A 138,764-nucleotide genomic window follows, 5' to 3' on the forward strand; every position below is an offset into this window, starting at 1 on the left:
GAACACTTCATAAAAACTAGTTTGTTTTCTCGAAATCTATAACTATCAATGAATGAGCATAAAATTTCTTCCAAATAAAGAAGTTCTCGCAAAGAGAATGAAATTTTAAATGTTGCTCCGTGTTCCTCTAAAGTGAACGTATGGTAAAAAATCTCTATGTATAGTTGGATAATCGTATCGTATAAAGTATGCTATTGGACATTGGTTTAGATTTTATTATTTGATAAATTTAATCATAATAGTTGACATCAAATCATTGCTAGATTACTTTAAAATAGCCATATTTATAATAATGGAAGTTATTATATGGGATTAAACTCAGCCTCATTTGCTAGGCTTGTTTGAATTGACTTTTGGCTTATGACTTATAAATCAAATGTCATAAGTTAGGATTTCTAACATATGATTTTTATTTTATTTTTGTTATTTTTACTTTAAAATAAATATTTATAAACACTTTTTAACTTTACTCAAACAATTTAAAATTTCTTAAAAGTTACTTTGACTCAAAAACACTTAAAAGAGATTAATCCAAACGAACATTTAATCATAAACTTATCGCATAGAAATTGTGTAATACATTTTATATCTTTTGTATGATTTATGAGTTATTGCACAATAAATAAGGTTATCACATAGTGCTTACCCGATGAACATAAGATGTGACAAAGATTGTGGGTTCGCATGAGGTTTTCCAAAAACAAATGTTGGGAGTTACTCTTTTAACCAAAAAAAAAAAAAAAAGTAAAATCATGTTTGGGGTATTATCTCTAATTCCAAAGGTGATTTAACGACGAAACAATATATAATTGACTTAATTTTTTAAATTTTATAAAAATGACCCTATTTAAATTATATTTCATATTATTTCTTTAAAAAAGTGACATTCAAATAACCAGATATTATTTTTAAAAGTTATATTACAACTCCAATCCTAAGGTGGCCATTTCGAGTTACGGAGAAAAAATGTGACCTCCTTGAGAGGGGTTAAAAAAAAATACAATTTCGTACTCAGTTTCAACTTCAATAAATTCAAATAAATTGATAAAATGTTTAAAACTGTATGAAATAGATTGTATATGAAATTTAATCTATGACGTTCGGTAACTATCCATTTCGAGATATTACTCCTATAGAATACATTTGATGGTATATTTCATGTAAATTAATCAAATTGGGTAATTTGCTAGTTTTTAGATATTACGGGTGTAGATAATATCTGGAAAAATATATTCAAATTGTAAATATATTTTAAAAAACTATAATCAAACACAACTTTAACTTCAAAAAATTAAAATAAAGTAAAAATATATAATTTTGATGGTCAAACTCCAGCTAAATAAGCTTCTTTGAATCCTTAGTAACTGATAACAAGAATAGGTGAATGCGTTTTCCCATTTGTATGTTTGATTTAATGTCTTTTATCCAACGAAAGGAAATGATATACTCAAGTTGAATGTTTGTTTGGTGTTTATAATGTAAATGGTATATAATAGCAAATCATTAATTCAAATTCAATGCTATAATTATAGTTTGATTTAATTGTATCCCATTACAAATTGTTGCTATTTCGCCTCTCTCCTGGAGAATCTCGCTAGCCACTCTCGTTCTCTCCCTTTTCTCTCGCTTTTATGTAAATGCAAATGTATAAAATGTCTTTGTGTTTGTATAAAACGAGAGAAAATTGTATATATACATATATTTCTGTTCTCCTCTCTCCCCTCTCTCCCCTCTTCCCTCTCCTCTCTCCCAGATCTCGCTCGTTCACTCACCTCTCTCACTTTATACAAAAATATAAATGTATTAAATGTGTTTTTGTTTGTGTCTGTATAAAGCGAGAGAAAATTATGTATATACATATATTTTTGTTCCCTCTCCTCTCCTCTCCTCTCCCAAATAAAGCTTGCCACTCTCCCGGATCTTGCTCGATCGCTCACTTCCCTCGCTTTGTACAAACACAAAATTTATACATTGTGTTTGTGTTTATATAAAGCGAGAGAAAATTGTATATACAAATACAAATGCATACATTTTCGTCCTATACACTTGTGATTATACAAATATGATCTTTTCTTGCTCAGTTTTCTTTTGTGTTTCTCTCTTTCTTGTTTTGTACAATTACATGTTATACAATTGATCTTTTGCATATGTATACCAAAAAAGATTAGACAACTACTTTCTTTTATGTATGGCGAAATTATATAACTACCTTCTTTTGAATACTAACTATGTGTCATTGTAGAATTTAAACAAACTGTCAATAGTCGACTTCTATAATTCAAGAGGCTTAATAGTGAGTCCACATTCGAAAGACATGTTCGATATACTAGCAAGGCATAGGCAGTCCTACCAACTTGAATTATACGTTGGACAATATAAGCTCACACAATATATGTCTAAAACTATCTTAGAGTAGCAGTTTTAGATGTGTTTTTGATTCAGAACTATAGAAATAGATGTGTTCTTAATTCAGAGCTATAGAAATAGATATTGGAAAGGATCAAAATAGTGTTTCTTCTTTGTGTTAAGGCTCAAAGTGATCCTTGAGTTTTCACATAGAGTAGTAATAGTCCCTCGTGTTTGCAAATATTGGTGCACTTTTGGTTCTCATTCAAAATTTTATCTAGTTTTTAGCATTGATTTTATCCATAACCTATGTATGGAATGTGCAATCGTCATTTTACATATTTGGTAGAAATAACAACTTCATATGAAAGTATGTGAGAAGAAAAATACTTTGTTTTGTTTAGTAGAAATCATATTGCAGGTAAAGTCGAGAGGTTCATCACGATAATTTCACGTGCAATAGTATAATTTTTTCTTTTTCTGCAAAGATGTTAAGATGTTCTTAGTTTAGCTGAAGTAATATTTCTAGTGAACAAAACAAGGTGTTTTTCTTATGACCTTCTCTCAGATAGAGTTTTATTTCTACTAAATATATAAAAAGAGGATCGGACGTTTCTTATATAAAATTTTGGGCAAAATTAATGTTAAAAAATAGAAAAAATTTTAGGAAAGGACCAAAAGTGCACCAATATTGCAAACATGAGGGACTATTAGTTCTCTATGTGAAAAATCAAAGATCACTTTGAGCCTCAATCCAAAGATGAGGCACTATTTTGAGCAGACTAAATTATCTTTATACACTGATTTGAAGATGTTCCATTATCCATTCCATATATTCATGATTATCGAAACTCATTAGTCGTTGAAAGCATGTTGTTATCATAAATATTTTATATGTAGTGTCACGTTACATACAAAGTACACTTCACATACTAATCACATACTATATTCTGGTATATATCTTATAATGATGTGGATTCATGTGTTCACTCTCAAATTCATGGATAGATAGGTTACAACTTTTCTATTCTAACATTTGGTGGATCCTCATAATTGCAATTATTTTAGACATTAATTTTTCATCTATTTCATGAATTTTTAGTCATTTCATTCAGTTATACATCAAGTATTTTAACCTATTAGCTATGTTTTAGCTTCTACTTGCAATTCATAAAGTGTTAATCACTAGCAACATGCTAGTATTAAGGATCTGGTTGTGATCACTTATGATCCTAAGTATCAGTCTTGGATGCAGAATCAAATCATGATAGAATTGAATTGGGATTTATGACTTAGCAAAGTGTTAGTGTGTGAGTTGAGGTATTTTAAGTATACAACTAGAGTTATTAGTCATTTTTGAGTAAAATAGTTGAATAGACTAGTCTGTTTGGCGGGCATTGGGGGTGAGTTTCTTTGATTATTGAGTTGTAATCTAAAACCTTGAAATTTAGTGAAGATTGTAAAAATACTACATATTATAAGTTATGATTTAGAGGTTCTCACTATACATCTATGTGTTCTTTATTGTGTCACATATTCTTAGTTATAGTTGTTTGAACCTAAGTCAACAATCTTATAAATATCACCTAATAGAAAATTGGTTAGGGTGATAAAATATTTCAATTGGCATACTAACAAAAGTTTCTCGTTTAAGGATAACTCTTTAAAAAGTATTCAAATGGAAGAACAACCAACTTTTTAAGAAGGATAGTCCACTACTAAACCACTTTTTATCAACGAAAAGTATGGAATTGACTGGATGCAAGACTATCTTATTGAAGAATATCATAACTTGTTGAATGTTATTGTCACGTCTCAAATCCCATTAAGACGGACAGGCACCCGACGCTCTAAAGGCTCGAGAGAACCAGCATGTAACTTGTGCTTACTATGCATATAACCAATCTTAACATTGTGACAAGTTCGCATGGGCTGCTGCAATAAGAACTAAAATAAGTAGACCCAAAACTTATATACAAGACTTGGTTGTTGAGGCCACAACTCGTTAAAACTCAACTGAACCACATACATTAGTCTACAAAGCCTCTAAGAGATAGAAAACCTTAGAGTAGGTTGGGACATACCCCTCCCCCTCCCCCCCCCCCCACCCCCTTATCCTTAACTATAATAAAATTCCAAAATGAATCTACCAAGGACTCAACAAAGATCTGAATCAACCTGGAGCTCACCAAAAGTAGTTGAGGGTCGTGTGCACCTATTGACAAGGTCTAATAGCTAGAGTACCTGTGCCAGCAGCATGAAATGCAGCGTCTCAGTACGAAAAAATTGTACTGAATATGTAAGGCAATAACATAAATAAAATAAGAGTTCGAATGGAACCAAGTATTAATATATGTATGCACAAGTCTGAACAGAAGACCACCTTTGATAACTCTTATGGGACCATGTGTATTACATTATTGTCTTTAAGTTTTTGTTTGTTATTATCTTTATAAGGCATGCGATACGATTGACCAGATGAACAGTGGTAGAAGAGGATGACCTATGTTGGGCATTTAACTATGAGATGTGGTCCTCATAATTACACAAATTGGGATCGGCCCATAATAGGCTTTCGTCCCTGAGCTGCCACCCTTATATGTCAATTCTTTTACTTAGATTCTTTAATCTCTGAGGTTGTTATTTTGATGGTCATAGTCATTTTTTATATTTAGAAATACGGACCAGCAGTAGAATACATGAAATTAATACTTCGAGGCAGTAACAATGACATAAGGAGTTATGTAACATCAATTACTTGTGAGTTTAATGATACAATTCACTTCAACTAACAAAGAGGAGGATTCACCTGACTTGCTTTTGCAAATACCATTTCTATACCAGCACATGAGGGAGATAATTACACAAGTATAGAATAGTGAACATATAATGAAGTAGTTCTATGCACTAAGGAGAGGGGAAAATATTGTTAGCTATTTGGAGATAGCACGCTGCCACTATGTTTCTTTTACTAGGAATAAAACTTAGGAGATTCACTTCATTGATATTAATCGCAAGTATCAGATTTCATGCCAAGGAATATAGAATCAAATAGCCTTATATAAATTATCCTCTAACCAATATAACTATCACGATTCAACCTCCCCTTTTTGGTTTTAATCTACAATTTAAGTCAAGGTAAACTAAAATTAGCAGTTATCTCACCCTGAGACTCGTAAAACAATAGCTAACTTTGACAGATAATGAGCCCATACAACCCTTAAAATAATGTGTATCACCACAGCCTCATTCTCTGTCCAATATATACATTATATATCATTTTCTAAGATTAACCAAGCTACACCAACAACAACACACATAAAAGAATCCCAAATATTCTTTATCATACAACCAATTATTGAACTCACCACCCCTTTAAGTTCTTCATGAAAGCACACCAATAATTCCTCACTCCAACTCACACATAAGGAAGACAAAAATGGAGCAGTCAACTTACCTCAATTTCTACAACTTCTCCTTATAACTTGAATTTTTCTAGAACTTCAACTTCCCTTCACACTTAAACCAAAGAAAAAGAAAAGGGTATGTAAATAATTAAGGAAGTAATCAGTAGCTTTTGGAAATATTCTACCTTTGTACTTATACATGAGCATGAATGACATATTTTCCTAGTCATCCATGGGAGAATTAAGCTAAATCCATGTGTTTTCATTTACCTTGGTTTGTAGATATGAGGGTTTCTTCAAAACTCTAGAAGAACTTTAAGGTTGTTGTTTTAATCTTTACAAGAAAAGAGAGAGAGAAAGCTAGAGCTAATTCTCAATATTATGTGTTAAAATGGGTGAAAAGATCAGCTCATATTGGATTTATATGGAGCTTTATTGACCACAAAAAAAAATCATCTAGATACTCTTTTTTTGGTCCATTTTAAGACACCAATTGGTTAAGTAGGTGATGCACCTGCTTATGTACATCAAGCAACTCAAAAGGTCAAACTAGGTGAGCACCTACTTGCTTTAACTTGGGCTTTAACTATATTTGACCTCGGCAGATTTGGCTGCTGGCCTTTTTTTTCTTTTTTTTTCTTTTAATAGGTTTGGGCCTCAAGTGAGCCCATTAATATAAGCTTAAATTTGATCCATTAAAATTGGGCCTTTTAACTATATCCATATAACTCAAGTAGGTGATGCAGCTGGTAGTTTAATTAAGCGAACCAAGCAGCTCAATTATTTTATTACATTTTCTAAATATTGATCCTTTTTTCTTCAACTTAGCACTTAACTTTAAAATTTAAGCTCAATGACCACCTTACTATCTCTAGTTTAAATACTTCCGTCGGAGTTAACTTATAGTACATGTCACTCCCTGAGCTACCCCCGAGACGCGGACACGAAACCTAGGACCACAAGTGATTCCAAGCTAACCCTGCTGGAATGATCATGAGCATATTACAGATAATAAACTGATGCGGAAGCTAAATCATAACTTATAATAAAAATATAGGAATACCCATATGCTAAAACTGATATATATGAAAACTGATGAGTTTAATACAATGAAGTTACTAACTCAACATTAAGCTGAAACTAAGTATGCCTGAAAAACTGATTAGAAATACTGGGATAAACCCCAGCTAAGTCTAGCAAAACTGAAACTAAATGACTAAAAGAAGACTAAAATGAACTCATGAGTAATGTACTCGAAGAATGAGGACTCACCACTGAATCTGCTGAACTGGAGATCGAGAAATCGATCTATGCGCGATATGGATGCTGAGAACCTGAACCTACATCACGAGAAGATGTAGCGTGTTTGCGTCAGTACTTGAAAGGTACTGAGCATGTAGGATAGAATAAAGCTGAAATAAAACATAAATGAACAATCACAAACGCAAGTAAAATAATTTGAACCTGATATAGAGAGTTATGAGATAACTAAATGAAATGACCAATTTATAACATGTTGAAACTGGATACTGAGTATACTGATAAATGGTCAATGCAAAAGAGTCTGATTGAACTGTGGGAGCTACTAATAATCGATAATAAAACCACATGAGCTAAATGTGGATTTCGATGTATACGCCCCATCTAGAGGACTTAATATACTCCGCCAAAGGTATAAAGACATGTTGGTGTGATCATTAAACTGATTGCCCATAGATGGGACTTACAATGTACTTGGCTAGTAATTTTGAGACTAATTGGGTACGCTAAACCCTAGTCCAACTCGGTATTATGCTACTCCCATGGATTTATGTAGTTAACTAATTATGTCTCAATTTTCTGTAAAATACTGATAACTCAAAACTGAATATGCAAACTGGGAATGCAACATTTAGTCTGACAATGATGCATTAAAACTTAAGCATGCATAATTGCATAACTGAAATATTTGACCTAGCATGTGTAATTCAAAAACTAAAGAAATACAAAGCTATGGTTCTGAAATTCATGCGATAATCTAAGAAATAACATGATAATCTGATTTGGAACATATGTTTTAACGAAATCATGAAGTTCTATCAAAGTTCTAGAAATCCTAGGTTTAATCATGATTAGAGAATCAAGAATCTGACTGAATACTAGGGACACAATGGGTGAAAGGAACCCAATAGTGAAATACCACATACCTGGTGATGAAATCCATGGAAAAATACTTATATTTCGAGGCTGGAACTGTTGGAGCTTGTGGCGTTCTTGAACTAGGGTTCTTGAGCTTTTTTTCTCCTCTCTTGCTTCTAATTTTCTAAGTTTTGATTTAATGATTTGACTTGGATATGTTTTAATTATGTTTCTAGGCTTAAACTGACTAAAATTTGATGATTTAGGGTCAAAACGACGTAACTTTAAACGGGGTGGGAAAGGTCAAAAAGACCCCTGGGAAGGTTGCTGTCGGGCCTCACGACGTCAAGGATTGACGATCCGTCGTGCGCCCGACGCCTCGTCGTTGGGTTCGTCGTGAGGGCCTGTTCAACAGACCTTTACTAAAATGGGCATAATTTTTTACTCGGAGGTCTTATTTTAGCAAGGTCGGTGGCTATGGAAAAATAATTCAATTATATATCTGTGGGTAGGTCATGGGAGACCTAATTCATTTTTTGATAAGAGTTATGATCATTTTAAGTTGACCCAACTGCATTTCCCTTTAATTGGCTGCAAATTTTCCCACCTAAGGACTGTAGGTCCACCTGCAAACCATGCTGGTTATCCATAGCTCTTGCCAGAGAATGGTTGAATGGAGTCTTGATCGACGGTCACGGACTATGGCCCGTCGTTTGACCTACGGACCATAAGTCCGTCCGTCGTCCAAGACTTAATCAATTTTTCTAGGCTGAAATTTTGGGAGTTTCTGATCCCATCGATGGTTGTGCATGACGGACGCTTTAGGCTACGGTCCGTCGATGCCACCGTTGGTAGCACCTGCAGATTTTTTTGAAAAACTAATTTTTGGTCTGTTTTGGCTACGGGGTGTTATAGATGTATCGAATCAATAATAATACTAACAAACACTAATTTAAGAATCAAAATAAATGAGATACATTGTGCCGTTAGCAGTGATAATCATGTAATGACTAATCCAACTATTTCTTTCTCTTTTTTTTAAACTTGTTTTTCAATGTAGATTTAGAACTCGAACATGTATAAACATTGCAAATCAAATACGACTTTAGTTTTTGATTTATAATAATAGATTTCTAACAATATGTATGAAATAATAAAAATATTATTTAATAATAAAATAATCAAATATGAAAAGAAATCCTAATATAATTAAATAACAAAATATTTTTCGATAATACAGTAATTTGTGATTGATAAGGTATATCAATCAATTGATTTTCTTTCTATTAGTTGACTTTTATTTTTGTTGTTATTCTTTTTCCTATTTCTTTCTCCATGTTATTCTCAAATCTCAATCATTTGTTATTTTAAAAAAAAAAAATTCATCACCAATAAGTAAAAGAGTTTTTCTAAATCTTGATTCAACATATAATTTTTTTATGATTCAATCAATTTTAATTTTTTGCTTTTTTTTTTATAAGTTTTTTGCTTTGATCTTGTTTTTTCATTTTTTTAATATGATTTTTTTCTTTTAGAAATAACGATTAATTTTATCAACTTTGATGTTATTTTTACTTTTTATTATTATAATATAAAATTTTACTTTTGAGAAATAAAAAATTATTATTTGAAATTTTGATTCCATTTTTGGTGTGGTATAGGAAGTGATTTGTGGACTGAAATAAGGAAAAAATAAATATTAATTTTGGGAGTTAGGATTTATGTATCAAATGTTTGGAAGTAAAATAAGAAATTTTAGAAAATTTTAAAATTGTTAGGGAATTATGGAAATTGTGAAAAGAAAAGATGTGTATATAGGTAATTTATTCAATTTAAATATCTAATTATGCACATTCAAAAATTAAAAATCATACATCAAATTAAGAGTCATGTTTATGGATTATATTTTATAATTAACTAGTAAACTTAGTCACGCTATGTGCAATCATCAAAATATTAGTGAGTAGATATATATTTTTCATAAATTTAGTCTTTATAAAAATAAAATAATCTATATATATTTTATTTGTTTAGATTACATTTACAAATATAAATTTTTTAATTGAAATTTCATTAGTTAATTGGTTGATCTCTTTGATAAATTCAAGTGTCATTTTTTCGTATACAATTAATAATTGAAATATAGCACAATAATGGGTTAAAAGGAAAGTATCAGTGGATAGTGACATTCTTCACATACATTTCTTTTTTTACCATAAAAAATAAAATAAAGGGAAAATACCCAAGTACCCCCTCAACCTATGTCCGAAATCTCAGAGATACTTAAGGTCCTATTACCTCCTGAACTTATTTTATATGTAATTTTCTACCCCTTTTTAGCCTACGTGGCACTAGTTCGGAAAAAAAGTCAACCATTGTTGGACCCACAAGATAGTGCCACGTAAGCTAAAAAGGGGTAAAAAATTATTAATAAAATAAATTCAGGGGTAGTAGGACCTTAGTATAGTATAAGTGTGTCTCTGAGATTTCGGGCATAAGTTGAGGGGGTACTTGGACATTATCACTAAAATAAAATCAGAACTTTTGAAAAGTAGAATTCAAAAACTAAAACTCACCTTTTTTTTTTTAACATTTAAACAATCTTGATATTTCTTCGAAATGTTAAATAAAATGACTTGCATTTAAACTTGGGGCAGGGCATAGCAAAAAACACAAACCAATTTATTATCAAATATAACCTTGATAAATTTAAGATATACATTATAAAATTCCTTACAAAATCTAAAGAAATGAACTTAAACTTCAAAGTTATAGCATTTACCATAATATGCGGTAAATATAGAAAAATGCGAAAAACATAAATTCAGATGAATTTGGAAGGTGAAAAATAAGTGCAATCACATACTCCTAAGTTAATTTTTTTTTAAATGAGACTAAGTAGTCAATAAATTGTCATGAAATCTCAAATCACTATAATAAGAAAGTGAAAAATATATGCAATCAAATTAATTTGTTTTAGAAGAACATAAAGGAAAGTATACAATAATAATAATATTGTTATGAAAACTTTTTTTTGGGCAAAATTCTCGTGGCCACCATTTCTGTGTGACTGACAATATTAAGAGTAGTAACTTCAAAAGAAAAATAAGTAATTTTCAATGTGCATAAAGTATGCATATTGTACGCTATCCTAAGATATAAACAACATCACAATAAAATAAAACTTGTCACTACTTTCTATTTCTTGAATAAAACCTCAATATTCGCAATATTTCACAAAACCGATAGAAAGACACCTCCCATGTTGATAAGAAAATGGTCGTGGCACATCTAGATCTTGAACTAGTCAATGAAATATTTTAAATAATTTAGAAAGCTTTTACAAGTACAAAAAGTTACCATGAAATATTATACCTTCTTAGTTATGGTAAATCAAATATAAAGTACTCGCTGACATGTGCAATTAGCTTCCATATATGATTGCAACAAAATCTCATATAATCAAATTTGAAATTCTGTAAAGGTTAGATGTAAGAAAATCGTCTACAAATCATACTACCGTTCAAAGCAATCTAAATATATATCATAAAAATACTATTTTCTTCTACATAAAATTTAAGATTTATAACAAAAATAAGTCTAAAAGAAAAAAAGAGATAGATATGCTAGTGAGGAAACATACCTCAAAGCTTGATGGTAATTGATCATTGTTGTTATTCATTTTCAAGAAATAATCTGGGGACATCTCATCTTTCTTATATTTCTAATTTTTAATTGTTAATTACCAGTTAGGCATAATACATATATTAGATCTTAAATTTGACTTCAAATTTTAACTTTGACCTCCAACTTTCATAATGCACAAACAAACACTTTAGTTATCTAACTTTAAAATAAATAAACACATGAGTTCTACATGACACAATACACATAGAATACCACGTAGGACAAAAAATGACATTTAGGAAATGTGTTTATTTGTTCAACTTTATACAAGTTTAAGTGTCTACTTGTGCACACTCAAAGTTGAATGACATAAATATGATTTGAAGTCAAGTTAACGAATACATTTATGTGTTATGCCTACTAATTAATTCAAATGCTAACTAATGGGGGCAAGCAGTAGTTGACCTAGGAGATACAAAAGGCCTATCTGTTAATTAAGATTTAGGAGTTGAAAAAGTTTTGAAAGTAACCAGATGTCTTTTCCTATGCATAGAGTAAAAGCTTAGAATTAATAGAACCGTTCTCTTTTAATTCATTGACTTGATCATGTTACACATTAATTTAAAATTAGATAAATATATACTTTGTGAAAAATTTAAGGAAAATAAATAAATATTATTTTTAGCATTAGAGGCATGTCATATCAACAGCTTTAGTTTTTCATAGTGAACACACCTTAAGTACAAAAAGGGTATGCAGAGTGCATAAGACACGATTACTGGGAAGAAATGGAAGCTCTACTTGTAAGAAAGTTGGGCGACCCAACTCTGCCACCAAATGCATCGGAGAATTCGTCACTCGATGTCTCAACCTCCCACCCTATACCTAATTTGGAATCGCCAACCTCTGTTAGAGTTCGAATCAAAGTCTCCAGCTTGAATTTCGCAAATTATCTCCAAGTCCTTGGCAAATACCAAGAGAAACCTCCGTTACCCTTCATCCCTGGCTCCGATTACTCTGGCTTTGTTGAAGCCATTGGCCCTAATTGTCACTAAGTTCAAAATTGGAGACCTCGTTTGCTCTTTTGTTGCCCTTGGCTCATTCGCTCAAATCATCGTCGCCGATAAATCCGACTTGTAAGTTATTCCTTATTCTCTTCTGGTTTATTGTTTATTTTAAGCGGTGCGAATGTAGAAAGCTTTATTTACCAGTTTTTTAATGATCCCGATTAGTAGTGAAATGAAATGGGCCTAATAGAGCAATGATATGGATGAGTTATGTAGTCCAATTTAACTTAGTTAATTGATTGAACAATTGGAATTAGTGTAGTTTGTGCGTGGTAATTGATGCATATAGTTCAAATACACTAAAAATGGAAAGTGTACTAGGTTGGTCTTTGTATACGAGACAAACTAGATGTTCCTTTTTGTGTTTTGATTCAATAGTTCAAAAAACAGTCTTAAGTTTGTTTTGGAATTGAAGGTTTCAAGTACTTGATGGGTGTGATCTAGTTGCAGCTGGTGCACTTCCTGTTGCATATGGGACATCACATATGGCACTGGTGCATAGAGCGTAGCTGCGTCCCAAACAGGTAGGTCACCTTCCTTTGGTTTTTGGGGAGAAAAGGGTCATGCCAATTTGTTACATGATTTATTTACACACCTGAAAGCATGTGATATCTGTTGGTTATCCTGTTATATAGGTTTTACTGGTGCTTGGAGAAGCTGGAGGCGTTGGGCTTTCGGCGGTACAAATTGGGAAGGTTTGTGGAGCGACAGTTATTGCAGTGGCTAGGTACTTGTAGATTTTTATGTATACAAGAAAGTTGATTTAAGTTTTTGTACTAAAATTATCCTTGCTTGTCTGTTGAATCTTAGGGGAAATGAAAAGGTGCAGTTTTTGAAGTCTTTAGGTTCTGATCATGCAGTAGACTTGAGCAGTGCAAATGTCATCGAAAGTGTCAAGGGCTTCCTGAAGTCAAGAAAGCTCAAAGGGGTCGATGTCTTGTATGATCCAGTAGGGGGGAACTTACAAAAGATAGCTTAAAGCTATTAAATTGGGGGGCACAAATTCTGGTTATTGGATTGGCAAGTGGGGAAGTACCTGTCAACCCAGCCAAAATTGCGTTAGTGAAGGTATGTCCTTTAAGCACCCTAACTGTTTTCCCGATTAACCATTTGGTTCTTTACTTGTAATGTAGTTAGTTGTACAAGAAATGTTAGTGCTAAATAGAAATGTATTACTCTACTTCGTTAGTATCTTACCAAGATGTATCCCTGTTCAGTTAATGAAATTCCTCTTCCACTGCAAATTGATGTCCTATGTTATATCACTTTAGAGTCGAGAAGGCTTCTTGAATTCCGTAATGTTAAATTGTGGAATCTGTAACTCCCCTCTTTTTGTCTTGAAATTTAATGGCTAGAGAACAGTAGTGAAAATGGTCTTGATGGTTATGTAGTGTGTGAAGCAGGTATATTGGAGACACAAGTTAAAGAGTTAAAAAGGCAATTAAATAATTATTGGAGTTCCATTTTCAAAATAATAATAATAATTATTGGAGTTTGTTGTTTAATTCGGTTTGTAGGCAACATGCTATATCTTGGATTAAGTTTGAACTCGTGAAGCCTGTGAATTATTGTTACCAAACTTGTCTATGCATGTGATCAACTTTATATGTGCTTCAGCTATCATTGTTGGTTACTACTGCAGCAATTTGTTGAGTATTTTCATTTCCAAGTAAAGATCTTCTAACAATACAATGAGACATGCATAGATTGTGTTATTCTTAAATCTACACAAGTTTGTCTCATTATGTGCAGTGTAGACGACACCTATCTAGTCATGGTCCTTAGTGTTGCAAGTTTGGAGTAATATTTGTGAGAGAATCCAGCCAAATCTGATTTGCTTGAAGCTGAAATAAATAATTACTATTAGTATGTGCTTGATTTGTGCCTCAGTGCTTTTATGGTTCAAATTACTCTTCAAAATAATTTTGGTAGTGTTTTATCGAAAAAAGAGTGATTTTCGAAAAGAGTTCGTTTTATTTTAAAGATATTTTCGACTTTTAGGAGTCGCCACTTAATTTTTAAGAAAAATCAAGAAAACTTTGTTTCTAAACAACCTAAACAGAAAAATTGTTTTGAAACATTTTTTAAGGGTTCGGGATTCTTATTAGTGTCTTAGGAAGGTGTAAGGCACCTAAGACACTCCGTTAAATACGGTTTTCCGACGATTAACTTATTTGACTACTTTGTTATATCTTTGCAATTTTGAAGTTATTAAACTTATGAGAAATTTACTTAAGCGACTTTTCAGATTTTAAAGCTCTTTAAATTCAAACGAACTTAGAATTTGAATTTTAAACCTATTAGAGTTTCAAACAAACTTATGAGTTGAAACATTTATTGTTTTGAAATTCCATTTTAGTTTTAAGATTTGATAAAATAGAAGGCGCTTCGAAAGGGGGTTTGGAGTTTTCTGATCCTAAGCTAACGGCATTCAAAATTAAAAACGTAAACAAGTAGCAAAGAGAGATAGAGAGAGAGGGATTTGAGTCCAAGTTTTCGGGTTCTGTTCGCCTTGACCGAAACTTGGACCCACCTGCTTTTGGGTTTTTTAACCCATTTCTTTCTTGCGTACCTGTCCTAGTCTAAACATACAAGAATAAATATAAGGAAAGTAAAAATGACAAGGGCTTATGCCCAAAATAAATACAACTTAATAAATAAAAAAAATCTTCTAATACTCCTTCCTCGAGCACCTTCGATCTTCATGGAGTTCGAATTTTCGCACGCCTGCTGCCATTCATATTTTACACCTATTTAAGGTATAACGTTTCTGTATATCAGTGTATACAGGCTGTATATCAGCCTGTTTTTCAACTTTCGAGAGTTGAAAAATTCTTTTTCAGCAGCTTACTTTACTGCCATCAACCCAGGTTTCGAATTTGATCCCCTGTACATCTTTTGATCTGTATATCACGGTATAAACTGTGTATATGGTTGGTATACAGCTTCTCAATATATGCAACTGTAATTTCCAGCAATTTTCCAAGTTCTGGTGAACCAGAATCAATCTCCAGCAGTGCATTTTCTGCTGTTCTTCCGACCTGTACACCTTTTGAGAGGGTTCTATGACTCGAAGAAGATATTCTGAGCCTTTATGGCTCGATGAGGAAGTGTAGTGAGATGGAATAAAGTCCATGAGGACTCGAGGAGGGTTTCACATGCAATAAAACATACAAAAGATTAGCACTTAAAGCGATAAACTAATAGAAAGTGTCTTGAACAAGACGAAGATAAAAGATGAACTACTTGGAGAAATGAGTTAGAGGGGGGATAAATGACTTCAAAAACAATTCCGAATGATATTAAGAAATAAAATCTCACAACAAATAGGATAAATAACAGGGGCAAGCAATGCATGTACACATATTAATGAATTTGTCATCTGCATGAGGATGCACCACTGATGTTTAGTAAATGCCACACTTCATTGGTACAGCATATCCAATTGGCAAGACAGGATGATGCTAAATACGAAAAATACTTATTTCCAAATTACCGTGTCACACATAAACACAAAACATACATGTGGAATGCAAAGAGAGAAGCATATGGAAGGAATGTGCGTTCATGAAATTTTCTAACGGAGAACACCGCCATGAACAGTCATGCCTTTAGCTGGAAAAAAAAAAGAACTAAAACTCAACCTTAAAACATTCTGAAATAAATTCGACTATCACAAACTATTGGGAGATGAGAAAGAACCTCATTCGCATTTCAACAAACACACAAGAATACATCACATTTGGAAAAGTTGAACAGACTCCTTCAGCAGCCATGAAACGAAAAGCGAGAATAATAACAACAACACAATCAAAGGTAGCGACTTCGCGATCGAAACAACATGCTAAGTTGAAAAGGCGAGGAAAACTTAAGAAGACGATTACGATCAAAGGGAGAAATGCAACTGTTTATCGAAGACATTTCAGACGCAGACTATACAAAATTTGCACCCCCCATACTCCCAAAACTGGAAAACGTCGACTCGGACTACAGCCAAACTAACAGCAAAACTATAGAAGAAAGGCAATACGCAATGACAGACTTCGAGTCACAACCAAATGCCAGCCAACCACATACAAGCAACAATCGAGAGAAAAAAACGAGTCATAAACAAAATAAGGGTCGATTCTCACCCCTTTTTATGCAGCGAACGGCAACGACGAGTGAGGTAACGAGCTTCCACCACCAAATGAGCTCAAAGATGTATTGAAAACGACCCGACGAGCAAAGGGAACAGGGTCGTGATTTCAGTCTCCTGAGTTGCGCGACTCTTTCCCTCTCTTCAATTTTTCGCTCAATCGTCCAACCAAATTTCTAACTCCCAACACTCTTCCAGATTTTTCTCTCTAAAATTTCAACAAAATTCCAACCTTAAAATCAAATCCCCAATGTTTTCCGGCTACAGACAGAAAAGAACCAGAATATTTCGATAATTTTCGTACTCTTCGTGATAAACTCTCCAATTCTCCCGAATGTCCCCCTTTCGGATGAAGAGAAATGGGTTTTTATAGAGGAGAGGAATTAGCCCCTCCCCTTTGAATTCGAAATTCGAATCCCATTTCGGTCAAACTTCACATGGCACAGGCGTGTTGGAGAGGATGAAATTGACACCTCGCAGACCTACTTGACAGCGTATGGGTCCCTGCGCTTCCGTCTGGTTCACGCGAAGAGGAAGATGGAAGGAGAAGAGCGTGGAGTTGTTGGCGTTTGAAGGAGTCGGTCTGTTTTTCTGGGTTTCTGTCGAGAGGGAAAGGAGAGAGCGAGCGTGGGGGAGACGCGGGGTTGAGGGAGAGAGCACGGGGAGAGACGCGAGGGGAGATCGCGTGAGGTTGGGGAATTGGGTTTTCTGGGTTTCTGTTTTTGTTTTGTTTTCTGAAAATGGCGTAAAGGGGGAAGAAAGAGATGAGATGGGGGTCTGGGTCGGGTTGTAGGCGGCGGGTCAGCGGGTGGGTTATTTAAGTTTGGTGTTGGGTCGGATGAGGAATGGAGTTGGATTGGGTTGTTGTATAAAAGCAATGAAGTGGGATGTTAAGAGTTTGGGCCTGGAAATTAACTAATTGTCTGAAATTGGGAGTGGGCTTGACAGTGTTGGGTTGAAAGGAATTAAGTTAGGATTAAGAGAGGAGAGGTGTGGGCTGGGAATTAGGAATATTTAAGATATACACATATACATATATGTATGTATATACCTATATTTTATTTTCGCAAGATTTATAAAACTAATTAACTTATACCGACGCGGGTCAAAAATTGGGTGTCAACAACTGTCCCTCATTTTACTCGGGTTGACGCAAGCAACTCGAGGAAGATGAAATTGACCAACCAATTTTGATCAACCCCAATCGTTTTAAAGGAAGGATTCGACACAGGGTTTAGGAATTATGGACGAACCCTTGCAAACGGGTCTCCTACATATCTCAGGCTATATGAGAATTCAGGCCACTTGTAGTTCAAATAGATTGATTTATCGCACGATTTTGAAAGAATCAAAAGTCACTTCGATACTGGATTATGAAAGTATCGAAATGCTCGAGAATAGAATTCGAGAGCGAAATGTTGGACTACAACCGAGTTTTCAACATTGAATCCGCCTACATATCCTTAAACCCTCGGAATCAGGCTGTGTGTAGTTCGACTCAGTCGGAGGAAAAGGAAATCTATTATGCTAGATAACCCTTGGTTTTGGACAAGTAACAAATTAACGAGTATGAAAAGGAGGCTTGTAGTCTCTTAGCCATGAATGTGGAGCTCTTCATTTCCATAGGCAAGAACTTACACGGACATAATTTCCAAAGCTCTTGGCGCATTGTCACTCAGATTGGAAACTGGCTTCCGATAAGACAAAATTTCCGGATGCGAGACTGAAACTGACAGACCTAAAGGAAGACCCGCATGCCTCGAGAGGGGTGGTTCGATCGTGGTGTAAGTCACTCCTCTGCTCGCGTCCTAAGAGTTTGACACTCCTCTTTGGACTGTGTCCAGTTCGCTGCTAAGAAAAAGTTCCACGTTGTGCTGCATCCTTTTTTATGTCGTCCGCACCTGTGGTTTTTGGAGAATTCATCCTTTTGGATGATCTCGACAAAGACTGAGATAAACTCGTCAGCTTAAAAATGCAATTAGGATGGGAGACAGTGTCTTTTACCATGTCGACACTTCGTTGTTCTCCTCCATGTTCGACGTCGACTCGATCGGTCTGACGTCCAGCAAATAAAGCTTATGCCTTGTGTTTTGCAATATCATCTTCAATGTATTCCATACTTGATGTTGAAATAAATAAATAAATGCTGATGCGATATTGATGTTTCTTTTGTTGTCATCTTCGATGCTCTCTATGATGTTTATTTTTATAAGAAATAACAGAATGCAGTCGAGGCCAATGGATAAGTATTGCTCTTTCTTTATCCAAGTACGTCCTCTTGCGGGTCATGAATATCTTCCCGCGATACGTAAATTCATGCGAGATATGAATCTTCTCGCGATGCACAACTTTCAGCGAAGAATAAAATCTTCTTGCGATGTGCAAATTTTGACGAGGCATAAATTCTTCTCGCGATATATAAATTTTGACGAGGCATGGAATCTTCTCGTCATGCATAATTATTGACACGCGATACATGATTTCCGCGATGCATGATTACGCGATGCATGAATTCCAGCGAGGCATAAATTCTTCTCGCGATGTATAAATTTTGACGAGGCATGAAATCTTCTCGTCATACATAATTATTGACTCGCGATGCATGAATTCAGCGAGGCATAAATTCTTCTCGCGATGTATAAATTTTGACGAGGCATGAAATCTTCTCGTCATGCATAATTATTGACCGCGATGCATGATTTCCGCGATGCATGATTCCGCGATGCATGAATTCCAGCGAGGCATAAATTCTTCTCGCGATGTATAAATTTTGACGAGGCATGAAATCTTCTCGTCATGCATGATTATTGACTCGCGATGCATGATTTCCGCGATGCATGATTCCGCGATGCATGAATTCCAGCGAGGCATAAATTCTTCTCGCGATGTATAAATTTTGACGAGGCATGAAATCTTCTCGTCATGCATAATTATTGACTCGCGATGCATGATTTCCGCGATGCATGATTCCGCGATGCATGAATTCCAGCGAGGCATAAATTCTTCTCGCGATGTATAAATTTTGACGAGGCATGAAATCTTCTCGTCATGCATAATTATTGACTCGCGATGCATGATTTCCGCGATGCATGATTCTGTGATGCATGAATTCCAGCGAGACATAAATTCTTCTCGCGATGTATAAATTTTGACGAGGCATGAAATCTTCTCGTCATGCATGATTATTGACTCGCGATGCATGATTTCCGCGATGCATGATTCCGCGATGCATGAATTCCAGCGAGGCATAAATTCTTCTCGCGATGTATAAATTTTGACGAGGCATGAAATCTTCTCGTCATGTATAATTATTGACTCGCGATGCATGAATTCCAGCGAGGCATTAATTCTTCTCGCGATGTATAAATTTTGACGAGGCATGAAATCTTCTCGTCATGCATGATTATTGACTCGCGATGCATGATTTCCGCGATGCATGATTCCGCGATGCATGAATTCCAGCGAGGCATAAATTCTTCTCGCGATGTATAAATTTTGACGAGGCATGAAGTCTTCTCGTCATGCATAATTATTGACTCGCGATGCATGATTTCCGCGATGCATGAATTCCAGCGAGGCATAAATTCTTCCCGCGATGTATAAATTTTGACGAGGCATGAAATCTTCTCGTCATGCATAATTATTGACTCGCGATGCATGATTTCCGCGATGCATGATTCCGCGATGCATGAATTCCAGCGAGGCATAAATTCTTCTCGCGATGTATAAATTTTGACGAGGCATGAAATCTTCTCGTCATGCATAATTATTGACTCGCGATGCATGATTTCCGCGATGCATGATTCCGCGATGCATGAATTCGGCGAGGCATAAATTCTTCTCGCGTGTATAAATTTTGACGAGGCATGAAATCTTCTCGTCATGCATAATTATTGACTCGCGATGCATGATTTCCGCGATGCATGAATTCCAGCGAGGCATAAATTCTTCTCGCGATGTATAAATTTTGACGAGGTATGAAATCTTCTCGTCATGAATAATTATTGACTCGCGATGCATGATTTCCGCGATGCATGATTCCGCGATGCATGATTCCGCTATGCATGATTCCGTGATGCATGATTCTTCAGTTTATAAATTCCGCGATGCATGAATATTTATATCGCCCCCGTGGATAGTAACGGCAAGACGACCTCCAAATAATATATCGACTTGATCGATAATGATAAAAATAATAATTGCATATCCGTCTCTTCTGAGGTAATGCATTGTCTTGATCGACAATAATCATCTTGCTTTGATAACGCAATGCAAATAGCGTCTTCTATAGAAATCGTGAAATCTTCGCTAAGATTCCTTTTTGATCCACCTTTGAATCTGGCCAGGCACTTTGTAAATTTCATGAATTGGGGAATGACTTGAAATAAACAAACACATTCACAAGCATCTTGGCATAAAGATATGAAATGCTTCTTGCTTTCAATAAAATCACCGGCTTTGGAGATAGTTTTCTCCTTCTCCGTATTCATCAGTCGGAAGAATTCGGCCGATTTCGAAGCGAAGCTATAAACCTGCATCCACAGAAAAATTGTCAGTTTTAAACATACTGATCTGTGTCGATCCCTTCGATTGTTTGCTCCTTGTCTTGACATCCTCGGTTGATTTCCCGACTCTTGATAGATAAGAAAATATCTTATGCCAAAACAGATGAAATATAAAAGGGAAATTTTTAAGAGAAGCAAGAAATTTTTTAAGAAATAGTATCTCGAAAAAGTCACTGCCAAGTCATGTCATGTCAGGCTTAACGAGCTTCTTTGAGTCCGACACTTGTCGAATGAATTTCAGAGGCATTCCGGACTTGTAGGGAAGTCCCATGATGAAATTTTGAGGCCATCCTCAAAATTTCTGTCCCAGTTTAGTATCTTGCTCATCTTTCCATTGTAACCGCACAGATCTCGGAATTTTTGAGATCTTCTCAAAAATTCTGTCCCAGTCGCAAATTCGAAATGTCTTTAGTTTGATCCGCTGAAGAGAAGGTTCCTTCTGGATAATTTTTGAGTCCCTCTCAAAAATTCTGTCCCAGTTTCTATTGTAGAAGGGGGGAATAGAATTTACGAGATATATGACCGAGCCCTTGTGGCGCCTACGTATCCCGTTGCGGCAGGAATCAGGTCAAACGTAGTTCCCCTTAAAGGTTAACAAGAACAAAATTTACAAAGAAACTGACCGAGGCCGACAAAGGCCGCCTACGTATCTCATTCTTGAGAATTCAGGTCGAACGTAGTTCAGATAGAGATGTGCGATACATTTTCAAAGGAAAGGTAACAAAACTTCATACGCAAAATTTGGCCAATGTTGGGCATTCTTCTTCTCGAATGAACATCTCCAAATGATTCAGTTCAGAAATGTCTTGTACTCACTCTTGAGCATCCAACCTGTCCTCCATTCAGGTGGTTTCCTCAATATTGATTAAGTTGTTGTTGATCATGTTTTGTATCTTGTGCTTCAGAGTTGAACAACTCTCTGTGTCATGTCCAACGGCTCCTGAATGATAAGAGCATCTGTGGTCAGCTTTGTAAAATTTTCCCAAAGGATTGGCTGGTCTTCCTTCTATAGGATAGAGCTTACCCATTGCTTTCAACCTTTCATAAAGTTGAGTTTGAGATTCCCTCAATGGTGTAAATACTTTAGGAGCTTTCCTAAATTTTGGGCGAGGAAATTTTTCCTGATTGACATTATGGTTTTGGTATTCCCTTTTAGAATCTGACATCCTATGAGTAGCCGTGATCGTACTTACCTCCTCCAATTTTCCTTTTGATTTATCCATATCACTGATTCTGGCAGATTTTCCATTAGATCGCAATGCGGTGAGTTTGGTGAGCTTTCCAGTCTTGAAACCATCTTCCAAAGCTTCTCCCACTTTGACAATCTCGACAAACTTTTGTCCCATCATACACAACATTCTTTCGTAGTACTCAGGCTCTTGAGTACGAATAAACATTTCAGTGATCTCACGTTCGGACATTGGAGGTTGAACTTTTGCGGCCTCTTTTCTCCAACGAAGAGCGTACTCTCGATAATTTTCTGTAGACATCTGTCTGATCTTCTCCAAGTAGTAGCGATCTGGGGCATCTTCTATGTTATGTCCAAATCTTTCTGTGAAGTCCTTTGCAAGTGCATTCCAACTTTTCCATTGTTTCAACTCCTGTGACGTAAGCCATTCCAGAGCTTCTTCACTTAGACTTCGACTGAAGAGACGCATTAATAATGCTTCGTTTTTGTCAACTCCCCCGAGTTGATCACAATAAGCTTTCAGATGTGTTAGAGGATTTCTTGTCCCGTTAAAAGTGACAAACTTTGGCACCTTGAACCCTTCTGGGAGGTCGAGATTCGGATGGATGTATACGTCCTCATAGCTTAATCCATCGACTTCGGAAAAATAGTGTAACTCCTTCATGGCTTTCCTGATCTCTTCTTTCGCCTTGGGTACCTCTTCTTTTGACCTCCACTCTCTCTCCTGTTCCTCACAGTGATCAAGCTCGGAACAATCGGCATGAGGTTCATTTGAAGTTGGGATTTGGAAAGTAGTCTTTTGAGGTATGAGTGGGATAATGGAGGGATTCTGGGTATTTTGATTGGCTTGATAATTTTGGAGGAAATTTTGAGGATCGGTATTTTGGTTTCGAGGGAGATGAAGGATTTGATTGGTACTGTGAGAATGATGTGGTGCTTGACACGATGTGGTGGCGTGATGGGGATAGAGGGTAGTTAAGTCAATGGTTGGAGGATTTTGAATGGGGTTAGAGAGAAGGTTCTGAACTTGTTCCGTGCTTGAGGGAGGATAGTGGAGTGGAGGTCTTCCATCTCTTGGAGGGTTGAAGGATGACACTCGATTAGACAAATCTTGCATTCTTTGCATTTCGACCCTCATTTCGGCAATCTGTTGCATCAGCTGCATAATTAACTCATTTTGATCTGCCGCGGTGGGCTGAGCCACCACAAAATCTGTAAGGCTGACTTCCTCATTGTTGTCTCCCATGGCTGTATTTGCGTTTGGTCCGGGGCAGGAATCTTCGGGACCCTTTGATCTGGTGAAGTAGTGGTGATCTGCCAGCTTTATCGACACAGATCAGTAAGATGTACTTGAAAGGTAAAATAACTCAAATGCAGATTTGTTAGTGCGCGTTCAAAGTACAAAATACATAATATCACATAGACGGCAGATAAACACACAAGTCGCTTTGTTTGAGGATATTTTAACCCACGAATAAGGACGGAAATATATTTCGAACAAACAGGAATTTGTTTGTTTTGGCGCTGTCTCGGGAAAGCCGAATCACGTTGAGCTACGGTCTTCTTGCAGCTTCTTTTTTACGCCCGTTGATCTTATCTTCGTATCTCCGAAACACAGAGGAGAATGAAAATTTTGGTGATAGGGGCCGGACCGGAAGGTTGCCTACGTATCTCACAAGGAGAATTCAGGCCCAACGTAGTTCGGATTTTAGGATGAAAATTTTTCATTCATTCTTTCGTTGTGATTACAAGGGAATTGAAAACAACATTGAAATTTCTAGAAGATAACATTTGGCGATTTCTTGTCTTGTAGCTGAGTCATTCTTTTCCTCTCAGACAGTCGGAAATGGAGGCTTGTAGACGATTTCCTCTTCATCGTCCTCCTCAATTGATTCTTGGTCGGGACCACTGTCGTCTGCTCCATGTTCACGGGCGGGATGTTTTTCGCTCTTTGAGTTGCTATGGGTCGCCAATTCCTCGTCGAGTGCCGCACTTCTGGTCGACAACACGGCAGTCTCAATATCTATCTTCGCTTCTCTCGCCTTTCCTTCGTGTATCTCCAAACGAAGCAAGTTCAACCTTTTCCTTAGGCTTTCGGTTTCCATCTCAACCTCCTTCTTTCTTCTCATCTGCGACGCCAGATCTTCATCCAAAGTCGTGACCGCAGCTTTGTAGATTGCCGTGGTCATTTTTACCTTGAGTCCTTCCTCTTTAATCTTCTGAATTTCTCGAGTGACTCGCTCGATTTTTCTTCGCACTTCCTCCTCAGTGAGCTCCGTCTGGACGTTCTTGCCTTTGTCCATAGCGGTGATTCACCTTTCCTGAGACGATAGAGCGGTATTTAGGATTTGTGGTAGGAGATGGGTTTTGCGTGAGAAACTTGAGACTCGGGAATTTTGGTCGGACATTTGTGATAGTAGCTTCTGTATACTCTTTTGAATTTTGGCTAGGAGTGGGTCTACGATATCCTCATTCAAAGCAACATAACACATAAACATTTAAACAAATATATCGTGTCCTAAACATGCATGTGACCCTTTGTGCCAAGGGTAGGCCTAGCAATCTGAAGGATGTATTACGCCATTTAAACAAGTAATTGTACCCCCGAAACAAATTTCACTAGATGTCATAGCGTTCATTACACAATCAAAATTAAACGGGATATATCTTGGGAAGGGGATGTAGTGCAAATACACATATAAAATTAATCCCACGCAGGGGAGTTAAAGGGTCGATGATCCAGCTCCTCTTCTGGCCTTCTCCACTTCTTCTCGGATAATGCACTTGCTGGTGAACACGTATGGCTCAGCGAACGCAGCTTTGGAAGATGTTGGTACGGCTTGTAAGGTGTTCATCTGCTCATCCAAAATAGTGTCCAAACGTATTAGACAAGTCCTTGTGTCGGCTAATTCTTGTGACGTCACGGCCAAAAGTCTCTGATTTTCTAATTCCCGGAGTTGCTACGCTAGCTCCTTTTGTTGAAATTCTTGCTCCTTCTTATGAAATTCTTGCTCCCTTCGGTCCCACTCTTGCTGAAAATGGTATGCGTGAATATGAAGCCTTGTTTGCACGTCTTCGATTTTCCGACCCATGCGTGGTGTTGGATCCACTACACCATGCAAATCATTATGCAACCATGTCTTATATTCGTCAACATACCCAGCTCCGTATCTGTCTTCGGTAACCTCCCCCTTTATGTTGACACGTCCGGCCCATTCCTGGAGGATAATTTTAGCGAAAGGTATTTTGTCCTTCTCGTTGTAATCGACAATGAAAGAGCTGGCATCTCCTTGGGCGGGTATGATTTGGACTTTTCCAAATTGCCGCATTACTCTCGTCGGGTTGTAAGGACGCAATCCTCTGATGCCGGGAAGGACTAAAAATGGCAATTTGGCCCCTTGGGCTGCTATCATCTGAGACCTGAAGCTCGGTAATACCCATTGTATGTCTCCTTCTTTCAAATTGTAAAACATCCTTACCCACGCATCCCTAGTGGTGTGAATTGGAAATTTACAGATACTCAAGTAGAACTCGTAATTATCGAGCGGACTTGTTTGACTTGGTTCGGCCAACTCCTGTGGCTGGGGGTTGTCTCTTTTGCATAGATGTTCCATCAACCACCATTGGAGTAAGATGTTGCAACCTTGGAAAAACGGGAAACCATTCTTGCACAGACTCAAAGAGCGGTAAATGTCGGACAAGATGACTGGGGCCAAACAGCAATATTTCTTCTCTTCAGATTTTCTACCGACTCCTATGGCATTCACTACCATTATTACCCGGGTGTCGATCTCTTTACCTTCATCTTTAGGGAACACCATAGTTCCCAAGAGGCATGCGGAGAAAGCGATAGCTTGAGTTTGCCTCCAAGTACTGTAACCATGAAATTCGTCCGGGAACAGTCTGAAATAATTGTCGTGCCCCCACCTCTCGAAAAACCTCATTAGTGGAATGTCGTTGGTCTCTAGGAATAACATGTCTCTCAATTCGTTCTTGGTTGGCCTATCTGGTAGGAGAATGTGATGATCGGGACGCTTTTTCCTTTTTCCACACGTCCCAATCGAGTCAAGGCAATCTTTGATCTCTTCTAGTGTGGGCGTTATTTCGACATCTCCAAATCGAAAGACCATTTTATCATCGTCCCAAAATCGGGGGATGACCTCGATAAACGTGGGCCATACCTTGAAGTCCATTATCGAAGGTAGGTGACCCAAGTAAATCAAGATTTCTCTCTTCTGACACTCCTTAAGATTGCTCCACCATACTCGAAGAATGTCGGGTGCCTGGGTGACCATTTTGAAATGAAGGAATTGATTTGACATCTACAAAAACATACAACTAGTTAATTTTCAATTCCCCGATACAACAACTAGTTAAACACGCAATACATCCTTCAAATTTAAACAACAAACATGAGCGTCCTATCGAGCCGTAGGCTCTTTGGACTCAAGGTGGACTTTTCTAATGGGCCCGACACTCCTTGGGTGTCGGGTCATCTTAGGCCAATGCGCTATTTTTGGGATTCGGTTTCGCTCTATCCTAGTTTGACTAAGAGTGGGTTGTATTTAAAGTGGAATGGGTAACCCAAGCGGACTACTTGGGCTGGGACAATTAACGATCGTTGACTATCAAGTAATCAACTACACTCGTCAGGGTGCCCCGAGAAGATTTTTGGTTAACGAACGATTGCGAACCCGCATAATCGTCCTTTAGTGGAATGTAAAAAGTGTCATTTGACGGAATATGTATGTTATGCATGCAACAGTTAAAATCTAAATAATTTAAACAGTTAAACAATAAATCACAAATAATCAACTACGTTAATCTTAAGGTTAGAATCCTCCAAGTCCCCAGCGGAGTCGCCATTTCTGTTTTATCGAAAAAAGAGTGATTTTCGAAAAGAGTTCGTTTTATTTTAAAGATATTTTCGACTTTTAGGAGTCGCCACTTAATTTTTAAGAAAAATCAAGAAAACTTTGTCTCTAAACAACCTAAACAGAAAAATTATTTTGAAACATTTTTTAAGGGTTCGGGATTCTTATTAGTGTCTTAGGAAGGTGTAAGGCACCTAAGACACTCCGTTAAATACGGTTTTCCGACGATTAACTTATTTGACTACTTTGTTATATCTTTGCAATTTTGAAGTTATTAAACTTATGAGAAATTTACTTAAGCGACTTTTCAGATTTTAAAGCTCTTTAAATTCAAACGAACTTAGAATTTGAATTTTAAACCTATTAGAGTTTCAAACAAACTTATGAGTTGAAACATTTATTGTTTTGAAATTCCATTTTAGTTTTAAGATTTGATAAAATAGAAGGCGCTTCGAAAGGGGGTTTGGAGTTTTCTGATCCTAAGCTAACGGCATTCAAAATTAAAAACGTAAACAAGTAGCAAAGAGAGATAGAGAGAGAGGGATTTGAGTCCAAGTTTTCGGGTTCTGTTCGCCTTGACCGAAACTTGGACCCACCTGCTTTTGGGTTTTTTAACCCATTTCTTTCTTGCGTACCTGTCCTAGTCTAAACATACAAGAATAAATATAAGGAAAGTAAAAATGACAAGGGCTTATGCCCAAAATAAATACAACTTAATAAATAAAAAAAATCTTCTAATACTCCTTCCTCGAGCACCTTCGATCTTCATGGAGTTCGAATTTTCGCACGCCTGCTGCCATTCATATTTTACACCTATTTAAGGTATAACGTTTCTGTATATCAGTGTATACAGGCTGTATATCAGCCTGTTTTTCAACTTTCGAGAGTTGAAAAATTCTTTTTCAGCAGCTTACTTTACTGCCATCAACCCAGGTTTCGAATTTGATCCCCTGTACATCTTTTGATCTGTATATCACGGTATAAACTGTGTATATGGTTGGTATACAGCTTCTCAATATATGCAACTGTAATTTCCAGCAATTTTCCAAGTTCTGGTGAACCAGAATCAATCTCCAGCAGTGCATTTTCTGCTGTTCTTCCGACCTGTACACCTTTTGAGAGGGTTCTATGACTCGAAGAAGATATTCTGAGCCTTTATGGCTCGATGAGGAAGTGTAGTGAGATGGAATAAAGTCCATGAGGACTCGAGGAGGGTTTCACATGCAATAAAACATACAAAAGATTAGCACTTAAAGCGATAAACTAATAGAAAGTGTCTTGAACAAGACGAAGATAAAAGATGAACTACTTGGAGAAATGAGTTAGAGGGGGGATAAATGACTTCAAAAACAATTCCGAATGATATTAAGAAATAAAATCTCACAACAAATAGGATAAATAACAGGGGCAAGCAATGCATGTACACATATTAATGAATTTGTCATCTGCATGAGGATGCACCACTGATGTTTAGTAAATGCCACACTTCATTGGTACAGCATATCCAATTGGCAAGACAGGATGATGCTAAATACGAAAAATACTTATTTCCAAATTACCGTGTCACACATAAACACAAAACATACATGTGGAATGCAAAGAGAGAAGCATATGGAAGGAATGTGCGTTCATGAAATTTTCTAACGGAGAACACCGCCATGAACAGTCATGCCTTTAGCTGGAAAAAAAAAAGAACTAAAACTCAACCTTAAAACATTCTGAAATAAATTCGACTATCACAAACTATTGGGAGATGAGAAAGAACCTCATTCGCATTTCAACAAACACACAAGAATACATCACATTTGGAAAAGTTGAACAGACTCCTTCAGCAGCCATGAAACGAAAAGCGAGAATAATAACAACAACACAATCAAAGGTAGCGACTTCGCGATCGAAACAACATGCTAAGTTGAAAAGGCGAGGAAAACTTAAGAAGACGATTACGATCAAAGGGAGAAATGCAACTGTTTATCGAAGACATTTCAGACGCAGACTATACAAAATTTGCACCCCCCATACTCCCAAAACTGGAAAACGTCGACTCGGACTACAGCCAAACTAACAGCAAAACTATAGAAGAAAGGCAATACGCAATGACAGACTTCGAGTCACAACCAAATGCCAGCCAACCACATACAAGCAACAATCGAGAGAAAAAAACGAGTCATAAACAAAATAAGGGTCGATTCTCACCCCTTTTTATGCAGCGAACGGCAACGACGAGTGAGGTAACGAGCTTCCACCACCAAATGAGCTCAAAGATGTATTGAAAACGACCCGACGAGCAAAGGGAACAGGGTCGTGATTTCAGTCTCCTGAGTTGCGCGACTCTTTCCCTCTCTTCAATTTTTCGCTCAATCGTCCAACCAAATTTCTAACTCCCAACACTCTTCCAGATTTTTCTCTCTAAAATTTCAACAAAATTCCAACCTTAAAATCAAATCCCCAATGTTTTCCGGCTACAGACAGAAAAGAACCAGAATATTTCGATAATTTTCGTACTCTTCGTGATAAACTCTCCAATTCTCCCGAATGTCCCCCTTTCGGATGAAGAGAAATGGGTTTTTATAGAGGAGAGGAATTAGCCCCTCCCCTTTGAATTCGAAATTCGAATCCCATTTCGGTCAAACTTCACATGGCACAGGCGTGTTGGAGAGGATGAAATTGACACCTCGCAGACCTACTTGACAGCGTATGGGTCCCTGCGCTTCCGTCTGGTTCACGCGAAGAGGAAGATGGAAGGAGAAGAGCGTGGAGTTGTTGGCGTTTGAAGGAGTCGGTCTGTTTTTCTGGGTTTCTGTCGAGAGGGAAAGGAGAGAGCGAGCGTGGGGGAGACGCGGGGTTGAGGGAGAGAGCACGGGGAGAGACGCGAGGGGAGATCGCGTGAGGTTGGGGAATTGGGTTTTCTGGGTTTCTGTTTTTGTTTTGTTTTCTGAAAATGGCGTAAAGGGGGAAGAAAGAGATGAGATGGGGGTCTGGGTCGGGTTGTAGGCGGCGGGTCAGCGGGTGGGTTATTTAAGTTTGGTGTTGGGTCGGATGAGGAATGGAGTTGGATTGGGTTGTTGTATAAAAGCAATGAAGTGGGATGTTAAGAGTTTGGGCCTGGAAATTAACTAATTGTCTGAAATTGGGAGTGGGCTTGACAGTGTTGGGTTGAAAGGAATTAAGTTAGGATTAAGAGAGGAGAGGTGTGGGCTGGGAATTAGGAATATTTAAGATATACACATATACATATATGTATATACATATATGTATATATATACCTATATTTTATTTTCGCAAGATTTATAAAACTAATTAACTTATACCGACGCGGGTCAAAAATTGGGTGTCAACAGGTAGAATGGTAGAATCAAGATTTAACAGGCAACTGACGATGTTACTTGTTAAAAAGGGCACATGCATAATTAGAACCAAAATGGTGAATAAATGAAGAACAAATATGCAAAGCAACTATTATTAAACCTACTACTGCAATGACCCACAAAATATATAAGGCAAAAAGGGCTAGAAACTTTTTTCTGATATCACTAAAATGGGCCTCGGCGTAACATAATTTGCCCATCATATAGAACTTTTTTTTGAGTACTAAGAATCTGTTTGGATTATCTGATTGGTATCTAAGTGCTAAAAAACAATTTTAAGTGCTAAATTGATTTGATATATAAGAAATTACATGTTTGGATTATTTTTCAAACTAATAATAATCTGTATATGTGTTTGGTAAAAAAGTGTTGTCAAAATTGGTAATTTGTTAAAATGACAAAAATACTCTAGCGATTTCACAAAAAGTTAGAAATATAAAATTATATTTTTAAGAAAAAGTCTGCATAACAAATATGGAATGGAAAGGAAGGTAGGACTTTTATTTTCAATAAGGTATTTGAGAATTTTAATAAATATTTAGAAATAAAATAGAAAAAACGTTGGGTCAAACCTCAAACCGAGAGAGCTTATAATCTAAAAAGCCATAAGTTGGTTTTGCTGATTTAATTTGTTTGAATGTTTACTAGATCCAAATAAGCAATGTGCTTACAGGCCATTTTGACCACCTTATAATCTTTGCCAAACACCCTCTAAATTACAGTTGGGCTAGAGGTGATGTTGGACATGGAAATAGGTTGCTTTAGCTCCTAGGCAACTTCTAATACAACAACATACCCAGTGAAATCCTACGAAGTGAGGTTTGAGGAGGGTAGATTGTACGCGGATCATACCACTACCTCGAGGAGGTAGAGAGGTTGTTTCAAAAGACCTTTTGCACAAGTGCATCAAACCCAATAAAAAAAAACAATGAAGAAAGCATGGTCGTTAATAAGAAAGGCAGTGTAAAGTCTACCAGAAAGATACAATAACAACAGTGTAATATGTGATAATTGAAACACAATACACAACATATGGCAAGAACCACAAGGGTACAATTAGTACTAAGACATATACTGCCAAGCCTAAACCAATGCACGACAAGACAACACTCATCCCTACAAACCTTTTACCCTAATGCATGACCTCCACTCCATTCTTTCTAGATTCATGTCATCGGCGATATGAAGCAACGCCAAGTCCTGTCTAATAATCTCTTTCTAATACTTCTTTGGCCACCTCTACCCTCCGGATACCCCCTACAACCGGCCTCTTGCACCTCCTTACTGGGGTGTCAGTAACTTCTTAGCACATGCCCATATTTAGGCAACTTTTATTAGGTGAATAAAAAGATAGATGAGAGAAACAGATTATGAAGTTTTTCCATAGTATTAAGGTTGAATGCTTCAGGAGCAATAAGAAAGTGCATCGGCAAGAATCAGTGATTATGATCTTTATTGTGGTTTAGGGCTTGGCGGGAGTGGGAGTGGGAGAATACTGAAAGAATGTTTGGAGAAAAGGGCTGCACAAGAAAGAACTAGTGGAGCAGAATGGGACAGTGGAGAAGGGTGTAGCAAGACGTAGAAAGATGGAAAAAGATGAGAATTATTTCTTATAGGAGACGAGAGGCAGGGATGTAATTTCAAAGAGGCTCGACCGGACCCAAGAACCGGACAGAAGACAGGCCAATTTCCAAGTTTAATCTCTTAGGATTGATCATGGGTTGAAGATAGGAGCATCAGATCTTATCCCGTATATTCATCTTACACGTACATGCCCCAAATGAGATAATCTGCTGGTTAAATTGCGTAGCTCTGAATTAGAAATGTCAAAGGCTGCTAAGTTGAGTTAAGCATGTTTTGGGCACGACTAGCTCCTTGCACCACTAATTGGTTTCAATACAAGTAGGTTAAAGTTCATGTTCACAATATAGACTGTGTCAAAATTCAGACCATTTCTACTATGTTGAAACATGATAGTAGCATAACATTTCTCAATCTGGAAGAATCTTAAGTGTCAAAAATCACGGTATTGTCACAAGAGGATGGCAAGACATATAATAGTAACTGCTTTCTTCTAAGAGATGTTGTTCCTAAATAATTGCATCAGAGGTCTCTCCACCATTTGTTTCATTTTCTTACTTTTATCTTTGTTTATCCGTCACCCTTTTCTTGCTTTTTTTTAATCTTTGTTTACCTCCCTCACAAACCAAAAGAAAAAGTAGAAAGCATATTTGTTTTCCTTGTATAGTAATAGAATAATTTTTTCTACAATTTTCGTTTTACAGAACTGGAAAATTCACGGACTGTATTGGGGAAGCTATAAGATACATCAACCCAATGTGCTTAGAGATTCTCTGAAGGAGCTTCTAGCTTGGTTGTCTAGGGGTTTGATTACAGTCAACATTTCTCATACATTCAGCCTGACAGAGGTAAGAAGCTATGGCCTTTATTACTTATCAAATCCATGAAAAGTAAGAGAAGGATTTTAGAAATGTGTAGGGAAATTAGTATTTCATATTTGAAAAGGCTGATATACAATTCACCTGAATTCATTTTGGCAAGCGCAAAAGTAGTATATAAAACTAAAGCTCGTGCTTGTCAAAGATAGTATAAAAGGTTGTCGAACCCACGAGGATTAGGATAATTTTATGCTAATTGAGAGTGATTAATTACTATTTGAGAATTCCGATAGTTAAGGAAGTTTTATTGTCAAATAAATTAATTAATTAAAGAAGAGTAATGGCACACCTCAAGTAGACAAATATAATTTAGAGGGGATGAATAAATGAAGAACAAATATGCAAAGCAACTATTATTAAACCTACTACTGCAATGACCCACAAAATATATAAGGCAAAAAAGGCTAGAAACTTTTTTCTGATATCAATAAAATGGGCCTGGGCCAACATAATTTGACCACAAAATAGAACTTTTTTTTCCAAATACTAAGAATTTGTTTGGATTATCTAATTGGTATCGAAGTGCTGAAAAATAATTTTAAGTGCTAAAACTGATTTGATATATAAGCAATTACATGTTTGGATTAGTGTTCAAACTGATAATAAGTCGTAGATGTGTTTGGTAAAAAAAATGCTGTTAAAATTGTTATTTTGTTGAAATGACAAAAATACTCTAGAGATTTCACAAAAAGTTAGAAATATAAAATTATATTTTTAAGAAAAAGTGTGCAAAACAAATATGGAATGGAAAGGAAGGTAGGACTTTCTGTTTTCAATAAGGTATTTGAGAATTTTAAAAAATATTTAGAAATAAAATAGAAAAAATGCTTGGTCAAACCTCAAACCCAAAGTGCTTATAATCTAAAAAGCCATAAGTTGGGAGTGACCAACTTATGGCTTTTGCTGATTTAATTTGTTTTGAGTGTTTACTAGATCCAAATAAGCAATGTGCTTACAAGCCATTTTGACCACCTTATAATCTTTGCCAAACACCCTCTAAATTACAGTTGGGCTAGAGGTGATGTTGGACATGGAAATAGGTTGCTTTAGCTCCTAGGCAACTTCTAATACAACAACATACCCAGTGAAATTCTACGAAGTGGGGTTTGAAGAGAGTAGAGTGTAACCAGATCTTACCACTACCTTGAGGAGGTAGAGAGGTTGTTTCAAAAGACCTTAGGCCCAAGTGCATCAAACCCAATAAAAAAAAGAAAGCATGGTCGTTAATAAGAAAGGCAGTATAAAGTCAACCAGAAAGATACAATAACAACAGTGTAATATGTGATAATTGAAACACAATACACAACATATGGCAAGAACCACAAGGGTACGATTAGTACTAAAACATATACTACAAGCCTAAACCAACGCACGACAAGATAACACTCATCCCTACTAACATTTTACCCTAATGCATGACCTCCACTCCTTTCTGTCTAGATTCATGTCCTCGGCGATATGAAGCAGCGCCAAGTCCTGTCTAATAATCTCTTTCTAATACTTCTTTGTCCACCTTTACCCCTCCGGATACCCCCTACAACCGGCCTCTTGGACCTCCTTACTGGGGTGTCAGCACCTCCTTTGCACATGCCCAAACTTAGGCAACTTTGATCATGGGGTTGAAGATTGGAGCATCAGATCTTATCCCGTATATTCATCTTACATGTACATTTCCCAAATGAGATAATCTGCTGGTCAAATTGTGCAGCTCTGAATTAGAAATGTCCAACGCTGCTAAGTTAAGCATGTTCTGTGCACGACTAGCTCCTTGCACCACTAATTGGTTTCAATACAAGTACGTTAAAGTTCATGTTCACAATATAGACTGTGTCATAATTCAGACCACATCTACTATGTTGAAACATGCTAGAAGCATAACATTTCTCAATCAGGAAGAATCTTAAGTGTTGAAATTCACGGTATTGTCACAAGAGGATAGCAAGACATATAATAGTAATTGCTTTCTTCTAAGACATGTTTCTCCTAAATAATTGCATCAGAGGTCTCTCCACCTTTTGTTTCATTATATGAACTAGCTACTTCCAACTATCCAGGAGACTAATAATACAAGCAGCATGAGTAACAATTGACTTTTCTTACTTTTTATCTCTGTTTATCCGTCACCCTTTTCTTACTTTTTTTCAATCTCTGTTTACCTCCCTCACAAACCAAAAGAAAAAGTAGAAAACATATTTGTTTTCCTTGTATAGTAATAGCTTAATTTTTTCTACAATTTTCGTTTTACAGAACTGGACAATTCACGGACTGTATTGGGGAAGCTATAAGATACATCAACCCAATGTTCTTGGAGATTCTCTGAAGGAGCTTCTAGCTTGGTTGTCTAAGGGTTTGATTACAGTCAACATTTCTCATACATTCAGCCTGACAGAGGTAAGAAGCTATTGCCTTTATTACTTATCAAATCCATGAAAAGTAAGAGAAGGATTTTAGAAATGTGTAGGGAAATTAGTATTTCATATTTGAAACGGCTGATATACAATTCACCTGAATTCATTTTGGCAAGCACAAAACTAGTATATAAAACTAAAGCTCTTGCTTGTCAAAGATAGTATAAAAGGTTGCCGAACCCACGAGGATTAGGATAACTTTATGCTAATTGAGAGTGATTAATTACTATTTGAGAATTCCGATAGTTGAGGAAGTTTGATTGTCAAATAAATTAATTAATTAAAGAAGAGTAATGGCACACCTCAAGTAGACAAATATAATTTAGAGGGGATGAATGATCCATGTCACGAATCCACATGTTGAAACTAGTGATTTTGTTCACCTTTCACCAGCCTTCGTACAGTATGAACTGTTCTTACTGATCTATAATTTGACTTTGAGAGTCTTTGGATAAATTACACAGAGTATGGCATAAATCTTATTTCCTAATCTTTTTGCCTACATTATTTGTAAACGAATCATTATTCACATTATCCTCAGCAGCGGGTGAACCTGTTCACTTAGATTTGGCCACCATTAATAGAACTAGCCGTAGTTGTGCTAGAGTCTAGGTTCAGTTGGACCTATTCTAGTTTCCCAGAGTCTGTGAAAATGGATATTAAGGTTGAGGCTATGGGACTCATTCATAAAGATGTTGTGAAATTACACTACAACTATCGTCTTAATACTGTAAGTTACGAGGCCAAAACACAACCCATTGCAGAGTATTGCATCCTGAGTTGAGGCCGGCCCAAAGGGACACCTTTGATGACTAAGGCAAAAGTTACTTTCTTTTTTGTCCTTATGTTAAACAATCTGGTTGTCAGCCATACTGACAGCATGAGTTTAGAAACTCAGGAACAAAATAGAGAACTTAAGGGTGTGTTTGTTATGGAGAATAACATTTTCCAATTTTTCCATGTTTGTTTGGACAAAATTTTGGAATAACATTTTGGATAACATGTCCTCTAAGAAAACAAGTAAAATGACTTCCTTAATGGAAGTAGGGAAAACGAGTTCATTGTCCCCTTTGAACCCACCCAATGACCTAACCTCCTACCTCCACCCCTTGACCACCACTCATACCACCACCTTCGAGGCCCTAGACTCCAATCCCTCCTACTTCCATAGTATTTTGCTAGCTTATATATAAATGGTCTTGTGATAATATATTTTTTCTTACTTCTTCATTAAGAAATATTTTTACTTACTTACCAAACACTAGAAAATAAGTAGGAAATCACTTATATTCCTAAAAAGCATTTTCTAGGACAGTTTCCGTCATTCTAAACACACCAGTATTGCTCGTTACTTTTTTTAAGAGAACCCTAAAAATGTTAAAATTAATTGGGATTTTATGCTATAATTTGAACTTAAGGACTCAAACTCCCGCCAACTTTAGAAGACAAGGACAAAAGATGTTAAATTGTTACTACTGTATATCACATGTTTAAGTTCAACTTGTTTGATATCAAATACATTTCAATGTACTAAGTCCAATAATTTGCAATTACTAGCATAATTTCTTAGTCAAATAAATTTATGTCAATGCAAAGAAGCAGAAACAGAAGGATTAACAGTTATTTACAGGTCAAACTTTTTGCCTTTTAAATAGAAAAGTGAAAAGAAAAATCCCTGTTCAACGCACTTGGGGCAGAACAGAAGTAGTTTTAAAAAAAGTACAAGAAGGTTTAATGAAGATGCAGGGGTGAAAAAAATGCACTTGAGGCACAATTTTCAAAAAGAAAATCTAGAAGTCGTCCCCTCAGGGCTTTTATATTTCTCTCTGGTTGTCTTTCACCACCGGAGTTTTGCCGCTTTTTTATTTCTCTCTCTTCTCCTCCATCTGTTTCTGTCCCCGAGATGGAAACCATGATTTTTTTAGAAGGGGAGGGAAATGTTATGACCTTACGAGGTCCCATTCTGCATCATGAATATGGTCTGACTGGGTGGACTCAATGAGAAGGATAATTCTAAGCAAGGCTGCACTTATATAGTTGTGCAAGAGATTTCATTAGGCTTCTCTCAATATAGGGCAGAGCTTTATATCGTGGAGATGTAGAGATATTTGTACCCACGTTTATTGCACACAGAATTTCAATAAATATGGTAGATTTATTTCAATTATTGCAGTCAAATGTCATAGCAGGTCAGTTATTATTATTCAAGAAAACAATTTTAATGAAGGATGGAGGAGACTTGCTGAAAATGTAGAAGAGTTTATTAATGAAAAATCAAGTACAAAAGGTGTAGCTATCACACCAAGAGTTAAGCTAAATAAACCCTTTATTGAAAACGAAAATTACAAAGAGGCTATTACAGGAAGTAAATGGAATCAACTGACTGAAGACAAGCCTTTGATGTAGGAAAGCACACACGAGGAAAATGCTCTTTTATGCAGATGCTTGGTGGGAAGATTCTCTGTTGGTAAGATGAGCAAGCCAACCTAGAGAGAAATCCCCAATTTACAAGTGTATGATATGAATGGTTTTATTTTCCTATTTGAATTCCATTCGAGAAGAGATGAGGAGCATATCCCTATGGGTGATTGGAGGAGAAAAGGGCAAAACCTGAACCTTGAATGGTGGTCGCCGATGATAGGCAGATTCGAGTGGTTTTGGATTCAGAGTATTGAGCCTTTCATTGCAGTTATGGAATTTTAAGGTAATGAAAGAGATAAGGGATAGATGTGGAGGTTGGATGGAAAATGAAGAAGAAACCGAGCTGAAAATTATCTAAGATGGGCTCGGATCAGGGTAAGGGGACCGAGGGATAGAATCTCACGGAAATTAAAGTGGCTGACGGAGACTTCATATACTCACTTTTGATTTGGTATGAGTTGTCGACACTCAATTAGAAGAAGAAAGATGAGGAGATTTTGAACCAAAGAGGAGAGAGAGAGACCTGTGATTCAGATCTTTTCACAGTTTTGACAAGAGGACAATGACTTTACACAAAAATAGGGGATCTGCAGAAGGGGAAAATTTATCGGATATCAATATTTCAAGAAAAGGGAAAGGAATAGTTGGGAGCAGTAGACATGTGTCTGGGCATGAGTGTTCTTTGAATTTGTTGGGCCCACATGTGGCCGTAGTGACCTGACATGTCGGTCAGATTTAAGAATGGGAAGGGATTTAATTCCTGATGGGCCAAACTCTATTAGGCTCACTTCTAAGAAGCTCATTGGTCTAAATACAACACAACCTTCAGCCACTCTTTGAAGCTATTTATTCAAGCCCAATATTGTTTAAAATGCATTCACGAAATTGACTGAAGCTATTCGACTGCAGAACAACTCTGAGGTGAGTAATTTTGTCAATTTTGATGTCGAATTAGGAGGTTGAGCTTTGACATGAAGGTAATAAAGAAGGATGGTGCAGTGGAAAAAGAAAACAGACAAGGATATGTTAGAAAAACAAAATCATAGGGAGATTCTGATAATTGACGAGGTTATCAAAAGTCAAATTCAAAGAGAGGAGGAGACAAATTTTCCAAACACTTTGGAAATCATGTACGCAGAGTCAGAACCAGTTCCACTCCAGATTGACATCAGTTCACTAGGGGAAGATATAGAAGCAAATGCAACTGAATGGGTTCACGCGAACATATTAAATTTGAGCCAACTATTTGGAGTTGATCTTAAGGGGTGTAGGAGGGGAAGAACATGCTTCATTGACGAAACATGATGAGAGGGATAAGAAGAATAGGCTGGGGGAAAGGTCTGGGCTGGGGGAAGGCCTGAAAGTTACAAAGGAGAACAACAGTCTCTCGTAAGAAATCAAAAATTTATTCTTCGATGTGAATTTCAAGTATAGAGAGCCAAGATCCAGCGGGAGTATTCTAACTCTCAAGCAATCATGAGAGAAAAATCTGTCTTGGAATGTAAGGGGGTTAAATGGAGAGAGCAAGAGGGGGATAGTGAGGAAATTATCAAAGAGTGGGAGGTTGATGTTCTAGTTCTTGTTGATACAAAACTAGAGGGATCAACAGATAACATTTTAATAAGCATTTGGAGTAGTAGACCGATGGGGTGTAAATGAAGGAGCTCAAGGGAGTAGTGGTGGGATCTTAATACTTTGGGATAGGAGAATCTGGAGGGGGGGCTGTTTCAGAATGGAAACCAAAGTATAACTAGAACATTTTCAGGAGTAAATGATGATTTCAGTTGGTATCTCATGCAGCAATATATGCAGATTGCAACATAATAAATAGGAGAGTGTTATGGAAAGAAATATTAGAGTTGAAGCAGCCTTGTGTAGTGTATGGTGACTTCACTGTCACTAGATATCCATAGAAGAACAAATTATCACAGACTAACCAGTGCTATGTAAGAATTTTCATCCTGCATTGAAGAAATGAAATGGTTGATCTTCCTTTTTGTGGAGGCTTTTTCACCTAGAAAAAGGGAGAGAATAGTATTTGTGCTTCTAGATTTGACAGATTTCTAAATTGTGCAGAGTGGGGAGAGAATCTTACACTTATAATTCAAATCAGTCTCCCCAAAATAGTCCTGCGGAGATGAAGGGTGGAAAAATTCTTATTTTAAATTTGAAACATGTTGGTTAGAGGTGGAGTGTTTCATAGAGAAGGTTAAAGATTGGTGTGATTAGCACACCATGTTATATTTTGGCGGAAAAAGTTAAAAATGTTGAAAGTGAAGCTTAAGGTGTGGAGCAAAAATAATAAGTGTTCTGGAAACAAAGGAAAGAAGACATTCTCAAATCAAATTTCTAATTGGGAAACAATTCAGGAACAAAGGCCCCTTGCGGATGATGAATTGCTGCAAAATGCACATATGGCATGGAATTTGAAGATATGGCAAGAAAGGAAGAATTAGCTTGAAAGCAAAGATCAAGAATCCAATGGCTCAAACAACATTACAAGAACAGACGATTTTTCCACAGAATTACAACTTCTCATAAAAAATTTAACTATATTGACCAATTGGAAGTGGATGGAGATATTTCTAAGGATCAAGTGGATGGAGATATTTCAATGGAGACCTGCGTTGAGTCTGCAGAAGGCTACAATGATCACTAAAGAAGAAAAAGTACGGCTGCAGACCTTTTGAGGAGGAAAAGATAAGGTATGTTTGAATTTATGTGCAAAGGAGAAAGCCCCAGGTCCTGCTAGATATCCTACTGCATTATTCTAGACGTTTTGGGCCCTGTTGAAGGAAGACATCATAAATACAAATCAATTTTCACTCTAATCAGATTTTTGAGAAAAGTTTTAATGCAACTTTTATCGCTTTAATCCCAAAGAAACCTGGAGCATCAGAGTTGAAGGATTTTAGGCCAATCAGCTTGGAGGGGGAGTCCACAAGATCATAACTAGATTGTTAGTTGAAAGGTTAAAAAATGTGGTGTTGATGTTGATCAACAAATATCAATTGGCTTTTGTAAAGGGGAAGAAAATCATGGATGCACCACTCATTGATAGTGAATGCATTGATTCAAGAATGAAAGGAGGAGCCCTTGGTCAAATGTGCAAATTGGATATTCGAAAAGCTTATAACCATGTGAATTGACCTACCCTTCTTAATACTCTCAATCAAATGGGTTTGGCAGCAAATGGATGAAGTGGATTGAGGTATGTATAAAAATAGTCTATTTTCTGTCTTTGTAAATAGGACCCCCCCCCCCCCCCCCAATTCATTTTGGCAACGCAAGGCTTTGATAGTATGATGAGGATTGCAACACAAAACAGATGAATTAGAGAATTTCAGGTCGGAGATAGAGTGGGGGAAGAAAAAGTTGTCTCATATGATCTATGCGGATGACCCTATCATATTTTGTGAACCTACAACATATGATTTTGGTTTTGTTTGAAGCAGTTTCAGGGTTGAAAGTAAACGGGAGAAAAATTAATCTCTTTCCGTTAAATGAGGTCCCCAAGATCCAGCAACTAGCAAATATATTAGGATGTAAAATGGAGCATCTGCCAACCATGGGGCAAAAACAAAAAAATGGAGATATAGAATGGTATTCTGGTAAAAATGAAAAAAAAAACTTGCTAAAGGAAGGTATAATACATATCCTAACCTATCCCTTGGGGTAGATTGATCTTTATAAACTTTATTTTGGACTCTTTGTCAACTTATGTGATGTCCTTGTTTCCAATCCCAGCAAAGGTGGTGAAAAAATTAGACAAGCTTAGAAAGAACTTCCTATGGAAAATGGAAGGAAATATGTATATTAAGGTGGGAAAAGGAAACAAAACTATATTTTGGAAAGATGGTTGGATAGACCAAACCCCTCTAAGTGAACTTTTTCCAGATTAGAAGTTTATAATATTTGAGAACTCTGATGCTAGAGTGAGAGATTGTTGGAAAGAACAGGGATGTGACATATCTTTAAGAAGACTACTTGATGACTGGGAGATGGATAGAGTGCCAGCGCTACAGAAATACTAGCTGGAATGATTATTACTACAACAATAACTACAACATTAAACATAGTATGAATGAAGTCTTCTCAGTCAACAATACCTACATAAGAGGACTATTGGGGATGAAAGGGCCCCAAAATATAATTGGAACTACTTTTGGAAGAGTGATATTCCTACAAAAGTAAAGTGTTTCACCGGGTTAGTTATAAGGAGAGCATGTTTAATGGGAGAAGTTCTACAAAAGAAAGGCATAAAACTCCCTAGGTGTTTTTTGTGAAACTTGACAGGGTTAAATAATAACCATCTCTTCCTGCATTGTAAGTTTACTGTCCAAATTTGGAACTTGTTTCTCAATATCACAAGCATGAACTGGACAAGGCCAGAACATACATCCGATTTGTTGAGTTGTTGGATTAGGTAGGAAGGAAGTAAGAGTCAAACGAGATGGTGGAAATTAATACCATCATGTGTATGGTGGTCAGTCTGGAAAGAAAGAAATGAAAGATGCTTTGAAGATAGATCAAATTCCATCCACAAAATTAAATGGAATTGTATATTATCTCTACTTTTTGGGTGTAAACAACTTTGTGTAGATGATATACACAAGATTATAGATTTGATAGGAAATCTGTAATTATCCCTTTTTGGAGATCTGTAATTATCACTAGCATTACCCCTAATGACGAAGAATTCAACCTTTACCAGTTTAAAAAAGATGTTTTAAAAATGGCCTTACTTTCGTTTTCCCCAGTTCTTACTTTTTAAATAAAAAATAAAAACAAAAATAAAAATTATTCATTTAGTTATCTTTTTTTGATAGGTGAGAGATGTTTTTGTTCATGAATAGAAGCTCATTAACCGCTACATGTCTTAGCAGTTGAGGTATAGATAAGATCCCAATTGTGATGAATCCAATCGAAATTAGAAAAAAGGGCTAATTGAACATTTAACCAAGGAATAAGAGACTTGGGATTTAATAGAAAAGAGAAACTCACTTGAAATCAAGAGCAAAGAGTCTCCAATTAACAATGGGAATCCACCCATCAAACTAAGCTACACTAAGCTAGACTTAAGCTAAAGGGTTTCCACCCTTGACCTACAAGCTTCAAAGCTCTCAAATATTCATATCGGGTGTGTTTGGTACGAAGGAAAATGTTTTCAAAACATGGAAAATGTTTTCTTAGAAAATGTTTTCCTGAAAAACAAGTAGATTTTGGACTTATTTTCTCATGTTTGGTTGGTGAGTAGAAAATATTTTTCGGAAATGATTTTTAGTGTTTGATTTATGAATGAAAAATATTTTTGAGGAATATTTTTTATTTTTACTAGAATATAAAATAATTTATGAAATTGAAAATATTTTTTAAAAATATTTTTTTTTGGGTGGTGGTGATAAGGGGGGGGGGGCGCAGAGGGAGGAGGTAGGAATGAAAAAATAAAAATTTTAAGTTGATAATATTTTTAAAAAATAAAATTAATTTTTTGGGGTTGGTAGGGGTGGGTAGGGGGCTGGCCGGGGGGGAGGGGTGAGGTGATAGCTTAAAAATAAAAATATGGAGTTGAAAATATTTTTAAAAAGTAAAATTAATTTTTTGGGGAGGGGGTGGTGTTGGGGGGGTAGAGGGGGAGGGTGGTCCGAGATACGGTGAAAAAATAAAATTTTGAAATTGAAAATATATTTTTTAAAATTTATGTTTTTCCAAAAAAAAATGTAATTTAAAATTGGATGAGAGCTTTGAAAAATGTTTTCCTTAATTTTTGAAGGGAAGTCATTTTCCTTAATTATGAGGAAAATGAGTTGATTTGGAAAACATTTTCCAAAACTTTTGCCCCAAACATGAGAAAATTGAAAAAAAATTTCCAGAAAATATTTTCCTTCATACCAAACACACTCATCATCTTAATCTTTGTAATCTAAGTCTTCCAAAATGACCAAAGACTACTGTTTCTACTCAGAAAATAATGAAGACACTTTCTTTACAAGTTTTCTCTTAATAAGATAGGGCCATTTTTTATTGTTGTGAATTTTTGAATTTAAGAGATGACCAATTGCACAGAGTCTTTCTTCTTTCTTTTCACTTTGGTGGACCTTCCACACAATGTATGTCTCTATTTGGCGTCTATCAAGCTCTTCTAAAGCTTTCATGCTATCCATACTATCCATTTTGTTATTAGGTGTGTACAAGTTGGTTCAGATACTTGCGTTATCAAAAAAAAATCATAGAAAAAAGCTCAGTACCGGCATTATGGATCCAGAAACCTAGCGCCTCATCAAAATCAGAAATAATCAAATTACACCAAGTACTTTTAGAGACCAAGTACATCCGCTTTTTCAGAACAGGAATAATCTCCTCTCCTAAGAGCATCTACAGTGTCCTTCTAGACATACTTTGTCTACATAATACGTAAGCAAATGGTCTTCATTTCCTCGGTTTTTTTGTAGTATTTCGAACCCTTCAAACTACATAGAGCTTGCTCAACATTAGCTGGCATAAACCATTGAATCCCAAAGTTAAGTGTTCACTTTGAGATCATTAATCACTTAAATGATGTCAAATTGATAGTTTACTGCCTCATAAATATAGATCAATCAACTATAACTTTTTCAAGGCGTTAGGGAGGTTTATGCTCTTGGAAAACCTAGTGTAGTGGTTTCCACCATGCCTTAGCTGAAAACTATGATGTTCTTTCCCTACGTTGTCAAAGTAAGGAATATTTTTAAGCCAACCGTAGTCATATAACACTCCAACAAAGCAACCACTTGTTGGGATGATTACGCGAATTAGGAAGCTGCATTATGATATCATCTAAAAGGGATCATGGTAAGTGTAGGTTTTTTTTCAAAAGCTATGTTACATATTTATGTCACTGGTGCGTTTTTTAAGCTGAAATATCGTAGAGATATAACTTTTGTCGATTGTTATAGGATTGAAGCAACACATATTGTTGTTTCCTTTTTGCAGGCCCATCTTGCTTTTACTGCTCTCAAAGATAGGAGAGCAATTGGCAAGGTGATGATAACATTTGATGGTGGGAAAATCGTCATGTCCAAGCTTTAAATTGTAGTGATCGACTCGGAATGAGACGAGGTGCACAAGATTTTCCTGCTGCGTGACTATCAAGATTATGCACCAGCCTATGGCTTTTTGTCACAAGGAGGTACTGCAATTAACTAATATGTGGAGCTTGTATTTTGTATTAATGAAAGAAAGAAATATAAGGTAATAGATGTTATTGCAACGTAAAAATAAATGTACATGAAAATTTGAGTGAAACAAAGTAAAATCTAGTTTGAGTATTACTTCTTTTATGTTCAAAAATCATTTTCAGAACATAATGTCCTGTCATAATTCAAATCACATTCTATCATGTTGCAGCATGTAAGTAGTTCAGTCTTATAGTAGAAATTTCGATCTCAATCTAAATAATGTTACTTCCTAACTTTCTTTTTATGTTGCGTCACTTTGCTTGGATATGAAGTTGTAAATATTTGTTTCTACTTGCGTATATTAGTACGTGTAGATGTTGAAGAAACTATAGAAGCCATTTGCTAGATTTGCTAATAAAAGTTATTTTGTGTCTAACTATCCTTCAGGGTGGCTTAGTGGTTGGAGCTTTAGACTTTTATGTTGAGATCTCAAGTTTGTCTTCTGGATCGAGCTTGCTATCGGGCTTATCTAGTGCGGATTACCTTTCTTATGTGGTTTGCGAGCTATTGCATAGGAGTGTAGGCTTTATCCTGGGCACACCCAAAAAATAGTGCTTGTAAATTTCTCTTTGTCCTCTCACCTCTAAGGTGAATATTGATTTTAAAATCTTAAATATTAGGATATTTTGTATGGTTCAAATATGTAAAAACATTAAGAAATGAAATTTTAGTTAAATTTTAAAGTATTAGAATTTTTTACCTATTACAAATGAGTAAATAAAGATCTCAAACTCCTAAACGTTAGGATAATATAATTAAATGATAACTATTCGCGTAAATGACAATTTTGTTATTTTTAATGAACAAAAAATTCAATCCACATTTATATCGACGTTCCTGCTTTTAAAATAATATTGAACTAGGTTTGTTAGGACAAATAAATGGATTACTTTTTGCTTCTCTCCTCAAAATAATAGCCGTATATATATATATTGGCTGCTGATCGTAATTGATCGTTACCCTCAGGCCAAAATTAAAAAACTGACAAATATAAAGACTTATCAATACGAACTAAACGAATGTCAATTGTTTAGCAAATAACCCAACAAATTGCTTAGCCAATCTTCTTTATTCGCTCGATGAAAGTTCACATCGTCCGAAGCATGAAGATCTCTAGTAGTATTAGGGCTTATAAAATCGATTAAAATCTTAAATTTAGATAAATTGAAAATAAATTCACTAACTATTTTGTTTGACTTAGTTTGATGTTGAAAAAAAATCAAGGCTATAATTGGATTGGTTTGATTTAAACTATAAACAATAAGTCAACGGAGACCACACAAACCCGATGATATATATATATATATATATATAATTTTTAAAACTTATTTTATGTATAAAAGTATTTACTTGGATAAAATTTCTAAATATTTTATATATATTTTTTCATATTTTTATCTTTTAACATATTATTCAAGTTTTTGAGACTTATAATTTTGAATAATTCAATAAATGTTGTAGTCCATAGATATTAGTAAGAAAATTTTACATAAATTTCATAATGTTAAGAGCTAATTACATCATAGCTCTACTCTTTTTCAAATTATAAAAATTTCTTAAATTTGGTGGAATCGGTATAAATCCCAAAACGTTTGATACATCACGATTCGGTTTCGAATATATCCTCAACATCTCGATGCATCGCATATCAATTTTGAATACATCACTCAATGTTCTGACATATTGCGTAAAGTGATGTATCAAACTGAGACATCACATAAAATGATGTATCTGAAAATAGGAAAGAGTATGATTTTTATATTAAAAAAAATCAAATGGTAGGGAATTTAGAGAATATGGTAATAAGTGGTGTATTTAGGTAATTTTTCCTATTAGTATCTCTAATAAAGCCAAATCAAAATCTTATGCTAAATTTTTTTTTGAAGAAAAATAAATACAATGAATGACAATAATGTTGAATATTTATTTTAGTCTTACATTGATTTAGACATTTAAAATACATGACTTAATTTTAATTTTTTTTAAATGTTTAAACATGTAATTAATACTTGTTAGACTTATTTTAGCATAATTTATTACTTTTAAAATATGATCATTTTTAATATGATTTGTTAATGACACAAATTCAAAAAAAATCAAGGTTGAAAATTTTATGTTATGCTAAATTTATTTGATTTTATAAACTTAAAAATTTAATACAAATATTCAACCGAATATTTAAAAATTTTGAATCCAACTCAATCATGTACATTTTATTTGATATTAATTTTATCAGGCGTTGGATTATTAGTGGTTATCTTTAAATTTATAGATCTAAAATGTCAGTAACGATTCTTATGGTATCAATATCCCCGTTCTAACCAAAATTCCATTTTTGTGCTTTGAAGTTTGTAGTAGGCAAAATTCAATTATTTTGTATAACTACGTAAAAGTAAACATTTCTTATACATTATCGTATACCTTATATAATACTAGTCCCTCGACACAAATGTTGCATGTGTGTCCTATGTTAATTAGTACAAAAAAATTAAATGATATAAATGCTATTAAAACTTGCAAGTAATATTGAGTAACTAAATTTTGAAAAAGAAGTATAATTGTTTGTCGTTATACACAATCAATTTAATTGTGTATATGTGATATTTTTCTTATATAATTCTATTATATCTTATACTTAGTACAACATGTCTCTTATTATTATTTTTAATATTTCAACAAACAAATAGTTTATATGTGACATAAGTATTGTTGATTATGTTTGCAAGTGTTTCACACATCTTAAAATTTGTATCTTGTGTAAGAAACTGTAATCATATGCATATAGAAATTGTCACCGAATAAAAGTCGTATTTCATGTTATACAAATTTGGATCAACATATGTTTCTTTAAGGTGAATAGTGTATCATTGTCAATTTCATGGGATACATTTATTTGTGATGGAGATAGTTAATAATAAGTGACATTAGAAAATTTAATTGATATATAAAACTCCAATTGCATGTACAAATTTCTTTGTTTGATTCAAGATTTTATGAGTCCTTTCTGGAAACTATTCATTAAATTATTTAAATATAATCATATTACAAAATATAATATAATCGATCTATGTTCACAACTAAGAAACTTAATATAAATGGTTGAAATATTTAAAATATCTTATTTAAAAAATATTGGGTGTAGCATCCACTCAAAGAAATAATAATTTTGTATGAATCTAAAGTCTATATCATTTATACTACAAAAATATGTCATACATATCACTATTTTTCTACTAATAACATTATATTTTGTAAAATAAAGATGTACCTATTACTTTCCTGAATATTAGGTAAAATTCTGAAACAAAAGAAAAATAAATAAGAATTAATAATTAGCACAAACAAATCAAGAAAAAAAATATATTAAAGAAAATAAATACAATAAATATCAAGAAGTATATAGAGGGAATAAAAAGTAAAGAAATGATAATAGATTACAATTTATTTATATATATAGATTTAGTAAAGTTAACTATTCATAAACCTAACTAAAGAGATTTCATGCATCAGTTGTACCATTCAATTCAATTTAATTAAATATACTTCTAGAAAACTAAAAAATATCTTGATGCTTGGAAAGCTGATTTTAATACTTAAAAATTTGAAAAATGCTTAAATGCAATATTGGGGGAGGTGTAACTCATGACTAGACTAATAAATAAAAAATTAACTTTTGTGTTGGATTAGTAGCTAATAATTAATTAATATAAACAATTTCTAACATTTTAATTTAGTTTAAAGGCAAAAAGGTAATTCAACTTGCACTTTGGTGCTTCTCACTTTTAATAATAATAATAATAATAATATATATATATATATATATAGATATATAGATAGATATAGACATCGCAGACTGTCTTCAGTTGCGTCGCACGTCCATCACAAGTAATTTAGCATCTGAATCTAGTATCACTCAAACATGGTGTGGAGGCTAACTCGAAGTGTGAGCCCCAATTCGCGGACAACAAATCTTCTCCACCCGATCCATAATATTAATAATGTTTGTATTTACTCTCTTCCTTCACTATTTTTATTTGTTCATTTTGAAGTTTGCACGCTTTTTAAAAAATAACTATTGATATGAAATTTAGAGAAAACAATCAAAAACTCTCTCCCCCCCCCCCCCCCCCCGCTCTTTACGTAAAAAATATTTGAATTCTCAACTGCACACTTATAGTTTATGGAAGTTGCATCACCCCCTTTGACTATTTTAAAACAAAATTATTTGCTCCTTAGATATTGAGGTTGCAAAGAAGATGTGTGTCACTCTCCGAGCCTACACCTTGGTTGGGACTGACACTCGAAGATCATTGTTGACCCCAAGCAAACCCTTGGTCTGACTTTCTTAACTCAATGAAAGACTTATCACAAGAGATAACTCAAGTAATAACTTAACATATATACTTAGCCAAAATGGCAACTCAAGTCTTAATCGTTTACAAGTGAAATGAAAAAACTAAAGAAACTAATACTATTAGTCTATGAAGCCTCTAAAATAAAGAGGGATGTTGGGACAACATGACCCCAAACCATCCTAACAACTGAAAACTAAAACAATAACTGAATGATAAACATGTCCTCCTGAATGAAGGCAGACTCACCAACTGGCTCTGAGTTGCTCAATAGATTAACGGTACGCCGGATGCTGATCCTAGTTACCTGCGTGTGCATCATAAGACGATTCAGGCCAACTGGCAATGGTGCATTGAATATACGAGTATGCGAGATGGAATGCTAAAACAACTTAAGCTTGAAAAAGAGTCTTGGCTCTGCTCAACTCATGGATACTCAACTCAATATAAAGTAGTAAAACACATGCGATATATATATATATATATATATATATATATGTATATATATATTAAACTTTAAAGCAACTGAAAACAATCCTAGTTCATTAAATATAAAGCAATAACAAACTTAATTTTACTCATTTAAAGTAATATAACTACTATTGGAGATTCTCTAACTTACAACAATCACTATGAGCCTAAGTGATGATACAAAATTTTACATCACGCTGCCGAAGACCATCTTATGCCTTTCTATCGGTATAGGACCTTACTTAACTTAGTGGATCCACTAGCTTAACTTAAGTGATAATCTAAAAAGTATGATCCTTTAATGTCTATGAGAGGCGTAAGACGCCAGGCCCCAAACTTCGGAGGCCAAGTTGGGGCGCTCTGGCTGGCGCGACAACCCAAACCCTTATACCTAGGTGTTCTGGACTTTTCTCCTTCATTTTTCATCTCTAAACCCTCTAAACTTCTATGATTCTTTCTCCAAACACTTAGGATCATTAGTACCGTCAATACCCAATAGATTTGACTCAAAATAACTTGAAAAAGAATCAAATTGACATTAGGCATTCAACAACTCCACCAACAAGAATTCGATAATGTTCTTCAAAAACTTTACATATTAACATGTAAATAACTCTCTAATAACTAAATCGAAAAAAGTTTGGTGGGTGGGTGAACTGACCCAATACCAAATGATCTCACATACCTTTATAGGGATCACCCCCGACGAATTCCACTCATAAAGCTTGACATTTTTGGTGAATCCTTGACTTTTCTCTACCTTCCTCTTCTTTTTCTCTCTTCTCCAAGTCCTAAGCGTAATTCCTCTTTTTTCAAACCGAACTAAATTTAGTTTTTACTCCAATAAATTCCTAAAAATGAATTAATTAAATTAGGCAAGGAAAAGACAACTTTGCCCTCCCCAAATCTGGATTGGACTTTCCTTAATCGACAACCCAACTTTCATGAAAGTATATATCACTCATACAATATTGAAATCTCACAAACTCGGCGGCGTTGGAAAGATTATTCAAAGGTCTTTCCAACTATATTTGGAACTACTCCTTACTAATTATGATCTAGGAGCTATGGTCGTTTGAAAATGATCAAAACTCGCTTTCCTAACTTAGTCAATATTTCAGATTTTTCTTATTCTTTCCACAAATAAATATTTCCAGATTTTAACTTCTTTTCTAGTCGTTTCTAGTTGCGAGATGTTACAATGTGGTTCATTTTCTTTAAGAAAGTGAGAGGTAAAAAGATAATTAAAACTTTAACTTTATAAATATTTCTTTTACTTCATATTAGTTTTCTATATTTTAAAAATAAATTATGTATGTTTTCTTTTGTTCTTATTTATTTTTACTTTTTTTTAATCTTTCGTATATTCTGTATTTTCTCTTCAACAGACCAAGTAACACTGGTAGTGACTCACCTTCAATATCAGGTCTCTGTCCTCACCGAATTTTCACCACCAAGCCAACTCTAATATTCAAACCATACACTTTTAACCATAACTTATTTTGCATCAATTTAAAAATTTGTTAGTAAATCAAAATTGAAGGTTAGAAAGATCGAACTTTAGATTCATTAATGGAAAAGAATTGATTAAGTAACACATCCAAATAATGAACAAAAACAATTAAGAAAATTATTGGGTTTGTCACCACGCAAGCCTATACCCTAGCGTGGAAGACACTAAGAATCATTGATGGCCCCAAACGAACCTCATTCTGGATGATTAAAAGGAGAAGACTAACTCATGCATACATAAGCATCAAACTGAAAGAAATGCTAAATCAACAGTGCAATAAGTTACATAAGTTTTAAATAAAATGTGTGAAATCAAAAGACTCTTCAAAACTGTCCATCTATGAAGCCTCCATCGTACACAAACGAGTGTCGAGAAAAGATCGATGACTCCTCAAGAGAATTACTATTGAAAACTCATAAAACTAGAGTCATCCAAAAGTAAGGAAAACTCACTCAAAATCTGATGAGTGGACGAAGTGGTTTAAACACTCTTGTTGAGAATGCTAAGAACATATATCTGCATCATTAAAAAGTACAGGTCGAATGACATTAATACGTTGAATGTAAGAGTATACATGCAATATAACTGAATAACAAATAACTCAATGAAAGAATTACAATAAATATAGATATATACTCAACTGAGTGTAAAGAAATAAAGGAGCGAAGTTACTAAAACATTTGCACTGAATACATCAAGTGATATAATTAAAAAAAAATACATTTTTAACTCTATCGGAAAGATTCTTTTACTAAAAAAAATACTTTAAATGCTTTTGCTTAAATCTTGGTTAAACCACTTTTTCAAAACTCATCTTTGCTTTGTAGGAAATCAGTTTAAAAAACAAAAATATTTGCTTTAAAAGATTTTCAAAAATTATGACTAAAAATAGGGTCATTCTAAAATATAGACATTAACGAATCAACTCAAGAATCACAATGTGTGTGTATATATATATATATATTATTCTCTTTCGTCTTCAAATCTATTTATGAAATTATACTAAATTTATTATCGTAATCGTAATAGTTATATTATACCAACAACATTAGTAGTAAAAAGGGATCAAGAAGCAGGGACAAAAGGAAATGTTGCAAGTTGGATAGAGCAATTTTGAAATTTTAAAAAAGGTAAAAATCTGTCTTTTTTATTTTTTAAGTACGAAAAAGATAGAATAATTTTTACTACAAAAATTTAGAACAAAACGAAAAGCATCTTAAAAAAAGCATATTTATCCGATTTAATTATGCTACACGGTACGTAGCATTTGGCTAGCACAATAATTAATATTCTCCAATTGACACCAACTAATCAATGACAAAAATAGCCAAAAAAAATATCTATGTTTCAAAAAAAAAAATTATGAATGGAAGTGCTAATAATCCAAAAATAGGTCTGACCTAGTTTTTCGAAATTCAAAAATATTTAAAGATCAAATTATATAATTAAAAAATATATTTAAAAATTTAATTTTGAAAATTTAATAATTATCAGGCAAATGCTAGAAAAGTACTTGTAATAATAACTCAACTTTTTATACTGACTTAAAAAAAACATTTTTTTAGGCATTGACTAGAAACATTTTAATTTTCATTTTCATCTTCTCCGTATTTAGTTACCCCTCATCTCATTTCCCTTTCCTTCTTCTTTCGATTTATTGCTGCAAAAGCTTTTGTATTGCAGAGTTAGGGTTTCACATATAACTGTGTGTGTACTCGCCGATTTTGGTTAGTTAGCAGATAAGTATTTCTTCGATTTCTCATCCTTTCTCTTTTTTACTCATCGAATTAACATTATTCTGATTCTGAACAGTTCCTTGTGTATATAGATTCATTAGATTGCTAGATTAGAGATCCTTTCTCTTTTATGATTGATTTTTATTATTTATTATAGGGTTTGTGAGAAGAGTTGACTCTGCTTAGTTTAACAGATTGTGTTTGTGTCTGAAAGTTTGCCACTCTTCCATGTTGATTTATTTTTGTAACTATTCTGAGTATCTTCTCAGACTTTGGTGTGTGACCAAAAAAGTTTTTTTTTTTTTTTGGTTGTGATTTATACATAAGTTCACTGTTGAAAGTGTTTTTTTTTCTTAAAGAGATGAGGGGACAAGGGGCTTTTTCTTTCACGAAATATAAAACTAGATGTACTTTTGGTTTTCAGTTCTTTAACCTTGAACTATTATTTAAACATGATTTTGGTTGTGTCTATTGTATTCGTATTTCATTTTAGGCTGCCTTTACTCTCTGCAATTTGATTTTGAGATATAATGGTGAACTATTACTGACTGGTTGCATATCCTAATTTATTTTCTGTGGGGGAAGTTGAATGTAAAGCTGTAGATTGAGGTTAGTATATTTATTCCTTGGAATCTCAATGAAATATTTTGAACAATTTAGAAAGCTTTTACAAGTATTAAAAGTTACCATGAAATATCATACCTTCTTAGTCTGTTCGTCCTGGTCTCTACCACCATTGTACATCTCGGTTATTCCTAATTATTAGAATCTTCATATGGCTATGTTTTTCATGTCTTATACAGTTATACTGAAACATCTATAATCATTTGTTTGCTGTCACAACTGTAACGTTATATCCGCTCCTTGCAATATGTTTTACATGTTCTGTCTAAACTGATGAGGAAATGCAGTACAGATCCACCTACTTACTTGCTATAGGAATCTCCTTTTTTTCTCTACAGAGATATGTTTGATGTCACACATATCTTTCGCGCACAATCCATGTGATACCTATCACCTCCCACCAACACCATGTATCTGATTACTAAGATGATGTTTTTTGTGTCGAACCTATTTGCTTATGATTCATATTTCCTTTTGAGGAAGAAATGTGAGGGCACTCTCCATGTTTAACCGGTTGTGAGTTTGAGTCACTAGGGCCGGGGAGCAAATATTGAGGCTCTGGGAGGAGTAAAAAGCTGCACTTAGTGGTGGTATTCATTTGGTTTCTTATGTACTGTTTAATAATGGCATTTCTCATTTGTAATAGAGATTTTTTTTTAAAAAAACAAAGATAATAGGTTGCCCAGAAGAATTTTGTGGCTAATGTTGAGAATTAGTATTCCATTGGGTTTGTGCTTTCATTTGATTGGTGAAGGTGAAGGTTCAAGTAAAAGGTTGAGTGGTCACCTTCTCCAACTCTACTCCAACCCCCATGCCCTCACTCTGCACTAACTTCAAATGCAAAATGAAATCATTTTTCTATACAATATAATAGTGGAGAACTTATATTCTACTTCAACATCTGCATGAAACTGTCGGCCGTCATGTGAGCTTTGTTTGGATCTTCCTTCCCATTATTCCATTGTCTATGTTGCTTGGACTCTTAAAAAATATCGATGGTGCTCGTCATATTTCTCAAAGTTACTGCTTTTCTTTTTTGATGAATTCGTCATGGATTTGTCAATAACTTATGGTTACTGATGAAGGATTCTATGAAAATAACGTGTTACATATTAGCTGGTTTGGTGTGTGTACTGATAATTTTTTTTATATATGTTTGGTTGTCACATTTTAATACAAGTTATCCACTGGGACGTGCTTGTTGAAGTTGAACTGTTGAAATGGCTTAATCTAGCGATTTCTAGAGATTTGATCTGTTATCTTTCTTTGTTTCTTTTTGTTTTCCACATGCTGTCTGGTTACTAAGGAGACTCAAATATGAGATTTCTGATAAACATTTTTTTAGGCATTGACTAGAAACATTTTCATTTGCATTTTCATCTTCTCCGTATTTAGTGCAACCATCACTTACCCCATTATATTCCTTTCAATTTCTTAAAACTCCTCATCTCATTTCCCTTTCCTTCTGAATTTCTTCTTTCTATTTATTGCTGCAAAAGCGTTTGTGTTGCAGAGTTAGGGTTTCACATATAACTGTGTGTGTACTCACCGATATTGGTTACTTAACAGATAAGTATTTCTTCGTTTTCTCATCCTTTCTCCTTTTTACTCATCAAATTAACATTATCCTAATTCTGAACAGTTCCTTGTATATATAGATTCATTAGAATTGTAGATTAGAGATCTTTGTCTTTTTTTTGAAATTTTTGTTAGTGATTATAGGGTTTGTGGTATGAGTTGACTCTGCTTAGTTAACAGATTGTGTTTGTGTCTGAAAGTTTGCCACTTTGATTAATTTTTGTAACTATTCTGAGTATCTTCTCAGACTTTGGTGTGTGACCACAATTTTCTTTTTTTTGGTTGTGTTTTATACATATGTTCACCGTTGAAAGTGTTTTTTTCTCTTTTTCTTAAAGAGATGAGGGGACAAGGGGCTTTTTCTTTCACGAAATATAAAACTAGATGTACTTTTGGTTTTCAGTTCTTTAACCTTGAACTATTATTTAAACATGATTTTGGTTGTGTCTATTGTATTCTATTTCATTTTAGGCTGCCTTTACTCTCTGCAATTTGATTCTGAGATATAATGGTGAACTATAACTGACTGGTTGCATATCCTAATTTATTTTGTGGGGGGAAGTTGAATGTAAAGCTGTAGATTGAGGTTTGTATATTTATTCCTCGGAATCTCAATGAAATATTTTAAACAAATTAGGAAGCTTTTACAAGTATAAAAAGTTACCATGAAATATCATACCTTCTTAGTTATGGTAAATCAAGTATAAAGTGCTCCCCTGACATGTGCAATTAGCTTCCATATATGATTGCAACAAAATCTCATATAATCAAATTTGATATTCTGTAAAGGTGAGATGTAAAAAAATTGTCTACGAATCATACTACCGTTCAAAGCAATCTAAATATATATCGTAGAAATATTATTTTCTTCTAAAAAAAAATTTAAGGTTTATAATAAAAATACGTTTAAAAGGAAAATGAAAAAAGAGATAGATTTGCTAGTCAGGAAATATACCTCAAAGCTTGATGGCAATTGATCATTGTTGTTATTCATTTTCTAGAAATAATCTGGGAGTGACATCTCATCTTTCTTATATTTCTAATTTTTAATTGTTGATTACCAGTTAGGCATAACACGTATATTAGATTCTAAATTTGACTTTAAATTTTAACTTTAACCTCCAATTTTCATAATGCACAAACAGACACTTTATTTATCCAACTTTAAAATAAATAAACTAATGAATCTTACACGACACAATACACACAAGACGCCACGTAGGACAAAAAATGATATGTAGGACATGTGTGTCCATTTGTTCAACTTTATACAAATTTAAGTGTCTACTTATGCATACTCAAAATTGAAGGACATAAATATAATTTAAAGTCAAATCAAAAGACACATTTATGTATTATGCCTACTAACTAATTCAAATGCTAATTAATGGGGGCAAGCAGTAGTTGACCTAGGAGATACAAAAGGCCTATCTGTTAATTAGGATTTAGGAGTTGAAATTTTTTTGAAAGTAGATGGATGTCTTTTCCTATGCATAGAGTAAAAGCTTAGAATTAATAGAATCGTTTTCTTTTAATTTATTGACTTGATCATGTTACACATTAATTTAAAATAAGATAAATATATATACTTAGTGTAAAATTTGAGGAAAATAAATAAATATTATTTTTAGCATTGGATGCATGTCACATCAACAACCTTAATTTTTCACAGCGAACACACCTCAAGTACAAAAAGGGTATCTGGAGTGCATACGACACGATTACTGGAAATAAATGGAAGCTCTACTTGTAAGAAAACTGGGCGACCCAACTCTGCCACCAAATGCCTCAGAGAAGTCGTCACTCGATCTCTCAACATCCCACCCTATACCTAATTTGGAATCGCCAACCTCCGTTAGAGTTCGAATCAAAGCCACCAGCTTGAATTTCGCAAATTATCTCCAAGTTCTTGGCAAATACCAAGAGAAACCTCCGTTACCCTTCATCCCTGGCTCCGATTACTCTGGCGTTGTTGAAGCCGTTGGCCCTAATGTCACTAAGTTCAAAATTGGAGACCTCGTTTGCTCTTTTGTTGCCCTTGGCTCATTCGCTCAATTCATCGTCGCCGATGAATCTGACTTGTAAGTTATTCCTTATTCTCTTCTGGTTTATTGTTTATTTTAAGTTGTGTGAATGTAGAAAGCTTTATTTACCAGTTTTTTAATGATCCCGATTAGTAGTGAAATGAAATGGGCCCAATAGAGCAGAATGGATCTGGATGAGTTATGTAGTTCAATTTAACTTAGTTAATTGATTGAACAATTGGAATTAGTGTAGTTTGTGCGTGGTAATTAATGCATATAGTTCAAATACACTAAAAATGGGAAGTGTACTAGGTTGGTCTTTGTATATGACACAAACTAGATGTTTCTTTTTGTGTTTTGATTCAATGGTTCAAAAAGTGTCTTAAGTTTGTTTTGGAATTGAAGGTTTCAAGTACCTGATGGGTGTGATCTAGTTGCAGCTGGTGCACTTCCTGTTGCATATGGGACATCACATGTGGCACTGGTGCATAGAGCGCAGCTGCGTCCCAAACAGGTAGGTCACCTTCCTTTGGTTTTTGGGGAGAAAAGGGTCATGCCAGTTTGTTACATGATTTATTTACACACCTGAAAGCATGCGATATCTGTTGGTTATCCTGTTATATAGGTTTTACTAGTGCTTGGAGCAGCTGGAGGCGTTGGGCTTTCGGCGGTACAAATTGGGAAGGTTTGTGGAGCGACAGTTATTGCAGTGGCTAGGTACTTGTAGATTCTTATGTGTACAAGAAAGTTGATTTAAGTTTTTGTACTAAAATTATCCTTGCTTGTCTGTTGAATCTTAGGGGTAATGAAAAGGTGCAGTTTTTGAAGTCTTTAGGTGTTGATCATGCAGTAGACTTGAGCAGTGCAAATGTCATCGAAAGTGTAAAGGGCTTCCTGAAGTCAAGAAAGCTCAAAGGGGTCGATGTCTTGTATGATCCAGTCGGGGGAAAACTTACAAAAGATAGCTTAAAGCTATTAAATTGGGGGGCACAAATTCTGGTTATTGGATTTGCAAGTGGGGAAGTACCTGTCGTCCCAGCCAACATTGCGTTGGTGAAGGTATGTCCGTTAAGCACCCTAACTGTTTTCCCGATTACCCATTTGGTTTTTTACTCGCAGTTAATTGTACAAGAAATATTAGTGCTCAATAGAAATGTATTACTCTACTTTGTTAGTATCTTACCAAGATGTATCCCTGTTCAGTTAATGAAATTCCTCTTCCACTGCAAATTGATGTCCTATGTTAGTCGAGAAGGCTTCTTAAATTCCGTAAAGTTAAATTGTGAAATCTGTAACTCCTCTCTTTGTTGTCTTGAAATTGAATGGGTAGAGAACAGTAGTGAAAATGGTCTTGATGGTTATGTAGTGTGTGAAGCAGGTATATTGGAGACACAGGTTAAAGAGTTGAAAAGGCTATTAAATAATTATTGGAGTTCCATTTTCAAAATAATAATAATAATTATTGGAGTTTGTTGTTTAATTTGGTTTGTAGGCTACATGCTATATCTTGGAATAAGTTTGAACTCGTAAAGCCTGTGAATTATTGTTACCAGACTTGCCTATGCATGTGATTCAACTTTATATGTGCTTCAGCTACCATTATTGGTTACTAGTGCAACAACTTGTTGAGTATTTTCATTTCCAAGTAAAGATCTTCTAACGATACAATGATATATGCATAGATTGTGTTATTCTTAGATCCACACAAGTTTGTCTCATTATGTGTAGTGTAGAAGACATCTATCTAGTCATGATGCTTAGTGTTGCAAGTTTGGAGTAATATTTGTGAGAGAATCAAGCAGATCTGATTTGCTTGAAGCTGAAATAAATAATTACTATTAGTATGTGCTTGATTTGGTCTGCCTCTGTGCTTTTATGATTCAAATTACTCTTCTAGATAATTTTGATCGAATGGTAGAATGAAGATTTAATAGGCAACTGACGATGTTACTTGTTAAAAAGGGCACATGCATAATTAGAACCAAAATGGTGAATAAATGAAGAACTAATATGCAAAGCAACTATTATTAAACCTACTACTGCAATGACCCACAAAATATACAAGGCAAAAAAGGCTAGAAACTTTTTTCTGATATCAATAAAATGGGCCTGGGCCAACATAATTTGCCCACAAAATAGAACTTTTTTTCCGAGTACTAAGAATTTGTTTGGATTATCTAATTGGTATCGAAGTGCTGAAAAACAATTTTAAGTGCTAAAACTGATTTGATATATAAGCAATTACATGTTTGGATTAGTGTTCAAACTGATAATAAGTCGTAGATGTGTTTGGTAAAAAAAATGCTGTTAAAATTGTTATTTTGTTGAAATGACAAAAATACTCTAGCGATTTCACAAAAAGTTAGAAATATAAAATTATATTTTTAAGAAAAAGTGTGCAAAACAAATATGGAATGGAAAGGAAGGTAGGACTTTCTGTTTTCAATAAGGTATTTGAGAATTTTAAAAAATATTTAGAAATAAAATAGAAAAAATGCTTGGTCAAACCTCAAACCCAAAGTGCTTATAATCTAAAAAGCCATAAGTTGGGAGTGACCAACTTATGGCTTTTGCTGATTTAATTTGTTTTGAGTGTTTACTAGATCCAAATAAGCAATGTGCTTACAAGCCATTTTGACCACCTTATAATCTTCGCCAAACACCCTCTAAATTACAGTTGGGCTAGAGGTGATGTTGGACATGGAAATAGGTTGCTTTAGCTCCTAGGCAACTTCTAATACAACAACATACCCAGTGAAATTCTACGAAGTGGGGTTTGAAGAGAGTAGAGTGTAATCAGATCTTACCACTACCTCGAGGAGGTAGAGAGGTTGTTTCAAAAGACCTTAGGCTCAAGTGCATCAAACCCAATAAAAAAAAAGAAAACAATGAAGAAAGCATGGTCGTTAATAAGAAAGGCAGTATAAAGTCAACCAGAAAGATACAATAACAACAGTGTAATATGTGATAATTGAAACACAATACACAACATATGGCAAGAACCACAAGGGTACGATTAGTACTAAGACATATACTACCAGGCCTAAACCAACGCACGACAAGACAACACTCATCCCTACTAACCTTTTACCCTAATGCATGACCTCCACTCCTTTCTGTCTAGATTCATGTCCTCGGCGATATGAAGCAGCGCCAAGTCCTGTCTAATAATCTCTTTCTAATACTTCTTTGTCCACCTTTACCCCTCCGGATACCCCCTACAACCGGCCTCTTGGACCTCCCTACTGGGGTGTCAGCACCTCCTTTGCACATGCCCAAACTTAGGCAACTTTGATCATGGGGTTGAAGATTGGAGCATCAGATCTTATCCCGTATATTCATCTTACATGTACATTCCCCAAATGAGATAATCTGCTGGTCAAATTGTGCAGCTCTGAATTAGAAATGTCCAACGCTGCTAAGTTAAGCATGTTCTGTGCACGACTAGCTCCTTGCACCACTAATTGGTTTCAATACAAGTACGTTAAAGTTCATGTTCACAATATAGACTGTGTCATAATTCAGACCACATCTACTATGTTGAAACATGCTAGTAGCATAACATTTCTCAATCAGGAAGAATCTTAAGTGTTGAAATTCACGGTATTGTCACAAGAGGATAGCAAGACATATAATAGTAATTGCTTTCTTCTAAGACATGTTTCTCCTAAATAATTGCATCAGAGGTCTCTCCACCTTTTGTTTCATTATATGAACTAGCTACTTCCAACTATCCAGGAGACTAATAATACAAGCAGCATGAGTAATAATTGACTTTTCTTACTTTTTATCTCTGTTTATCCGTCACCCTTTTCTTACTTTTTTTCAATCTCTGTTTACCTCCCTCACAAACCAAAAGAAAAAGTAGAAAACATATTTGTTTTCCTTGTATAGTAATAGCTTAATTTTTTCTACAATTTTCGTTTTACAGAACTGGACAATTCACGGACTGTATTGGGGAAGCTATAAGATACATCAACCCAATGTGCTTGGAGATTCTCTGAAGGAGCTTCTAGCTTGGTTGTCTAAGGGTTTGATTACAGTCAACATTTCTCATACATTCAGCCTGACAGAGGTAAGAAGCTATGGCCTTTATTACTTATCAAATCAATGAAAAGCAAGAGAAGGATTTTAGAAATGTGTAGGGAAATAAGTATTTCATATTTGAAAAGGTTGATATACAATTTACCTGAATTCATTTTGGCAAGCGCAAAACCAGTATACAAAACTAAAGCTCGTGCTTGTCAAAGATAGTATAAAAGATTGCCGAACCCAGGAGGATTAGGATAATTTAATGCTAATTGAGAGTGATTAATTAATATTTGAGAATCCCGATAGTTGAGGAAGTTTGATTGTTAAATAAATTAATTAATTAAGGAAGAGTAATGGCACACCTCAAGTAGACAAATATAATTTAGAGGGGATGAATGAGCCATGTCACGAATCCACCTGTTGAAATTAGTAATTTTGTTCACCTTTCACCAGCCTTCGTACAGTATGAACGGTTCTTACGAATACTTTCAATCCTTCTTGTCCCTTCTAATAATCATACTCCCTTCGGATATACAATGAAAAGAAAGAAACAAAAATTATAAAACACAAAGAATAGTATTCAATGATTCCCTATTGATCGACAAATGTTGGTTTCTTTCAAATATCTTTGTGACACTTCTAGAGTTTAGTTACTAATTCTTTCTTGCAATAGAATTAATATACAACCGTAGAACGTCTGACAACGAATTAAACAGTGGAGAAACTCAATTATCTCTTGCAATTAATAATTTAATATCGCCTCAAGAAATCAAGTGAACACATGAGAAAAAGACAGAAAGTAATCGCTAATCAAACCATAGGTTTCATCTTAACTCGACTACAAAAAGTTTGCTCCATACGTTGAGAAAAATCAACCATCGTTAAATTAAACATTAACAAGTTCATAATTCAAGAGACGAGAAGAGAAGATGAATCAAAACTAAGAAGAAACTTGTGATAAATCTTCAAACTATCATCAAAACTTGGAATTTTGTGTTCATTTTCTCTCTTTTCATCCAAAAGATGTGTTCTGTCCCCTCCACCCTATTTTCCTCCATAAATCCCTTTTTATATCCCTCTCGCTCAAAGCTAAAATAAATGAGCTTAAATTCTGTATTTTGTCGCACCGTCATGAGGACCAAAACTTCACCACTTCGATGGTCATGGCTGGTTTACAAATTCCTGAAGTAGTGTCGCAGCGGTCAAAACTTGACTGCTAGGACAATTCGGGCTGTTTTGCATCCCAATGTTTCTTCAGCTAATTCTTTTTCATTTCTTGCATTTCTTTCGCTTGAATCTTGTGTATTTTCTCCTTGTCTCCTTCATTGCACACCTATCATTAAAACAACATAAATAGTGAGGAATTATGAAATATAATACTCATAACTCAACAATCTTATATGAGAAGAGGCATTAATACACATATCAATGTGACTTATCAAACTCCCCGACACTTGAACCATTGCTTGTCTCGAGCAAAAACAAAGAACCTCAGAAAAACAACAGTTGAAGGATATCAATTATAAGTTCAGAGCTTTGTTAATCAGCAAACTTGACTTAGATCTACCAAGAGAGTAGAGCACCATTTTTCTTGCTCATAGTCACGTGTTTGACAATGAATTCTTGCATCCCTGGAATCCCTATGCCTCACCAAACGGATTACCCCAGATTCACAAAAAGTATCAAGCTAATAAATGCAAAATGAAGGGTAATGTTCAAGAACTATGACACTCACACTGAGCAAAGAATTGTTTTGCCACATAGAAGAGTACCATAAGCTTGCTTGTTTTGTTGCTATCCACTAATATAGGAGTTTACAGGTCGAACTTTTTGCCTTTTAAAGAGAAAAGTGAAATGAGAAATCCTTGTTCAACGCACTTGGGGCAGAACAGAAGTAGTTTTAAAAAAAAGTGCAAGTAGGTTTAATGAAGATGCAGGTTTAAGGTTTAATGCAAGAAAGTACTAGACTCAGTGAGAAGGATGATTCTAAGCAAGGCTGCACTTATATAGTTGTGCAAGAGATTTCATTAAGCTTCTGGCAACATAGGGCAGAGCTTTATATCGTGGAGATGTAGAGATATTTGTACCCACGTTTATTGCACACAGAAGTTCAACAAATATGGTAGATTTATTTCAATCATTGCAGTCAAATGTCATAGCAGGTCAGTTATTATTATTCCAGAAAACAATCTCAATGAAGTATGGGGGAGACTTGTTGAAAATGTAGAGGAGTTTATTAATGAAAAATCAAGTACAAAAGGTGTAGCTATCACACCAAGAGTTCGGCTAAATAAACCCTTTACTGGAAACGGAAATTACAAAGAGACTATTACAAGAAGTAAATAGAATCTACTGACTGAAGACAAGCCTTTGATGAAGGAAAGCACACCAAGACTATTACTGGAAACGGAAATTACAAAGAGACTATGTCATGTAGATGCTTGGTGGGAAGATTTATTGTTGGTGTAGAGGCCTATCCGAAATTATGTGAGGAGATGAGCAAGCCAACCTAGAGAGAAATCCCCAATTTACAAGTGTATGATATGAATGGTTTTCTTTTCCCGTTTGAATTCCATTCGAGAAGAGATATGAAACATATCCTTATGGGTGATTGAAGGAGACAAGGGCAAAACCTGAACCTTGAATGGTGGTCGCCGATGATAGGTGCGTTGCAGGAATCCTTCAGATTCGAGTGTTTTGGATCCAGAGTATTGGGCCTTCCATTGCAGTTATGGAATTCTAAGGTAATGAAAGAGATAGGGGATAGATGTGGAGGTTGGATGGAAAATGAAGAAGAAACCGAGCTGAAAATCATCTAAGAGTGGCACGGATCCGGGTAAGGGGACCGAGGGATAGAATCTCGCCGGAAATTAAAGTGGCTGACGGAGACTTCGTATACTCACTTCTGATTTCGTGTGAGCTGTCGACACTCAACCAGAAGAAGAGAGAGGAGGAGATTTTGAACCAAAGAGGAGAGAGGGATCTAGGGTTAAGATCTTTTCACAGTTTTGACAAGAGGACAATGACTTTACACAAAAATAGGGGATCTGCAGAAGGGGAAAATATCTCGGATATCAATATATCAAGAAAAGGGAAAGGAATAGCTGGGAGCAGTACACATGCGCCTGGGCATAAGTGTTCTTTGAGTTTGCCGGGCCCACATGTGGGCCGTAGTGACTTGACATGTGGGTCAAATTTAAGAATGGGAAGGGATTTACTTCTTGATGGGCCAAACTCTATTAGGCTCACTTCTAGGAAGCTCATTGGTCTAAATACAACACAACCTTCAGCCACTCTTTGAAGTTATTTATTCAAGCCCAATATAGTTTAAAATGCATTCACATAATTGGCTGAAGCTATTCGAGTGCAGAACAACTTGGAGGTGAGTAATTTTGTCAATTTTGATGTCAAATTAGGAGGTTGAGCTTTGCATGAAGGGAAAGAAAGAAGGGTGGTACAGGTGGAAAAAGAAAACAAACAAGGATACGTTAGAAAAACAAAATCATGGGGAGATTTTGATAATTGACGAGGTTATCGAAAGTCAAAATCAAAGAAAGGAGGAGACGGATTTTCCAAACACTTTGGAAATCATGTATGCAGAGTCAGAACCAGTTCCACTCCAAATTGATATCAGTTCACTAGGGGAAGATATGGAAGCAAATGCAACTGAATAGGTTCACGCGAACATGTTAAATTTGAGCCAACTATTTGGAGTTGATCTTAAGGGGTGTCGGAGGGGAAGAACATGCTTCATTGATGAAACTTGATGAGAGGGATAAGGAGAATGGGCTGGGGGAAGGTCTGAAAGTTACAAAGGAGAACAACATAGTCCCATAAGAAATCAGAAATTTATTCTTCGATGTGAATTTCAAGTATAGAGAGCCAAGATCCAGTGGGAGAATTCTAACTCTCAAGCAATCATGAGAGAAAAATATGTCTTGGAATGTAAGGGGGTTAAATGGAGGAGAGCAAGAGGGGGATTGTGAGGAAATTATTAAAGCAGTGGGAGGCTGATACAAAATTAGAGAGATCAATAGATAACATTTACAAAGCATTTGGAGTAACAAATGGATGGGGTGTAAATGAAGGAGCTCAAGGGAGTAGTGGTGGGATCTTAATACTTTGGGATAGGAGAATCTGGAGGGGGAGTTGTTTCTGAATGGAAACCAAAGTATAACTGGAACATTTTCAAGAGAAAATGATGATTTCAGTTGGTATCTCAGTGCAGCAGTATATACAGACTGCAACAGAATAAATAGGAGTGTTATGGCAAGAAATGTTACAGCTGAAGCATAACATTAACGGGTCTTGTGTAGTGTGTGGTGACTTCGTTGTCACTAGATATCCAAAGAGAATAAATTATCACAGACTGACCGGTGCTATGTCAGAATTTTCATCCTACATTGAAGAAATGAAATGGTTGATCTTCCTTTTTGTGGAGGCTTTTTCACTTGGAAAAAGGGAGAGAATAATATTTGTGCTTCTAGAATTGAAAGATTTCTATATTGTGCAGAGTGGGGAGAGAATTTTACACATATAATTCAAAGTAGTCTTCCCAAAATTGTCCCGCTTAGATTAAGGGTGGAAAAAGTCTTATTTTAAAGTTGAAACATGTTGATTAGAGGTGGAGTGTTTCATTGTGAAGGTGAAAGATTGGTGTGACTGGCACACCATGTTATATTTTGGCGGAAAAAGTTTAAAATGTTGAAAGTGAAGCTTAAGGCGTGGAGCAAAAATAATAAGTGTTCTGGAAACAAAGGAAGGAAGATATTCTCAATCAAATTTCTAATTGGGAAACAATTCAGGAACAAAGGCCCCTTGCGAATGATGAACTGCTGCAAAAGACACATATGGCATGGAATTTCAAGATGTGGCAAGAAAGGAAGAATTAACTCAAAAGCAAAGACCAAGAATCCAATGGCTAAAACAACGTAACAAGAACAGACGATTTTTCCACATAATTGCAACTTCTCATAAATGATTTAACTATATAGACCAATTGGAAGTGGATGGAGATATTGCTAAGGATCAAGTTGTGATCAAAGAGGATGTGCATAATTTATATAAAAACCTATACAAGGAGGCAAAACAATGGAGACCTGAGTTGAGTCTGCAGGAGGCTACAATGATCACTGAAGAAGAAAAAGTAAGGCTGCAAAGACCTTTTGAGGAAGAAAAGATAAGGGTATGTTTGAACTTATAGTGCAAAGGAGAAAGCCCCGTGTCCTGATAGATATCCGATTGCATTATTCTAGACTTTTTGGGCCCCGTTGAAGGAAGACATCATCAATACAAATCAATTTTCACTCTAATCAAATTTTTGAGAAGAGTTTTAATGCAACTTTTATCGCTTTAATCCCAAAAAAACCCGGAGCATCAGAGTTGAAGGATTTTAGGCCAATCAGCCTGATGGGGGAGTCCACAAGATCATAGCTAGATTGTTGGTTGAAAGGTTAAAAAAGGTGGTGTCGATGTTGATCAACAATCAACAATTGGCCCTTGTAAAGGGGAGGCAAATCATGGATGCACCACTTGTTGCTAGTGAATGCATTGACTCAAGAATGAAAGGAGGAGCCCTTGGTCTAATGTGCAAATTGGATATTCAGAAAGCTTATGACCATGTGAATTGGCCTACCTTTCTTAATACTCTCAATCAAATGGGATTTGGCAGCAAATGGATGAAGTGGATTGAGGTATGTATAAAAATAGTCTATTTTCTGTCCTTGTAAATGGGACCCCCCCTCCCCTAATTCATTTTGGCAATGCAAGGTTTTGATAGTATGATGAGGATTGCAACACAAAATAGATGAATTAGAGGCTTTCAGGTCGGAGATAGAGTGGGGGAAGAAAAAGATGTCTCATATGCTCTATGCGGATGACACTATCATCTTTTGTGAACCTACAACATATGATTTTGGTTTTGTTTGAAGCACTTTCAGGGATGAAAGTAAACGGGGGAAAAAGTAGTCTCTTTCCGGTAAATAAGGTCCCCCAGATCCAGCAACTAGCAAATATATTGAATGTAAAATGGAGCATTTGCCAACCATGGGTAGCAAAAACAAAACAATGGAGATATGGAATGGTATTCTGGTAAAAACGAAAAAGGAACTTGCTAAAGGAAGGCACAATACATATCCTTACCTATCCCTTGGGGTAGATTAATCTTTATAAACTTTGTTTTGGACTCTTTGTCAACTTATGTGATGTCCTTGTTTCCAATCCCAGCAAAGGTGGTGAAAAAATTAGACAAGCTTAGAAGGAACTTCATATGGAAAAGCATTGAGGAGGGAAAAGATTATAATTTAGTCAACTGGAAAATGTTCTTCTTAGCAAAGAAAGAGGGGTTTAGGGTTTAAAAAATTGAGGCTATAAAATGAAAGCCTTTTGATGAAATTGTTATGGAGATGCACTAAGGAAGATGCAGCTCTCTGGAAGGAGGTTATAGTAGCAAAATATGAAGAACTAAATCCTTGGTGTACAAAGATCACCTCTGAATATATGGGGTGGGGGTATGGAGGACAACCGGGAACCTATGGTCACAAATGGAAGGAAATATGTATATTAAGGTGGGAAAAGGAAACAAAACTAAATTTTGGAAAGATGACGGGATACACCAAACCCCTTTTAGTGAACTTTTTCCAGATTAGAAGTTTCTAATATGTGAAAACTCTGATGCTAGAGTGAGTGATTGTTGGAAAGAACAGGGATGGGACATATCTTTAAGAAGACTACTCAATGACTGGGAGGTGAATAGAGTGGCAGCGCTACAAAAATACTAGCTGGAACAATTATTACTACAATAATAACTACAACATTAAACATAGTATGAATGGAGTCTTTTCAGTCAATAATACTTACAAAAGAGGACTACTGGCGATGAAAGGGCCCCAAAATATAATTGGAACTACTTTTGGAAGAATGATACTCCTACAAAAGTAAGTTGTTTCATCGGGTTAGTGATAAGGAGAGCATGTTTAACGGGAGAAGTTCTACAAAAGAAAGTCATACAACTCCCTAGGTGTTTTTTGTGCAACTTGACAGGGTTAAGTAATAACCATCTCTTCCTGAATTGTAAGTTTACTGTCCAAATTTGGAACTTGTTTCTCAACATCACAAGCATGAACTAGACAAGGCCAGAACATACATCTGATCTGTTGAGTTGTTGGATTAGGTAGGGAGGAAGTAAGAGTCAAAAGAGATGGTGGAAATTAATACCATCATATGTACGGTGGTCAGTCTGGAAAGAAAGAAATGAAAGATGCTTTGAAGATAGATCAAATTCCTTCCACAAAGTTAAATGGAATTGTATAGTATCTCTACTTTTTGGGTGTAAATAACTTTGTGTAGATGATATAGACCAGATTATAGATTTGATAGGAAATTTGTAATTATCCCTTTTTGGAGATAGCTAGCATTACCCCTAATGCCGAAGAATTCAACCTTACCAGTTTCAAAAAAAAAAAAGTTTTAAAAATGGCCTTACTTTCGTTTTCCCAATTCTCTCTTTTTGAAAAAAATAAATATAAAAATTATTCATTTAGTTATCTTCTTTTGATAGGTGAGAGATGTTTTTGTTAATGAATAGAAGCTCAGTAACCGGTACCTAGTAACCGCTACTTGTCTTAGCTGTTGAGGTGTTGATAGGGATCCCAATTGGGATGAATCCAATCGAAATTAGAAAGAAGGGCTAATTGAACATTTAACCAAGGAATAAGAGACTTGGGATTTAATAGAAAAAAGAAACTCACTTGAAATCAAGAGCAAAGAGTCTCCAATTAACAATGGGGATCCACCCATCAAACTAAGCTACAGTAAGCTAGACTTAAGCTAAAGGGATTCCACCCTTGACCTACAAGCTTCAAAGCTCTCAAATATTCATTCCATCTTAATCTTTGTAATGTAAATCTTCCAAAATTACCAAAGACTACTGTTTCTACTCAGAAAATAAAGAAGACACTTTCTTTACAATTTTTCTCTTAATAAGATAGGGCCTTTTTTGATTGTCTTATTTGTAAATTTTTGAATTTAAGAGATGACCAATTGCACAGTCTTTCTTCTGTCTTTTCACTTAAATGGACCTTCCACACAATGTATGTCTCTATTTGGTCTCCATCAAGCTCTTCTAAGGCTTTCATGCTATCCATACTATCCATTTTGTTATCAGGTATGTACAAGTTGGTTCAGACACTTGCTTTATCAAAATAAAAAAAATAATAAAAAGAAGCTCAGTACCGGCATTATGGATTCCAGAAACCTAGCACTCCATCAAAATCAGAAACAAATTCGAATTACACCAAGTACTTTTAGAGACCAAGTACATCCGCTTTTCAGAACAGGAATAATCTCCTCCCCTAAGAGCATTTACAATGTCTGTCTAGTCATACTTTGTCTACATAATACGTAAGCAAATGGTCTTCATTTCCTCGGTTTTGTTGTAGTCTTTCCAACCCTTCAAACTACATAGAGCTTGCTCAACATTAGTTGGCATAAACCATTGAATCCCAAAGTTAAGTGTTCACTTTGAGATCATTAAGTGTTGTTCACTTAAATGATGTCAAAGTGGTAGTTTACTGCCTCATAAAATATAGATCAATCAGCTATGACTTTTTCAAGGCGTTAGGGAGCTAGTTCGTTGTTTATGCTCTTGGAAAACCTAGTGTAGTGGTTTCCACCATGCCTTAGCAAATTTAGCTGAAAACTATGATGTTCTTTCCCCACGTTGTCAAAGTAAGGAATATCTTTAAGCCAACTGTAGTCATATAACACCTCCAACAAAGCAACCACTTGTTGGGATGATTACGCGACTTAGGAAGCTGCATTATGATATCATCTAAAAGGGATCATGGTAAGTAGGTTTTCTTTCAAAAGCTATGTTACATATTTATGTCACTGGTGCGTTTTTTAAGCCGAAATATCGTAGAGATATAACTTTTGTCGATTGTTATAGGATTGAAGCAACACACATTGTTGTTTCTTTTTTGCAGGCCCATCTTGCTTTTACTGCTCTCAAAGATAGGAGAGCAATTGGCAAGGTGATGATAACATTTGATGGTGGGAAAATCGTCAAGTCCAAGCTTTAATTGTAGTGATCGACTCGGAATGAGACGAGGTGCACAAGATTTTCCTGCTGCGTGACTATTAAGATTATGCACCAGCCATTGGCTTTTTGTCACAAGGAGGTACTGCAATCAATAAATATGTGGAGCTTGTATTTTGTATTTATGAAAGAAAGAAATATAAGGTAATAGATGTTATTGCAACGTAAAAATAAATGTACATGAAAATTTGAGTGGAACAAAGTAAAATTTAGTTTTAGTATTACTTCTTTTATGTTCAAAAATCATTTTCAGAATATAATGTCCTGTCATAGTTCAAATCACATTCTATCATGTTGCAGCATGCAAGTAGTTCAGTCTTTGAGTAGAAATTTCTATCTCAATCTAAATATTGTTACTTCCTAACTTCCTTTTGTGTCGCGTCACTTTGCTTGGATATGAAGTTGTAAATATTTGTTTCTACTTGTGTATTAATGTACATGTAGATGTTGAAGAAACTATAGAAGCCATTTGCTAGATTTGCTAATAAAAGTTATTGTGTCGAACTACCCTTCAGGGTGGCTTAGTGGTTTGAGCTTTAGACCTTTATATTGGAGATCTCAAGTTTGTCTTCTGGATCGAGCTTGCGCCGGGCTTAGCTAGTGCGGATTATCTTTCTTACGTGGTTTGCGAACTATTGCATAGAATTGTGGGCTTTATCTTATGCACACCCAAAAAATAGTACTTGCAAATTTCTCTTTGTCCTCTCACCTCTAAGGTGAATATTGATTTTAAAATCTTAAATATTAGGTGAAATTGATTTTAAAATGTTAAATATTAGGATATTTTATATGGTTCAAATAAGCAAAAACATTAAGAAATGAAATTTTAGTTACAAATGAGTAAGTAAAGATCTCAAAAAATATAATCCACATTTATATCGACGTTTCTGTTTTTAAAGTAGTATTGAACTAGGCTTGTTAGGACAAATAAATGGATTACTTTTTTGCTTCTCTCCACAAAATAATAGCCGATATATAAAATGAAAAAATTAACAAATGTAAAGACTTGTATCAATACGAACTAGACAAATGTCAATTGTTTAGCAAATAACCCAACAAATTGTTTAGTCAATCTTCTTTATTCGCTCGATGAAAGTTCACATCGTCCGAAGCATGAAAGATCTCTAGTAGTATTAGGGCTTATAAAATCGAATTGAACTTTAATTTAGATAAATTGAAAATAAATTGACTAATTATTTTGTTTGACTTAGTTTGATGTTGAAAAAAAAAATCAAGACTATAATTGGATTGGTTTGATTTAAACTACAAACAATGAGTCAGCCGAGACCAAACAAACCCGATATATATATATATATATATATATATATATTTATATTTTAAAATTAATTTTATGTTTAAAAGTATTTACTTTGATAAAATTTCTAAATATTTTATACATATATTTTCAAATTTTTATCTTTAAACATATTATTCAAGTTTTTGAGACTTATAATTTTGAATGATCCAATAAAAGTTGTAGTCCATAGATATTAGTAAGAAAATTTTACATAAATTTCATAATGTTAAGAGCTAATTATATCATGACTCTACTCTTTTTCAAATTACAAAAATTTCTTAAATTTGGTGGAATCAGTATAAATCCCAAAATGTTTGATACATCACGTTTCGATTCCAAAAAAAAAATCCTCAACATCTCGATGCATCGCATCTCAATTTTGGATACATCACTCAATGTTCTAATACATTGCGTAAAGTGATGTATCAAACTGATACATCACATAAAGTGATGTATCTGAGAATAGGAAAGAGTATGATTTTTATATTAAAAAAAAATGGTAGGAAATTTAGAGAATATGGTAATAAGTGGTGTATTTAGGTAATTTTTCCTATTAGTATCTCTAATAAAGCCAAATCAAAATCTAATGCTAAATTTTTTTTGAAGAAAAATAAACACAATGAATGACAATAATGTTGAATATTTATTTTAGTCTTACATTGATTAAGACATTTAAAATACATGACTTAATATTAATTTTTTTTAAATGTTTAAACATTTAATTAATACTTGTTAGACTTATTTTAGCATAATTTATTACTTTTAAAATATGATCATTTTTAATATGATTTGTTAATGACACAAATTAAAAAAATCAAGGTTGAAAATTTTATGTTATGCTAAATTTATTTGATTATATAAATTTAAAAATTTAATACAAATATTTAACTGAATATTTAAAAATTTTTAATCCAACTCAATCATGTACATTTTATTTTTGATATTACTTTTATCAGGCGTTGGATTATTAGTGGTTATCTTTAAATTTATAGGTCTAAAATGTCAGTAACGATTCTTATGGTACCAATATCCCCGTTCTAACCGAAATTCCATTTTTGTGCTTTGAAGTTTGTAGTAGGCAAAATTCAATTATTTTGTATAACTACATAAAAGTAAACATTTCTTATACATTATCGTATACCTTATATAAGACTAGTCCCTCGGCACAAGTATTGCATGTGTGTCCTATGTTAATTAGTACAAAAAAATTAAATGATATAAATGATATTAAAATTTGCAAGTAATATTGAGTAACTAAATTTTGAAAAAGAAGTATAATTGTTTGTCCTTATACACAATCAATTTAATTGTGTATATGTGATATTTTTCTTATATAATTTTATATATCTTATACGTAGTACAACATGTCTCTTATTATTTTTTTTTTAATATTTCAACAAACAAATAGTTTATATGTGACATAATTATTGTTGATTATGTTTGCAAGTGTTTCACACATCTTAAAATTTGTATCTTGTGTAAGAAACTGTAACCACATCATATTAAGAAATTGTCGCCGAATAAAAATTGTATTTCATGTTATACAAATTCGGATCAACATATGTTTCTTTAAGGTAGATAATGTATCATTGTCAATTACGTGGATACATTTATTTGTGATGGAGATAGTAATAAAATGACATTAGAAAATTTAATCGATATATAAAACTCCAATTGCATGTACAAATTTATTTGTTTGATTCAAAATTATGAGTCCTTTCTAGAAAATATTCATTAAATTATTTAAATATAATCATATTACAGAATATAATATAATCGATCTATGCTCACGACTAAGAAACTTGATATAAATGATTGAAATATTTAAAATATTTTATTTAAAAAATATTAAGTGTAGCATCCGCTCAAAGAAATAATAATTTTGTATGAAACTAATGTCTATATCATTAATACTACTAAAATATGTCATACATATCACTATTTTCTTACTAATAACATTATACTTTTGTAAAACAAAGATGTACCTATTACTTACCTGAATCTTAGGTAAAAATCTGAAACAAAAGAAAAATAAATAAGAATTAATAATTAGCAAAAACAAATCAAGAAAAAAAATATTAAAGAAACGTAAATACAATAAATATCAAGAAGTATATAGAGGGGATAAAAAGTAAAAAAATGATAACATATTATAATTTATATATATATAGATTTAATGAAGTTAACAGTTCATAAACCTAACTAAAGAGATTCCATGCCTCAGTAGTACCATTCAATTCAATTTAATTTAATTAAATATACGTTTAGAAAACTAAAAAATATCTTGATGCTTAGAAAGCTGATCTTGATGCTTAAAAATCTAAAAAATTCTTAAATGCAATATTGGGGGAGGTGTAACTCATAACTAATGAACAAAAAATTAACTTTTGTGTTGGATTAGTAATTAATAATTAATTAATATAAATAATTTCCAACATTTTAATTTAGTGTAGGGGCAAAAAGTTAATCCAACTTGCACTTTGGTGCTTCTCACTTAATAATAATAATAATAATAATAATAATAATAATAATAATAATAATAATATGAAGATGTTTTGAAGATAGATATAATTCCATTTCACAAAGTAAAATGGAATTGTTAGGTATCTTTACTTTTTTTGGTGTAAACAACTATGTATAGAAGATGTAGATCAAATTATAGAATTACTAGGGAGCATATAGTTTTGGTTAGGGCTGTAAATTTTTGAAGGTGGCCACCATGTACTTAATGCTGAAAAATATAACTTTATCAATGTTATATATATATATATATATATATATATATATATATATATATATATGAATAATTTACAACATTTTAATTTAACATAGAGAGAAAAAGATAATCCAACTTTGCACTTTAATGCTTCTCACTTTTAGTAATATATGATGATATGATGATTTACATAATTGTTATAAAATATTATAGTGTGGATGTCCACTACACCAAGAAGTTACTCACCCATTATCTCCACTATTTTTCTCATTATGAAGATGATTATAACCTCCACTTTTATAACCATTATTCTTTTGTAACCTTTCACTTGCATAATCCCCCATTATATTCATGTTAATGTCTTGTTTATGACTAACCTTTTGTGTCCCTCTATGTTACACTATAAATAGAGGCATAAGGGTCATAATGTAGACTTGAAGATTTGTTGAACACTTGGAAATTTGATGAATAAGAAAAACTCTCATCTTTTATCTCTCTATTTCTATTATTTTATCTTCTATATTTCTTGTCTTATTTTGCTTTAGTTTTACAACAATAATATATTTTCAATAAATGTATGAAGTTGTACAATTTCATATATGCCATGTGTATAAACATTGTTGCAAAAACCAAACATGATGTGTGGTGCAGAATGCTTCACCTTAATCGGAGTTTTTGAATTTGAGTTCTAGTAAGAATTTTTTTTAATTGGGAGTGTCACTTCTCGAATAGGTCTATAGTACATGATCTAAATTTAATTAAAACTTCAATATTGACTCCGAACACCAAGTGAAAAAAAGAAAAACATTGTTGCAAAAGAAATTCAGTATGCATTTGTAAATTAAAAATATGACTACATAGATAAAGTATTTTGTGCTTTCATGTGTATTATTAAAAATAAATCCCAATATTTATTTATTACTGCAATAATTTATAGTTAATTAATTCCCCCCTTTTCTTGTACTTTTTTCTTTTTTACATCCCCCTCCCCCACACCCCACCCACCCCTTACACTTACTTCAAGAGAATGTATTGTCGTTGTATGACACCAAAATTGGTCTGCCAATAGACGGGCCAGAGGTTAACGAAGGATACTCAAAGATTTTACAAAAGAAAAAATGGAGATGACTGTTTTTGGAATAATATAATTTTTTCACGATGAGTGTTGATTGATATTCTACGCAATATGTGGCTACACAACAATTTTAGAATAAACTCAAGTTTTTCTTCTCTTATAAACTCTTTAAAGTTATAGTCAAGTGGTAAATATATATTTATTTATTTTTAATTAGAGATTTTAGATTTGAGTGCGATTCAAAATATAGGCAAGTAATTTTTCTCCTGAATATGTGGAGTTTGTCACTTTTTCAACTTGCTCCAATAATGTGAACAGTATCACACATTTTTGGGAAGTGAAATTAGCACTACCTTATAATAAGTTTTTTTTTTCTGCTTTATTTGCCAAATTTTGGTTAGGATTCTTCTACCTTTGGATATACTATAAGAAAATTGCCTCCTAAGTTGGAGTTTATTACCTGTTTGGGGCATGTGTTTGCCTAGCCTTGTTGTTCCCCACCCAATTTATCTCTTGCAAATAAAAGAATGTGTTTGGTATAGAGGAAAAATAAAAATATTTTTAAATTTTTTTTATGTTTGTTGGATGGTTGAAATATTTTTTCTAGAACAATAATAAGAAAAAGAAAACTAATAAGAAATATGTTGAATTTCTTGATAATAATAATAATAGGAAAAATAAATTTTATAAATAGTCATCCAAACTTATTGTCTCCTCCCCATCTTCTAACTTATCAGCCCTAATCCCCCCTCTTGATTTGCATTTTAATCAACTTCTAAGAAAGATTGTTAAAGATTCAAACTCACAACTAATGGAAAGGGAAGGCAACCAACCTATTGAGTTGCATTGCTCTATGTGTTAAGTAGTGTCACTTTATTATATTTTAACCTTTATTTTAAGTCTGTTATGCATACATATTTTTTTAAAAAAATTTCCTAACAAGATAGTGTCATGTGATACCCTTCAACATAATGTAAATCCGCCCATGCTTACACCAATCATCCTAATAGTGTTTTCCAAAATTACATACAGATATTGTAAAGAATTTTTAGCTTATGCATCAATTATTTTTAGTAGAAAACATTTGAATTTCCCAAAAGGGGAAAAGGTGTCATCCATTGCATGGGCACTAGGACCCATATGGGCATGATACAAATTACTGAATCCAACCATTTGTAGACTATAATATATACACTAGAAAATGCAAGTTGATATTGAATTTTTGTTAATGAGTAGGGGATTGACCTCTTTAAATAATGTCCATGATTATCAAAGAGACTATACATACAATTGCTCTCTCTATTATGATCAATTTGCTCCTAGTATATATCAATGAATAATGTATTTGAGGTAAATATTAAAACTATCGGTTTATTTCAGTGGAATTTAGGATTTCTAGAAATATTGGTGCACCACTAAAAATTAACGAAAAAATGTATTTCGTGGGAATTACCTCAATAATCATAAACTACGTTTCTTACTAGATATAGGCCACTTTGTTACAAGTTATATTTCCTCTATTGTTGAAATTTTCGAGTTCATATCGACAAAATTGTACGTCATATTGTTTGTTAGTTGATAATATCAATTAGCTAGGCTGTTATGTTTGAGCTCAAATTGTGGTTGTGAGATTTGGGTGATCATGGAAATCAAATTAGAAAGGTAGTTTATTATTATTGAACAAACTTAATTAAGAAGTGGTTAGAATTTCGTATATAATTTTTGAGAGAAAGTTTGAGCGCATATTTTTATATAGTTATTGAAAATAGTCTACAAAATTTGAAGTTGTTTGTGAAGATTTTAACTACGGAAGATTGAAAAAAAAATAATTAGTCATTATAGATAGAAATGTGTATCACACTTTATTACAAGAGTTTGTGTATTTTATTTTAAATATTTTGTCTAAATATAATAAAATCTCTTATGAGATTTGAAATAAAGTCAAAAAAATAAATTGCGATAGGCACAAGATCAAAATTTGGGGACCAAATTTAATAAATTATTGGTATGTGAAAACAACCAAAAAAAATGCTAGTAGTGAGATTTAAACACTAAAGCACTTGAGGTTGCGTGTTTTTGCTTTTTTAATGTACCTGAAACTCGGGCTAACATCAAATCGTCATGTCAATGTTGTCCGTAATATATTATTTAATCACTTAATTATTATTTTACTTGTATATGTTGTATAATTTTTCAACGTATGAGTTTAGCCAGCGCTTTTATATGCATGTAGGTGAATAATACAAGCTAAGATTATTAAATGATATGGTACAGTAGATAAGACTACTTCTATAACTAAAGATCACCGGTTTAAATTTTGGATATGAAAATATTCCTTAACTCTCACCCAATGGTAGTCTTACATAACACAAATTTAAATGAATTAAATTTTAATATGAGTATCGAATATCGAATTAAAAACGAAAAGAAAAAGAATGGTACTAGCTTAGTGGGGATTGGAATTGTCAGAACGAGTGAAACTTGGCCTGGGCTTTTGGGTACCAAAAGGAAAGTAGCTAGCTAATTCTACTACGTAATAAATAATAACCAACCTATAATTTAATGGAAGTTCCATTCAAATGACGTTAAAGGTCTCAGGTCTGTGCTGTTCCTCAACACAACTACTATTTTGTTTTCTTTGAGTAGTTTTTTTTTTTCATTTGATGTTCAGTAATTATATTTGAGTGTGATTATATTTGGATTTGCACTGAGAAGTTCTATATTGAAGGTAAAGTGCCTCCTAACAAAAATGACATTGTATATCTGGGGGAACTCAAACTCGAGACCTAAACGTAGAGCCGTCAAAATGATTCTACCCCATGAGGTCAGACCAATCCAATCTGTATAGGATGTTTCAAGTCCTTTTAAACCTAGGGCTTATAAGCCCGGCCCATAAAAGCGCTTGATCCTTGAGGCTTGATAGAGGCCGGACTAGGATCGTCTCAGGGGCCAAATTTTTTTGTTAGGATAACTTATAATAATCTAACTAGTATATAATCTAATTACTTAAATACACAATGTGTTGTAATATTATCAATATTATCAGATTTCTGTACGTCAAGATACATATATCTCGAAATATATGGATTCAAAATCAGGTTAATACTAGATACGCTCTATCAAAGTAGATTCACGTGTATCTATGATGCATTGGCAAAATCTCGCACCCTCTCCCTCAACTTTTGCTTATCACTTACTTATTACGCTCGTCTATCTGATATGTGAGATACATGCTAATTAAACTAGACTTTTTGCTAGTGTTATTAAAAAAACGCTATTGTTTGTCATATTTGATTTGAAAATCTTCTCATTTTTCTAATGTTATAGAATTATAAGTTTAAAAGAAAAAAAATAAAATAAAGAAGATCTAGCCCGCCCCAGCCCTCGGCCCTTCAAAGGTTGGGTTGGATTGAGCATATTCAGGTCCTTCCGAATAAAGGGTTAGCCCGCCCCTGCCCTTCAAATTCCTTGGCTTGCGAGGCTTGGGCCAAGTGGGTTCTGGGCCGGCTCTTTTAGATAGTTCTACCTAAGCGTTTCCTAATAAAGATTACTTTGTATCTAGAAAAAATTAAATTCGAGACTTTTTAAAGATTGAAAAAATATTTATGAGTTCATCGTAGTTCTCTTTCTGGTTTCTTTGACAAGTTAAGGTCAAACAAACATCTATTATGATTCCACTGTTTTCTGTCCAATAGACCAAAATGGTTGTGAAATATATGGAATTGGTCCCCTACCATGTCAGATATCACACTTTCTCCTACTGTTGGAAAAACAGGAGGCTTTGTTCAATTATCTTTATTAGTCAAATGTTTTACTGCCACATTTGTGTTCATTTAACCATACATGGATGGATATTTTTACATTTATTGACTTCATTACTACATATGTATGGTATACTCAAACAATTTTAAGGTAATGTTATCATTAAGTTTTTAGTAAATTTGAGGTTATAAAAGAAAGTTACATGACTGTAAATTTTTTAATTGAGTGATTTTCTGTGAGGAAAAAAATCTTAGTTGAGTGTCCATCGATATCATAATTTATTCAATATTCACTAAAGATTTCTAAAAAAAAAAATAATTGAGAAATTAGTAGTTCTTATGATCTTTTATTTGAGTAATGTCCGTTTGGTTGTAAATGTTAAAATTGAAACTTGAAAAATGAATTTTTAGAATTTAAAATTACGTTTGGACATACATTTTATTTGGACTTGAACTTTTCTAACTGAAAGTAAAGTTTCTCATCTAGATTATTTAACTTGAATTCCTTTTTTTTTTTTTGGTAAAAAAAAGAGTAGATTTTTATAATTTATGATCAAACAAATATTTGACGACAAATTTCAAAATATAACCCGAAATCTATAGTCAAATGCTAGTGAAAACTATTGATTAATGTTTTGTTATATTTTGAGAGTAGAAAATCATGTCTTTTATAACGTGCCTCGAATGGGTTATTTAATTTACAACCAAACTTTATACTAAATCACCCCAAGCCCATCAAATAATACAATGCAATTACATGTGTCTGATGATGTATATAAGCCCTCGTGACTCTTTTACCATCAAACATTTCTCTTCGGGAGTGAAACTAGAATTTTAATTATATTAACATAAATATATAGTTATAAAAATTTATTAGGTTTGTTCGAATCAGCATACACAGGCTATTAACTTCACATCTCTCGGCCTGTCGAGACTCGGATATTTAACACTGGCAATATAAACACAATATCAGGTAGAAGCGGTGCTGTAGCTAGCTAGTTCAGATGTGTCTAAAAAAGGACCATTAAATTATGGTCAAACTGTGAAGATATGAACTTTACTGCTATGTAATAATACAGTATACTTATATTGCATATTGATTTTAGGGTGAAAATAATTAACCATATATATCACAAAAGCAACCTTTGAAGGACTTGAAAAGATGATTTATAATCTTGGAAAATGAGCTCGAACCTCTAAGGTCCCATATGATTGTTGCTTATTAGAACATATTATCTCTACTAGGGTACCCTGGACGATCTAGGTAGGGCTAGTATATTATGTCTATAATTATTTATCTATTTTAAAATTGATATATCTAATAAGGAAATAATATTTGTCATAATAAATTTATCATTTTATCGCTATTTATTGTGAAATTGATTTAAATATTTAGAATTTTCAAAATGTTCTATCTTTTTTAAAATAATTAATTATGGGTATAATGGGGAAAAAAATTCTTTCATAATTTATGAAAATTGACAGGTAAAAGGAAATTGGACAAATAATTAAAGTCAAATCAATGTGTAGAATCTCAAACGTAAATTAACAAAGTTTTAAATCCTACGTACTCTATTACATTGGGTTAACGACATGATTAAAATAACTCCGAGATGTGCACTGACCCATATGAGGACGGGGACAAATAGCACATGCATCATGCACGATACAAGTTTGGAAAGCGAGTGGAACAGTCGGAAATTTTTCGATGATTAGTTGGATTTTTGATTAATGAACAGTTTTTTAAATATAATTTGTATCAATTTTATAGTGTTAAGAGCTAATAAATTATTTTTCTACTCTTTTCGAAATTATAAAAATCCCTTAAATTTATAGAATCCGACTACATTACTGAACATTTGAATACATCAATAGAGCCATGTATCTAAGAGGCAAGGGTATATCAAAGACGGAATAGGACAATACATAGGAGAGAGATGCATTCGACAGAGGGGATAGGGATATATCAGAGAGTGGATAGGATAATGTATAGGAGAGGAATGTATACGAAAAGGGTGGAATGTATCCGAGAGGGGCGAAAGGGATGTATCAAAGAAAGAACAAAACAATACATAGGCGAGAGATGTATCCGAGAGGGGTATAGTGATGTATTAGCTAGAGGGAAGTGATGTATCCACGAAGGGATTTTTGAAAAAAAAATAAATGATAAAGATTTTAGAGATTATAGTAAAACAAGATATGTATTCAGCTAACTTTTCTTTTTGTAATGACCTCTCTCCTAACCGTCAAGTGACTTTCAATTTCTCTCGTCAAAAACTCTCTACTGCGTTGATATTCAAGGAATCCGACATTAGTAATATACAAGAAAGACCTGCTCTATATCTCCAAGACTTCGTGGTCTTTTTTTTTAATATCGCTTTCTATTCTACTAATATAATTACTAAAATTATAAGATTAAAAGAGTATTTTATAATCAAATATATGGAAGTAATTAATTATCTTAATTATGATGAAGATTTATCTCAACCATTAATTTAAATTTATGACATATATGTGTCTTTCATCAAAACGTATCTAGGATTTCGGCTAGATGGGTGCATAATTACGAAAAATGTATCTTAAATATAATTTTAATCGATTTAACTTTTTGGTTCTTCATTTGAACCATAAAATTTTAAAAATTATAGGTCCAAAATTTATAGTACTACTAATTTTATATTTTAATATATGCATTTGATTTAATTATATAAAAATTTTATAGTACTAATTTTTTTTTAGGAATTTTCAATGTAACATACTTGAAATTTTTTAAAAAATTAACGGGAAAAAAATAAAAGCAAAATTAGTTGAAACGTCAAAATGTAACTAATAACTACTTGGAGAAGTGCTACTCAAAAAGACAAATGCACTCAATCATCATTATTTTATTATATGATACTTTAAACATGAATTCAACACCCCTCTAAATACACCTCTATCTTTCATCCAATAAGAACTTGAGATACATGAAGAGAAATGAAATGATCATGATTCAGGAGTCGATTCATCTAGATTAACTTCCCTTTTTTTTCCTTTTTTTTTTAATCATAATTGATTTATATTTTTTCTTGCTAAAGATTAAAAAAGTGTTTGACAAAATTAAAAATAACTTAAAGTAAATTTAAATAATTTTAAAAAAAAATTAAATCCAAAAGTCATTTAAGTTTAACTTTTTATTCTTTCACTAGTTTTCTTTTTCAAATCAAAATACAGAGTGACTCTAAATCAATGATGTGACGTATATTTACATAGAAAAAGATGCATATAGTATTGTCGCAGAGGCAGATCCTGGATCAAGAGTTTGGGAGTCCTTAATCAATTTTATTTGGAGTTCATATATATCTATCTATCTATTTATCTATCTATCTATCTATATCTATATCTATATATATATATATATATAATTTTCTAATATAAATATAAAATTTACAAAAAAATCAATAAATTTATTCGAATTTATGAATTCTACCTAACTCGCTTTAGAGCATGATAGATAAAAATAATATTATGACTTTGACTTGTTACCAAACACGTGAGACAAAAATTATTAATATTAACTTTTTTTAGTATACAATCAACTACAACTGGATAAGGCATGAGATGAAATACACACTAATAATGGTACTATTATGCTAAAAAAATATATATTATAATACACCTTGTGATGGAATAAGAAGCTTTTACATTTTTAATTCTCATTTCTTATGTACAGCTCATGACGAGAACTCTTTGATTTAGATATATCAACCACTTTTATTCTTATAAAATATACTATTCAAAAATGATTTTGACATTTAGATTCCATTGGTTGATTCATCCTATCCTTCATTTTTTATTGCTCAATAGTTAGAATATTTTAAAATAAATTAGCATGCACTTCAATACCAAGACATCGATCTACTTTGTTCCTATCTATTAGTACTAAAACTAAATTGATGTTTTTCTATGCGATATTATATCACAATATGGTATTATGAGATAGAATTAGTGTTTGGACATGTGTTTTATGTTGATTAAATTTCATGATTTCATTTCATCATATGTGATTCTATATTCTTCTTAAAAAACTATGATATGGGAATTTCATATATGGAAGATATTTTTAATACAAAATTAATCTATGAATTTATATTTTGTTAAAATAACCCCATATTTATATTTACTAATCATTTATTTTATATATAAATAAAATTTTATAATGACTCGGTATTTTTTAAAACTTATTATTCTCACCGACATAAAATTTATTATTCTCACCAATATATAGTCAGTTTAACTCACATCAATCGATTGTTGAGTAATATTGAAGATTAGTACACTACAATTTATATTCAATTTTTTTATTGAATTAAAGTTTGATGAATTAAAATTAGATGAAACAATTACTTGAGTGGAGAACAAATAACAATGTAATAATATATTATGCGATTTTATAATTTTTTGTTTATTTGGTAAGATTGGATAAACAATTGAAACTATTTTAATAGTTTTACAACTTATGAGATTCTTATGATTATGAGAAAATATACAACATTAAAATTTCATATCGCAAATGATATCATACCATGTAATCAAACACGCCTGAATAAACTAACAAATGTAATAATAATAAGATATGGTTGTATATGAAAAAAATTAAATCTCATGACAGAATTGGATGTATTATTGGTATTGATTGAAATTACGTATGCTCCTATTTATAGGAGAGAGCAGCCGCCTAAGTACATACAACCAATATAGGTAAAATGAGAGTTATATTCCATTTATACATAATAATACAATACTTAAAACTTAGAGCATGTTTGATATTTGCCAACTTGCCGTTGAGAGATTAAAAAACACCTATTTCGAGAAAATAACATTTTTATTAAAAAATTAAGTATTTAAAAAATCAGTAAATTATTTTTAAATGAAAGCGACTACATATTTTTTTGTTATTGAAAAGAAGTTAAAAAAATTGTTTCTTAATTATTATTTTTAAGACTAGAGTACCCCTGGCGTATATACATATTTATTAATATATCTGTTATTAATTAATTAGTATATAACATAAGTTTGGTTAAGTTTGATTTAAAATTTATTTTATTTTTTGTTTTGTGTATATATATCATTTTACGTATTATTTTGTAGGATTAGAAACGATAACGACAATGCATTTGCGGAATTAGAAAAAAAAAATGATTATATTTACTTTTGTGGTACCTTTTTTTGCACGTGGTGATTTAATTTGTGGAATAATTTTAAAATTTATTTTACTTGGTATTTTTATTATATTTAAATCATCATTTTACATTAACTTTTAATATTATTTTTTCTGAATAACATTAACAAAAATAAAAATGTAATTAAAAATCTTATAATGGATATTTGAAATAAAATTTTTTGATAAAATAATCTTAATATTGAAAGAGTATTGATATTTATCTTTTTCATAAATTTAACTATTCATAGCACATTTTAAAAATATTATTTAAACGCAATCTGCTTATCAACTCTTTTTAAATATATTAGACAAAGGCAAGTTGTTTTTTTCAAAAACATTTTCTAAAAAGCTATTTTTTAAAAAAGTGCTTCTAAAAATAAGCAAGTTTTAACATCAATGTTAATACATGCTTTAAGAGTCTGCTTGACATTGCTATTCAAAATTATTTATTTTTAGAATTATTTTTTAGAAATAGTTTTTCAGAAAATTGTGTTTTTTCAAAAACAATTTTTGTTTGGCTAATTTATTTGAAAAAATATTTTTAAAAAGCAAACTGCTTTTGACTGACCTTTTTACTAAAAACTTTTTTTGAAAGTCAAATTACGAAAAAATTAAAAGTACCCATATACTTTTAATATTAATATTACTTTAAAGCAACTATTATAAATATCTACTATAAAAAAATAATTTAATTTTTATTTTTATTAAATTAAAATAAACATATTCATACTTTAAAGGGAATATTTACTTTTTTTTAGATCTTACAAAAAAGTTTGGTGTTACCTTTTTTTTTCTTTCTAATTCTACAAGATAATACGTAAAACAATATACAAAGTAGAAATTATGAAATAATAATACATAAATGTAAAATAAGATAAATATGAAAAATAAAATTTAACAAGAATTATGAGATATGTTAATTAATCAATAAGAGATATATTGAATTCTCAATTTCACACTTATAATTGATTGGATTATCAATTGCACATTTAAAGTGCAGAGCTCATTGCGGTGTAAGACGTCCACACCACGAGAGACATTGCAGACTCCTATTTGTCTTCAGTTTCGCACGTCCATCACAAGTAATTTAGCCTATGAATCTAGTAATCACTCAAACATGATGTGAAGGCTAACTCGAAGTGTGTGCCCCAAGTCGCGGACAACAAATCTTCTCCACCCGATTCATAATAGTAATAATATTTGTACTTACTCTCTTCCTTCATTAGTTTTATTTGTTCAATATGAAGTTTGCACGCTTTTTAAAAAATAAATATTGATATGAAATTTAGAGAAAACAATCAAAAACTCTCCCCCCCCCCCCCCCCCCCCGACCTTTAATATATGAATTCTCAACTGCACACTTGTAGTTTATGGAAGTTGCATCACCCCCTTTGACTATTTTAAAACAAAATTATTTGCTCCTTAAATGTTGAGGTTGCAAAGAAGATGTGTGTCACTCTCCGAGCCTAGACCTTGGTTGGGACTGACACTCGAAGATTAGTGAAAGACTTAATCACAAGAGATAACTCAAGAAATAACTTAACATATATACTTAGCCAAAATGACAACTCAAGTCTTAATTGTTTACAAGTGAAATGAAAAAACTAAAGAAACTAATACAACCAATCTATGAAGCCTCTAAAATTAAAAGGGATGTTGGAACAGGACCCCTAACCATCCTAACAACTGAAAACTAAAACTATAACTGAATGATAAACATGTCCTCCTGAATGAAGGAAGGCTCACCAACTGGCTCTGAGTTGCTCACTAGATCAACGGTAAGCCGGATGTTGATCCTAGTTACCTGCGTGTGCATCATAAGACGATTCAGGCCAATTGACATTAATGCATTGAAAATACGAGTATGCGAGGTGGAATGCTAAAACAACTTAAGCTTGAAAAGGAGTAAGAAAGAAACACTTACCTTGGCTTTGCTCAACTCATGGATACTCAACTCAATATAAAGTAGTAAAACACATGCGATACACACACACACACACACACACACACACACAACAATCACTATGAGCCTAAGTGATGGTACAAAATTTTACCTAACGCTGTCGAGGACCATCTTATGTCTTGCCATCGGTATAGGACCTTACTTAACTTAGTGGATTTATTAGCTTAAATTATGTGATAATCTAAAAAGTATGATCCTTTAATGTTTATGAGAGGCATGGGACGCCAGGCACCAAACTTCAGAGACCAAGTTGGGGTGCTCTGGCTGGCACGACAACCCAACCCTTGTACCTAGGTGTTCTAGACTTTTCTCCTTCGTTTTTCATCTCTAAACCCTCTAAACTTCTATGGTTCTTTCCCCAAATACTTAGGATTATTATTACCCCCAATACCCAATAGATTTAACTCAAAAAATAACTCAAAAACATGAATTAAATCAACACTAGGCATTCAACAACTCAACCAACAAGAATTCGATAATGTTCTTCAAAAGCTTCACATATTAACATGTAAATAACTTACCAATAACTGAATCGAAACAAGTTTGGTGTGTGGGTGAACTGACCCAACACCAAATGATCTCACATGCCTTTATAGGAATCAACCCCGATAGAATTCCACTCACAAAGCTTGACGTTCTTGGCGAATCCTTGACTTCTGTCTACCTTCCTCTTCTTTTTCTCTCTTCTCCAAGCCCTAAGCGTGATTCCTCTTTTCTCAAACCGAACCAAATTTAGTTTTTACTTCAATAAATTTCTAAAAATAAATTAATTAAATTAGGCAAGGAAAAGACAACTTTGCCCTCTCCAAATTCAGATTGGACTTTCCTTAATCCGACAACCCAACTTTCGGAAGGCATATATCACTCATACAATATTGAAATCTCATAAACTCGACGACGTTGAAAAGATTATTCAAAGGGCTTTCCAACTATATCTGGAACTACTCCTTAATGATTTTGATCTAGGAGATATGGTCATTTGAAATGATCAAAACTCACTTTCCTAACTTAGTCAATATTTTAGATTTTTCTTATTCTTTTCACAAATAAATATTTCCAGATTTTAACCTCTTTTCTAGTCGTTTCTAGTTGCGAGATGTTACAATGTGGTTCATTCTCTTCAAGAAAGTGAGAGGTAAAAAGATAATTAAAGCTTTAACTTTATAAATATTTCTTTTATTTCATATTAATTTTCTATATTTTAAAAATAAATTTAATCTTTCGTATATTCTGTATTTTCTCTTCAACAGACCAAGTAACACTGGTAGTGACTCACCTTCAATATCAGGTCTCTGTCCTCACCGACTTTTCACCACCAAGACAACTCTAATATTCAAACCATACACTTTTCACCATAACTTATTTTGCATCAATTTAAAAATTTGTTAGTAACTCAAAATTAAAATCAAAATTTAAAGTTAGAAAGATCGAACTTTAGATTCATTAATGGAAAAAAATTGATTAAGTAACACATCCAAATAATGAACAAAAACAATTAAGAAAATTATTGGGTTTGTCACCACGCAAGTCTATACCCTAGAATGGACGACACTCAAGAATTATTGATGGCCCCAAACGAACCTTATTCTGGCTGATTACAAGGAGAAGACTAACTCATGCACACACAAGCATCAAACTGAAAGAAATGCTAAATCAACAATGTAATAAGTTACATAAGTTTTAAATAAAACGTGTGAAATCGAAAGACTCTCCAAAAGTGTCCATCTATGAAGCCTCCATCGTACACAAACGAGCATCGAGAAAAGATCGATGGCTCCTCAAGAGAATTACTTTTAACAACTCATAAAACTAGAGTCATCCAAAAGTAACGAAATCTCACTCAAAATCTTATGAGTGGATGAAGTGATTTATACACTCTTGTTGAGGATGCTAAGAACATGTATCTGCATCATTAAAAAGTGCAGGTCAATTGACATTAGTACATTGAATGTATGAGTATACATGCAATATAACTAAATAACAAATAAATCAATGAAAGAATTGCAGTAAATATAGATATATACTCAACTGAGTGTAAAGAAATAAAGGAGTGAAATTACTAAAACTTAAGAAAAACACTTACTCATCTTTGCACTGAATACATCAAGTGATATAATAACAAAAATACATTTTTAACTCTATCCGAGAGATTCTTTAACCGACAATCATCACTATGAGGTACGTGATGATACAACGACTTACCTTCGTTATCAGAGTCATCATATACCGTGTGGGGGTATATAACTTCTCAACTAAGTGGATCCACTAAGTTATACAGATTCATCTAAAAAGTATGATTTTGTACCCATGTTGGCAAAACATGGTTTATGAGGATTTTTGAGTTGTCTGCACTCATCCCTATGTCAATGCTCAATATTACCGTCAATAGTAGATGTACTCATTCTCAAATTTATAAAACACACTCTTTAACTATCCTCTTAAAAGAGGTAGATGTTCTGAAATATCTCCAAACTCATAAACTCAGTTAGAAATTAAAAATTTTCTTTTCTTAGTGTAACATAATGATACATTTTGGGACTATGGAGTTCCCCGAAATTTTACTAAAAAATACTTTAAATACTTTTGCTTAAATCTTGGTTAAACCACTTTCTCAAAACTCATCTTTGCTTTGTTAGGAAATCAGTTTAAAACAAACATATTTATTTTAAAAGATTCCCAAAAATTATGACTAAAAATAGAGTCATTTGAAATATAGACATAATCAAATCAACTCAAGAATCATAATGTGTGTGTGTATACATACATACATACATATATATATATATATATATATATATATTTATTTATTTATATATATATATATATATATAAACACATAACAACTTATGATTGAGGATGTAAAACTCAGAATCAATAACACAACTCATATCAAGAATTCTCAAAACTAAGGGTATAACCCTAGATTACACTTTTCCCGGTTGAATTGAGATGTAGGGCATAAAGACGAACTCAGTCCATCACTATGAATAGCCTTAAATACTTTGGAAAAAAAATTCTTGACAAAATTGATAAAAACTTGACGAACATTTGAAACCCCAGTTTTTCTCCTCTTGGAACCCGTTCTAGTGATTTGAAGTGCTAAGAAAAACGTAAAAAAATATTTAAACATTGTTTAAAAATATTTGTTTTAAAAGATTCCCAAAAATTATGACTAAAAATAGGGTCATTTGAAATATAACCATAAACGAATCAACTCAAGAATCACAATGTGTGTGTGTGTGTGTGTGTGTGTGTATATATATATATATATATATATATATATATATATATATATATATATATATATATATATATAAACATAACAACTTATGATTGAGGATGTAAAACTCAGAATCAATAACACAACTCATATCAAGAATTCTCAAAACTAAGGGTATAACCCTAGATTAAACTTTTCCCGGTTGAATTGAGATGTAGGGCATAAAGACGAACTCAGTCCATCACTACGAATAGCCTTAAATACTTTGGGAAAAAAATTCTTGACAAAATTGATAAAAACTTGACGAACGTTTGAAACCCCAGTTTTTCTCCTCTTGGAACCCGTTCTAGTGATTTGAAGTGCTAAGAAAAACATAAAAGAATATTTAAACATTGTTTAGACCCTTAATAAGGTGAAAAAAGTAAATATTTAGGCTTAGAATGGATGAGAAAGGTCCGAAATACCTTCAAAATCTGAGCCGCACCTGATAGAGGACCCGATGGGCCATTAAATTTCAGCGTCAAAACGACAGTAACACTTAAATTTTTCCAAAGTTGACGGCCCATCACAACTGTCGTCTTTTTGTCAACTTCTCTGTGATATGACAGTCTCTGGTAAAACGACCATAACTTTTCACTCCAAACTTGAAATGAGGCAAACTTGGTGGTGTTGGAAAGAGACTCAACGACCTTTAATTTGATAGGTTATGGGCCAACTAATTCATTATGAGAAGGGAAATATGATTGTTTGAAGTTGACTTAAGTAGGAATTTTATGTCAAAACTTAATAGGTAAGGAAGCTTTCAACTCAAATTTTGTGGTAGGGGATTTTAGTGACCTTAATTCATCTCCAAATTCATTTTCACACCAAAAGATTGACCTTTATAGCTATAAGAAATTTAAGATTATCCGATACCTTACATGTAAATAAAGAATGATTTGGATGTTAGCTTATAAATTTAAAAGGTATTACATGGTGACACACTCATTAATTTAGAAGACTCATTTATTGGAATTATTGCAAGCATCAATCGAGTTTCTCAAGTCAACATTGTTAAATCTAAATTAGTTTTAGTCTCTTTGCTAGTACGGTACATTCATCATGACAAGTCGACGAAGTTTACTAGTGATTCTCCAAAGAATCATTCTTCGTTAAATATTATAGCAACCGAAGAAGAAGAAATTCCGGTGACAATTTTTCTTTCGCCTCTAGCTTCAAGAGAAAACATTGATATTCCAATGGTGTTTAAAATTTCAATGAAAATCGAAGAGGATGAGGTAGCCATGGACAGTATCCCCATTGTCGATCTTCAAAAAACCATCAAAGGAAAGAGGATTTCAAAAAAAAGAGAGAAAAAAAAGTAGAATAAAGAAAAATAATTAATTTTTTTTAGAGAAAATGCACTAGTCCTCAATTTTTTGCCCGAAATTTCAGAGACACACTTATACTGTACTAAAGTCATATTACCTCTGTCACGACTGGAATCTAGACCCCAGACGAGACCGGCGTCGTTGACCTCTCAGAGGTCGCAAACAAGCCTACTTACGTCATTCTTACTTTACATATATTAATTTTAGCGGAAAATTTGAAATTTTTGATCCTTTAATCATACTTGCCAAACATTCTTTATATTTTGTAATCGTTCATTATCAACCATCTAACAATTAAGAGATAAGCAACTGAAAGAAATAATTCATTAAGTATTAATTGTATATCGGCAAAAATAACACCAATACAATGTCTGAACCAAAATAGGAAAGAAGCACCAGTGGAATATGCTCCACTAGCTCAATTCTAAAACTACGCTAGAATGTAAAACAGTAGCATCCTCGAAAGCATGATGACCTACCAAACTCCGGATGAAAGCTGACGTCCGGATAGCGGCAACAACGAACCTGTAGCTCTACCGTCCACCTGTGCCTGCACCTAAAAGTAGATGTTTGTATGGAATTAGTACACACTTGTACTAAGTATGGGTATATGCAAGCACACACCAAGGACATGCATGAGGAATAATAGCTCTTTCCTAACAACATGATGTTTGAAAGTCAAGTTAGTGGACTTGCTAAATTGAGATTGGGAAAGTTATGCCATGAGAGTGACATGCATCATTATAATCATCGTACTACACACAACACATAACATCTTCATATAGCACTTAGCATATAACACGTAGTTTCTTTCATATTATTCATTCATATGTCATGAGACCTTATTATCATAGACTTAACCTTAAGATTTTTCAAAATGAGGGCTTAACATATGGGACCTCAACTAGGGAGCCTTCTTTAGCAAACACAGAGTCTGCTTCATTCATTCATACGTATTTCATTTCAATTCATTCATAGGTCAGTGCGAACACCAGCTATACCTAGGATGTAGTTTAAGACTTTGATCGGGTTTGCTGTGCAATGATCAAGAATAACCTAATGTCATTACCTGAATCTAGCTTACCTCTTGATTATCATATCCTAACACCTTCGTATCATTCATTTCTTTATATGATTAATTTGAGGTGGCCTCATTCATTCATTGGGAACTTTAACTTTAACCGACATAGATCATGTGAGAATCATGAAATCCAGTGTCTCCCCCACACCGAAAAGAGGTGGAATCACCGGCCAAAGCGATTCAATAACATGCTAGCGTATATGAAAATTTAACCCCGCCAGATCCCTATAGTGGTAACATAGGTTCAAAGACTAGGAGATGCATGGAGACCCATACCCGGCAAGCCGAACAGTCTCATCTCATGAGAGTTACGTGAACCTCCGCCCTTCCCGAAAGAAGGCATCACCGCTCATAGGTAGCCTGTCGGTGCTCCGTATAAAGTTCCATTAAATTTAACTCATACATCATGGAAGTTGGCTTCTAGTATGAGGACATCATAGCTCAATAGATGATTTCTCATCTCATCATTAGTATTAAGTGTTTTAAACTCAATATTTTTATTAGAGTGTTCATAGAGACTGATCTCTTCATTATCTTACACTCTCATTGGTGAGTACGTATTGGTAACATTTACTTAGGCTCATTTGAGATTGCTCTCATCATATACATTAGCCTCACATCATGATTGTCACCACATTCTTCATTATTAGCACCTTTTTTTTTCATAGTTACTCACCTCTTATTATGTGAGTGTTCATTTCTTCATTTCATAGTTCATCTCATCATATGCCAATGCACTTGGCCATTTAACGTATCTTACATTCGTACTTAACCCTCATAATGAGTCATCAATTCATTACGTACATCTTAGGTTCACGTAATTTTTGAACATATGTTAGACTTATGTGTCTATACATACAAGCCATGGGGCTTCATTCATATTTCGATAAGTGATTCTTCCTTTCCTAAGATTATGTATTACAAGACTTATGTATCTTGTATATTCATTATTCTTAAATATTTTACTCACGTATGACTTATGTATCAATACGGAGGTTTGGGCACGGGAACCCAAATCTTGAATTATTTGGATATCAATTATATTTTTCATTGATTTTATTTCTAATATTCATAACTTTAGAACTCTACATTAAATCTCGACATTTTCATGACATAATAAATTTTCTATTTTAATTAGAATTCTAAACTAAATTTCAAAATCATTTACATGAAAGAATTAATTTGCCACTTCTAATTTAAATCTCAATATTTACATGAAAGAATTAATTTTCTATTTTAATTAGAATTCTAATTCAAATCCTTTTTTTTAAGATTAAAATCGCCTCATTAGGGAGGTTGTGGGTTCGAACCCCCACAGCCCCCTTATTTTTCCTCTCTTTTTCGCTTAAGAGGAGGCTGTGAGGTGGTGGATTCGAACCCCCACAGCCCCTCTATCATTAATTTAATTATGGGGTGAGCAACAGTGAGGTTGTGGGTCCACAACCTCACTTCTTTTCTTAATTAAATTTGCCCCCCTCCTTCAGCCTTGAGGTCGTGGGATCGATTCCCACGCCTCGCGTCTCCTTTTTCCCCATTTTTCCTTCCTTCGCGCGTAGCTGGAGGTCGTGGGTTCGAATCCCACACCTCCCACTTATTTTCTTAATTAATTTTCTCCTCCTCCTTCCATCAGGTCGCGTGTTCGATCCCCCAGCCCCCACTCCTTTTCCTTTTTTTTTTCCGCGCAATACAGGGGCCAAGGGTTCGATTCCCCCCAGCCCCATTTTTTTTTCTGCGTATTCGCCGGTCCCAGCCCCCATTAGAAATGCATCTCCTTCGCCCGCGCGAGAGACTTCTATGCCAGCCGGGAATAACGGCTCTGTTATGAAAGAAAGCATTCTCTTCTTTTTTTTTGGCTTACTTTAGTGAGGTCTCGAGTTCGATCCCTGCAGACCTCACCTATTTTTATTTAATTTTTTTGACACCCAAATTTTCCAGAATTCACCTGTAGCGAATTTCCAGATTCTGGAACTTTGTTACACATTTTTATGAAGCGATTTACGGGATTTTTAAGCACCTCTTTATTTGTCGTTCATTAGGATTCTTAAGACAAGTTTTTGGTTGTTTGTTTAACTAAAATTTCTAGCATTTCAACCAAGTGAACATCAAGCTTTTAAGAGCCTCTATTTGCACATAAAACACGAGTAATCTCTAATCTATTAACATGCTAAAGAAAGACTTAAAGTCATGGTCAAAATCTTACACAAATACATACGTATATACATTCATACTTTTCAAAAGACACAAAATATAATCACATCATCATGAACACATACTCTAAACAAGATCGTTACCACAAACAAGTATCCCTAAATTCTACCAACAAGAATACCCAACCTAAGATCATAGGGAGCTAGCGACAGGGGCATGCTACGAGGAACAACCTTAGTTTCGAGGTGAATAGTTTGAATCGTAAGGGGCCTCTTGGGAAAAGGAGCCAAGAGAGAAGAAAACCCATACCTTAATCGATGTTCAAACGTTGATGTTGCTGCCCGGAAAACTCCTCCAAACCACTCCCAATTTACTTCAACGTACCCCTCACTCGACGAACCTCTTTTAGCCTTGACGTTTTGATTAATTTTTCTTTTACTTAAAAAAATTCTTGTGAGTTCTTCAAGCGTGAAGAACTGTTGGTATTTGGTAGAATAACGTGAGAAAGATGAAGAACGTGAGAGAGAGTTATTAAGCGTGTGAGAGAGAGAACTAATAGGGTTAGGAGACTAAATTCAAGAATTAGTCAAATATAATTTAAATTGAATTAATACAAATCTGATTTTATTTCAATTAATACGCAAAAAGACCACTATGCCCTTAAAATTCAGATTTTTAATTAATAATTAAATCACCTTAAGTACCTATTATTTTATTTATTTATTTTTTTCTGAATCATTACAACCCCTTAACTTATTTTATTACTCTACTCCTTTTTGCCTATGTGGCACTATCCCACGTAGGCAGAAAAGGGGTAAAATAATAAAATAAGTTCAGAGGTAATATGACCTTATTATAGTATAAGTATTTATTTGAGATTTCAAATATAGGTTGAAGGATATTTATGCATTATCCTTTTTATATATATATATATATATATTGTTACCGAATAAAAATTTAAGGTGAGTTTTTAAGTGATATATATTTCACTTTTAAAAAAATTATCAAATCATTAAAAAATATAAATATATAGTTAAAAACGCGATAATATATATAAATAAATTTAAGCAATGTAGTGATAATCAAAAAGGTGCTCGACTACCTGAGGGCAGCCTCAACTTTGTTACAAATTACAACAGTTGGTGATGCTGAAAGAAAAAGAGATAAAAAAAAAAAAAAAATGGGGTCAAAAGTTGAACAGTTGCAGACATTTCCATTTAAGCAACGTTGATCTAAAATGTGTATTTCACTGTCCTCCACCTCCTTTCCTTTCCTTTCTTCTTCACTCACTTGTTAATGCGCTCCAGAAGGTATGAATTTGCAGATAAAATGACCCCTCATATCTTCCATCTTTTTTCATAATGTTTTCTCTCTTTTGATGATAATATTATTTTTTATGTAATGTTTGTTGTAAATGTGAAAGATTTTGTTGACAATGTCGCTTTCTCATACCTCACTCTCATGGCGAAAGCGACTTCTCATTTTCATTTTCATCTTCTCCGTATTTAGTGCAACCATCACTTACTTACCCCTTTATATTCCTTTCAATTTCTTAAAAACTCCTCATCTCATTTCCCTTTCCTTCTGAATTTCTATTTATTGCTGCAAAAGCGTCCGTATTGCAGAGTTAGGGTTTCACATATAACTATTCGCCCATTTTGGTTAATTAACAGATAAGTATTTCTTCGATTTCTCATCCTTTTTACTCATCGAATTAACATTATCCTGATTCTGTACAGTTCCTTGTGCATATAGATTCAATAGAATGGTAGATTAGAGATCTTTGTCTTTTTTTTTTTTTTGAAATTTTTGTTAGTGATGATAGGGTTTGTGGTAAGAGTTGACTCTGCTTAGTTAACAGATTGTGTTTGTGTCTGAAAGTTTGCCACTTTGATTAATTTTTGTAACTATTCTGAGTATCTTCTCAGACTTTGGTGTGTGACCAACAAAAAAATTTTGGTTGTGATTTATGCATATGTTCACTGTTGAAAGTGTTTTTTTTTTTCTTAAAGAGATGAGGGGACAAGGGGCTTTTTCTTTTACGAAATATAAAACTAGATGTACTTTTGGTTTTCAGTTTTTTACCCTTGAGCTATTATTTAAACATGATTTTGGTTGTGTCTATTGTATTCGTATTTCATTTTAGGCTGCCTTTACTCTCTGCAATTTGATTCTGAGATATCATGGTGAACTATTACTGACTGGTTGCATATCCTAATTTATTTTTTGTGGGGGGAAGTTGAATGTAAAGCTGTAGACTGAGGTTAGTATATTTATTCCTCAGAATCTCATATATTGTATTTGAGATGTGATTTTGGTGATTACTAAGGCTGTTGAGTTGAAGAAGTTAATTTGTAAAAGTTTTGTGAATTGAGGAATGGTCCAAGAGAGCTTCCTTCAGCCCACTCACGGAGGAGAAATGGGGTTGAATTAGCTGCCGACTCATTCATCCAACCACTCAGTAGAAAGGATAGGTTTTGTGCTACTGTGATTGAGTGAATGATGCGGGAGATAGTTTTCTATCCCTCTCTTTCCTTGCTTGGACTGAAGGGAGCTCCTTTTCCCCATTCTCTTCATTTTCAAAACCTAATTTTTCAATAATAATTCTGTTTAACATATTATGGTGACTTCCAGGATAAGATCTTTCAGTTATCCGGACAAGTTTAAGCACTCAATCACTTCTGTTTGAATCAGTCAATAGTTTTCTCTAGCATCTGGTTATTAGTAGTACATGGATATGCGCTAGAAATCTACTTCGTCATATATATTGATTCCAAGAGTTATATGTAGCCATTTCGATCACTAGTCTGTTCGTCCTGGTCTTTACCGCCATTATACATCTCGGTTAATCCTAATTATTAGAATCTTCATATGGCTATGTTTTTCATGTCTTATACAGTTATACTGAAACATCTATAATCATTTGTTTGCTGTCACAACTGTAACGTTATATCCGCTCCTTGCAATATGTTTTACATGTTCTGTCTAAACTGGTGAGGAAATGCAGTACAGATCCTTTTTTTTTTCTCTACAGAGATATGTTTGATGTCACACATATCTCTGGCACAGGTTAAGCCTTTTCCAAGAGATGCTTTACATGGCTCTTGCGAACTGTAATTACATACTTGAAATCTGTTTTAGGGGATTAGTATTTAGTATTTACGAATTCATATATTTTCTTTCATTTGCAACACATATATCAGTTAAAGTTTGAAGTAGATGTGTTTCTTGGTTTTAAATATATTTGCATGGCTGTGAAGACAGCAAAACGTGATGAACACCATGTTTTTCTCCCTTTTTCTAGGGCAATGAGGATGACCTCATTGATATACATTGGTTCAATTTTTTATATGGCAAGTAGCTTGTGGCAAGTACAATTTTTATGTTATACTTTTTGCATTAATGAAATGCTTTAGTCCCTTTCCAAACACTTAGTACTATATTAATTTATTTATAAGTAGTTAGGTCATGCTATATACAAGACTGGTACCAATTAATTTTTCCAATTATGGAGGGGGGGACCTCATGGTTTAAATCCTGATTTAGGAAATCAGCTTTAGTTTTGTGATAATTTTCCATCATTATAAAATTTTTATATATAGTGTATTATAAGGTTGTGTCTGGCATTATTTTGTCTAGGAAGTACCAATAGATTCTGTCTGTAGGGTGGTCCCCTGACCCTTTTACATGCAATCTTCATGCCTTCATTTTTTTTTTCATTTACTTTGCTTTGTAAGCATTTTAAAACTTATTCTCTATTATAATATGATGCATTATTGATCCCTCCCCTTCCCACAAGCCTAGTTGGTGTTCTTTTAATTAATTTATTTTTATGACCGTGGTGTTCAGGCTAGCTTTCGCGCACCTTGGCTAAATCCATGTGATACCTATCACCTCGTACCAACACCATGTATCTGATTACTAAAATGATTTTTTGTGTCGAACCTATTTGCTTATGATTCATATTTCCTTTTGAGGAAGAAATGTGAGGGCACTCTCCGCCTTTGGCCTACCACTTCTAACCGGTTGTGAGTTTGAGTCACTAGGGCCGGGGAGCAAATATTGAGGCTCTGGGAGGAGTAAAAAGCTGCAGTTAGTGGTGGTATTCATTTGGTTTGTTATGTACTGTTTAATAATGGCATTTCTCATTTGTAACAGAGATTTTTTTTTTTTGTAAAACAAGATAATAGGTTGCCCAGAAGAATTTTGTGGCTAATGTTGTATTCCATTGGGTTTGTGCTTCATTTGATTGGTGAAGGTGAAGGTTCAAGTAAAAGGTTGAGTGGTCCCCTTCTCCAACTCTACTCCAACCCCCATGCCCTCACACTGCACTAACTTCAATGCAAAATGAAATCATTTTTCTATACAATATAATAGTGGAGAACTTATATTCTACTTCAACATCTGCATGAAACTGTCGGCCATCATGTGTGCTTTGTTTGGGATCTTCCTTCCCATTATTCCTCCGTATATGTTGCTTGGACTCTTAAAAAATATCGATGGTGCTCGTCATATTTCTCAAAGTTACTGCTTTTCTTTTTTTATGAATTCGTCATGGATTTGTCAATAACTTATGGTTACTGATGAAGGATTCTATGAAAATAACATGTTACATATTAGCTGGTTTGGTGTGTATACTGATAATATTTTTATATATGTTTGGTTGTCACATTTTAATACAAGTTATTGACTGGGACTGACTTGCTGAAGTTGAACTGTTGAAATGGCTTAATCTAGCGATTTCCAGAGATTTTGATCTGTTATCTTTCGTTGTTTCTTTTTTTGTTTTCCACCTGCTGTCTGGTTACGAAGGAGACTCGAATATGAGTTTTCTGATAAAGATGAAGGATGAAAGAATACTTAATATTCTGTTTGTAACACAATATTAAGAAGTCCTTACTGCTACTATTTGTTAATAGTTAGTCATAAAAGAGAGTTTGAAACTCTTGAGATAGGCTCCAAGAGGATATTATTTTTTCAAAGAATAGACTTATCAATGCAAGATAATGAAGAATCTCTTGCACCCAAATATGTACTTAATGGTCAATGTAGTGAAAAAACAGTTCAAATGTTAGTAGAAATAAAAATTATTGTTAGGTGATATTTTTTTATATGACCTATATTTATTTTAATGTGAGGTAGTAGGTGTTAGAGCAAATTTATTTAGGTACAACATAATTAACTTAAATATAAGGGAGTGCATCCCTTGTGAATTTTTTTTTGAGAAAATGTTGGTAATAGCTAGTCACTTTGGAAGGTGTAAGAATTAAATTTCTAATTCGTGGTACATTGATTTTCTTATTCTTGTGTTGTTAGGAACAAAAGGGGTAAAATTAGGCTTAAGCTCATTTGTGTTGTATTTGAAAAAGAAGTGTATTCTTTGCAGACACTATGGCCCAGTGGGATTAGAAAACTTTTGGAAAAGCACTCAATGACTAATGTTTAATTACGAGAGAGTTGCTTGGATGGTAAGTATTTTTCAATTTCAATTGTAAAGTTGTGAATCTGAGTCATCAAAGAAGTAAAATAGTTGAGTTTCTAAAGTTGTGAATCTGAGTCATCAAGGAAGCAAAATGATTGAGTTCCTAAAAAAATGAAATTTTGATCATCTCATCTAAAAGCAAGGTTAAGCTCGGCGATGAGATTTGATCTCACAATTTTTATTGATATCGTGATCATTTTATCTAAAAATTAAGTTGTTAAAGAGAGCATACTATTATTATTTAATTATATTCTCAAATTCGTATATAAACCCTTTCTTTATCTTAAGTTTTACTTGATTTTTTTTTTTTTTGAATTGTTCTTTTCTTTTGCCAGAAAATTTTGGCTATAATGGCACATTCACACTATAAACAGGTTTACTTTTTGACATTCTTATCCTTATTTAATTTAGATTTATTAATTATTTCTTAATACATGAAAAGTTCCCCAATACATGGGAATAGACTTGTTCCAGATTCTCATAATTTTCATTAATAAATGTTAATTTCAATATCTTTTAAAAAGGCTACAAATAATTTTCATTAATAAATGTTAATTTCAATATCTTTTAAAAAGGCTACAAAATGATAGCCTTCATAATTTCTTTTCTTCCTTCTACATTTCAAATTCCAACATAAATTTTAAAGAACACAAATTTAAAATTTACAATTAAGAAATAAAATTTTAAATTTAAATGGCAAGAAAATAGTAAAAAAATTAAATTTAAAATAAATTTATCTCACACACAATTCAAATTCAAGATTCATAAAATAACTTGACAAGTAAAATTATTAATCAAAAGTGTCATATATAATGCCATTTATATAATACTACTACTAATAATAAATTGTATTTCTCAATTTGGTGATTTAGAGATAATATATTTTTGGTTAAAGAAGGTGGCTCACATCTATTTCAGTTGTTACACATATTGACTTTGATACAACTAAAATCTTAGCTGACGGAATTGAAAAAAAATTGATCCAAAATTATTTTTTGATAAAATTAAAATTATACCTTAACAATATTGACTTTGATACAACTAAAATCTTAGCTGACGGAATTGAAAAAAATTGATCCAAAATTATTTTTTGATAAAATTAAAATTATACAAGGTATATTTGACCGTTCTCATAATATTTTGAGGTATACTTGAATAGCCAAGATCATTTTTCGCTGATGGAAGTGAAAAGCTTATTAAATTTTTTAACAAAATAAAAATATAGAAGATATATTTGACCCTTCTAGCAATATTTTGAGGTATATTTGATCCTCTTCATACGTGAATTTGTCTTTTCTTATCTTCTTTAATTCAATGGCTAAGTTGATTTACTATGTTGATGATCAAATTTGATTTTTCAATATCTATTATAGATGTATCAACTTTTTTTATAACTATAAAATAAAATTCAATATAATCGAAAAATTAATTTTAGTTTGTTTTTTTAAAAAAAATCATTTTTTCCACACTAAAGAATGAAAGCGGAAAATTAAATGTAAAAATTAGGCAAATCACGTAGTCTAAGGGACAAATTACTTTCTATCCTTACTGTTTCACTATTTACCAAAAATCCTTTTTTTATATTAATTCGGATACTTAATATAACGAAACAATACTTAGATTAGAGCGGACATATACTTTAATAGTTAGTTTGTTGTTATCAGTTACAGTGTAAAAAAAGGGATAACATTTATCCCACGATTCACATCCCTTCCAATCCAACGATTTTGTCCCTATTTTTACGTCTAAAATCACTCTCATATATCAACAATTATATCAATCACTCAATTTTTTAATTTTAAATCTATTCTCTCTTAAGTTCATCAATTTCAAGTTCCTAAAAAGGTGAGACTATTTTTTCATCAATTTTTTATTTCCAATTCTTCAAATTTCATTTTTTGTTATTAATGTTTTTATTTACAATTTTCTTATACATATAAATTATGTTCCTTCTTTTTAGTATGGTGCTTTGTGTATTTGATTTTGATTATGAAAACTTTCATTAAAATAGATCTAATCAGCTCATTATGATTCCGATGATGATTATTGAGCTGAAAATAGATCCAAAAGGTTGCAGGATTCATTAACAATGAAGAATCATAATATTTAGAAGATGAAGTCGAAGAAGGATGAAACTTCATCTTTTAAAGCAAATGTGGAAGAACTTCATCCCTGGTGAGTTATTTTTAAAAAATTAGATATGTTGACAACAATGATAAATCATCATAATTTTGATTCTTTTTGTTTTTCGATATATTGTCACTGGTCTATCAAACTATATAGTAGAAATTATTTTGATGAGATGTAATTTGCAGAATAGTGTATCCTATTATAAAATAGTTTAATCACGATACTTAAATAACACATAATGAATAAATGATATTTCATATAGTATCAGAAACAAATATCATCAAGTGGTAGTGAGTATCCGTTACTATTATTATCATTATGTATCAACTAAACAATAAATTTTTTTGTAGCTACTATAAAGTATCATGTGATTAACTTTTTGTTCAAAATTTAATTCATTTTTTATAATGTACCAACAGAATGTTTATAGTGACGGTTGAATGTTTGTAGTTGCATTTGCTGAATTCTTTAGCGATGAAGTCAACATCCATCTAATAATTTCTGAGTTACTACTATGGAAGTACGATCTCGACAAAGTCAAGGTGGGATATGTTAGCGATAACGATGATCCACTAAAGCTGAAGAGCTATTTCACTCCACAACAACAAGATGACTTGGTTCACATAAATTAGTGATTATGTACCAATTCACAGACAACTTGTGATGTTTATTGTTTTTAAGATACATTAGCTAATATTTTGGAGGGTTTGTTATATTTCAAGATACATTTTCTCAAGTTTTACAATTTTTTGTAACAAAATTGTTTAATTTGAATATAATATTTGATATTGTTAGTTACTTGTTACGTTTTGTCTATTATAAGTATTTTATATATCTTATATTTTATACTCTATATTAATTGTAATATTGAATATATTACAATTAATATATACTATATTATAATTAATATATAATTGATACTATATTATTAGCAGATACAAGATTTTTCAAAACTTTGTTATTTATATGATACACAATTATTTTTTATATAACAACATTTGGATGTATCACAACACGTGATACTATATTTTATACTTGATATAAATCAGTTAATTTTCAATATATTTAGTACCTTTTAACATTATGTTTCTTATAAATTTGGTACAAATAAATTATTATAGTTGATACTATATTATAAGTTGACACAAATTTGTCAAATAATATATTATGTATATGATACACAATTATTATTTATCATGCTTTCAATAACACAAATTGATGTGTAGAACAAATTAGCCAAAAAAAAGTATATTAAGTATATGATACACAATTATTACTTATCATTCTTTCAACATCACAAATTGATGTGTCTTACAAAGTTAAACTTAATACTATATATTTACAATTGTTTCAATCCTCTAAATTTGCAATATATTTAGTATCTTTTAACATTATGTCTCTTATCCTATACACATCACAACTCTTATCCGATACATTTACAACACTCAATACTATATTATCCGATACAAAAAATTTCAAAGAATAAGTATCAAATTCATTATGTTAAACAAATCAATGCAATGTAATAGTATTTTCAGTACTTATTAGTAGTTACATATCCATTAATTACTTAACCAATACGACATATATTTTAAAAGTAACTTTATATCAAACAAAAAACAATACATAATATGTATACCAAATTCACTTTATCAAAAAATTAACAATAAAAGAATATAACCAGAACTGAAAAACATAATATTATAATTTATTGGATCGAAAATTAGTAAGCTAAAAGTACTTTTTAATGTAAATATTTGTAATAGTGGAAAGAAATGTTATAATTTGAAAATTATTAGATATGAAAAAAATAAGGTACTATAAAAAAGTATTGATCAAGATTCTGAAGAAAGTACAAGTTCTTCGATTGTGGTCTTCTTGTCCACATCGCCCATAACAGTTCATGTTTGATGTTAGTTTTTCATCTGAATTTTTCTTCCTTTTTTTCTTGATCTATTAGACATACTTTTGTATCTTGTTGGCAAGATAACTTCTTTCAAAACACAATTCAAAACTGATCAATCACTTCTGTCCGACATTGATTTCATTGGAAATGCATAACACACTTATACATAGATGCAATTGTACCAAATATAAAATAATAATTTCTCTTGACACTAAAGGTTCAAGAAGCCAAAACAACATCACAAACCAAAAGAAAAGAAAAAGAAAAAACAGCCATAAAAAAGAATCAAATTTTTACGCTTTTTTTTTAAAAGAAAAATAAGAAGGTTTCACAATTTGAAATTCAAAAATGCCTAATTCAATTAGAGGTTTATGAAGACTGATTGGTAGAATTGTTAAACGTCCGCCTAATTTGAGGGGTTAATTATAATTTCCTTTTTTAATCCCTTTTTTATGCAGTAAACCTTCAACAACAATTTAAAAATTTAAGTATCCATCCGTTTTAATTAAAGTATCGGTCAACAATATTATGTACCGATATAATATTAAAAAAATGATTTTAGTAGGGATACTAAATAACGACAAAACATCAAACTTAAACAAATTAGATACCTTAATGTTCGTGTTCAACACATTAAAGATACACAGATACCTAAATATTTCATTAGTCGTTATATAAATAGACAAAAAAATAACGTATCAAAAATTATCAAACTGATACTTAAAATATTATCTACGAAATATTAATATTTATGTGTAAGACATAATAGTATCAAAAAAATTATGTGTTCCATGAGTGCAATGAAAATTTAAAATAAACGATACTTAAATTAGAAAAAATAATTATCAAACTAATGAAAAAGATACAAAAATCATGATGGATAGGGATACAAATGTACATACCGTAGGTAGTGTTGGTCGAACGATCGGAGGTGCCGCCTTTCTACCCCTTTTCTTTGGCGTTTTTGGGTCTTTCGAAGTAGATGCATGTTTGTTCTTTGCAAAAGTTCTCTTGCTAGATTTTGGATTTGTCATGACTATAGGGTCATGCAACAATTTACAACTCAAATTTTCAAAGGTTTCAATTCTGAAAAGAAAAACTACAGGTTTTCTAGAAAAGGAAAAACAGTGAAAGCGCAAAAAAAAAGAAAAAAAAAGGAAGAAATCATAATGGAGAAGATGATATACCTATTTTGGACTGTAATCCGGATGAATAGGGATAAGATTCTTTCGAATTTCAAATTTACTTTAAATTTTTAACTGAAAATTTTAGGGGGGAGGGGGGATTGGGCGAAATTTGGGGGATGAGAAAGATTTGTTTTTGAGTTCCAACGTGAAAAGTAAGTAAAGTATCATTGAGTGTAAAAAAAGGGATTCTTGAATTTTAATAAAAGAGTAGGGAAATATTGGGAATAGGTAAAGTAAAGTTGTGAAGTTTAGTAATTTTTCAAATTAAATAGAAACAACAAATTTAAATAATGATAAACAAATATATTCACGAGGAAGATAATTAAGATCCAAATTAACCATTTAATTAAAACTCAAAAATAAAATCATGTGAAAAAACTATCTGATTTACCTCTATATAAATATTTTTTGGTTAAATAAATAAATTAAAAATCCAATTTAAACTTTCGTTAGTCAAAAGATGATATATGGGTTATTTAATTTGCACATGTAATACTAAAAGTGTACGTCACCTTTTTTTTTTTTTACAGAATATATATTAGTATAACTTACATAAATCACATAATGTAAGGAGTAAATTACATCCTATTCCTACTTTTATTCTAATTACAGTAATCCCTTAATATTTATATATCCCGGATACATAAGACACCATTCGGATATATTAATCTAATACAAGCAGAATCTTTCTATTGCGCTAAAAAAGGGAAACAAAATCTTTTATGCTTCACTTAAAATGGAAAAAAACGTAAAATTAAACATCAAATTCAATAAATTACACAATTACTTTATTGTCAGTGTTAATCAATCTCTCCCAAAGCAAAACAACTTCAAAACTCAAAATTTAAATTTCTTCTTCCAAATTGTCAAAAATCTTTTCAATTTCGATTCATAATTATTTAAAAATTGAGTTGATACATCATGAATATCTATTTCATTGGGAGATCAAAAATCTAAGAAAGAGAGATGAGTTGAATCAATCATTGTAGCTTGGACATCGTTGAGTTGAGAAAAATCTGAAGATTTGATACATTACAGAGACTAGTGTTTTATTCCTATATAATGATTTGAGGATATTGTCAAAAAAAAAAATTGAGATTCAAAATTCTTCTCTCAGTTTATTGAAAATCCTTTTAGTTTTGGATTATTCTTGTTCTTTGTTGGGCAAAATTATGGTGAAGTTGAGTAAAATATTTTTATTTTACGAAGCTTAGAGATTTGGGTATTTTGCTCATAACCAAAAAATTTCATGGAGGGATAATTCTGAATTTAATAATGAAAAAGCTAGTGGTGTATGTCATACAATTAATTAGCTATATTTTAGTTGCAAATGATTTATAATGAATTTGAGTTTTAATTTTATTGGAGGATGTTTTTGCAGATTGATTTGGTTGCAAGTTATTTTGATGCCGATGATAATGTGAAATTTTATTTGCCTGTGTCATGTTGTCATGGAGTATTTTGGAATATGGTAAACAAATGGCCGCTAGTGGCGAACTTAGTCATGCTATGAATGTTGTTAAGTGGGACATTGTGTATCTACTCAAATTCATTTCGAAACTTGTGTTCTTTACGGAGAGATGTTATGTAGTTGATTTTTTTTATTTGTGATCTTGATATATTGTATAATTGATTTTTTTGTGAATAGTTGTACGAGTGGTTATAATAATGTATTTACTCGTTGATTTTAGATCGGTACATTAATGTATGTTAGTTATTAAGTATCAAATACAATTTTAGTTGCCAAAAGAATGGATATTTAGTAGTAATTTGTAATAATGTATCATGAGCATTGATGTATATCAAATACGTGTGATACACATTAGTCATTAATATGTATCTGTATTGGTTGTTAATTTGAAATTTTCACTTCTTCCAGAGATAGTAGAAAATTACATCAATGTGTTGCACAATGAATCATAAAAATTAAAATATAAGAGTTAAAAAGATAAAATATCATAATTTGATATGTAATAAAGTAGTCAATATTATCATTATTTTGTATCGTATACTTATTATTGGAACTGATACATAGTACTCTAATTATAGAATATCATGGTTTATGTATCGAGATTATTATTGGATAATGTATATATATACATACCCTTCTAAGTTGGACAAGACTGAACAAACACTAAATATTATAGTACACATAATTGATTTGGTATTGTCTATATTACCTTTTAAACTTGAATATGATTGAAGATACATTGTAGAACTCGATACATATAAGTTATACATTAGATAGTGTTTATGTATCGAGTACATTTATATTGAGTAAGAAAAACACTACTCAACAACGATATCAGAAAATTATAGATGAAAAGCTAAAAGAAATATTTTTTAAACGATAATCCAAGAGCTAAAAAAAATGATGAAGAAGTAGCTTTTCTCTTTTGGAACTAGAAATCGATAAACTGGAGAGAGAATAAATTTGAAATTAAAAAATAAAGTGATGAAGACAATTGCTAATCTATGGGAGTGAATTGAAGCGTTAAAATAGGAACAAAAATCTTTGGGTTAGAGAACTGTGAGTTACGTATCTACAAAAGGAGAGAAGGAAAGGAAAATAGAGATTTTTGTAATATTTCGAAATGATAGGAAATTTGAGAATATGAAAAATAAAATTGTATAGTTAGGCAATTTTTCTTATATATTATCTCCACATCACAGAATTAAGAAGTATATCAAATCTTTTCTACTAATAATAATCCAACATAATCCGCACAATATTATTATTATGAAGATCAAACAAACAATGTAGTATAGTAACGAAGTGTGAAAAATATTTAACCTTATTTAATTACTTCCTCCGTTTCAAAAAGGATGACCGAGTTTGACTTGGAACGGAGTTTAAGAAAAGAAAAGAAGATTGTTTAAGCTTGTGATTCTAAAGTAAAGTTATGTCAAATGTACCAAAATGTCCTTTAATCTTGTGGTCTTAAATATGACACATGGAAAGTTAAAGTTAAAATGTTGAGAAAAATGAAAGGGGTCATTCTTTTTGAAACAAACTAAAAAAACATATGGTCATTCTTTTTTAAACAGAGAGAGTATTATATATATATATATATATATATATATATATATATATATATATATAAGAAATGGTTTTCTTAAATCAAGACATCACTAAAAAAATACATTATTATTAATAATTATTCAAAATATATAAGCCCCAAAATTATATTATTGTTTTTCTAAAAGAAAAACGCACACGATATATGAACGATTAATTAACTAATGAAGAATCGTATTAATCATTATCATTCAATTGTAAATTCAGAGACCATATTTATTTTGCTAAAGTATATTGTATATTGTTGAAAATCCTCGAGAGTGACGTGTTAATGTTAATTATAGTCTTGTAATTGCACTATATTACGTCAATTTGATAACTTATAGATCAATACTCATATTTGTTATTAATATGACGTCTAAGTATAGAATTTGGTTAATTATTATGTTTAAATATTTTAAGCTATTTATTTAAATATTTTAACATATAATCTAAAACTATATTAATAACGACAATCAAAACTCAAAATGCTTTTTAGAGATAGTAGATATCAAAATGTTAGAATCAATCCTATTTAAAAACAATCACATCAAATATGTGATAGTTTTGCACCCTTATATCATTTGACTTGATAATATGTGAATTATTACTTATTTAATATTTATTATTATCAATATGAATTCTAACTATGTAACTTTATGACTTTGCCTTTAAATAAATTTAAAATACACATTTAAATAAGTTTGTAAGTATAAGTTGAAAGTATTTTAATAAAGTCAGGCAAAACTCAAAACACTATATGATAAACATCAAAACATTATAGAAAGCATAAAATTTGTATTACTTGTTAGTATCGATCCTGAAGGAATATTGATTGTATTGAAGTGTTTACCTAATAAGGAAATACATGGGAGATATATATAGGAGATATAGGAAGGAGTACTAATCCTAATAGGACTAGGATTAAGGAGTACTAATCCTAATAGGACTAGGAATAGTACACAGTAAATACTAATATTATTTAATACTATTTATTTAATACTATCTGTTATTATCCCCCCTCAAGCTGAGCTGAGCGGAAGCGAACGGAACTTGGAACTGAGGTAATCGTGCTGTCGGCTCAGGAGAGGCTTGGTGAGAATATCAGCCGGTTGTTCTTCAGTGGGTACATACTGCACAATCATGGTGCCGGCCTGAACTTCATCGCGAACAAAGAGACAATCGATATCAACATGCTTCATTCTGGTGTGTAGGACGGAATTCTTGGTCACACAGATGGTTGATTTGTTGTCACAATAGAGAGCAGGAACAGTGTGAGTGGCGCGGAGTTCGCGAAGAATATATGTGACCCACATGGTCTCAGCAGCAAGAAGAGCAAGGGCGCGGTATTCAGCTTCAGTCGAGGACCGAGAGACCTTGGTTTTTTTTTTGTACACCAGGAGATCAGGTTCGCCCCCAAAAAAAACAAGAAACCCCGATGTAGATTTTCTGTCATTTTTATCATTCGCCCAATCTGAATCTGAGAAACCCCGAAGCTCCAAGTCCCCGTGTCGAATGAGTAAACCACGACCAAGAGTGCCAAAAATGTACCTGAGAATGCGTTTTAGACAATGGTAATCATGTTCACTTGATTGATGCATGCGCTGAGCAACTCGGTTGACAGCAAACTGGATGTCAGGACGGGTAATGGCCAGATACTGTAGAGCCCCAATGAGGCTGCGTAAGTGGGTGATATCGGCAAAGGGGGTGTCAGCTCCATTCATAGACGAAGAGACTGCCATCGGTGTTGGTTGACTGGTGCATTTTTCCAGTCCATCTTTCTGCAACAGATCTCGAGCATATTTTGACTGATGAAGAAACAAGCCGCTGCCTGTCCGAGAAACCTCCATTCCCAGAAAATAATGTAACAGGCCAAGGTCCTTCATTTTGAAGGTAGTATGCATAGCTCGAGTGATATCCTGAATGAGAGCTGCAGTAGAGCCTGTAATAATGATATCATCTACATAGACAAGAAGAATGACTGTATCGTATGCTGAATGTCGAGTAAACAGACTCGTGTCGTGTACGCAACACGTGAAGCCGAATTCCTGGAGGAACGGTTTCAGACGTGTGTACCAAGCACGGGGGGCTTGCTTGAGCCCATACAGAGACTTCTGGAGTTTGCAAAACATGTTGAGGGAAGCGGGGATCAACATAGCCCGGTGGTTGCGTCATCTAGATAGTTTCATCAAGCATACCATGAAGAAAAGCATTGGAAACATCCAACTGATTGATGAGCCAATTGTTGCGCACGGCGAGTGACAGTACAAGGCGAATGGTTTCCTGCCGAATAACAGGATTGAATGTCTTAGAGTAATCAAGCCCATAATCCTGATTGTAGCCTTTAGCAACCAAACGAGCCTTGTACCTGGAAATACTGCTATCTGCATTGTGTTTAATTTTGTACACCCATTTACAGCCCACTGGGTGCCGCCCATGGGGCTTAGGTACAAGAACCCAAGTTTTCTGATCAGTCAAAGCCTTAAACTCGTCATCCATAGCATGACGCCAATAAGAATATTTTGAGGCAACATAGTAGGTTGTTGGTTCACTATCGGGAAGGGGTGTATTTGGTAATATGGTAGCCTGAAAGGTTTTGGGTTTAAAGATACCGGCTTTGCCACGGGTTAACATGGGATGAGTATTGGGGGGTGGCACGGGCGGTGGTGATTCGGGGGTGGCCAGGAAGGACCCAAAACGGATCGGGCTGGAGATGTTGTGGGTATGGGGTGGTTCGGGTTGGTTATGAGTGTGGGTGGTGGTTGCGGGTGTATTGTGGGTGACGGTCGAAGGGGTGATGAGGGGTGGTTGGGTAGTGGGTGGAGGTGTGGGGGAAGGTGGTGAGGGACCCCGTGAGTATGTTGGAAAAAGGGGAAGGACGCCAATGAATGATGTATTTGTGGAGGAGGAAATAGACTCGTAGGGAAACTCATTTTCGACAAATTTGACATGACGAGATATGTAGACTTTATGAGTTTGTGGGTCAAGACAGCGATAACCCTTGGAGGTAGGATGATAGCCCAAAAAAATACAAGGACGGGATCGGGGTTGTAATTTGTGAGCAATATGAGGGTGTAGCCAAGGGTAGGCAAGACACCCAAAGACGCGGAGGTTGGTATAATTGGGAAGTTCTTGGTAAAGGAGTTGATAGGGTGATTTGTTGGAGAGGGTGTGACTGGGCATTCTGTTAATGAGGTAATTTGCGGTGGCTAGAGCTTTTACCCAAAAGGAGACAGGGAGATGAGATTGATGTAGAAGAGTAACCACCGTTTCAATGAGATGGCGATGCTTACGCTCAGCCACCCCATTCTGTTCGGGAGTGTATGGACAGGAGGTTTGATGTATAATTCCCAGGGATTGCAGAAACTAGCCAAAGATGTTATTTACATATTCCTTTCCATTGTCACTTCGTAAAAGTTTAACATGAGAATTGAATTGTGTTTTGACCATTTTTTCAAAAGTGACAAAGGTGGTGTATGCCTGTGATTTGTGTTTTAGTGGGTACAACAAAGTGTATTTTGTAAAATCATCCACAAAACAAATATAATAGCGAAAACCAGTAAATGAAGGAACAGCAGTAGGACCCCATAGGTCAGAATGAATAAGTTGAAAAGGTGCAGTAGTACGCTTCTCAGATAAAGTAAAAGAATTTATTATTTGAGTAGACGGGTGACCTAGATGACTGTGCCACAACAGACTGTGACCATCAGCCGAAAGAGCCACCGGAGCCACAGGAACGCTTTCTGAAACTGGGTAGGCAGACGAACTTGTGCCAGGAAGAACGTACAGACCATGCTCACAGGGGCCTTAAAAAATCATCATCTTGGTAGTATTGTCTAGGATCTGAAAATCATTAGAGGTGAACAAGAGTGAGAAATTATTGTCTTTTGTGAATTGGTGAACTGAAAGGAGATTGGTTTTAATAGAAGGGACGTGGGTAAGGTTACCTAGGTGAAAGATAACGGTGGGGTTTTTAATGGTTCCCGTGCCAGTGTGAGAAATATTAAGGGACTCACCGTTGCCAACAGTAATACTATTGGAGCCATGATATGGATTTGGAGCGTTAAGCTTGGATAGATCAGAAGTAACGTGCATGTTGGCCCCAATATCCAACAACCATTCAGAGGAAGGGCCTGCTTGAGATGCATAGTTGGCACGGTTATCACTATTTCGGCTCTCCTCATACCGAAACCAGCAACGAACAGCGGTGTGTCCTGTTTTCTGACAGATTTGACAAGTTGGATGATCCCGCTCGTAAGTGCCCTGACCGCCGCTGGAAGATGACCGCCCGCCGCTGCCGAAGGAGTGCAGGATGTTGTTGCTGTCGTGCTGCTGACCGTCGTATAGCGGATGAATGCCCTGCCGACCGCCGCGCCCGCGGCCTCTGCTGTTTCTGCCGTAGCCTCCGCGGCTCCCCTGCCGGCCGCCACCACGCCCCCCGCGATAGTTCTGGATTGCGGTGAGGGCGGTGGCCGGGTCCATAACAGTGACTTCTCGAAGAAGAAGTTTGCTCTGCAGATCCACATTGATTTCTTCACTTTTTAGCCACGATGAGAGAGTAGCCAGGTCAATGGGCGTTGGACTGATGCGAACCGCCTGTTTAATGGAGGAGTAAGCTGATGGGAGCCCCCGAACGACGCACATGACGAGATCTTTTTCGGGAATGAGTTCGTTCACGGTGTCGAGGGCTGTGATGATAGTGGAGACCTCGTCTAAATACTCCGCCATAGTTTTTGTGCCTTTGGTAATTGTGTGGAGACGATCACGCAATTGAAAAATATGAGAGTGGGAAATTGATGCATAGCGTGTTGCGAGGGTCGTCCACGGGGCTGAAGCAGTTGTGTAGGATTGGACGTGTTTCTGAATCGTGGGAGAGATGACCGCAATCAAACATGATCGGATCTGGCCATCCACGGCTTTCCAGGCGGCATGGGCCGGATTGGTTTTTTCTGATTTGTCCGTGGCAGTGATGACTGTCGGCGACGGTTCTGTGCTTCCATCGATGTATTTGAGAAGGTAATTGGCTTCAAGGGCTGTAAGAACGGTGATTTTTCATGTAGGGTAATTTATGTCTAATAATTTTTCGGGAATCAGGGCATGAAGATGCCTGAGAAGGAGTTTAACGCCAGAAGAAAGTGAATCGAGAGGATCCACCTCGGTTGTCATGGCTGTCGCCACCCAAGAGAAGAGAGGGAACGATCGGTGCCCTAAAGAGAGAAAAAAAAAGCCTAGAGAAAAGAAGTTCTGGTTTTCTGGCTCTTGATACCATGAAGGAATATTGATTGTATTGAAGTGTTTACCTAATAAGGGAATATATGGGAGATATATATAGGAGATATAGGAAGGAGTACTAATCCTAATAGGACTAGGATTAAGGAGTACTAATTCTAATAGGACTAGGATTAGTACACAGTAAATACTAATATTATTTAATACTATTTATTTAATACTATCTGTTATTAGATCCTAATTAATTTTGTAAGAATAACTTCACAAAAACATTTTTTATAGTTTTAATATATTATTTAAAAATTATATTTTAATATAATTAGTTATAGATAAACTTAGTTGGATGTGTAAGTGTGTATTTCTTATAGTGAATAAAGTATAAATGTTTAAAATTTGAAATATAATTTGAAATATAGAGAGTGCATTTGAAATTGAGTCATATTACAAAAAAAAAAAAAATTAATGTACTAATCATATATACATAAAGAAATTGACATTAAATCAAATAAATTATGAATTTTTTGAGCTATTAAAAAATATTTTATATTGATGAAGTTCCAATAGATACATAAAATAAATACTTGATTTAATTTCATTCATAGGATGAATTTAAACAATTTAAGTACTTAAATAAAATTATTTATTTCACTATGTTCTTTTTTTTTTTTTTATAAGAAGCGCAAAAAAAAAGGTCAATAAGGAGAAGTAAAATGACCACACACAAAAAAAAAGAATTGAAAAAGCAATAAGGCATTGGATCTAGAAAATTCATCTTATCAAAAAAATAAATGTTCATACTGTTTAAAAAGTATCATAAAATTATATTTTGGATGGAAAAAACTATAATAGTCTTTTTCACTATTCTGGTCAAGTTCTAACCATATTTTTCAGTCATTTAGCACTTCTCAATAAATATATTAATTAAAACCCAAAAAGCGATGTTTGAATTATTGAAACACCTTTTTCTCAAATTATATAGACTTGAAAATTTTCTAACTATGTAATTAAAGTGTATTTAGATTCTCTTTTATACATTCAAATTTCAATGATTGAAGTAGTCGTATCTTTGTAGAGCAATATATGATTACAGATGACTATTGCTCTTTTTAAATCCGTTAATAATGATTACTTAATTAATTATTTTTTTGATTTCGCAATTAATAGAAAAGTAAAAGACATATAATTGGACAACAATATTGAAGTTTTTTTTTATACAAAAAGTTCAAACTATATAATAAATCCGTTAATAATGATTACTTAATTAATTATTTTTTTGATTTCGCAATTAATAGAAAAGTAAAAGACATATAATTGGACAACAATATTGAAGTTTTTTTAATACAAAAAGTTCAAACTATATAATTAATCTCTTTAATTATTAAATGATGGTCTCAAAAAGTGATAACTAATAACATGAAAAAATAAGACGATTATACAAATAGCTAGGAAGATGATGAGAAAATAATAACACCGCAATAAGTTGTTAATTATATGATTATCATCTTTAAATTAATTAGCATAAAGCAACATATTCGAGAATCTGTTGCAATGACTATTTCTTTCTTTTCCTAATGAAATTTTTATCATTGAGTCGCAAGAATTTACATAGATACAATGAGAGTGTGTGACTATCAAACGACCAAAAGTTATAACATAACTAACCTTCATAACTTATAGCTTTTCCTTTTTATAGCATAAAAATCAAATATTTAATGAAATTTATTATAATTAAAGGCTTTGCACTTTAAATATTTGAATAATCATCCTTTTTTTCCTTCATATTCGCCAACTTATGCATATTAGAATATTGCTTCGAATATAATTGATCACTACTAATTGAATAAGTTGTCCTTTTAATTTACATTACTAAACACAATTAGTAAAATGCTAGAAAATATTGATCATAGTGCTTTGTGAATTGGCTTGTTGTGGATCTAAATTGTTGATTGATGAAAAGCTTTGATGTTATTATTGTTGCCTTAAATTGCTTGATTATTTTCTCTTTCTTATAGTGAGAAATTGCTTATTTGCATTTGATTGTTGTGCATCTAAATCGTTATTCATCTTGTATTCCTATCATATTTAGAACAAAACTTTGAAAAACTTTGTAAGACAACAAAGTTTAAGAACATTTTCATAACTATAAAATTAAAACTAGTAGCGACACTAGAATAAAAAATATATTAGAAAAAATATACGGAATATTTTTCTTAAAGAAGAATTGTTGTTAATATGTGTCTAAAAAATCTTACTGATTCCAACAAACTTTGCAGAAACTTGAAGTTATCGAAGTTTAATGAACCAGTGAAGAACAAAAGAATAGAAGAACATAAATTAATTCACAAATCTAAAATTTGTAACACATACCAGAATTTGGAAAAACAGAAAGAAGATCAAACCCACTGAATGCACAATATCTTCTTAAGGAAATTATTCCCCTCTAGTATCCGGGGTTTGATTTGGAATATGTCCTCCCAGGATAGAATGATCTCAATCACAAGTGTATTGATACCCAAAACGCTGGTGACAGCGAGCCACTTAACGGCAGTAAAGTACACTTTAGTAGTAGAAGAAAAAGTTTATAAATTCTATTTTTAAAATGAGAGAGGTAAATTCTCAATTTATAGAAAACAAAGGGTAGTGCGAAAAAGTTCTTATTGTACCGTACCAGAAATGTCATAAACCTTTGTAAAAGTCACAATCTTTCAAAAAGGTCGTCATATTTCATAAAAGTCACAACTTTTCATAAAATTCACAACTTTCCATAAAAGCCGCAACTTTTCATAAAAGTTATAATTTTTCATAATAGTCGCAACCTTTCATAAAAGTCACAACTCTTCATAAAAGTCGTAACTCTTCATTTTTCATTCACACCTTTTAAAATTCAACAATCTCCCGCGTGAATGGGGAATGACTCAAAGACAAAGAAACAGACAAGTATGTGTACTTTACAAGCAAGAATTAATTGCGTCTGGGTCTAGATAAGTAGGTTTCCCCTTAGATTTTCCGTAGTGAACATATGTCAAATATACTCGGTCAATGGTGAATGCGATATCATTGAACCGTCGAGCTTTGGTGTATACCTAAACAATCATATGTCACACAATTAACCCTTTTCCCGTTTATGATTTTTACGGTTGTGTTCTTTCCAGCCATGAACACCTCATGGTATCATGAGCGTATAGAGAAATGGGCTTTTGAAAATCATCTTCTTCGAAGCGGCTTACACTTCACACTTATATAGGTGATTTCTAACCGTGTTATCGCGTAGATACACTATTTGGTCAACTCCGTCAAACTTACAAATTATTAAAATCATTAAGCTTTATTAACTCATTAACAAGCCTTAATGTTATATCCTTGTTCATGAGCATTGTCTTCATTAGAAGAATGGATTGAGTTGGTTGACAATGTTGAACCATCATTCACAACTTTGTTTTTCTCCTTGAATTTAGCTCGTGGGATCTCCAGTCTGCTAGATAGAGTTACCGTCATGATGACTTATCCTAAGTCGTAAATTCATTCCCTTAGATGATCTTTCAACTTTCTCTCTAGTTAGGCCTTTTTGTAAGTGGATCCGACACATTCTCATTTGACTTTACATAGTCAAATTCTGATAATTCCACTAGAGAGTAGTTTTTTAACTGTATCATGTTATGTCCTATATGATAAGAATTTCCGTTATACATCATGCTCCATGCCTGCCTATTGCATCTTGACTATCAAAGTGTATGCATACTAATGTCAACGATTTGGGCCCAAAAATAATGTCTATCAAGAAATTTCGGAGTCTTTAACTTATTCACCGACTTTATATAGGGCACGTAGCTCAAAGATAATTGTAGAGCTAACGATACATGCCTCTTTTGAAATATTCAAAGAGTCTGCTTCTCTACCAAGAGTAAATACACATTCACTCGTGGATTTTACTTTATTTGTCCGATGATCCAATTTGCATCACTATATATTTTCAATACTGCAGGATATTGTTATAATGCAAGATATAGTTTTAAGTACTTCTTAAATACTCCAAAACTCTTTTTATTGTCATCTAATGAGTTCGATTGGGATCACTTGTGAACCAACTCAGTTCATTAATAGCAAATGTTATATCTGATCGAGCACACTCCATGATATACATCATACTTCCCAATACTCTAGCACAATCCAATTGTGAGTCACTTTTACTTTCATTCTTTAGAAATCCACAAAGCTCACATTTATTGGAGACTTGACAATATTGAAATCCAAATATTTGAACTAGTCAAGTACCTTTCCAATGCAATGAGACTGTGAAAATGCTTAACATTATGGAGTTCTTATACCTAATATCGCATCGTCAACTACAAGATATTTCATTCCAACTTATGTCATTGTTTTGGTGCTTTCTTTAGTCCATAATGTGACTTAACAAGTTCACACATTTTCTTTTATTTATCAGGAACCGGGAAACCCTCAGGTTTTTCTATGTAAATTTCTTCCTCCAATTCTCCATTTCAGAGAGTTCTTTTTACATCCACTTGATGAATTTGGATGTCATATACCATAGATAACACAATTAACATCCAAATGAATGTAATTCTAGTTACTGACGAGTATGTGTCGAAAAGATCAAGACCTTGTTTTTATCTAACACCATTAACAAAAAGTCTTGCTTTATATTTGTAAGCAGTGCAATTAACTTTCATTTTCCTTTTTCAGGATTTACTTTGAACCCAAAGGTTTATTTCGTGGAGGATGATCAACCAACTTCAAATAGGATTGCTCAAGATTGAACCAATCTCCCTATTGTCACCATCTGTCCAAAAGGATGAGTCTACAGAAGACACAAGAATGTTACAAAATTATATTCGAAGGAAGTAGATATCCTTTGACATTTACTATGCCTCTGAATCTCTTTTTTAAGTACATTCTCCTCTTGTTCTTCCCAAGTCGTTTACACCTTTCACTACACTATTCAAGTCTAATTTTAAAGTCCACAGTGTTTGTCACGCCTCTTTTTTTTCTTAATATTTTTTATTTTTATTGTTTTGAAAGAAAAAGATTTTTTTTCAATTAAAGTGACATTTTGAAAAGGGATAATTACTATTCGGAGTCGTCACTTGAAATTGAGTTTTGGTGTTCAAAGTCACCTTATTTAAATCTCTAATCAAAAGGAAATTTGACTCTATTTTTTATTGGTCTGCGAAATAGAAATTCGGATAAGGAATTCTGTTGACCGAAGGGAAGGTATTGGGCACCCCTCGAGTTTCGTGGTTCTAGCACGGTCGCTTTATTGACTTTTAGTATGACTTGATTTAATTTTTTTTGAATATTATATTATTTAACTTAATAATAAAAATGTTTTTACTTTATTCTCTCATTTATTTTAAATTTATTTGAAACTGTCTTATTTATTTTAATTTTTTTAAAATTAAATTATCTCATTTTTTTGTGTGTCCATTAATTTGAAACTTGAAAATTTGTATTTTTTATATATTTTTTTTTTGTGTATTCATATTTTTAATTACAAATAGAATATATAAATGTATTTAATTGTTAGGAATTATAATTTATGTAGGAATGGGAGTGTTAGAATTTTCATAATTTTAGGATTATATTTTTAGTTAAATTAAAAATATGCGATAAAATATTAGTTTTAGCAAAAATTCTAAATTGATTAGGACTATTTTTAGAAAGATATTTTTTTTCTATTTTTCATTTCTCCTTCTTTTCTTTTCTTTTCGTTTTTTTTTTCTTTCTTTTTTACACGTTTTTTCTTAATTGTTTTTTTTAACGTTTTGATTTTATAAATATTATTTTTTTTATTATTTACTTCTCTTATAATTGTTTATTTTATTTTATTTTTTTAATACGTTTTTTTACTCTTATTTTTTGTATGTTCTTCTATCTTTCTTTCTTTCTTTCTTTTATTTATTTTTTTAACTTTCTGTTTTATTAATTTTATATTTTTATTTTACATTCTACTTGTTATTCTTATTTTTTTAAATTTTTACGTTTTTGTATTTATTTTTTCACTCTGATTCTTTCTCTTTATTTTTTTTTAAAAAACTTTTTTTCATTCTCTGTCTGTTTTCTAATTTTTTGGTTATGTTTTTTTTATATTGTTATTATTATTATTATTATTTTGGTTGTTCTTTTCTTTTACGCTTTTTCTTATTAATTTCCTAATAATTTATCTATTTTTTTTACCATAATTCTCTAAATAATATTATATATCCTTCTAATTATATTTTATAATAATACGAATTATTGATAATTATCTTACGTTTATTTCAAAGGAAAACCATATTATTTATTGAAATAATATATAAAAAAAATGAAACATGTTTTGTATAGCTTTTTCAAATTGATAATCACTTAATCTTTTATTTATTTCCTAATGCTATAAATTTACAAATATTATTTTTTTAAAAAAATAATCCTTAAGTGAAAACTAGGCTCCAAGAAACATTAGCTATTAAATATGACAAAATAAATTTTGATATAAATTGCATCTAAAAAAAATATGTAACGACCTGTTTAGTCGTTTTGAGCAGCAGATTTTATTTCTGGAAAAACTGGCTGAGACTACGGAACACGACGGACCGTCATGGGCACGACGGACCGTCGCAGGGTCTCGTTTCAAAACACTTAGAAAATCTGAAATTGGATACTGAAAATCGACTCTCTGAACTTCGTGACGGAATGGCAGGATGGACCGTCACAGGCGTCTTCAGTAAAAATCCAGTCTCTGAACCTTGCGACGACCTGCAGGACGGGCCGTCACAGGTTGCGTAATCCCAGTTCGGATCGGATTTCTTTATACTTTTTAAGGGACGTTTTTGACTATTCCTGCCTTAATTATAAAGTTAGTGGGTTAATGTTAATAAGTCTAATTACTTGGGGATTAATAGTGTTAACCTTAAGTTAATTAGTGGGGTATTATTGTCATCTTTTATTCTTAATTATATACTAATTAGGGTAAAAGAAAGAGGGTTTGAATAAAGAAAATAGAAAGAACAAGAAGAGAGAGAGAGGGTCGATCGAGAAGGGGAAACACAAAGCTTTGGAGAAAATTTGCTTGCTTGATCACTAATCTTCGGTGGAGGTAGGTTATGGTTTTCATGCTATTCGTAGTAAACTCTTAATAGCGAATGAAATGTGTTAGTAGTATTGTGAACCTTCTGTATGCTTAATTGTATGCTTGCATGAATGATGTGATTATGTAATTATGAATAAATAAGCATGATGAAGCTATTGAATCCCAAATCTTGAAAAGAAACCCTAATCTACTTTGTTAATGATGATGCCTTGGTATAAAAGAAGGCTTGATGAATGAAAGTAGTGAGATTAGGGAATCGGGTGCCACGTTCCGGTACCAGGATAGTATATGAGGATCGGAGTGTCACGTTCCGACACCAGGATAGAATATGGATCGGGTGCCGCGTTCCGGTACCATGATAGAATATGGATCGGGTGTCACGTTCCGACACCAGGATAGAATATGGATCGGGTTCCATGTTCCGGTACCAGGATAGAATATGGATCGGGTGTCACGTTCCGACACCAGGATAGAATATGGATCGGGTGCCACGTTCCGGTACCAGGATAGTATATGAGGATCGGAGTGTCACGTACCGACACGAGGGGAATAAAGATAAAGAATCTTGAAAGATGTTAATATATTCAATCTAATGAACCTAATTCCCAAATGAGTATGATGAGGAGGCGTGAGTCCTCATTGATGAGCTTGGTGTTGTAACCAAGGGCTATGGTAATTGTAAATGCTGCATGCTAAGGATATTAGTTGATTTTATGATATTATCTGATATATACTGTTTTCTATTTTGAGTTGGCCGATGATATCTACTCAGTACCCGTGTTTTGTACTGACCCCTACTTTTATGTTTTCTTCTTGTTTATTTTTGGAGTGCAGCAAACATGCCGTCGCCTTCGACTCAACAGTAATTCAAGCCAGTCTTACTACACCGAAAATTCAGGGTGAGCTAATGCTTCTAGCTTGGACTGGATCTTCTTCTTCAAGTCTTGATGCCTTGAACTTCCGACATGGACTAGCTTCTTATGTATTTTTAGCTTTTAGAATACTCTTAGTTTAGTCATTTGATCGTAGATGTTCTTGTGGTGATGACTTCCAGATTTTGGGGAAAATAATAGTTATAGATTTTATTAATGAGTTTAAGTCTTCCGCATTACTTTCTGTTGATATTATATTAAAATGTTAAGGTTTAGATTGGTTGGTTCGCTCACATAGGAGGGTAAGTGTGGGTGCCAGTCGCGGCCCGGATTTGGGTCGTGAAAAACTTGGTATCAGAGCATTAGGTTCGTTGGTCTCATCACACAAGAACGAGTCTAGTAGAGTCTTAAGGAACGGTAGGGGGACGCCTTTACTTTTTTTTGAGAGGCTATAAGACTTTAGGAAAATTCCATTCTTTCATTACTTGAATCCAATTGGTATCTAGGTGATACAAATTGGTATCTGACCATCTTCACTCTCTTTCGCAGATGGTTAGAACTAGATCAACGACTACGCCAACACCAACACCAGCACCGGCAGGACAGGGTGCGTCTGAGCCAGCCACTGGGGCTGTAGCTCTAGGAAGAGCAGCGGCAAGAGGCCGTGTTAGAGGTCGTGGGAGGACGTCCTCTAGGGGAAGAGGACGAGCACCTAGTCCATCTGATACTAGGGCAGTGACTCCTCCACCAACTGAGGAGGTAATAAGAGAAGGGGAGGATGGGGAAAATGAACAAGTGCAGAATGAGGGATTGCCACCCCAACCTACCCTAGAGATGATAAATCAGGTGCTCGCTTATCTTAGTGGGTTGTCCGATCAGGGTCAAACACCTCCAGTGTTTTCTGCACCAGCACCTCAGGCTCCGGAGGTACAACATGCGGCTACTGTGGCTCCTCGTATGGATGCCTCATTGGACATAGGCACGTTTCAACATCTGACTACTAGGCCTATAATGACAAATGATCAGCATGAACTTTTCAGTAAGTTCTTGAAATTGAAACCTCCAGTCTTCAAGGGTGCGGAATCTGAGGATGCTTACGATTTTCTGGTTGACTGTCATGAGCTACTACACAAGATAGGTATAGTAGAACGGTTTGGTGCTGAGTTCGTGAGTTATCAGTTTCAATGGAACGCCAAAATGTGGTGGCGGTCACATGTTGAGTGTCAACCAATAGAGGCACCACCTATGACTTGGGCCTCATTCTCTAGCTTGTTTATGGAGAAGTATATCCCCCGGACTTTGAGGGATAGGAAAAGGGATGAGTTCTTGAGCCTAGAGCAAGGTAGGATGTCGGTCAATGCATATGAGGCTAAGTTTCGTGCACTATCCCGGTATACCACCCAACTATGTTTCAGTCCACAAGAGCGGATTCGCTGTTTTGTGAAGGGATTGAGATAAGAGTTGCGGATTTCAGCTTTACAGGTAGCGGCTACAGCGAAATCTTTTCAAGAAGTGGTAGACTTCGTAATAGAGGTAGAGGGAGTGAAGCCAGATGACTTCGCCATGGCAACTACATCAAAAAGGTTTCGAAAGGGAGGTGAGTTTAATGGTTCTTACTCTAGAGGACATGGTTCCGGAGGTTACTCAGTTCGACCAATTCAGTCTTCACTACAGACTGTAGTTGGGGGTCCACCTTCGACCGGTCAACACTTCTCTGAGAGACCTATGCATGAACCCAGAGAGTGCTATGGATGTGGGGAGATTGGACATATTAAGAGATATTGTCCAAAACAGAGTTACAGACCTCCAAATGTTAGAGGTAGAGGTGGTCATGTTAGAGGCCGTTATTCTGGAGGACGTGGTGGTCGAGGTAATGGTGGTCACCAGAACGGCCGAGGTGATGGGCAACCTGTAGCCACTACATCACAACATGGTAGGGGCAACGGACAGACGGGTGAGAGGGCCCATTGCTACGCTTTCCCTGGGAGGTCTGAAGCGGAGGCATCTGATGCTGTCATCACAGGTAATCTTCTGGTTTGTGATTTCATGGCTTCTGTTTTGTTTGATCCTGGATCCACATTTTCTTATGTATCTTCCTCATTTGCTAGTGGTCTAAATTTACATTGTGAATTACTTGATATGCCTATTCGTGTTTCTACTCCGGTGGGTGAGTCTGTGGTAGTTGAAAAGGTATATAGGTCTTGTTTGGTGAACTTTGTGGGGAGCAACACTTATGTATATTTGGTTATCTTAGAAATGGATGATTTTGATGTAATTCTGGGTATGACTTGGCTTTCTCCGCAATTTGCGATCTTGGATTGTAATGCTAAAACGGTGACGTTAGCCAAGCCTGGGACAGATCTGTTAGTGTGGGAGGGTGACTACACTTCCAATCCGGTGCATATCATCTCCTTTCTTCATGCTAAGAAAATGGTTAGTAAAGGGTGTTTAGCTTTCTTGGCACATCTCAAGGATGACACTACCCAAGTACCTTCGATTGAGTCGGTTTCGGTGGTCCGTGAGTTTCGGGATGTGTTCCCTGCAGATCTTCCTGGTATGCCATCAGATAGGGATATTGATTTCTGTATTGACCTTGAACCGGGTACTCGCCCCATTTCTATACCCCCTTATAGAATGGCTCCCGCGGAGTTAAGAGAGTTAAAAGCCCAACTTCAAGAGTTGTTAAACAAAGGCTTTATTAGAACAAGTGCATCTCCTTGGGGTGCTCCGGTTTTGTTTGTAAAGAATAAGGATGGGAGTTTTCGAATGTGTATAGACTACAGACAACTAAACAAGGTAACCATAAAGAACAAGTATCCTCTTCCTCACATTGATGACTTGTTCGATCAGTTACAAGGTGCTTGTGTCTTCTCTAAGATTGACTTGAGATCCGGTTATCATCAATTGAAAATACGGGCAATGGATGTGCCAAAGACTGCTTTTCGAATGAGGTATGGGCATTACGAATTTGTAGTGATGTCTTTTGGTCTTACGAATGCCCCTGCTGCATTCATGAGCTTGATGAACGGGATTTTTAAGCCATATTTGGACCTCTTCGTGATCGTATTTATTGATGATATACTGATATACTCAAAGAGCAAGAAAGAACATGAGGAGCATTTGAGAATGGTATTGGAATTGTTGAGGGAGAAAAAGCTTTATGCCAAGTTCTCTAAGTGTGAGTTTTGGCTAGATGCAGTGTCCTTCTTGGGGCACGTGGTTTCTAAGGATGGAGTGATGGTGGATCCTTCTAATATTGAGACAGTGAAGAATTGGGTAAGACCTACTAATGTGTCAGAAATAAGGAGCTTTGTTGGGTTAGCTAGCTACTACCGCCGATTTGTCAAGGGATTCTCTTCTATTGCTTCCCAACTGATGAACTTGACTAAGCAAAATGTTCCATTTGTATGGTCGGATGAGTGTGAGGAAAGCTTTCAGAAGCTCAAGACTTTGTTGACTACCGTACCCATTCTCACCTTGCCCGTAGAGGGTAAGAACTTCATTGTTTATTGTGATGCATCCTATTCTGGTTTGGGTGCAGTACTAATGCAAGAGAAGAATGTGATTGCTTATGCTTCGAGGCAATTAAAAGTGCATGAACGTAACTATCCAACTCATGATTTGGAGTTGGCCGCGGTAGTGTTTGCATTAAAGCAATGGAGACACTATTTATATGGGGTTAAGTGTGAGGTCTATACGGATCATCGTAGCCTTCAGTATGTCTTTACTCAGAAAGATTTGAACTTGAGACAGAGGAGATGGATGGAACTACTGAAGGACTACGACATCACTATTCTGTATCATCCGGGGAAGGCGAATGTTGTAGCGGATGCTTTAAGTAGAAAGGCGGAAAGCATGGGAAGTCTAGCTCACTTGCAAGCTTCTAGACGCCCGTTGGCTAGAGAGGTTTAGACTCTAGCTAATGACTTGATGAGATTAGAAGTAAATGAGAAGGGAGGATTATTGGCTTCTGTGGAGGCAAGATCTTCCTCTCTTGACAAGATTAAGGAAAGACAGTCTGATGATGAGAAACTGCACAGAATCCACGATAGGGTATTGCGAGGAGAGGCTAAGGAATCACAAATCGATGAGGAAGGTGTTTTGAGGATCAAGGGAAGGGGATGCGTACCCCGCGTCGATGATTTGATCAACACTATTCTGACAGAGGCTCATAGTTCAAGGTATTCGATACATCCGGGTGCAACCAAGATCTACCGTGACCTAAAGCAACACTTTTGGTGGAGTAGAATGAAGCATGATATTGTGGATTTTATCGCCAAATGTCCGAACTGTCAACAAGTAAAGTATGAACACCAAAGGCCCGGAGGAACACTTCAGAGAATGCCCATTCCGGAATGGAAATGGGCGAGAATCGCAATGGACTTCGTGGTTGGTCTTCCAAAGACGATGGGTAAGTACGACTCTATTTGGGTGATCGTTGATAGGTTAACTAAGTCTGCTCATTTTATTCCGGTCAAGGTGACTTACAATGCAGAGAAGTTAGCCAAAATCTATATCTCAGAAATTGTTCGGTTGCATGGGGTTCCACTATCCATCATATCAGATAGAGGTACGCAGTTTACTTCCAAGTTTTGGAGAACATTACATGCGGAATTAGGTAATAGGTTGGACCTTAGTACCGCGTTCCATCCTCAGACCGATGGTCAGTCTGAGTGAACGATTCAAGTGTTGGAGGATATGCTTCGCGCATGTGTGATAGAGTTTGGAGGCCATTGGGATAGCTTCTTACCCTTAGCGGAATTTTCATACAATAATAGCTATCACTCAAGCATTGATATGGCTCCATTTGAAGCATTGTATGGTAGGAGATGTAGGTCCCCCATTGGTTGGTTTGATGCGTTCGAGGTTAGATCTTGGGGTACTGATCTCTTGAGGGATTCGATGGAGAAGGTGAAATCTATTCAAGAAAATCTTCTAGCGGCGCAAAGTAGACAAAAAGAATATGCAGATCAAAAGGTTAGAGACTTAGAGTTCATGGAGGGAGAACAAGTCTTGCTGAAGGTTTCGCCCATGAAAGGGGTGATGCGGTTTGGTAAAAGGGGTAAGCTAAGTCCAAAGTATATTGGACCGTTTGAAGTACTTAAGCGAGTAGGGGAGGTGGCTTATGAGTTAGCCTTGCCTCCATGGCTGTCCGGAGTACATCCGGTATTCCATGTGTCGATGTTGAAAAGATACCATGGGGATGGAAACTACATTATCCGTTGGGATTCAGTTCTGCTTGACGAGAATTTGACTTATGAGGAGGAGCCTGTTGCCATTCTAGATAGATAACGATGGGTAATTTGTTATCTATTGTAACGACCTGTTTAGTCGTTTTGAGCAGCAGATTTTATTTCTGGAAAAACTGGATGAGACTATGGAACACACGACGGACCGTCATGGGCACGACGGACCGTCGCAGGGTCTCGTTTCAAAACACTTAGAAAATCTAAATTGGGTACTGAAAATCGACTCTCTAAACTTCGTGATGGAATGGTAGGACGGACCGTCACAGGCGTGACGGACCGTCACAGAGTCTTCAGTAAAAATCCAGTCTCTGAACCTTGCGACGACCTGCAGGACGGACCGTCGCAGGCACGACGGGCCGTCACAGGCTGCGTAATCCCAGTTCGGGTTGGATTTCTTTATACGTTTTAAGGGACGTTTTTGACTATTCCTGCCTTAATTATAAAGTTAGTAGGTTAATGTTAATAAGTCTAATTACTTGGGGGTTAAAAGAGTTAACCTTAAGTTAATTAGTGGGGTATTATTGCCATCTTTTATTCTTAATTATATACTAATTAGGGTAAAAGAAAGAGGGTTTGAATAAAGAAAATAGAAAGAACAAGAAGAGAGAGAGAGGGTCGATCGAGAAGGGGAAACACAAAGCTTTGGAGAAAATTTGCTTGCTTGATCACTAATCTTCGGTGGAGGTAGGTTATGGTTTTCATGCTATTCGTAGTAAACTCTTAATAGCGAATGAAATGTGTTAGTAGTATTGTGAACCTTCTGTATGCTTAATTGTATGCTTGCATGAATGATGTGATTATGTAATTATGAATAAATAAGCATGATGAAGCTATTGAATCCCAAATCTTGAAAAGAAACCCTAATCTACTTTGTTAATGATGATGCCTTGGTATAAAAGAAGGCTTGATGAATGAAAGTAGTGAGATTAGGGGATCGGGTGCCACGTTCCGGTACCAGGATAGTATATGAGGATCGGAGTGTCACGTTCCGACACCAGGATAGAATATGGATCGGGTGCCGCGTTCCGCTACCATGATAGAATATGGATCGGGTGTCACGTTCCGACACCAGGATAGAATATGGATCGGGTTCCACGTTCCGGTACCAGGATAGAATATGGATCGGGTGTCACGTTCTGACACCAGGATAGAATATGGATCGGGTGCCACGTTCCGGTACCAGGATAGTATATGAGGATCGGAGTGTCACGTACCGACACGAGGGGAATAAAGATAAAGAATCTTGAAAGATGTTAATATATTCAATCTAATGAACCTAATTCCCAAATGAGTATGATGAGGAGACGTGAGTCCTCATTGATGAGCTTGGTGTTGTAACCAAGGGCTATGGTAATTGTAAATGCTGCATGCTAAGGATATTAGTTGATTTTATGATATTATCTGATATATACTATTTTCTATTTTGAGTTGGCCGATGATATCTACTCAGTACCCGTGTTTTGTACTGACCCCTACTTTTATGTTTTCTTCTTGTTTATTTGTGGAGTGCAGCAAACGTGCCGTCGCCTTCGACTCAACAGTAATTCAAGCCAGTCTTACTACACCGGAAATTCAGGGTGAGCTAATGCTTCTAGCTTGGACTGTATCTTCTTCTTCAAGTCTTGATGCTTTGAACTTCCGGCATGGACTAGCTTCTCATGTATTTTTAGCTTTTAGAATACTCTTAGTTTAGTCATTTGATCGTAGATGTTCTTGTGGTGATGACTTCCAGATTTTGGGGAAAATAATAGTTATTGATTTTTTTAATGAGTTTAAGTCTTCCGCATTACTTTCTGTTGATATTATATTGAAATGTTAAGGTTTAGATTGGTTGGTTCGCTCACATAGGAGGGTAAGTGTGGGTGTCAGTCGCGGCCCGGATTTGGGTCGTGACAAAATAACAGACACTAATAATGATGCAAAAAAATGTATGATACATATTTTATTTTATATTATTTTTGTTTGCAAGAAACATTTTCTTTTTGTTCTGATTTTCAGATCGAGAATTTTTTTTAAAAAAATCATAACATGAATCACGGATTGATATTATATAATAATAATATACGATTCAAAGAACTTCATATTATTAGATTCAAATTTTCATACAACATTACATTTAAATAATGCGATAACTTAGATTTACCTCGCTGCGAAAATGGATATCAGGAAAAACAACTGCTACGATTTACTGATTTGAGCCACGAATTTAGAACCACGACAAAAAACTCTAACTCTAGCCTAATTCTCAAAAGAATAACTCACTTTTCTTCTCTTTGTGTTTGCTCTATATTTCTCTCTCTGTATTTCAATCTGTTTCTATATATCTCTATATCCCTCTGTATTCTTTTTTTTTCAACTGAACGTGTCTTTTTATAATATTGATTGGGTGAGAGTCTAGTGCTAATTAAAAAGGAACGTAATAGAGTGGGATTAGGATTTAATATAAAATATTGTTGAGAAAATTATGGTTGAAAAATAATTAAATAATTAACCTACTAAATAATAATAATAATACAGTAAAAACCAAAAAGAGGTAAATACACACGTTCAAGAATTTTTTAAAAAAACAAATAAAAGAAAAAGTCGTGCAAACCAATAGGTGGGAGAGAGAGAAAACTAAAATAAAATAAAAACTAAATAGGAAAAGAATTTTTTTAGGAATTAGTTTTTGGGAGTTTAAGGTTAATTAAGATAAGTGAAAGGTAATTTGAATATTTAGGACTCTTTTTTTTCTTTTTCTTAATATATACTACCATTACTAATTAAAAGTTGAAGATTTAAAACAAAAATACCATAAATTCACAATTTTGTATTATTAAAGTAATTTACAATTTATTTATTTTAAATATAACTTTTTTAAAATTGGTGTTAAATCTTTATATTTTGATTAAAAAAAATTAGGTGTTCACAGTCTTAAGTCCTGTTTTAATCATTTTAGAAATAGGAACATGAACTTTGGATAGACACCCTCACACTTTGAAATATTTCAAGTTGGATTTCCTTCCTTTTCATTTCTCATATGGAATAGATTGTGTCTTGAACAAATAAAATTGTTTTCTTTCTAAAAAGACAAAACTTTTTGTTGTTCCTTTTTGCAGTAAAGATTTTTCCTCGAAACAAGTTTTATGATTAACCCGAACTTATAAATAATGCATCCATCATTTCTTTCAACGTTCGATTTTTTCATTAGATTGAGGTTAATATAGAGCAGCAGTTTGATGGATAATTCCACTTTCCAAACATATTTCTGCATAAATAGATTTATACTCTCCATTCTTATCACTTTTTATCTTTTTCCAAATTTATTTTCAACTTCGATATTACATTGTCTAGACATTTCTATTGCTTCATCATTACCATTCAACGAATAAACATAGTCATTTCTAATGAAATTGTCAATAGAAGTAATGAGATACTTTTTCTCACCATGAGATGGTGTTGACTTCATATCACAAATGTCAGTCTAAATCAATTCTAAGAGATTAGAATTCCTTTCAACGGATTTATAAGAATGCTAAACATACTTAGATTTTACAAAAAACTTGACATTTTTATTTATTGCACTTAAAGTTAGACAAAACTTCTAAGTTGATCATTTTTTCTTACAAGTTTTTGTAATTGACATGCCCCAAGTGTTCATGTCACAAACATTGACTCAAGCAAGTAAGAACAAATAAAAATATTGAGTTCGAAAAGCTCTTAGCGAGGTAGCTTTTTCATCACTAATATTTTGTTCCTATTTTTTACAATTGTGCTTAATACAAACATTGTTTAGAGTAATCACCTGTCAAATGTCCTTTTCAGAAGGACCTTTCCATAACTTTCAATTTGATTGTATTGAACTACCCATGAACAAAGTTTCATCAATTTCAATAAAGGCAATATAGTCCAAATGTTACTTTTACAAAAACATAACGAATGACCATTCACCAATAGTCATGTCTATGCAAATACTTTTATTATAATAGACATTTTTTTTCATGAAAAATCACAACATCTTAAGTGACACTATTTTCTAAAAAAACACAATTATTTTGAATATATATATATATATATATATATAATTTGATTGTTTCATACTAGTCACACCATATACTAGTAATAGAGAAATTCAACAACCACAATACGGAATATACTCCAAAAATTTTGTGTGTCTAACATAATATAAAAGTATCACTAAATTTCATATCTTTTGCTCCAAAATTAGACAACAAATCTTATCATATCTTTATCATAAGCAAAGAACCCTACATTTTAAATGTGATCTCAAAAATATTTTTCAAGTATTTGAATATCATTTTTCCAGACCATCAAATGTCATTGGCAGTATGGAATAAAGTATTTTTTTTTCAAAAAGAATAAAACATATTCTTAGATTATCACATAGAAATGTTTTTCTTTTCAAATAGTCTTCCGACTATAGCATTTTGACGTACTATTTTATCAAACAAAAATATGTGTATCTCATTCTGCAAACTAGCGAATTTTAAAGGCAACATTATTTGCCAAGGAAAATTCATTCAAAAAAACATAAGATTAGCAGAACTTTTTCCAATGATACACATGATTGATATCAAAACTCTTAACTTTCCTCCTTAGATTAATTATAAGAAGGTTACCTGGTGTAATTTTTAATCAGAATACCACCAATTTTTTCTTCTGTACATTCTCACTTCAATCATGCTAAGCGAAACATCGAATTATGGAGAAGTAATGCATTAATCTTCTACTTCCAAATGATCTATTTCTCTCAATCAGTAGAATACAAGAAATACCAATAATATCTCATAATTTCCTTAAGATTATTATTCATCTTGTATTCTTAACATACTTAAAACTAGTAGCGAAACTAGAATCGGAAACAAATTAGAAAAAAATATAGAAATATTTTTTAAAAGAAGAATTGTTGTTAATCTGTGCCCAAAGAATCTTACTGATTCCAACAAACATTGCAGAAACACGAAGTTACCAAAGTTAATGAACCAGTGAAGAACAAAAGAATAGAAGAACAAAAAATAATTCACAAATCTAAAATTTGTAACACATACTAGAATCTAGAAAAACAGAAAGGAGATCTAGCCCACTGAATGCACATTGTCCCCTTAAGAAAATTATTCCCCTCTAGTATCCGAGGTTTGATTTGGAATATGTCATCCCAAGATAGAATGATATCAATCACCAGTGTATTAATATCCAAAACGTTGGTGTTAGAGAGCCACTCAAGGGCAGTAAAGTACACTTAGAATACTAGATTTAGTAGTAGAAGAAGAAGTCCATGAATTCTATTTAAATTGAGAGGAAATTCCTCAATTTATAGAAAACAAAGAGTAGTGCGAAAGGTTCTTATTGTGCCTTACCGAAAAGGTCACAAACTTTTGGAAAAGTCACAATCTTTCGAAAAGATTGTCACCTTTCACAACTTTCCATAAAAGTCGCAATTTTTCATAATAGTTACAACTTTTCATAAATCACAAAATGTAAAATACAATTTGTATCTTGGGAATTTTTTTTTCTAAAAATTCAGACATTATTAAATGAAGAATGTGTTCTTATGTGGTGAATGCAATAAGATTTGTTTTGGTCTATATATGAAAATTTAAATGTGTATAATAAAATTGTTTCAAGTTTAAATAGACAATAGAATTTATACGAAAATCCTTGAATAATTTAAAATATTTAAAAATGATCTGATTAAGTATTTCAATGAATGTGAGATTACTTGACATAAATAAAAATTTATTCTAATTTCAATAAAATAATCAAGAACTGAATGTTTATAAGTTCAACCCTCTTCAACAAGAAGACACCAAAAAGGTGTTAAACATATATTCAGATAATTTCAAATAATTAATTTGAAATTATTTTGTTCTAATACATCCAAGTAAGAAATAATCGATTATGCAGATGCAACTAATTTGTCTACACATAAAGTCAGATCTTAAGTAAGTTATTTATTAACATATGTAAGTGTAATTATATTATGATATTCGATGAAGCAATAAATAGTCGCCATTCCTCTAAATTAAGCAAATCTAGTAATTTTTATGAAATCAACACGGAGTGTGTATGATCAGTTTAATGACCCGATATATTTTGCAATTATACAATCTTTTTATGCAAACAAAGATTTACAAAAAAATGTATGAAAATAATATTGCTTTATCATATTGCACCAATTTTTATTTTTTTTACTCATGATCTTCAACGAAGTGGTGAGATAGGTGTTAACAAATCCACTCAAGTGATAATATTGAAACTTTTTTAAAGCATTAGCAACACCAACATTTAAAAATTAAGATATTAAATTGAAATGCATCGACTATAGATATTAATTAAAACTTTCATCATGGATGAGTAAAGTACGTATCGTACTTTCCCCCCTTATTTATGAATTTCTCCGGCCGAATTTTTGTAATAAAATATTTAATAAGACAATACTCAAAAGTCTTCTACGATATATATATATATATATATATATACTACTTTTTTTACTATATTTTTTTCATTGAAGTTAATATATTAAAATTATAACAAGATACATTATCTTTTAAAGGACATTAGAAAGAGTGTTATGAATTCATTATATTTAATAATTGAAGATATACATATACAATAGACTCAAGGAAGAAGCCTCGGCTAACTCTGTGCTAGCAGCCGCGGTAAGACGAGGGAGGGGGGGAGTGTTCTTCGGAATGACTGGGCATAAAGGGCACGTAGGCGGTGAATCGGGTTGAAAGTGAAAGCCGCCAAAAACTGACCTGACCATACATCTATCATTGGAATCAGAAGAATTTGGTCCGTCCAACGTCTCTGACCTTGTTCTAAGAAGATCTCATTTTCGTATTTTTTCAGTATGAACCAGTTAAAGAGCATACATCGTAGAAGACGGAACTAACTTTTCCCCTTTCCTTACATTTAAGTGTCCCAAGGGCCCTTTCTTTGCCCCTTGGTTCGCTAGCTGACTTGCCAGCGCTGACGATAAGCCACTGCCTTGTAGTGCTCTCTGAGCTTGATTGCTCCGAGTATTAATAGATCACTTCGAAATGGCATATACATCACATATCCTGGATCAAGTAAAAACTTTGGGGTTCCAACAAGCTACTGCTACATTCATTTCATTAGGAATTAATGATCTTTTAACAATACCTTCTAAGGGATGGCTAGTTCAAGATGCTGAACAACAAAGTTTGATTTTGGAAAAACACCATCAATATGAAAATATACACGCGGTAGACAAATTACGTCAATCCATTGAAATATGGTATGCTACAAGTGAATATTTGCTCCAAGAAATGAATTCGGATTTTAGGATGACTGACCCTTTTAATCCAGCTCATATAATGTCTTTCTCGGGAGCTCGAGGAAATGCATCACAGGTACATCAATTAGTAGGTATGAGAGATTAATGTCGGATCCTCAAGGGAAAATGATTGATTTATCTATTCAAAGCAATTTACGCGAATGACTCTCTTTAACAGAATACATCATTTCTTGCTACGGAGCCCGTAAAGGAGTTGCGGATACTGCTGTACGAACATCAGACGCTGGATATCTCACTCACAAACTTGTTCAAGTAGTTCAACACATTGTTGTACGTCGAACAGATTGTGGCACCGCCCGAGGTATTTCTGTGGGTTCTCGAAATGGGATAATGTCGGAAAGGATTTTTAGTCAAACATTAATTGGCTGTGTATTAGCAGATGACATATACATGGGTTCACAATGTATTGCCACTAGAAACCAAGCCATTGGCATTGGAATTGTAAATCGATTCATAACCTTCCGGGTACAACCAATCTCTATTCGAACTCCCTTTACTTGTAGGACTACATCTTGAATTTGTCGATTATGTTATGGGCGTAGTCCTACTCATGGCGACCTGATTGAATTGGGGGAAGCTGTAGGTATTATTGCAGGTCAATCGATTGGAGAACATGTGCGAGCCCCATATAATGGAAAAATAAAATTCAATAAGGACTTGGTTCATCCGACACGTACACATCATGGGCATTCTGCCTTTCTATGTTCTATAGACTTGTATGTAACTATTAAGAGTGAAGCTATTCTACATAATGTGAATATTCCACCCAGAAGTTTGCTTTTAGTTCAAAACGATCAATATGTAGAATCAGAACAAGTAATTGCTGAGATTCGCGCAGGAATATCCACTTTGAATTTTAAAGAGAAGGTTCGAAAACATATTTATTCTAATTCAGACGGAGAAATGCACTGGAGTACCGATGTCTATGATGCACCCGAATTTACATATGGTAATGTTCATCTATTACCAAAAATAAGTAATTTATGGATATTATTAGGAGGGCCGTGCAGGTTTAGTCTAGTCTACCTTTTGATCCACAAGGATTAGGATCAAATGAATGCGCATTCTCTTTCTGGCAAGCGAAGATATACTTCTAACCTCTCAGTAACCAATGATCAGGCGAGGCAGAAATTGTTTAGTTCGAATTTTTATGGTCAAAAAGAAGATAAAATTTCTGATTATTCAGACCTTAATCGAATCATATGTACTGGCCAGTATAATCTCGTATATTCGTCTATTCTTCACGGAAATTCTGCTTTATTATCAAAAAGACGAAGATACAAATTCATCATTCCACTACACTCGATTCAATAACTCGAGAATGAACTAATGCCCTGTTCAGGTATCTAAACTGAAATCCCCATAAATGGTATTTTTTGTCGAAATAGTATTCTTGCTTATTTCGATGATCCTCGATACAAAAGAAAGAGTTCGGGCATTATTAAATATTAATATTTTGTATAAAATATCTTATTTAACACTCTCAATCTCTCATATAGGATATGTACCATTCAGTAATTTTATACCATTTAAAAGATATTTCTCATTCCGCAATATTAATAAACAGGAATAAAATATTTTCTCTTATATCTTTTTTTGTTTATATAGTTTTGTATTATTCAATAAAATATATCTTTGAACAATTTGAATGTAATTGACTGAATTACACAGTCCATTTCTTTCCGAGTTGAAAAAGAAGGGAAAAATTACATAAACAAAGACCTTTTATTTTATAATTACCAATTTTAAGTACACTTTTTATTTATTACCATTTTTGTCAAGTTTTAGCTATATTAACTTAAAATAATTTTAGAACCCATTTATTCCTTTTTTATACAATTTTTAAACAAAGTAAAACGTATTCTCGTCATATCCTTTCTCGCTCTTTTTTTTTCTTTCTCCTTCTCCTCGTCAAAAATTAGGGTTTTTGGTTTTTTTCTCCATTAATCTGTACGAATTTTAATGGAAGAAGGTATTAGAAGAAGTCCGCGTCTAGTGAGGGCTTCGAATCCAAAAGTTTATCGAATAAATCGAAAGAAGCTTCAAGTTTCGTCTTCTAATTCTATGGATGAAATTCCAAGTTTTAGTTTGGGTATCTCACAAATATAGGGGGAGAAGAACAATGAGGACGAAAAAAAGAATCAAAAGAAAGGTAAAAAAGAGTTAAAGAGGTTAAAACAATGAAGAAATCGAAAAAAATATGTGTTACTTTGGCATCTACATCGAAGAAAATCGTTGACAGTGATGATCATTTTGAGGATTTACCTCCTCAATTTCAGTCAAAAAGTTTGAAAAATAAAGACGGATTGGAAAAGAAAAGACCGGTGAATGATGGAAAAACACGAAATCGTTTACCCAAAAGTGTCATTCTACCAAAGAGTAGATTTCCGGTATGTGCTAGTACTTCTTAGTTATTTGTTGTTTAGCAATGGGTTGTATGTTGATTGCTGCTTGTTTTTTAGATGTAGTATGTGAAATTATCTTTAATTCAACTTTCATTCAACTTTAATTCAACTTTAATTAAACTTTAATTCAACTTTAATTCAACTTTAATTCAACTTTTATTCAGCTGATTACTACCTTTCTGCGACACATAGTATGTGAAATTCATCTCCATTTATCTTCAGTATGTAGTAACACATTTTTAATTCATGTTTAATGCATACGCAGGATCGTAAATTCTGGAAACATCCTGATGTTGTGTATATTTCGAGTAGGTGGTCATGTTACACTAATCATAGTGTCATTGAACAAATCAAACTATCTTTATCTGATAAACAACTTGAGATGTTTAGGAATACATGTTTTGGGTACTTTCTTGACCTTCCAAAATCGAGCACACAACTACAACTTATTCATTGTCTTATAAATAGAGAGTTAAAACACACACCAGATGATGTGTTTTCTATTGAAATAAATAACAAAAAGTTATTTTTTGGTCTTAGAGAATTTGAGATAGTTACGGGCTTAAATTGTGTTGGTGATGGCACATCTATCAATGTTCCCAATTCTAGATGTAGTTTGATGAGTAGTTATTTTCCGAAAAAAATCATAGTTCCAAAGAGTCATCTACGTGCACTGTTTTTAGCTAAAAAATTCATAGATGATGACTCGACTGTGTCATTGGTTGTTCTATACTTCATTAATGATTTTTTATTTTCATATGAGGACAACGAATACCAAATTAGAAATAGAGATTTTTACCTTGTGGAAAGTGGAAAATTCAATTCATATCCGTAGGGTTTAGATGTCTACAAAAAGTTGTATGATTCTGTGAGGCATGAGCTTAAGTCAACACATAAGTACTATAGAATTGGTGGCTTGCCTCTTGCTCTTCAAATTTGGATATTTGAGTGTTGTTCAAAGGTTGATGAAGATATAGCTATTCGTGTTGCTGATTCTATTCCAAGAATCTTGAATTGGAAGACAATTGCAGAAAGTCCATGGTTAAAATATATTGAGAAATGTCTCTTCATGCCTACAAAAAACAAGGTATTTGTACAAAGTTAATATATTTTATTACATTGTTTATTTGAACTCAAGTTACTATATCTAATGTTATTTTGTGTATTTGGTTTTTCAGTTTGAGAACATAGTGGCCAGTGAAGATGAAGAATCCAAATTCAGGCTTCCTGAAACTCGTGATAACGATGCTGAAATTTTGAAATTCGAGCCTAAAGGATCAAGTCATGGTCTAGACATTTTGACCAATGAAGTCATAGAATTGAGAAAAGAGCTTGTAAAAGTATACACAAACTAAACTTTAGGCTTTTTATTTTAAAACTGTTATTTTTTAATATTTTCATTATGATTTAATATCTATTAGGTGAATGAAAATAACAAAGCGCTTGAAGAAAAGATTGATTTAGGATTCAATCAAATCAAAGAATTTGTGGTGAACTCAAACAAACAATTATTGGAGGATATTTCTTTGCTGTTTACTAAGAGTGGTTGTAGCAGCTCTGTTATTCGAGAAGTCAAGAAACCATCTAAGAAGCATGCTGGCGAGACATTTTCAGGTGGATTAGATTTTAATGGAGGTTCGTTTATATTTTCAGTAAATTTCTGTTATATTCATAATATAATTTTAATATATAGTTTAGTATTTTCTTCCAGTTAATCTAGAAGTGACACGAATTTGATATTTCATTTTTCAGTTAACTTTGATATATTTTTTTTATAATATGTTAATTACATATACAACATTTTCTCCCCGTGTTAATGCATCTGTAAATGAATCGAGAGGGAACGATGCTCATGTTATGGGATCAAATCAAAATGAAGAATCTCAAGTGCTTAAAGCTACAATTAGATTTGTTGATGTTGAAAATTTTGAAAGAGTATCAAGTAAAATAGGTAATGAAGGATTTTATACAAATATATTACATATTTCATATATTTTAATTCAATTCTGTTTTTTTAAATGTTCATGTTATGTACAGATGAAGATGTTGCAGGAATTGCTATTGAAAAAGTTCTGTCAGAGGTTGTTGCTGATATAAATGGTATTCATTTTCTTAACTTCAACTAAACTTCTTTCGTTTTATTTTGATAACATTATTAAAATATTTATTTTGCTTACAGTCCAAGAGACTGCTGATGTGAATACAGTTGGGGCGAAACCTGATGGTAATGTAGTAAAAAAAACCCAACAAAAATAAGTGTTGCATCTGTTGATTGTAAATTAATCAATATATCTATTATATGCAGATGCAACAGAGGATTGTCAAAAACCTTTGCATACTTTTGATGACTTTATTTTACTTGATAAAGATCTTTCT

General features: G+C 33.6%; 1 protein-coding gene, 2 long non-coding RNA genes, 1 other non-coding gene and 1 pseudogene across 14 annotated transcripts; 4 read left to right on the top strand and 1 right to left on the bottom strand.

Annotated features, from left to right (window-relative positions):
- Positions 1–4,453: 4,453 nt before the first annotated feature.
- Positions 4,454–6,185, bottom strand: LOC104646449 (uncharacterized). The gene is made up of 3 exons (XR_740544.4): positions 6,024–6,185; positions 5,804–5,865; positions 4,454–4,590 (listed from the first exon to the last, which is right to left on the bottom strand). It is a non-coding gene; the product is annotated as an uncharacterized lncRNA (long non-coding RNA).
- Positions 6,186–12,211: 6,026 nt separating this feature from the next.
- Positions 12,212–45,297, top strand: LOC101250581 (uncharacterized; annotated as a pseudogene).
- Positions 45,298–52,878: 7,581 nt separating this feature from the next.
- LOC101250285 (uncharacterized) lies at positions 52,879–70,913 on the top strand. 4 transcript variants are annotated; one of them, XM_069295142.1, is made up of 7 exons: positions 52,879–53,885; positions 57,151–57,559; positions 57,908–58,016; positions 58,128–58,219; positions 58,303–58,561; positions 61,434–61,577; positions 70,519–70,913. In XM_069295142.1, the coding sequence occupies exons 2-7, from the start codon at positions 57,213–57,215 to the stop codon at positions 70,612–70,614; spliced, it is 1,047 nt and encodes a 348-aa protein (XP_069151243.1). In that variant the 5' UTR covers positions 52,879–53,885; positions 57,151–57,212; the 3' UTR covers positions 70,615–70,913. The 4 variants fall into 4 exon arrangements, with proteins under 4 accessions (XP_069151243.1, XP_069151242.1, XP_004235213.1 ...); XM_069295141.1 differs by having other exon boundaries at positions 52,883–53,283; XM_004235165.5 differs by having other exon boundaries at positions 53,104–53,279; positions 57,149–57,559.
- A 24,750-nt stretch (positions 70,914–95,663) lies between these two features.
- On the top strand, positions 95,664–102,875 carry LOC138347274 (uncharacterized). 8 transcript variants are annotated; one of them, XR_011220053.1, is made up of 6 exons: positions 95,664–95,775; positions 98,649–98,742; positions 99,852–99,933; positions 100,283–100,321; positions 101,959–102,122; positions 102,497–102,875. It is a non-coding gene; the product is annotated as an uncharacterized lncRNA (long non-coding RNA). The 8 variants fall into 8 exon arrangements; XR_011220050.1 differs by having other exon boundaries at positions 95,669–95,775; positions 102,528–102,875; XR_011220052.1 differs by lacking the exon at positions 95,664–95,775 and adding an exon at positions 96,592–96,728.
- Positions 96,840–97,034, top strand: MIR319c (microRNA MIR319c). The gene has a single exon (NR_130078.1). It is a non-coding gene; the product is annotated as a microRNA MIR319c (primary transcript).
- Positions 102,876–138,764: the final 35,889 nt, after the last annotated feature.

The sequence above is a fragment of the Solanum lycopersicum genome, chromosome 3 (genome assembly GCF_036512215.1).
Source record: "Solanum lycopersicum chromosome 3, SLM_r2.1".
NCBI lineage: Eukaryota > Viridiplantae > Streptophyta > Magnoliopsida > Solanales > Solanaceae > Solanum > Solanum lycopersicum.

Bases quoted from the DNA above. Each gene is read 5' to 3' on its own strand.
- LOC101250285 (XM_069295142.1), top strand. From the start codon at position 57,213: ATGGAAGCTCTACTTGTAAGAAAACTGGGCGACCCAACTCTGCCACCA. The intron at 58,220-58,302 runs GTACTTGTAGAT...GTTGAATCTTAG, and splicing joins ACAGTTATTGCAGTGGCTAG to GGGTAATGAAAAGGTGCAGT. The intron at 61,578-70,518 runs GTAAGAAGCTAT...TCTTTTTTGCAG, and splicing joins ATACATTCAGCCTGACAGAG to GCCCATCTTGCTTTTACTGC.